This window comes from Drosophila persimilis, unplaced genomic scaffold (assembly GCF_003286085.1).
Source record: "Drosophila persimilis strain 14011-0111.01,24,50 unplaced genomic scaffold, DperRS2 tig00000431-arrow-pilon, whole genome shotgun sequence".
Taxonomy (NCBI): Eukaryota; Metazoa; Arthropoda; class Insecta; order Diptera; family Drosophilidae; genus Drosophila; species Drosophila persimilis.
Window position 1 is genome coordinate 6,740,418 of NW_020825312.1, and position 144,179 is coordinate 6,884,596.

Consider the following 144,179-nt stretch of genomic DNA (forward strand, 5'->3'; position numbering starts at 1 on the left):
AAAATCCACACCCGATCGTGTATCTGCAAGGCGCGTACCTTCTGCCCTGCCACGACAGGGATAACAGCCCCGTCTTAGGTCACAGCCCTAGAGGCCGCCTGAATACACGAATACGAACGAAAGCAACCCCTAAAGTGTCACATCGCGACAAAGGACCAGAGAGAAGGCTGAAGAAGCCTGCCCATATTTTTTCTTATCAAGAGCCCACCACAGCCAAAGAAACACGCTTCCGTCGCCGCACAACAGATGGCGCCTTCGCGCTGCTCATGCCATCGGCTAGATGGCGCCTGTCCGTTTGCGGCATGGCATGGACTGCAGAGGAAAATGGTCTTTCGTTGCGCGTAAGAGATAAGACAAAGTCAAGTGGGGATGCTCTGAAAGGGTGCAGCCTTTGAAGCGGGTGAGGCTCCTCAGGGTAGGGTGTGGAAACGGTTCATTGAAGCTGGAAAAAAGCGAGAAAGAGACTTATTCAGCGTTGAGATGTGGCGAGAAAGAGAGGATGGGGGAAAAAGCAGGGAGTCCTGGGGACTTGGTCCAGCAGTGCATAAATTTCGACCATCTCCTTCCACATGTCCTGCTGAATGTCTGATGGTGACAGGGATGGGATTGGTGGAAGAGGGACTGTTGCAGAGAGAGGGAACAACAAACAGCTGGCGGTCATATTTTCCAGTCAACAAGGCAACAACAAACAGGAAACACGCACAGACACAGACACAGACATGGACCCTCCTTCATCTCATCTCTTCGATATCCGCACTATATGCTCTCTCCGCCTCTTTGGGGGCCATACAACCCACGCAGGTTGGCAAATTCGTGGAACTACCACTCTCCCTTCCTCACTTCCACACTCAGAAACAGAGAGAGAAGGAGAGAGGGAGAATTCGTTGTTTATTAGAGTGACCCTGAAAATGGAGTGCGTCGGGATGGATCCCAGGCATTCGCATGCGGCCCGCACCAAATGGTTCCCTTTTTTTCTCTGCCTGCATATGGGAACTTCGGGGACCATACCCTTGCGGAGGAGTTGGGTCGGGTTTTCCACATACTTACTGCATTCCTTTTTCCCCAGAAAACTTTTCGTGGAATGCCGGGTATTAAATTGTTGTTGTGACTCTTTTCGTTCCCTTTTTTGGTTGCCGTGTAATCGAAAATATATCGATAGAGTTGCGACGCTTTTTGGTAAAATGATTTGTGTCTAACAAATTATTTAATTTTATACATATGTATGTATATCTAAAGGGTAATACTAAAATTACAGGATGGTATGGTTTAACCGAATATTTTCAGCATAAGTAAGCACTCCAGTCCCAATTGAGACAAAGTAATAATAAATAATGTTAACAGAGTATTTATAGTATTTATCATGGTTTAAATGAATAAAAATAATTAAAATCATTGTTTATGCACATCTTTTTTCAAAAAGTGAGAGAAATGCATTGGAATGTGTGTGTTGTTAAGTCAAACGATAGATCTCGATAGCGTTCTTGTTTCAAATCATGTACTTGATTGCTTGGATTCTAGTTATTCGATTTTATGTTGGTTTAAATAACACAAATATCAGTCTAAGAGCAGCAGTTAAATCTTGATCAAGAAGATTAGGCTATTCGATAAATGAATCCTTAGGAAACTAATCGATAACATCCTCGTGAGTGTCTTATCGCTGTTCAGATTCATTCACATTACAGCCATTGCCAGCATTTTTGTCCCCCACTCTATGGACAATCCCAAAATGGCCGACTTCTCTCATCCTCTGCTTCATACACTTTTCCATCCATTCTCATCATCATGTTTTTCTCCATCCTCCTTACTCTTATTTCCATATTCTTTTCCATCCCATATTTCCTACCATTTTGCCTTCTCAACGCTGGACACACTCAATTTTCACAGGCATGTGTGGCAAGAGGGTGGAGGGCGGTGGTAGGACCATGTGTGTGTTCAGTTCATAGCCAAAAGTTATGGATTCAACTTTTGGCCAATTTAATTTTCTCGCCTGAAACGGCTACACAGCAGCGCCAGAGTCAGCGGCAACGTCCCCTCTGGTCAGCCCCCAACCCCCAATCGCCGAACACCCACCTCATGCCCACACAGACACACACACACACAGATTGTACGCCTACACCTATACCTACACCTACTCACATCTACCCAAACACACATGCGTAATGCGTGTGGATTGTGTCGACGTGGTCGACTGTGATGATGGCCAGGCTGATGAGGCCGCCGTTGGGCCTGAGGAGGTGGAAGACCATACTGAACCGAGAACAGAGAGCCGAAACCCGAAAAGACCGAGCCAGACCAGGCCAGACCAGACCAATCCAACCCAAAACGAAGCAAACTCAACCGAACCGAACTGAAACCCAGGCAGGCCTGCCGCTGATGCTGAGGCCCGCATTTACAGATGATTTAGCTCATGTTTGAGGCCAGGACTCTTTGCTCTGGACCTGAGGCAAGTGTGCATACGTGTATGTGTGTGTGGACACATTGTGCCCCATTAGTTTCTGCCACAACAACAACAGCAGCAGCAACAGCAACAGCAACAAGAGAAGGAGCAGCTGGAGCAGCCAGAGCAAGCAATCGCAAAATTTGCATCGAGCTTCCTTCTGTGTACGAAATTTTGGGGAATGTTGTCGTTGCTCCATGTCGCAGCTCCTGTTTCTGCCCCTGCTCCTACTGCTGCTGCCACTCTCTATACCCTCGCTTCGGGTATGGTGAACAGAGTTGCCGGACACAAAAGAAGGTTTTTTACCTCAAAAAAATTATGTTTTTTCGTTAGCAGCGTCATCATCTGGCTATGGTTCTGCTCTGCTCTACATATGTATGTATATATATATAATATAGGTATTATTTGGCCGTTTAAATAGCTCCCTACACAAGAAGTAGTCGCACTGTGGTAACCTCACACATGTATGTATCATACGAGCACATCAGCCTTAAAGTCCTCCAGGGTATCTCATGCTTCGGCGTACTCTGCCCTGAAGAATGGTTGTTGTAATAAGCTATGTTTTATGCACGCACTCTCGAGTGGACAGCAGACGTGCCAGGCGCCCTGGCTCGTTCCACCCCCGCATGGCCGGCCGCTGGGAGTGCGAGTGGGGTGGGAGAGTGACCAGTTTTCCAGTCCATTTAATTTTGTAGCCGGCCCGCAGTTTTTCCTTTTGGATTTTTCCCTTCGCTACAACGTCTTCTTCATCTTCGTGCTGCCTGCTGCAATTTGCCTGGCTTTGATGATGGCTTAATAAAATTAGTTAATGCCTGGGACAGGGGCACATGAGCATGAGCATGGGCACGAGCATGGGAAGGGGCAGGAACAGGGCTGCCCCTGGACAGGGTACTCTGAGTGCAAATTGCAGCTCTTATTCATCAATACCATGGAAAATTGTGTAAATCGATTTGCAGCAATCGAAAGTATTTATGCATTCCAATTCCAATTCCTATTCCATTTATTACCCTAGAGAAAAATGTCTGTGTAGGCCAAAGATTTCCTCAATTTGTTATGAAACTGCTTTCGGAATTGGAATCGAAACTCCTCCGAACAGGTGGCTGGGAAACGGCCATTGATTTGAAATTCCCTTTAAATACGATTATGGAATAAACTGGTAAGAAATGGCATTTGATTTGCCACTGGAATTCCACCCATATAGATGTATACTGATGAGTGATAAAGGAATGTCCATTGGTGTTGCGTAGAGTGACATCGCTTTTTCAATTTATTAATTGGAAAATGGGAAATGAAATTAAAGGAAATTCCGGGACGGCACTTTTTCCCCGAGTAATAAAATATATATATTACATCTCGGGGCTTGTTGGATACCATTGGAGATAAAGTACTTTTTCAGAATTTATTACGAGCCTGAAACCATATTAAACAATCCGCAGATTGTCGATGATTATTGTTGGAAAATTCTCCATTTCGACAAAGATTACCCTCCATGCATACCAGCACACATTCTGGTCTGGCAATGCCTTCTCTTGGCCGCTGTTGGCGTCTGGCAATGCCCGTACTGGACTATCGATAAATGGCCAATGGACCTCTGATTCGAGTATTGTCTAAGATAGGCCACACTCCTACTCCACTGTAGCCCACATGTTCTTCTTGGCAATTTTCTTGGCCAAGAATTTTGTCCTAGTCCTGCTCCTTGCCCCGTCTGCTGGCTGAGGTGGCGGCAAAGTTGCGAAAAAAGGCATCGCTGAGTACAGCTACTTTCAAGTTGAACTTTCCTCAACACACACATACATACACACATGCCTATCCAAGCATGCCCCAAGTGTGTGCGCTCGAGTGGGGCAACTTCATCTGGGGCTGCCTGCAACTTGGGGCAAACTTAACTTGGAGAGAGAGAGGGGGAGGGATACAGAGAGAAGGGCGAGCTTTGAAAGAATGCCGACAACACTGTCCCAATCAGTGGCGTCCGTCGGTGGGGGTCTTTAAAGGTTTATCCCTCGGAAAGGTGGCCCTGTACCGGACTCTCCCTCCGAGTACGCTCCTGGCTTTCTCTGTGGGTGTGGTGTGTGTGTGTGTGTGTGTGGGTGGACTGTGTGTTGCCTGTTGTTTGGTTTTGTTTAGCTTAATTTGTGCACTTGCTTTGATGTGTCGACTCCTCGTTGCCACACCCACCCACCCCCCACTTCCAGCTCTGCGGAGCTCGTGGAAGCGGAGGACGTTGGGCGCTGGGCGGAGAGTGTTGCAAGGCCAGCCGCTTGCCATTTTATATATCATTTTCTTGAGGATGCTTCTTGCCCTTTGCGATTATCTGACGAGTGCCACTTTCGGCCTCCGCTCCAGTTAGTTCTACTGCTTCAGCTGCTCCTTCACATTCACATTCGCATTCCCATTCTGATTGGGATAGGGGATTGGGGATTGGGGATTCCCTCATTCCGGGCCGGGGTCCACAGGTGTGAAGCAAATACACATAGGTAGGGGAGGGGCTCATGGGGGACTGAGTGAAGTGCTCGTTTTGTGTGTGTGACATGTCACTTGGGCGATAGCTTTTCAGGATGTCCTTAAGACAAGCTGTGACTTCCTTTTCCACCTCGCTCCCACTTCCTTTGGATTTATCAACGTTTCCCACTTCCTCAGAATTTTCAGCACCTTCCATTTGATTCTGTGAGCAGCTCAATCAAGTGGCGCCTGTCCTATTCCTAGGCCAAGTGCTCCCCCAATTTTCGTTCCTCCAAGAGGAGGGTCAGGCGAGCTGAATCCACAATTTATGATCGTTGTTAGGGTCGGCTTTTGGGGGGAGGGCGGCTGAATTATGAAATGTCTTCCAAGCCCATTTCCTAGATGGAGAGCTCTTCTTGGAAGCGCCTCGCACTGGCACACACACCCCGAAAACGAGACGAGGGCAATTATCCGGGTTCTCCGTTCTCTCGGTTCTCGGCTCTCTCTGCCATTGTTCTCCGACTCTCAATTGCACTTGTCACGATCGCAGTGCGCGTGTCAGCGACCCTCGTCTAGCGTCTAGGTGTGTGTCTGTCTGTCCGTCAAGCTGGTGTGAAAGCAGCGGCGACAAAGCCCCGGCCCGATAAGATCGCTCCCAATCCCAATCGCAGTGCCAGTGCCCAGTGCACAGTGCTATTACCAATAACCGACGACGTTCTGAAAGGAGGGGAATACGAGTGGGTTGAGGTTGTGGTTCCATTCATAAAAATTGTCAGCTGCTTTGTATGCAAGCTCAGTCCGCGAATGGGTTTGGGGTTTTGGTGGCTTGGTGTTTGGCGTTTGGGGCTCTACTTTCTGCCTGCACTTTGACAGAGTCAATTTCGTGCTGTAATTTTCTCTGACTGGCCAATTGGCTTGACCGTCCGCTCCTTACTGGGATTGGATTCACTTTTATGAAGTGTCACATGAAATTTTGTAATTTTCTTATCCAAGAGCCAAGGGGACAGACAGCACCAAGAACAGCACAGGATGGCAGCTGGAAGCCTGCGACGGGCGTTTAAAGTGTCAGGCGACACTCGATTGGAAATTTGTCAACGTTTGGCAGCTTGACGGTGCTCCTGCTCCTGCTCCTGCTGGTAGCCGTGCCCGTGCCTGCTCCGATGTAATTTCGGCCATTATGGAAATTGCCAGAATTGCTGCCCCTCCCTGCACTCCGCTGGGAGTGCACTCCTCTTGCAGCGCAGGGCAGCAGTGGCCAGAACAATTTATGCCACCACACACTTGCGGGGGCAACTTATGGCGCATAAATTGTCGAGAATATCCCACCGCCAAAAACATAATTAATTTCAATTGAGTACAAAACTACACCAAACTACTTGTACAGCACAGAGGAAGCGAGAGGGAGATGCACAGTTCCCAAAACTTTAACTAGGCTTGGTGTGGGTAATGTTATTTAGACAATATGTGCAATAAAACTTTCCTCCCTCTTGCCTTCTGCCTCCTGCTTGCTGCCTGCTGCCTGCTGACACACGCCCCGCCCTACGCATGTGGAGAACAGAACTCTAAACAGCTGCCTCCCCCGAATATGCAAAGCTGGTCAAAAGTTTACGGCTCTGCGGTGGATGCAGGGGGAAGATAAAGGATGAAAGAAGGAGGAGCCATGGAAGGGGGATGAGGGGGACAACAACTGACCCGCCAACATTGTGTAAAGCGAAGATTTATGAGAGTTTGCCCCAAAAACTTGCCACACACACACACACACACACACACAGACAAATGCAAAGCATGTGTGCGAGCGTGTCTGATGCTGTTACAGTGTCTGCCTTTTGCGTCTGACTGTACTTCCGCTGACTGTACTGTGTGCTATTTGCATAGAAAGTGTTGCCACAAATTTCGGGGAGGAAGTGGAGGCTGCGTGCTGTGTCCAACCTTTTCTTAATTTGCTGTGAAACTATTGTCAACAAAGCGTGGCAAAGCGTGGTCGGTAAGGGTCCAGGACCGACTGTTCTATGCTGCTTCTCCACTGTTGGGGCTGCGGCAAGTTAAATAGCCTGAAATTGTTCAACATCCGGCTGTGGCGGCAGCCGCCTCTGGCCGTTTGTCAGCGAGCTCCCAGTTTTCCCAGCTCTCGTTTTGAGCGGTACAGAAAGCGGAAGAGCCGAAGAGTGAAAGAGGGAACGGTTTTAGAAGTGGATGTGGGAGGAACAGGAGCAGCTGGTCCTTATCAGTGAGGACCAAGAGGAAATGAAAGAAATGCGCGCAAAAACCAGCGAGTAGCGAGCTGAGAGCGGAGGAGCCACAAGCCACAAGCCACAAACTTTCCGTAGCCCAGAGTACCAGCCTGCCCACGCACAACCTCATAGTGTGGTAATCCGTTAAGTGTGTACATAAGGAGGGGAATGCTAATATGTTGATTAAAGAACATTTTTCCATGAAACCATTTTTCCAAACCTCAAGCTGTAGTCAAAGCGGGAATGCTTTCTGCTTCTGTCGAATGGAATGCTGAGTGCTAGAAAGGAATAAATTCGTGTGCTCTAACCTCAATCTTATTTGACAAGTGCAAGTCTCACTAGGAGAGAGGAACGCGTTAACCTCAATCTTTAAATAGAGTAATAATGTTCCTCGCTCAAGTGTGTTCACCTCCACCACCAAATGGCTTCTGTTAGCCCGATGTTTGTTTTGCCGGTTCCTGTGGGGCTTGGGCTGAGCGCCAGTGGTAGAGGTGGTCAGAGGTTGGAGCGTCTTGTCGTGCCTGGCAAAAGGGCAAAACTTCAACACTTAATCTTTTCTTTTAATGTTAATTTGTTTGTTTTTATCGACATATTTCCCTCGACTTCCTGCCCCGCACTACCTCTGGGCACCAAGGGGATCGAATAGGTGGGTGGGGGTTAAGCGCCTCGCGCCTGTTACGACAACAAACTCATTTTACGTTATGACAAATTGCTGCCAATCAACATAATTCTGTGGCCAGAGACCCCTGGGTACCCCTCCCCCTTCCAGAAGAAAAGTGGAAAAGAGCGAAAAGTTTTGCACACTGCCACGCCCCCTTCCCCGAAAAAAGAAGGCCCCTGATTAAAAGTTGAACGGAGGAAACGGGGCAACAGGGTAAACGGAGTGACAGGGGGAGCAGCGGAGTCTCTGAGGCCCAAGAGTAGCGTTATGCCTGGCTGGCGCTGCTCACTTTAACGCTCATTGCTATTGCCACGCCCACTCATCAGTGTCACTAAATAAGCGCGAGAGCCTCCCATCTCCGTCGCCGTCTCCGTGCCGATGTGCCGTATCCGTATCCGTCCTCCTCCTGTGCTTCTGGGTCTCGTCTCCTACCACTGCAACACTACTACACTGCTCCACTGCCGTGGCTGTCGCGTTGTTAGGCTATGACCTCGAAAACAGTTGACAGTTTGAGTTGTTTTCGAAACGGGGCAGATTGGAGCGTGGAGCGTGGGTGTCCCTACAAGATTCGATACAGAATGGTATAGGAGTATGGAATGAGATTCCATTGAGGTACCCAACTTGAAACTTGCTGCAACTCGGCAGAGGTTCGTCTAGGGGTAGTGTCTTTTTTTTGGGGTGAGTCTTTACGATTGAAACTTTGGGGGTAGAGCATTTTTTGGGGTCGACTCTTCGGAGGCAGAGTCCCAAAGGGTATATCAGAAGTTTTGCCTTTATTTCTGTGATAATTGCGGCGCATGAATTACAATTAATTCGCAACAGTTCGTGCCAGAGACTCCTTCGACTGGCTTTGACTCCTTTGACTCCCTTCATTCTCTCCCTGGCATTCCCGGACTCTACTTCCCATTGAGAATGCCCGCGACGACAGCGACGATGACTCCGCTCCGCGTGTCGTTAGCAGCGCCTGTTTATTATTCCGTTAATTTTTTCTACTCCTACGACCAAACCAATCCCATGTCCCATAGCCCATCCAAACTCTTTCAGTGGAGGCTATGCTTCGACTCCCTCATCTTTTGTTTGCTCGAGACATGCAAAGCGGCGGTGACATCGCCGAAAAAGCAAAGCCACCGACGAAACCTAACCAGAGCCACAACCAGAACCACAGCCCAGAACCAGCAGCAAACACGCAGCACTTTGGAGGCGCCTCCGCACCATCGAGCCATCGAACGGTTGCCTAACCCCCAGGGCTAACTCTTTGGAGCCTTGCCGGGCCGCGGGTGTCAACACCCGGCTCTGACTATGGCAACCATAAACGGCGAAGCTTATGCTGATTAATATTGATGTGGCTCCTCCATTGAGTGCTGAGTGCTGAGAGCACTCTTCTAGAGGTGCCTTCGACGCTAAAACTGGCACCGCCCGATCTATGAAGGTGACCCCACCACTAAGGGGGTTGGCGGAGTTAGGAAAGGTACAAATCATCATCTCCATCTCTCTATTATCCCTATTTTAGATCACCATCATAGAGGTTCTTTTTCTACGGCTATCATTGAGATCTTCATCTGCATTAACCCAAGGCAGTCCACGATGTCCTTGCCCCAAGGCTTCTCCTTTCTCAACCAATTAGCTTCTCATGGAGCTGAACCACCCGATGCCGTGGGATCTCAGCGGATTCAGTTCTGGAGCTCGACCCACAGTGCCGGGGATGCACAGACAGACAGACTCTGAAATTTTTATTGCTGTTGTCATCGTTTTGCATAGGGTCTGGGTCTGGGTCTGGGTCTGGGCCGGGGTCTGGGAAGAGGTCTGAGAGGCCGTTCGGCTCGGTTTGATCGCGCCAGACGCCAACCCGCTGTGATTTTATGAGCCGCAATTGCACAAAACATTTCTATTGAGTCAGCGTAAAAAAATCAACAGCAACAGCGGCAGCGGCAGAAGCAGCGGCAAAAGGAAGCCTCAACTCGAGGGCTAGCAACCCTCTGGACTGGCAGGGCTTATGATTACTGTGATTATGCCGCCACCAAAGCCAAAGTGCGTACTGAGGAAGAAGGGGGTAGGAAGGGTAGGGTATGCGGATTTGCCTGTATCGTTTACGCTTAACAATAATAACAACTGATTTTCGGATGTATTATTACATTTCCCGCGGTGACTGCCGCTGCACCCAAATTATCACAGCTTCCCCACACTCGCCGCACCCCACACCCCGCACTCTACAAGCTTCCAGCGCAGTTGGAGATGGCCCTTGCCCTGGCCCTGGCCAAGACCCCGATGGGGATGATGGGCTGATGTTGCGGTTGAGACGCAGAAACCACAGTGCTTTATTTCATTCACTTTTTCCCGCCTGTCGGACAGACGCTTCCTCAGACGCTTAACCGGAAGGTGGCATGTCGTTCCCGGGACTCGGGATGTCGGGATGGGGGTGGGACTAGATGGATGCTGATGTTGAGCCAACGACTTGGGTATAATGAAGTTAAGGACGCCAGGACAAAGGCGAACTGATTGTGGAGCGGCGATGAGGCGGCTCGTTTACAGCAATTACCTTCGCATTTTGTCACCCAGAAGATGGACTAAAGACGGGGGAAGTAGGGGGAGTGGAGCACCTGCTGTGCCCAATGTGACGGGACAAATGTGCGCTTTTGACTGTGCCGCAAAGGAAGTAATATGTGAAGCAGAGGACTTCCATGATACAACATCTTATCCTCAGTCCAGAAAAGTTGCTTTCCGAAGCTCCCCTCGAATACTAGATGCATTCATATGTAGTCCTGAAGAGGACTGTGCAGACCTGGGGAATATATCAGAGCTCGCTTATCAATGCTGTGGATTAGTTCCTATTTTTGGAACCGAAAAATAATCCACTTGGAATAGCCGCACCGCAGAAATAAATATACCTACCAATACAGCACTCTATGGGTATTCTTCGGAGATAAGTATTTTTAAGCGGAACAAAAAACAAAATACAAGCCAAAAATAATAATTACTTGATGATTCTTTCATTTTCGCTTAAAAACAAAACATATCCTTACCAATTGAGCCAAGTAGTGATTTAAAAAAGATAACCCATAATAACTACGGCCGTAGTTCTATAAGCATAGAATTCTGTTTGACCTACTGGTTAGCTGTTCTTGCAGTTGACTTTAATTCAATTTGAAGTAAAGCTGGCCGTTTCTTTGCAAAGAAACTTTTGCCGCCTATGCCTATATATGGAGCACTTGGACCTGTCGTATTTTTCTGAAAAGCGAACCTGCTCAAAGCAATGTCGGGGTCACCACCTATTGCTTTGGCCCTGGAAGAGCTATTCGTACATGGACACGATAAATATAAATTATGCAAGGTGCAGCAGCAGCAGCAGTACCATTAGTGGATGGCACAAGGCATAAGGGCGGTCCACACTGCTGTCGGTCCTTTGTCGGTCCATCTATCTGCCGCTCTCCTGATCCTGCCCCACTCCACAAACATTTGCATGCCCCACCACTGCAATATACTGGTGGGGAATGCTGTGCCATGTCCGTTAGTTAAGGGGCACGTAAACCATTTGTTGTTAGCATGTCCATCCCTGGTTGGTGGCCCAAAGTAACCAGGAGTTGCACACCCCCTGCGTGCCTCTTGCCCCCCTCCTTCCTTTCCCATCTTGCTATATGCCCCTCGCTCTTCTGTGCCGCAGTATCTGTCGAATGTTGTGTGTGTGCATTGGACACAACTCAATTGGTTGAAGTTGAATTGTTGTAAACTCTGCGTATGCTTCATCATCTACTACTCGTACTATATGCCTCTGTGTCCCTTCCGATTTCTGCCCCTCTGTGGCTGGCACTGCGTCTGCTCCTGTGCCTGGCTTTTGTGTCTCCTCCTGTGGACTCCCTTGTGCTTGCTTCTGTGGCTGCCCCTGCGTCTTCTGCATCTGTGGCTCGCCCTGTGTCTCCTTCTGTGTGTCTTCCCCAACTTGTGTGTGTTAATGATGAGCGACCACGGCAAGAATTAACTTTCCTCTTGCCAAATTGCACTCTGTTTTGGCCTGGCCTGGCCAGCTCAACTCTGGCCTGCTTTCTGATCCATACCTTTCTATGCTGCTACTACTGCAACTGACGCACATTCCAGAGACCTTACCACTACACATGATGATGGGGGATGGGGATGTGTCGAGAGACTTTGCCACTTGATGCTGGGGATGCTTTGGATGGGGATCGAAATTGGAATTAAGTAGGAGGAGCAGGAGCATCCATCTCTCTATTTGTGTGTGCATTTGTAGGAGTGGCCAGGTCCCGGACACATTTCCGTTGCAATTGCCCCTTGCCCGTTGCCCGTTGCCTGTTCCTGTTGTAGCCCCATCGAGGACGAGACATTCGAGGATGGCCTGCAATTTGAGCGCTGGCATGGCATATTAATGGGGTCGCCAACTGACCAACTGGATACCGGAAGAGCGCGGCACAGCGGCAGGGGCACAAGCAGAGACACAGGGGTGACTGGTGGGGGTGCCGTCACTCTGTGGGAGTCTGTGGGGGCACCGCATCATTCGCATGCGTGTGGCACATCAAGCGAGCCCCAAAACGGAACAGCAGCTACCCAGAACAGGACTCGGACTCGAACTCGACTCAAGTTGATCCACGAAGTAGCCGTAGTCGTAGCCGTCGCCATCGCCGTTTGCCGCCATTTAGTTCATTAGAGCAAAAGTGTTCTCCTGCTGCACGTACCCAGGCGAGGTAGGGGGTGGGGGGGCCATGCCTCATGTGAAGGGGCATGGAGCTGAAAGAGTGCTCTGTTCCACTACGCATTTACGTGATTAATCAGCTGGCCACGTGTGCATCGCATCCCGTTCGGCTTTGGATGGAATATGGGATGTAGCTGGACGGTAGGATTGGGGATGGAAGATGGGGAATGGAGAAGCATATGCGCCCAAGTCATGCAAAGCCAAGTGAAACACACAACCTCCTAATTGACCAAGTAGACAGAGAGAGAGAAGGGGATGATAAGAAGAGCAGAGCTCTGCAAGGCAGACATCCAAAGAGCGGATGAATCTTTAACCATGCCGGCCAGGCCCAGAGATGATGCATGGAGGAAGACCCCTCCTGAGCCCCCAAAGCCCCCTACTTAACGTACTACTTAGCCCTCTCTCTCCCGGATCAAGGATAATGCATAGCCTTCACGTTCTATACAAGTTTCTGCACCCAGCGCTCGAAATACCAATCAAAATTATTTAGCACGAAGCAGTCTGTAAGAATTGATCAGCAAATACGCATACTTTGGTCACCAGTTACATCCTTAAACAATCAACTTACGCTTCATATTTGATCTGGATAGGAAATCGTAGGGCTGCAAATCGGAAGGATTGAAGGTGGAAGTGGATGTGGTAGTTGTTCCATCATCGCTTGTCACCTGATTGATTTATCAACCGTTTCGGTTGCAAAGTCCGAAACAAAAGTCCAGCCAGTTCTTTGGCCACTCCATCGACTCTGGACTCAGCTAACTCTACTAAGTCACAGTTGACAGCAAAAGGCCTTCAGCAGAAGGCGGAGGAGGAATGCCAACTGCTGTTTGCATAGGGGCACCCCTAGGGGTGTTAACGCCAGAGTTGGGGATCGGCACTGGGGCATTGTTCTGGGGATAAGTTCCTCTGGTGACTTATCAAACTGACACCAAACAACTGCAGGAAATTCCAATTTTAATTCCGAATCCGAATTCGAATCCGCATCCGAAACCAATATCGATTCTTAAGGCTCGGCTTCCATTTGGCGGTGCGGTGCGGTGCGGTGCCTTCCTTTGCCTTCCATTCAATTTCAATGCTTTACTTTGTTTTTGGGAAACTTGGGACTTGGGGATCGTTCGACATGGCCTTGTTATTTGCTGATTAAAACACCCAAACACCGAAGGACTCTGACAGTTGAATACGCACACACTTGAATTCGCATTGTCAGTGGAAGCAGACCTTTCGTGCTAAAAATTATAGCCAGGCCAACTGACATAACCGCAGAAGCAGCAGCAGCAGCAGCGGCACCACCACCATCATCACCAGAGGCGGCACCACCAGCAGCAGTCGGTGGCTGTGCCTGTGCCTCGGACAGTGGCAGCGTGTGAAAGAGCCGTCAGGTGCGGCCACGGTCAAGATTGGTAGCCGCACTCACTGGCATCGCCTCTGTCTCTCTGGCCATGCCTTTGACCTCTGACACGGTTAGAGAGACTACCACTGGCACTGGCACTGGCACTGGCACTGAGTCAGCCAAGCATTTAACCAAACTAATTTTCCCATTAGGGCCAACACTTTGCCCAGCTATCGATCGACCCAAAGCGTTGGCGAATACCGCAAATGTCTCGTCTACGTTCGATCGTCGATCGTGCGCAACATTTGCGTCTGCCACACTGCCACACTGCCACTGCCACTGCCCCATGCACCCTGTTCTCTCAGCTAATTGATCGGTTCCAAATGGCCGATCGCACGTAACGGCAGCCACATATGTGCTTTGGGCAGGCAGCTCTGATGTGCTGTGCTCTGTGATGTGCGCGCGAAATATATAGACGAAGACAACATTCGGCTATGCGATCGTATCACGCGATAAGCCTTAAAGGGCATTAAAGGCACACCGGACCCCTATACCTATACGTCCCATGCTGCTGCCTCTGCCTCTACCCCTGACCCTGCCTATTCCTTCCCGAATGCATTGAGGCGTCACCGACATGGGCCCAAAACTGTTGAGGAACTTGTACCCAGGGCTCGCATCAGCGCTAGCTGGCCTTCATTGGGATGGATCTCTTGGTTGATGGTTGGTTAGGTCAAGCTATCGTTCGAGGAGGCTGGGGGATAGATTAGCTTTGATCAATCAGCGAACAGGGATCAGGTATCCCTTGCGATTGAGTGAACTTTGAGTTGATTTTCGGCGAGGGATCTTAAGTGGTGGACAAACGTTTGCCAAGACAATCTTTTCTTTCATTTTGTGCTAAAATCAAGGGCCTGGTCCGATGAATATTAACTCCTATATTAGGCCCCAAGGTTAGATTAGCTTTGATCAATGATAAATCCTTTACGATGGACTACAATTCGGTGCTTGTGCGTACGGAAACTTTCTTTGATGACATCAAATGAAGGAATTTGCTTTGTTAGAAATAAAATCAAATAAAAGTTTAATAAGACTGGAAGAAGGAGGGATCTCCTGTCCTTGTTTCGCTCTCCCCAGCTTACTGGGATCAAATCTTTGATAAGCGTTGAGAAAGAACTGAAAACTGAAAAAAAAAGAGTTCCATCTGCCTCCCATTCAGTACCAGTGCCCATGTAGTTCCAGTTTTTCACTTCATTAGAAAATTGCTTTGCGAATATTGAAAACGCATTATCCTGATGACTTAATCCCCACGACTGCGGCCAACCCTTGGCGAGTCACCGTCACCCCCCGTCCGGCAATGGCCAGCTTGCTTATGCCTTTTGGCTTTTGGCAAATCGTTGTAATTTACGAAATTGACACTCAAAAGACTCGCAACTTCCATGGAAAAAGTCTAGGCAGGGCGCAACCCCAGCAATTAAACGACGTCTGCGGGCCCATATGGAACTACGTTCTGGATAAGGGGCAGCTCTGGCAGTTAAGGGGGAAGGGCAGTGGATGTTCATGGCCTGGACAATTTGTCACATGGAAACATAAACATAAAAAGTGCCAATTGCAGTCCAGTCGCTGGTCAAGGTCCCTGTTCTGGTCGGTTCTGGTTCTGGTTCTGGTTCTGTATCTGGTGTGTGCCTGGTGCGGGTGCGGGGTCAGGGTCAGCTGTCCAGGCGTAAATTAAATCAACTCTAATGTCTTTAATTTGTTTGGGTTGGCTTTTATCCCCTGTCCACCATCGATCAGGGCATTCAAGTGTGCAGTGATGCGTCCGTCAAGTCAGTTCCAAGTTCCAGGAGTTCTCTCCCCGTCGAAGCTCGATTCGGAATCGGAATCGGCATCAGGAGTGGGAGTCGGGAGACGGGAGACGGTGGCATGTCGTCGCTGAAGCTGGCCATAAATTTCGTATTAAATTGAGTGTTAAATGCTGGACGCAGCAGCAGCAAAAGCAGAAACAGCAGCAGCGGTGGCAGCTCCCCTCTACCCACCACCATTTCTATACTCCCACCCCCCCCCCGCTGGTGACGCTGCTGCCACATCTGCCCCTTTCCGTTTCTCCTTCTTGCTCTCGGGGCCCCATGTGCAGCCGTGCGCATAGTTTCTCCTTCTTCGTTGTGGTTGTCGCTTCTGCTTCTTCATCTTCATCATCATCATCGTCTGCATCTTGGCCATTCCCCTCCTTCGCCTTCGCCACTGCCACTGCCACTGCCACTGCCACTGCCACTGTTGGCCACAATCCATCCGTCAGTTGTAGCCAATTTATTATGCCCAAATCTTTGCTCTGACGATATTATTTCCGTAGCTGTTGCTGTTGTTATCAATTTCTTTATTGCTTGTTCGTTTCGTTGCGTTTTTTGATGGTGTTGAACAATTGACCTTTAACCCCGACACAGCATCGTTTTATAATCGGTCTATTGTTTCACAAACAATAATTAAATAAATAAATATTAATTTCTTGAAATCAACCTGAGACCAAAACCGATACAGAGTTCGAGTTAAACCAATAAAGACATATTTCAAAATAAAGCGAACCCCAGCGAACTGATTGAATATTCAAACCAAATCACTTTCAAACGAATCAATTCAGAACTGCTGCACTTTGCAGCTATTCAGAAATCACTCAACAACCACGACCATTACTCCAAATGCAGCGCGCACTCTGGCCAGGAATCTCCCGAGTGGAACCAGACACACCAGACAACATCCCATTACCTCTCCCTCCTTTATCATGGGGTAGCTCTGATAGAGATGTTTCGAGTCTCGTGCATACCTCAATCTATGCCTCAATTTGAATCCCAACTAGCCAAGTATCCCACTATCCAGCAGCCATCGAGGCCTTCATCGAGGAGCCGGGGCTGCAGCTTCAGATGGCAGCGCCAATTGCCGATTGCCGACGACACCCAATAAACAGCAAACCAATTACAATCACACATTTGTGTGTGCCCCGGGTACTCGTAGCTTTATACTTGGCAAAAGGAGGAACAATCAGCTGACGGAATGCCAGGACAGGACAGGACAGGAGAGGACAGACCCAACTAAACTAAGGACGTGGCCGTGGCTGTGGCCGTGGCCGTGGGCCGGGGCGTAATTTCCCACAAAAGTATTTGAATGTCGTGTAAAGTGTTAAATTGTTTTACATTTTTGTTCGTTGTGGCTGATGTGGATGCTGCTGGCTACTGTTCGGTGTCTGTTTCGGAGCTGGAGCTGGAGCTGGACCTGAAGCTGAATCTGAGGTTGGAGTTGGAGTTGGAGTTGGGAGTCGGGAGTCGGGTCATACAGTCACATAAATCGCGACAACGATGCGATAATTTGCATAAAATATGCGCAAACACACTCAGACAGAGAGTGGCAGAGAGGTGAGAGAAGGTGGACTCCGACTCCGATTCCGATTCCGACTCCGGTTTGGAATTGGACACAAACTGAAACCTAAGCCGAGACTCTTCTCCGCGCAGGTAGTACTCGTACCAGGGATCCCTATGCCAGCAGCAGCAGCCTCTTGAACTTTGCCGCATTCGGGTGTCGATTGGAATTTTAAACGGAGCATTGACAATAAAGCTCTCCCTGCTCTCCCTGCCCTCCTGCAACTTCCAGCCAGTCCCCAGCCACACCCACCATAAGCCCCTCTCCCCACCGCACCGCGCCTATTGTTCAGATTCCGGATCGCATCGCCTTTGTCTGCTGCTGCTTTGTCAGTGGCCGTCCAGCCCGATAGCTGAGCGGTGCCAAATGATCAAGCACTCGACTCGATACTCGATTGTAGTGCCATTCGATTACTTTATTTGTCAAGACATCTGTGAAGATTTGATGACTTCTTTGTGGGGATACACAATCGAACTCTTACAGTCGCAGAAAGGAAGATCCCCATAGGCATTATGATAAAGCCTTTCATTGATATATTTTGAGTCGGATTTGAGTCGTTATAAAGAGTATTTCTGGATTCGATTGAACTTAAATTATAATTATATTAATTACCTATTTGTACATGACGGAACCCCCTTATAATAGGTTTCTCCTGAGGAAAGACGTATCAGTACGATCGATTCATCCAACTTAAGGTCTCTCCCTCACACCCCACAATCCCCACAGTCGTCACTCCCCACTCCACTCCTCCCACAGCCCGCATTCTCCCCCCCCACCCCCAATCGGCACGAAAATCGCAGCACACAAAAAGTCAAATCAATCAAAGTGACGACGACGGCACTGGCGAAATTGCTATGCAAGTGGAACACTGCCCGGCCCGGCCCAGGACACTCGTACTCTTGTGCCCATGGAGGGGGGGTGGGGGATGGGGGATTGGGGGGATGGGATTTGTTGCTGCCGCAAAATGTCAACCGGCTTTGCATATGGAAATTGGATAATGGCAGCGTCCGTCCGCCCGTCAGTCAGCCTGTCTGTCAGTCAGTCCGGCGGTGTCCACCGTTCACTCATTTCCATGGCTTGTCCATATGGATGGGCATGGTATGGAGCTGGGGCTGGGGCTGGGTCGGGGGCTGGGTCTGGGGTACTGTTTTGGCACAGCAATTTACCACTAAATAGAGTTCCATGGAACTGCAAGCAGGCTCAGATATCATCAATGTCGAACATCATCATCCACGTCATCGCTTTCATCAGCATTTTGTCATCTTTTCGGCTGCCGAAAATGCGGGGAAAATGTTTTCGGTAGTAAGTAAATGGATCGATGGCTCCCAGTAGGGGGCAAACTCACTCGGAGCACGGGGTGCGGCTGGGCAACAATGCCACACCAAGCCGCGCCACATTATTTTCGGCTCTTTTGTGGCCAGCCACCAAATTGACCGATAACTGATTTTCAAATTTACGCCCCCGTTCTCCTTCCCGGGAACCCCCCACAGCCACCACCACACCTCCACACACACAGAGCAGACGCCAGACGGTATACCATTCCATTCCATTCCATACCATTTCGTTCTGTTCCGTTCCGTTCCGTAACGTTGCAGGGACCGCACCTACGCGTTACAGCTCAATGGATGGGATGTGTGTGTGTTGGGGGGAGTACGTATACTAGGGGTACAATATCTGTGGGCTTTCTGAGTTTTTGGTAGCTCGACTTCCGGCCAACTCGGGCGTAGAGCTCTGCAAACAAAAGCAATTTAATCGAGCATGACTTTTGGTTAAACTTGTAGAGCAACGCCTACGCAGGGGAACACTGGTGGGTGTGGGGGATGGGATCTGCTGAGGAGGGGGCCGGATATAGGGAATTTTAATTTGTCGCGTCGTTTAAACGCGACCACTGAAATATCGTTGGCAACCCTTTAACGCCGTCATCGAACGTCGAACGTCATCGCGGCCATTGAAGCGTTGCCTCATCCCCATCCCCATCCCCATCCCCATCCCCATCCCTATCCCCCTCCCACTATGTTGCTGCTCGTTCTACCCCGCCAACATCCCCCGCGTGCCACGCCTACTGCTGCCGGTCGTTGGGTTTTTGGCAGCACTTGGTTTTTGTCGCTTTTTGTGATACCCAGTTACCGTAGAGAACAGAAGACAGGGTATACACGCACTGTAGAAACATCTGGATCGACATCCCCCCGTCCATAAGAGCAGATACCCGAGAGTCTGTGGAAGGAAAGCCTCTTACAGATGGGGCAATGGTAGTTCAACAACATTAAACGGGTATTTGCGGGTAATACAGACAAAAGATATATAAAGATCAGATTTACGCAAACGCTAAGATCGTTAATTTCTTATCTAAGATCTGAATAACGGGTATCCCATAGTCCGAATGCGTACTATAGAGTGCTCATTGTACATTTTTTTTAAATCGTTTGGGTGGTTTTTATTAGGCCGCTTGTCTCCCGGCTTGCCCGCTCTCTTTCAGTGTCTGGGCACATTATTTATGGTCGCGTATTTGCATTTTGATGGTTGCACACACAGAAACACACACACAGATCCCCCCTTAACTCCTTCGTTGGCTGCCTGACTGTCAACCCTTTGAGGCAAGCAGCACAGAACACAGAACACAGTACACAGTGCACAGGTGTGTGTGCGTGAGCTCTTTTTATGACCGCTGCAACCGAAAAATTGAAAACAAATTTCCACGTATTGATAGCAGCTATCCATTCCCATTCGCATTCCCCCCATCCGCAGCGATAGCCCCAGTCCCAGTCACAGTCCCAGCCCCAGACCGCGGCTCGGTTGCGCTTGAGAGGATAATCGTAAAAAGGGGAAATTGCGCTTATAAAATGATCACAGCCAGGATACGGCAATGGCAATGGTACGGCAATGTTTGCCTGATGTTCCTCCCCATTGCCGTGTTCGGCTTGATTAGGCCGTGCCCTTGCCCTTTCCATTGCCCCTACCCTGGCTGTTGCCGGTGACCGAGGTGCTGACTGCGTCAGCTTTTTTTTTAGTCAGCTGGGGTGGGGTCCGGGTCCGGCTTAAGCTCTACATATCTTCCCGAACTTTGTTAATTTGCGCCGAGGAGATACAGCATCCGTTTGCGTTTTGGGAGCGATTTAGAATTGGAACAAATATGAAATCGTTCAATTTGAATGATTGAGAATATAAAGGAATGATAGTAAATGATGTGGATTGGAGATAAACACCTTCGAAAATGATTCTTTACCGAAATAACTGGAAAACTAAAGCCAGTGCATAGAATAGATAATTAAGTATAGTATCGTTCTCATCTTTAAAATGTATTCTTAAATACGCTAAAAACTGCATTTCATATGTTGGATGTGCAACAACTAATTTGTACGTGAAGAAAGTCCTTATATCAGTGGATCATACTTTACTAGAAAATGTTCTTAAAAAGATTACAGATTACTCTATCACTTGGTTAAAAATACAGACAGATATTATTCGGTACTTAAATATCTCATAGAAAATGCGCAAAACACTTAACACATTTCCTGTATAAACTGCATTGATTTATTTCATATACATATACATCTATTGAAACTAATTTGTGTGCACTCTAGTATTTAAATAATTATATATCGCACGTATCACGCTTTGAAGCATCAAAGATGGCATTTTCAGAATCGAAAAGAGGGCTTAGTCTTTGAATGGACTCTGGGATGGGAGCTTTGATAATGAGAACATTCCATTCAAGCACTCATCATTCACGCGAATCATCACGAGAGAGTCGCCAACTGAATCATCAGAATCAGAATCATCGCATGAATCGCCATCGAAATCCTCATCATCATCATCATCATCAGCATTGTCGGGTTGTCAACAGTTTTGGGCTTTTGTTGTTCACAAATCAAAGCCTGGCAAAAGGGAATGACAGCAGGAATGACAACGGGGTGGGCGATGGGGTTACAGGGTACGGGGTGCGGGGTACGGGGAATGCGTTGTTGACAAGTTGAGCATTTTAATTGCTGCCGTGCGGCCGCTTACGTACAACAACAACTCCGCCCATAGGATCGGATCGTGTGGGATGGAAATGGGAGTGGGGATGGGGATGGGGATGACATTTATGGAGTGTGGGGTGTGCAACCCTTTCGCGGTGCTGCACGCAAAGAGTCAACTTCCTGTGCGTATCCACAAAATGCGCTAACTAATCAAATATGCATAACAAACTTGAACCAACCTCAGGAAAATCCGAAACCAGGCAAGACCGGGCCGTGCTGGGCCGGGCCGGTCCGAGCCATGCCACCACCCTTTGGGCCAACTCACGCAATGTCTACGCACCGCAAAAGGGTTCGGAATCGAAAGTATGACAAGCATTTCGTCGATTTAACCCAATGTCCCCAGCCGTGTCCCTGTCCCTGTCCCTGGCCGTGTCCGTGGCCCTGTCCGTGTCTGTATCCGTGTTGGCCATTGAGTCGAGTTGCTGCTAAATTATTGCTGCTCGTTGTGGCTGTCGCTGTGACTGTGACTTCTCTAACCCGTAAAACTATTATTATGATCATTATGGCTGCGACTCTGTCACTGGCACCGCCCTCATGGTATGGAGCATGGGTATGCTAGAACCCGCAAGAACTTTCAACACGCACTTTGACGCACACTCTCCCTCCATTTCATTCCGCCCCTCTGGGGTTGTCTGTCTCATAAATGTTTTGGCAATAAAACGCAAGTTATGATAATGCCAATTCATGGTTAGTGGCGGAGATATCTAAATATTTATATCAGCGAGTGTTTACATGTTCTGCTCTAGTCGTTTGGCCCAAATGATATGCTGGAAGCTCTTTTGATTGATGGCTCCTCCGATGGTTAGTTGCTCGTTGATCTCACAACGAGCCCAAAGATTGAGTATACACATCTCTGTGCTGGCACTCGTCGCTAATTGATGGTAGCTTTTTTTTAGCCACTTTACACTCGCTGGACTATGGCCACCGTTACTCAGTGTGTTCTGCGACTTTGCACATCTTAGCACACATTCAAAGTAATATAATTTCACTCATTACAATGTACTCTGAGAGCTCGTATCTTGTAGATGCGTAGTCCGTCTCGCTGATGAGATCTGCTCTCTATCACTTTACTCGTTACATAACATAAATTATTTACTTGTTTGATACGATTTTGTATCCCCCTGTGCTCCCTCAAATCCTACTCTCCACACTCGTTATTTAGATGCTTTCTTCGTGAATCTCTCTCGTTACTAATCATAGTTGAATGGTCTCCCTGAAAGCTTGTGGAATGAAGCCAATGACTGTGCCTGGTGGAGTAGGAGAGGGATCGTGGCCAGAGGAGTTATTGTTGTCAACATCGACGTAACCCTTTTGTCGAGCAGTTGGCGATGGTGGTGGTGACATTGGCGACACTGGCGACATTGGTGACGGCAGCGTCGGCGGCAATTAATAATACGTAATTTATGTTCCGCATTCAATTCTATTTGACTTTCGGCCCAAAACACTCAGACTTATTGACAGGGTCGGGGTCGGGGTCGGGGTCGGAGTTGGAGTCGGGGGGTTATGGCTATGCGTGGGCCGCCGAAAGGGTTACGTTAACCAAAGGGTTTTACTGCCGCACTTAAGCTCTCTTTGCGCCTTTGCTAGTGAAGCGTTACAATTTACAACCGGCGACGACGGCAGTCGGGCGTAACCAACCAACCATTCGAGCAGCTCTCGTCCGATGCGGGCTAGCGGCGCATTCGATTGCGGATTGCGGGTTGCGGAGACGGGGACGGGGACGTGCTCCGGACATGGATGATGCCCATCTCCCCTGGAGGAGCTGGATCCTTATCCCCGGCTAATCCACTATCTGCCGCCCGCGACAAGTGCAGGATTCAGCATTCGTGTCGAATTCTATTAGCTCGGCATAGAGTGCTTAACGCTTGGCTTAGTTGACTCGACGTCGCCTCCAGCGAGGGTTAGCCGACTCGAGCCGGGCGATAATCGTCGCTCGCCTAATCCAAAGCCTCGGTTACCCCTCTTTCCACTTGGTTCACAATTTGCAGGCAAAGTTTTTATTGAATTAAATGTTACACCTTCGATATCCGGAGAAGGTTTAAGTGTTGGTGTTGGGGTTGGGGTTGGGTTTGGATCGCAAAAGTTGGCAAAGTGCTTAAATCATCATGGTCCAATCTATTAGGCTGAGTGGGTAAGCAGAAGGATACCCATTTAATCGAGTTACTAACGTAGCACAGATTGCGGGCATGCAAAATCTTAGGAGTCATTGCGACATTCTCGAAACGTTTGAGGGAACTTGTAAATAATCTGTTTGGCTTAGTTCTAGCATCCTCTGACTGACTCTCTTTTTGTTTGGCTGCAAACATTTCGTGTCCTAGCGGATCTCTCACGTACTTATCTTTGGCCGCGATTTGGATCCTCATTAGGGAGCAATAAAAGCGAAGCGCTGTTGTAAATCCAACCCTGTCTGTCCTGTGCTGGGTGCCAGGATGTGTGCTCCTCATGGCTCATGACAGAGGATGTTCGATGGGGGAGCCGTGTGAGCCGGAGGATGATGAGCTAATTATGCCACGCACTGTTTGTCCGCCATTTCCATTTCCATTTCAGTATTTATTTATTTATTTATTGACGCACTGCTCTTTTGGCTCCCTTTGGAGGGGCAGAGGAAATCCCGACAAACGACACGCGACAAACGACAGCCTAATAAACAATGAACGTAAGCGGCAGAAGGGGTGGGGTGGGGAAGGGGGAAAACCACCAGAACAAAGAGCCAAAAGCCAAAAGCCGTCGAAACCAGGCAAATAATAAACAGGAAAACTAATAAAACACGAAACAAACTGATTTCGGTTTCGGTTTCATGTTTCTTGTTGTACAATAAATATCGACGGGATTCTTTTTTTTAGTAATAATTTTTATTTAATTTCCTTTGTTTTGTTGTTGTTTAATTAATTTTTATATATAATTGCAGTGACATGAGGTGTTGTTGCTTCTTCATTTAATTTTATCCATATACATACATATATATTTAAATATATATCATATATATTCTTTTATACAAATACATATACATATACATTTGTTGTATATATTGAATTTGTTTTTGTTGTTGCTGTTGCTTTTGTTGTTGTTGTTGTTGTTGTTCTTTTCGGGCTGTTTGCATTTGTTTAAATTTAATTAACTATAATTAATATTGCTTTTGCGTATAATTCATTCAAAAAACAGCTAAACCAACAGAAAAAAAAGTATCCATTTGATTTTTTTTGTTTGTCTGTTAATATCATAATGCAGGTGATAAAGATGATAAAGATGATGATGATAGTGGTGTTTTGGTGGTGGTGGTGCTAGGGATGATGTTTCGCATTATCGGGATTATAAGGAAAACAAATTGCTACAGAAATTGTATTTTTTTTATTCTTTTTCTTATCTTTTTGTGTGTGTGTGTGTGTGTGTGTGTGTGTGTGTGTGTGTGTTGCGTGTGTGTGTGTGTTTGTGAGATGGGAAGGGGGAGTATGGGGGTATAGGGGGCGTGGCCTGTCTGTCAGCTTTGCGTCTTTGTCGCTCTCTCTTAAATTATGCGAGGAACATGCGTTGAATTCAACTCTTATCGTCTTCTCTTCTCTTCCCTTTCTCTGTCTCTTGCTCTTTCACTTACGCAAAACAAAAGAGGAATTTCCTTCAGTTTCTACTTCACTTCATTTCCCTTTCTCATTTACTACTAATTTAAAAAAAATTATATTTTTTTATTGTATACCTGTACTACATATGCATATATGATATAAACACACACATCAGACTCGCATCCGCGCCCCAAAATTAGCATCTCAGAATGGGGCCCAAAGCGAGTCTTTTCTAAATAGACAAACAAAAAAAAAAACCTTAAATAAAAATACAAAAAAATATTATCTTGTTCTTTGGTTTTAGAACTTAAATGTAGGGAAAAAAAAATTGCCAAAAAAAACATTACATATATACGTATGATTAAATTAGGAAAAGTTCTCATAGTTTTGTTGGGGGGTCTTTTGTTTTTTTTTTTAGTTTTAAGCATTTCCCCAAGGGCCTGCAACTGGGTTCGTGTCTCGGCTAGGTGCGTGTTTCTGCACGGGACATACAGGAGCGAATCGCCCCGGCCCCGGGCCCCGGGCCACGGTGGCCCCAAAAATAAACATTAATTCGGGGGCTGTGGGTATCAGTGGGGCTGTATGTGTGAGTGGTGTGGTGTGTTGTGTGTGCTCGTGTGTTTACGGTATCTTGGTACTTAGCAGCTACATAAATTATTTTTAAACATATATATATATATATATATTTATATATATCCATGTGTATATATATACTATATCTGTATAGGTTTTATCATTAATTTTCATTTAAGTTTACTAAAAAAAAATTGTTCATCCTAGAGCTAAGAAAAAAATTGCATTTATTTTTTTTTTTATCTTTTTTATGTTTTTTCTTAATTTTTGCTGCTTTTTACTAAGATTACAATCGTACAATGTGTGTATATATATATATATATATACTTTATGTGTACTATATGTATGTGTATATATATATATATATAGAGGCGCCATCTTTGATGTTGCTATTTCCAATCGTACAATATCAATATACATATATGTGTATGGGTGTCTGTGAGTGTGTGTGTGGGTGTGGGGGGATGTGTATCTGTAGGTATATAAATGTCTGATATATATACCATTTATAAATTTGTCCGCTCGGATATGGAGCTTTTCTTCTGCTCGCATTTCCTATCCATTTATGTTCTGTTTACAAAGGTGTCTCGGGGTTCCATGCTAAGTCCCCACTGAACCAAGATCGGCCCTCCTCCCCCCTCCCTCCTCTCTCTCTCTCTCTCTCTCTGCATATACCTCCGCTTCTTCTTCGCTCTGCATCGGGCCCCACCAGAGGTTCTACGGGCTACACGTTGCTTAGAAACGGGACAAAAAAAGTACTGTCTCTGTGCGGTCAAATCCAGAGCGAAGCCACAGAGCGAATCCATCCACATCCAGGAGCGGATTAGAGGGCAGAAGTGAAAGAGGGCTACACCCTTGGAGGGGGGTAGGAGATTGGGATTGCGTTTTCCACTATATACTACAAATGCCTACATGCTAAAATTCTGCTCGGGGGAAGGTCGCGCCGATACTATATACAACAGTGGGGCGTGCAGGTGCAGGAGCAGCAGGAGGGTCGCTAGACGACCGCCACGGGCGAGGACCAGGACAAGGCCGGCAGCGGGAACGGTGCCGGGAACGAGAGCGGACTGGGGGCACGGACCCAGCTGAGTTGGGGCGCAGGCTAAAGGCGTTGCAACAGACCCGTCTGCGGTCAGACATCGACATCGAGGTCGATCACCGAGCTGCGGTCGTGCTCGTCCTCATCATCGTCCACATCGTCCTCCATCTCGAGCTCCAGCTCCAGGCCGTCCTCCTCGCAATCGGAGCGGCCGTCCAGTAATTGTCACTGATCCGTGGCGGCCGCCACTGCCCCATGGTGCGGCTGCTGGTGCGGATGCGAGTGCGGATGCGAATGCGAGTGCGGATGCTGGTGGTGGGCCTGCGTGTGGTGGTGCAGCTGGGCCGTCTCCTCGGCCAGTTGCAAGGCCGCGGCCGCAGCAGCCGCCGCAGCAGCGGCACTGCCATTGTGCTGCACCTCCAGCCCGTTGACCATCTTCTCCATGCTCTTCAGCTCCGAGGGGGAGTGCTGGGGCTGCTGCTGGGCCTGGCGCTTCAGCAGCGAGGGCGGCGTGGTGGGCGACATTGATATGGGGCGCGTGGGCGGCGAGTGGGAGGAGGCCCGCGGCCTGGGGCTGGAGCTGAGGCTGCGGGGTCCGTTCTCCACTCCTCCGCCGGACCCGCCGGCGCCCAGGACACCGGGTGGGGGTCCGTCAGCGCCCCCGCCACCACTGCGGTTCGCATTGGAGCCCGGGGTTACGGCGTCGAAGGCGGAGCCCAGGCTGCCCGGCAGACTGTACGGCGAGAAGCGGTGGCTCTTGAGGCCCTGCAGCGGAGAGACCGGCGTGTGCCCGGCCGCCGCGTAGGCATGGCCGAAGAGCGCCGGGTGCTGGGCGGCCAGCGCCAGCTGCGCGTTGAAGAGCAGGCCGGGATTGAGGCCGGCGGGGCTCATGGCGGCGGCCGCTGCCGGGTTGTGCAGCAGACCCAGGTGATGCGGCGGATAGAGGCCGTGCGGATAGAGGTAAGGCAACAGATGCGGCGACGGGTGGATCGGTGGGCCCACCGAGATGTTCGGCGAGGGGTAGCTGCCTCCGGGATTGAGGCCAGCCGCTGCAGCGGCCGCCGCCGCCGCCGTGGCACCCATCCCCTCCTTGGGGCTGCCCGTGGAGGTGGGTCGAAAGGCACCGCCGGTGCTGCCGCCGACGCTCTCCGAGCAGCTCGAGTCGCTGCCGTCGCGCTCCACGTCTGCGTCCGCCTGCAGGCGTCGCCGGAGGGCGTCCTCCGCGTTGGCATTGGCCGCAGCCGCCGCCGCATGCTCCCCGGCTCCGGCGCCCGCCAGGTGATTGAACCAAGCGGCCAGGGCTGATGGATGGAAACAGAAGGAGGAAGATAGAAGAGTGAAGAAGTCAGATTAGTCCGCAAGTGGATGGATCCTGGATGGAGGTGGATCCTAAATCTCCCTTCTGAAGTACTCACCCGAGTGCTGGTGCGCGTGCATCTGCTGCAGCGAATGGCTCAAAGGCAAGAGCGGACTCTGCGGCGGCCCCACCACGTCCAGCAGCTTGTCGTCATCGTCCTGCTGGTCCAGGAGCGCCGCGTGCGGATGCATGTGTGGCGGCCGGCCGGCATGTCCCAGATGTAGCGGCGCCCGGGAGCTGCTCACGTGCGTCGGATTGAGCTTGTCCGAGTCGGACCCTCGATTCGACATCAGCGCCTGCCTGTAACAACAGTTGTACGAAGGACAAGGACACAAATTAGAACATCCCTGTGCATGTTTTTGGTTTAGAGATATCCCTTCGAGAATCCCCTTTTCAAGGAACTATTACTCCTTCCCCCATCCCTCCATAAAGGACAGCCTACCGACCGAATCCTCTGGATTTTCTGGTTTATTTTCCGGCGGAATTTTCCGGGGATCAGAGGCCCAAGCTTTGATAATATTGTTGCTAACTGAAATATCTGCTAAATGATAAACCAACGCTGCCGGCAGCCAGCCATCCGCCCCATTCTGTGGGCCCTGCCCCTGCCCCTGCCCCTGTCCCTGTCCCTGTCCCTGCCCCAGTTCCCGCTGCTGGTCTGGAGGGCTGTCAGGACCGTCAGGACCGTAGCCTTAATTGAATTGTAACAATGCGAGGCGGAAACGGGCCCCACACAGGCAGTCTACGGCCGTGTCTCTATGGCTATGTCTGGGGCTGACAATGAAATTGAAAAATAATTCAAAACACGTTAGTGTAATTTAGTGTCTGCACTGGGCCTGTTTTGGCCCTGTCCAGGTCCTTATCCTGGCCTTTCAATTTTCATTTTCATTCTTTTTCCGCGCGCTGTTGCTGTTCACACATCAAAGCCGTGGCTGGGCTCACAAATTGGGCAATTTTAGCCACACACACACACTCTGGCATGTGTGTGTGGTGTGGTATGTGCGTGTGTGTATCATTATCAGAGAAACCACACCCAAAACCACCCATGCGAACCACCCATTTGCTGGCTGCATTTCTGGCATTGCGCCAGAGGCGTCTTCTTTTACACTTAACTGTTTTTCCACATTCGACCATTTCGGCACCTGGCTCATGCATAGGTGTACGAGTACGTATGGGTGTATGGGTGTATGGGTGTATGGGTGTATGGGTGTACGGGTGTACGGGTGTGTGAGCCTAATTTAATAGCAAATCAATTTGTGTTAATCCAGGCAACGTATCTGACCCACCCACTTAACTACAAAGGCCAAGAAAGCCAACTCCGAAGTCGGCACGGAGTCGAAGACGGAACGAAAAACAATTGCGGTTCCCGGTGGCGGATGAGGCGGAGAAGGCGGAGGCAGCAGCGCCCAGTTTAGGGCGAAAGATTACATCGAATGTCGATGGGAAAGAAGGGGTGGAAAGGAGGGATTATGGTGACTAATAACCCTAATAAGCGGGTATTTGGACCTGTCATTGGTATTGTCCCAGCATTGAGTAATGGCATGTATGTACCCAGAGGTTTTATATTTGGATAAGACTCATCTGAAAGCATATCCGAATACTGGGGAAAGAGAGACTTCCATCTGCAAGGCGTTTCCCTGTTGGTGGCCAGATCCGCTCCTGGGTCTCGTCTCACATGCAGCTCGCCCATAAAATTCGGGTGCCCCAGACCCAGCCCCAGCCCCAGACCCAGCCCCAGCCCCAGACCCAGCCCCAGCCCCAGACCCAGCCCTGAAGAAGACGTTTATCTTTGCCCTTTTCTCTAGCATTGTTGTTGTGTGCCGAAGTGAACGCCCTGCAAAAGGGGCCCCCTCTGGCTGGATGGAGGAAGAAATTGCGCCGTTTTGTGTGCTCTGTAATTTTTGAATTACGTCTAAATTTGCGGCTTAAACAGCCCAACAACGCCCACAAAAGCTCGCCTACCGACCCCTCACCTTTTCCCACCTCTCGTTCTATCGTTCTCTCAGGCGCTCCCTCTCCAGATCTTTCCCGTGCTCTTTCCCCATCTATATCTCGTATATCTATATCTCGCTCTACTGCCAAGAGTTCATATCCGCTCGAGAGACTGCCTATTGTCAACTAACGCCTCGGGCTTCCTAGCCTCTCGATGGAAATACAAAAAAAAATAAGAAAAGGAGAGTGATGCAGTGTGAAGGACGCAGGGTGCAGGGCGCAGGGCGCACGGGGGTTGGGGGCTTGAATAAGTGCTGCTGCTGCTGCTGCTGCGTCTGGGGTGTGAGACCTATTTTTTCTGCTGAGAGAAAAGAAGTTTTCAATTGCTTCGACGGCCGCTGCTGGCTGTTAAAACGTTTTCACTTTAGATTTCCGGTTCCCATTTCGCCTAAAGGCCATCTCGCGATGGGATGGAATATGCGATTCCGGCGGAAGTTGCGCACTGCGAAGCGGTTAAGCGGCAGGCGGGGAGGCCGGCCAAGGGGGGGAGAGGTGCTTGCCACCAATTAGCATCTCTCGCTGTCTCTCGCTGTGAAGGGCCCTCATTGGCATCGGCATTAGCATTGGCATCAGGAGCCACAACACCCATCGTTGACTCTTTGTCGTCATGGCATTGTTGTTCTTGCCGCTAATGAAGGGGCTGGGCTGCTCACGGCCGAGGGTGGGGGGTCCGGAAGGGTTGAAAGGTTACAGAAGCAGACAGAGACACCAACAGAGAGAGAAGAGAGCCGACCTGGAGACCTGGAGACCTGGACCACAGACAGGGGCAAAAAAGAGTTGACTAAGTCGTCACTAATTGCCAGGGATTTTCGGCAGGACTACAGCTCAAAGTTCTGCCCGCCCTCCTCACTCTTGCTCGCTGGAATTGTAAGCGGTTTAGCGGTTTTTTCTGGCTCCCCAGCCCCTGCACCAGCCCCTGCACCAGCCCTTGCCCCTGCCACAGACCCTGCCGGCATTTAATTAACAATTGACGCAAGTTTTTTGCGCCCTGCCTCCCTGCCACCCCCCTCCAGAAACGGAATGACAGTCTTTGACTGACTGAATGACTGAACTGCCAACTTGCTGTCACATCAATGACCCGGAAAATTCTGTGATTTTTACTTTTCTATTTTGTTGTTGTTGTTGGTTTCTTTTTTTTTTTTTTTGGCACAAAGTGGAAAACAATTTTGTGGCCACAAGACACAGGGGCGCTGATGGTGGGTGGGTGGAAAAGTGGAAAAGCTCTGGCTTAGACAACAGACACGCTAATGCCAATCAAGGCTGAAGTAATCAGTGGAAAAAGGGCAACCAAAAAACCGAGAACCCAGAACCCAGAACCCATAACCCAGAACCCGATTTGAGTGAATTGTTTGTGTCAATGGGAGAGAGCCGGAATGCACGATGATATAGGAGCCGCCTTGTCATCGCTGGCATACAGACTGAAAATTGATTTGTAACGTTTAGCATGGACATAGACATAGACCTAGACATGGGGATGGACAGGGACAGGGACACTGACGCGGACATGGAAATGGAAATGGACATGGACAGGCGGGGGCAAGGCCATTCCTCCATTAAATGTCATTCATCATTATTCTAAGTCAGAGAATCACAGGAGCCACCTAGCACCCATCTACAGGCACCCACTGCGGCCTTGTGGGCGGAGAGATGTGGGTGTGTGGCCGGAAACCGGAACCACTCCAAGTGGGGAGCCTTGGAATCACTTTCCTCCTGCGCTCTTCCATGGAGAGCGACAGAAAGAGAGATAGATATTGGAAAATCTCTGTTGGTGAAAAGTCAAAGCATTTTGACCGACATCATTGCCCCTCAGGGGGTCGATGGGTCGCTGGAACAGTGCAGCAGTGGGACGGGACGGGACGGGACGGGACGGCGTGGGGTGGGGTGGATGCCAGAAGCCAGCAGTCAGCAGCTAACAGGAAATTGAAATCAATCCATCAATATGGATTACATGTTCGAGCTGCTGATGCTGCTGCTGCTGCTGCTGCTGTGAGGTGCCAGTCATCGACATTATCGGATGGAGGAGGATGGAGGACGGCTACCAAAAGCCAGGGGCATCATTAAACAGGAACAACATCATTCCGGCCACACCACCTCGTCCTCGCCACCGCATCCCTGGAGTGGCAGCTTTTGTATGACTTGCAATTTGACAATCTGCAGGCTAATTAGTTCCGCATAGATTTGACAAACATTAATGTCGTCTCTCCGTTCCGTTCCGTTCCGTTCAGTTCGGTTCAGTTCTGTTTTTGTTTTAATCAAGCCCCAAACAGAAATAGAGCTGTAATAGGGATACAGATACAGATACAGATAGAGATGGCAAGCAGAAAGAGATACAAATAGAACAGAACAGAAATAGAGATGACCAGATATCCCCCCTCCCCGAAAACTCTGTCCAGCGACAAATTAGTTGAGTCCCAGAGTCCTGCAGCAAAGTTGCCGATTGTCCGACAGCCACAAAAGGGCAAACGATTTGCCCAAAGCAGTATCTTCTCCTGCTCTCCTCTTCCGCCACCAGCCCTTTAGCACATCCTTTGCGAGTCCTGATTAGTCTGCCTTTTGATAATGGAAAAAGGGACACAGAGCGGGGAAACATTCGGCCTGGAAGGGAGTGCATTTTAGGAAGAGGGAGCTGCTTTCTGTAGGTACACAGGACTTGTATTTAGACTGTTGAAAGTATCCCCTTTCCAAAAGGAACGACATCCTTCGCTATCAGGTTTCTTTTAGAATAGATCTATCGCCAATTGATCTATCAGCGCTTTAAACCCTCTTCGTACTCCAGTGATACTTACTTCTTTTCCCTTTTGCCAGCACCAGTATCACGAAAGCCCTTCGCAAAGGGATTGTTGTCGATTTTCAGTTGAGTTATCTGCCAAAGGAGAAACAAGAGATTAGTACAGTTCGGATCGGATGAAACGGGATGGACCAAGGCACCATGGGACTATAGGACACTTACCTTCTCGTTTTGATATGCAGTTACGGCTATGAACTCGGTCTCCTTGAACACGTACGTGCGAAATGTGGAGTACGGCAGCTTCAGGATGTCGTTGGCGCGCACCAGGTGGAAACGCGGCTGATACTTGTGCATCGAGTTCAGTATGGTCTGTTGGAGAGCGGGAGATACAACGGATGGAGAACGGAAGGGCGGATTAGTGAGCTTGTCCTGCAACTGTGGCCAGTGCAACCAACCAAAGAATACCAAAAAAACCAACGACGAACCCAAAACGAACGACGAAGCCATGACAAACCCTGACTCTGACGCGGCGGCCCTAACTTGACAAAACTCACACACAGCGGAATCCAGAGACGCCGTGGATTGGCAACGGCTTAGGCCGAAAATGCAGCGACATAGCTGACGGTTGCAACATCAGCAGCGACCACCCACCAGAGAGCACGAGGAGAGCGCTGGGAGGACGCGGAGGAGAGCTCCAGCTGGGGACAAAGGAGACTTGACAGAGAAGAGAGAGCCAGAAGGGACTGTGGTGCTGTTACCAATACAAAGTTGTGTCATAAAATATGAATTTGTCTGCCTTAGTCAGTCGCAGAGACCCAGACCCCCCAAGCAATCCCAAGCAATCCCAAGCCTTCCTGCAACCTTCGTTCGAAAACAGCAGCCCCAAGCCCCCCTCTGAATCCAAGGCACTTCGATCCGCTTCGGCACGGTTCGGTTCGGCTCGGCTCGGGGCGGGGGGGCGACTGTTGCAAAAGGAACACCTTTTTAATTACCATAACTCGTCGCGGCTCGACTTCGATTAAGCGACAAACAGGCCTAGACCCGGACAGAGTCTCGACAGCCAGTTTGTTGCCGCTGCGTGTGGACCCCACAAGCAGCCCCCAGACGCCATTTTGTTCGTGTAATTTCAGAAAAGAGAGAGAAAAAAAACTACAAACAACAACAACAACTTGCAGACTTTCGTTGTTTCGACAAGAGAACAACAAAACGAAACAACGAGCGAGCGAATGAAACGGAATGAGGCAACAACAAAAACAACAACAACCAGCCAGCCAGCAGCAACCAGCAACCAACCCACAATGTGTATCTCATAGAACGAACGTGTGTCTTGTGCGGCCTCTGGCGGGTATCTGGTACGAGTATCTGGAATCCGAGCCCGATTCGCACGCCTCTTGCGGGCAGGCAGAGGCAGTGCTGCAGCGACCACCAATGGCGAGGGCCAGCGCAAGGTGTGACTAATGTGAGTGCTGTGAATAGCATTCATTTGGGGATGGATTAACGGCCAGCCGAATGGGTCCATCGAGTGGAGTGTGTGCTGGCCAAGAGATGCTCGAAGTGCCAGATGATCATGTGAAACCAAATCGGCGCATGATGTCATTCCTTTATGGGAAATTTGAACTGTGAATCAACGTGGAATCTGGCAATAACGCTCTCATTGCCTTTGTTGGAATTTATCCAATCAGTGGAGGGGTGTCGGGGTCCCATCAGCGCTCCACTCCTAGCCCCTCATTCAACGCACTCATTCACTCCTCCCATTCACATTCACCGCACTCATTAGTATGAATACAGCGCACTCGGTCGAACACTTCACGTGTCCGAAACCAAGTCCAAAAAGGAGCAAAAAAAAACTGATTAATTGCCCGCCATTTTGAACTAAACGCTTTTTTCTCCAACCTTCCCGAAAAGCTCCGCCACCGCCTTCTTGGCTCCCTCCTCCCACTCCTTCACTCCGAGGATTGCCTTTTAAAGGCAAACACTTTATGGCCGGCTGATCCGCGCGGCGCTCATCAATCAAACACACAGCCGAACAGTGGGTGATTTTAGCAATCTAGCTCGGAAAAAGTCCAATTTCAATTCCCGTCAAATTTTGCATCGGTAGAGTAAACGAACATTTAGTTTAGTTTTTACTTCAAACATTTCCTTCATTTCCTTCAATATTGAAAATACATTCATAATGCGCTTTCTTATCTTTTAAGCCGTTCCTTTTTCCGTGCTCGATTGGTCCGATCGCCCACTGTGAGCCGAAGCGAACCAAATCGAACCGAGCCGAACACACTCGCAGTCGCAGTCGCAGTCGCAGTCGCAGTCGCAGTCAGTCGCAGCGAACCAAATCGAACCCGAGCTTTCGAGCTCGAGCGAGTCGAAGCGCCGCCGCCACCGCCGTCGCCGTCGCTGCGCCGCAGTCCATAAATCGCTGGCAAAACGCGTCGCAAACGCGTCCTCTACTTAAAACGTCATTTGCTAATTTGCTTGAAATTTATTGACACATAAATTCATTTTGCTCAACAGCAACAATCATAATTACGCCTGTCTGTGGTGCATGTGTGTGTCTAGAATTTATTGATAAAACAATTTGCATTATTACGTTAATTTTTCATTCGCCCCAAACCACCAAATCCCCCTTCTCCTCCTCCTGTGCTCTGGCATAGCCTAAGGCGCAAAATTGTCATTTAAAATGTCATTTTGCTGTCGAGTCGAGTCGAGTTGAATTGAGTTGAGTTTGTGCCGAGTTTGAATTGCGATTTAAATGAAAATAACCGTGAAGATAGCCATAAAAATATAAGCATGCCATGCAATGCAATGTGGCTGCTGTGCTGCTGCTGCTACTTTTTTTTCATTTCAGTTTGTCCAAATGGGAATAAACAAGTCTAATTAGACGTGAAGTGCGATTACACACACAGCCGGCAGGCAGCACAGCACAGCACACATCACACAGCCATCCATCAGATTGATGTCTGGCTCTGTCTCGTGATTGACGTGGCTGATTGAATTGATTGGCGAACAAAACCAAACCAAAGCACAGCAAAGCACAGCAAAGCAAATGCAATTATGCATCAAATATTGCCTAGATTTTTAGCACATATGATTGCCATAGCCGGATAGCCACATGGCACATTGCGGCACGTATCTGGAGTGCAGCAAACATCGTCACGATGTGCAGCAACATCCAAGGAGATGCATCTTTGGCTTTGGCGTTGGCTTTGGTGATTGCTCTCCTCTCTTTCCGTATTCTTCTCTCGCATATTGACAAAGTACGAGTACAATCCAATCCGTGGAGCAGTTAATCACTCTATATATCGCCCCGGGTGACAACTGATTGAGCCGCCGGCGGTCAATACCAAAAATGGTGCGACAATTTTTGCCCCCCGGCCCAGCCCCAGGCCAGCCTTCGTTCTGCTGGCATGGTTGTTGCTTCTTGCTGTTGCTGCTACGTGTTGCTACTTAAAGTTGCATCTGCACCCAGCTTGAGCTTTCAGCTCGCTCTCTCTCTCGCTCTGCTCCTGCTGCTGCTGCACTCCTCCCGCTCCACGGAGCAACACGTTTGTTTTGGGCTTTTGCGTGTTGATTGCTAAAAGGTAAAATTGCCTCTGCTTCTGCTGCTGTTGAGATTGCTGTCTCGTTGTTGCTGCTGCTGCTGCTGCTGCTGCCACTGACTGTTGTTGCACACTCATTGTTGGCATATTATCACATAATTTAACTGATGATGGCACTGCTGCTGCTGATGCTGCTGCCGCCTGTCCCGTGTTCGCCTTGTTCGCCACAGCCACAGCCTTGTATGTATGATTGCTGTCGTCAGGTTGTTGCCGGGGTGTTGCTGGAGTGTTGCTGGAGTGCCGGACTGCTTGCTGACTGGGTCTGATGCTGCTGGCGTGCTGGGTTAATTGAATGATCACTCCACACTTTGATTCGATTTGGCATGTAACAACCGCCACAGAGTGGAGTTAACGGTGATCGACGATCCGCTGATTCGCCGATGCGGCGATCGGTCGATCGGGCGGCCAAAGTTCAGCGGAGAGGTGCATCGGATCGTGAGTGAATGTCGGAGCTAGGACCGATCACCCGATCACCCGATCACCGATTTGCCGATTGTTGTTGATGGCATAACAAGTTGGCTTTTAATTAACATTAAAGTAGGTTTCTCTCTCTGTCTTTCTCTCTCTCTCTCTCTCTTTGAGAACTGAGATCCCTGGATCGTGTGAAGAAGATCGATGCCAAATTGAAATTGCCAGAAAGTGATCAACAGAATGTTTTATTTCTTTGGGTCGAATCGAATCGCATCTTTGGATGAGTGGATAGCTAGATTGTTGGATACATTGATCGTTTGATTGTTGGATGAGCTGATCGCTTGATCTCGTTCGAGACTCATTCTGAGCTTATGTCCAGATGTGGCTGTGCTAAAGTTCTGAGGCACCGCTCAGCATTCCGCATTCAGCATTCAGCTCCGATCAATGGGGATCATCTGGGATCATCTCAGATCAGATCAGCTGAGATCGGACGGGCCTCTGCCTCCGCCTCGACGCGGCTCAATTAGGCATCGAGAGAGTTTCGGGGCTAAGCCATTTTCGGCTACCTGTTGACCAATTATGGACATAATTGAAGCGCCGCCGCCACAGCCACTGCCTCCATGCCTCCGTGCCTCCATAGATGACTCAGACTAAGACTAAGACTAAGTCTGGGCTGTTGCTTTATTAAGCTGTTTAAGCTGCTTTTCGAATACACTCAATCGATATGCATATTGAGCGATATACACCATAAATATCAACACGAGACTCTCTCGGATCTGTATGGCTCTGGTCTTAAGGCGAAACATGTCTTAATTAAGCGAGCGGATCAGGTAGAAGGCAGAAGGTAGAGAGGTAGTCCCGAGCCCGAGTCCGGGTCCCAGACAGGGCCACCATGCTGCGGCCCCTCTACCTCACATTAATCTGTAAATTATGCATAATTTTAATTTCCCAAAAGAGAAAGAGAAGAGAATCAGAGTCACAGAGTCGCCACAGCCACCCAAGAGTCACAGGCCAGGCCACACTCTACTCCGGACATGTCAAAACTCTCATGTTGGATGGAGCTGCATCCCAAGAGTCCCAGTCTCAGTCCCAGTCCCAGTCCGAGTCGAATCGAATCGAATTCGCCGCTGCATGTAAATAAACTCAAAATTTATTTACAATTTATAACAATTCTTTTTGGGGTCTCGTCTCCTGGTGGTCGTCGTCTCCGGCAGCAGCGGCAGCGGCAGTGGAATTGTTGGGGAAAATGTTAATTAAATGGATTTACATTTTAATGACAACACGAAGAGAACCGCGAACGCCATGCTCCAGCCGATTGAGATACAGAGCCAAGAGCCCAGAGCCAGGCGAACAGACAAAAAGAGAGTTGTTGTCGATCGGCAGACCACTCGAATCCAAACCAATGCAATCCAATCCCAGCCGGGCAGCCTGCCAGCCTGCCGGGCAGCCCACTCCATCTCCATCTTCATCTTGTGCTCTGTTCTGTTCTGTTTCTGTTCTGTGTACCCCTGCAGCCAATTGCAAATTTGCTAAACAAAATGGGCGGCGTTTGAGCCACAAAACAGAACCGGGCCGAAACAGAAGCAGCGACGGGTGGGGTTGGGGGCAAAGGCAAAGGCAAAGGCAAAGGCATTCAACATTCAGCATTCGATATTCAATGCAACCTAATGATGCCTTAGCCTGTCTGTGTCTGTTTGAGGTCCGGTGTGGTGCGCTTTTTTGTTGCATGCAAATTGATCGTGCATCCACCTCCCCCGCTCGGCGGCAGGGGGCAGGGGGCATGTGGCATGGGGCATGGGGCAGTGGCAGCAGTCACAGTCGATTGGCCAGCAGGAGAATGCTCAAGCTGGGAACACGAGTTCTGGCACTCTGTGGCCGCGTTTCGATGCGGCCCACTGATTAAACGCGCCCCCACCGCCCCTAGACAGCGTCCATATCGATATGGGTGTGATTCATCGATAGCCAGGGGACATAGGTAGCTCCAACATTCTTTTGTGAGATATATCGACACATCAGTCATCGATCATTTATCGATTCCATTTCCATTCCGCTTTGATGGCTTTTCTGCGATTTCGCTAGATAAACCAGAACAATCGGATCAAATCAGATTCCGCATTGTATCGATTACAAATTCGATTTGTAAAACCCCCCACGCCGCAGTCTTCAAGTAAAGCCAGCCATAAATTTGTTGCCTTAAAGACGCTGCGCCAGGGCCAATGCAATGACATTTATCGATTTATAATCGATGCGTATGGCGTCATTAATAATCGTTTTGTATTTGCCACCCACATGCCAGCCACAAACTGCAACTACCTCGCCTCCTGCCTCCTGCCTCCTGCCTCCCCCGTCCCCCGTCTCCGCCCATGAGTCCGTCCAGCAGCTGTCGGCGAGGGCCATAAATTTGCCGCTGGTCAAAAGCATCTGAAGTCCGCCGCCGCCGCTTATAAATGAGCCCGGGTTATGGCTCACAGCCACATCCACAGCCACATCCCCCATAGATACGATAAACGAGGATGATCCAGGGGCACGCCGGCTAATGGTTGATAGCTACCGCTGTCCCCGCTGCGTCTCCGCCGTCTCCGATATCCTCTGTCTCACGGCTCACGGCACTCGGCACTCGGCACTCGGCTCTCGGTCTTTGGTCTATCAACGAATGACAAATATTTCAAATGATTTCAACACTTTGCCAATGCCGCCGCCACTGCCCGATCGAGCTAGAGGAGGGGCTATGGCTGTGGCTGTGGCTGTGGCTGTGGCTGCGGCTACGGCTATAACTGCGACTGGGGCTGGCTCGATGATTTGCGTTTTATTGCAGCTAATAAATTGAATGGCGACCCACCACTGAGAGCCGCCGCCGCCTGCCACCAGCCACCAGCCACCAGCAACAGCACCAGCCACCAAAGAGTGGCTTCAATCGAGTCTCGGCCAACAATTTCGCGTTGACTATTTGTTGCGATAAGCAGCGGTGGCAGTGGGCTCTTCTCTTCTCTTCTCTTGTGTTCTGTTCTGTTCTGTTGCGTTGCATGCAACATGCAAGCAGCCACACCAGAGAAAACGTGCAACGTGCAACTGTGGCCTGCTGGATGTTGCCTGTTGGCAGCCGCGCATGCGTGTGTGCATTTCAATGCAACACTGATAAAGGTGTTCAACGCTCGATGACATTAGCACCATCCAAATGCCGCAATCAACTTTGCCTCTGTGCCTCCGTTTCTGTCTCTGTTTGTGGCTCCCTGCCACCGCCGCTGCCACAGCCCGCACTTTTTGCCGTTGCCGTTGCTGTTGCTTTTGTCGTTTTGCCATATTTGTCGGCGCCTTTTGTTCTTCTTTATTAAAAAGGCGAATAATCATAATAAAGAACCAACAACTTCGTCGGTGTCGCGGTGTCGCTGTGTCTCTGTGTCGCTGTGTCGTTGTGTCGCTGACGTTGTTGTCGTCCATTTAGCCACTGAGTTTTGGTTGAGCAGCCGCTTCTTCCAAGCTTGTTTTCATACTGGGCCTGGCTCTCTGCCTGGGCTTCAGGTTTGGGTTTGGGTTTGGGTCGGGCATTGGGTTTGGGTCTGGGTCTGAGTCTGGGTTTGGGTTCAGGTTCAGCCGCTCGTTCGGTAGCTGCTAGACTTGGACATTAATCGATAACACTTGAGTATTTTTTCATGTTTTCAGGCGAGCCATTAAGCGATTGTCCACCAAAGTTGTTCTCTCTCCGGTGATGGCGATGGCGATGGCGATGGTGTGATGTTGCTTAGGCAAATTCATGGTGTTTCCCTCATTGGTGTCTACTGCCTGCCGCACTACCCTCCGATGTTCCCTCCCTGTTCCACAGTGGCACCATTGGATTGATGGGTTATTATGATGTGGATCTACTAGACTGTGTTTTCCTGAGTCTGTGGGAGTCTTTTATTTGGGCTATCGTTGGTCTGTAGCGCATTCACCTCCTCCACTTGGCCGAATCTCCTTTTCTCTCCCCTCTCTCTCCCTCTATCGGCAGGAACTTAATGAAATTCAGCTCAAAGTTGAAGCGTTAATGATGATACCTGGTTGGGGTCTCCGGTCGATGGTCCCATGTCCCAGAGATCCCAATCCCGATCCCTATCCCTATCCCTGCCCCTGCCCCTGTCCCTGCCTATCCCCTCTACGGCCAACACTCGGCAATTACTAAAAGACAAATTTATTTGCACGCATGCAGAAGAGTTGTGTGCTGCTGCTGCTGCGGCCTGGGACCAGGGCCTGGGACCGGGACCGGGACCGGGCTACTGTTCGACAAGTGTTAAGCATAATGCAGACACACTCGCGGCTCCTCGTCGTCGTCTGAGGGGGAGGAGGATGGAGGATGGTGGATGGTGGATGGTGGATGAGGGACTGGGGAGCTGGGACTTTAATTGAAGTGCGGCCCGACTCGCATCATTGACATTAAGTGTCGATAAATTAAGCATACGCAATGTTCGCCCCGCGTTTTTATGAATGGAAGCCGCCGCCTCTCGCGCCACACAAACAAATGCTCAGAGAGAAAGGGAGAGAGAGATAGAGAGCGAAGAGAAGCCTCTGGATAAATGTGAAAGGTTCAGGTTCCACCACTAAGAGATCTGAGGCTGGATCGCGATCCGACCGGACCGGACCGGACCGCCCCTGCCGCCGCATAAATTGCCGATAATTTACTGTATATAAAAATCAACACAAAACATTTTATGTTAATGAAAATAAAAGTGGCGGCGGTGGCGGTGGCTGTGGCGGTGGCGGTGGCGGTGACTGTGGCACTCCAGTGAAAGCCACGCTGATCGGCAGGGGGGTGGGGGAGGAGGAGGTTGATCTCTCGATTCTGGCCAAACAGTAGCCCCCGTGTGTCCGTACGACCGGGGGTCAGAGATAGCCCAGATATCTAGGCAATTAATGGCCAGAGCCAGCGCCAGAACCAGAGCTAATGAGCCACATTTATTCGGAGCCACAATCAGTGTCAGTTTTGTTCTTAATTTCGCAGCAAATTTTCAAGAAATTCGGGGGTGCCAGCGCAACTGGTTTTGGTTTTTATTCGGTTGTTTGTTGTCTTTTTATTTTGGCCAGGGTCCATCTATTCGTGGCTCGATCGAGAGTGGCTGAGAGGGATCGTTGATCTGCTGTGATCCACGATCCACTGATCCGCCGATGCTTTGATGACAGCCGCTATCTTATCAGTGCAGGGCACTCGAAGAACCGAGCCAGCGAAGCATTAAAATTGGTTTATAACTTAATTACAGCCGTGTCTCTTACAGCCATCGTCTTGGAGAGACATCAGTCAGACGGTCAGACGGTCAGAGTCCCCGACAAATCGTCACGTTGTTTAATATTCAAATATTTCGGATTGTGAGCCCAAGAAACGTTTGTTTTTTAATGAATGAAATATAATGGGAATGGCAAGGGGAAGGGGCAGGGGAAATGGAAATGTGTCCGTCCGATAATAGGTCAGAGCAGAGTCTTTCTCTCTCTCTCTCAGTGTCTGTGTGTGTGTGTGTGTGTGGGTAGAGCAGAGCAAAACAGTCAGTGGCAGAGACAGAGTCCATCTATTTGCCACACGCTGTGCGGCAGACTCTGTTTTATAGCCACACACTAGCGCTAGTCGAGAGACCTGGATCCCGTGCCCGTGCCCGTGTCCGTATCCGTCCAGCTATTTAAGTTCTTTGCTTAATTAACGAAAGGAAAAGGCCAAGACCAGCGACGAAGCCGAAGCGTAGCGAAGAGCGGGATATAAAAATTAATTAGCAGACCCCGAAATCAAATGCATGAAAACTCTAGCGCAGGGAGAGTGGAGCGGCACTCATTCAGGCGTTCATTCAATCACTGCAGAGCCAGAGGTAGATAGGGTAGAGAGAGAAAGTTCTCCTCCAGGATCCCTGCTCCCAGATCCGTTTGGGAAATCCATAATGGACTGCAGTTTCCACAAGTATTTTCTGTATTTTCTGTTTGGGCTCTGGGCTCTGGGCTCTCTGCTGCTTCTGTCGCCGCGCTGTTCTCCGACCTGATCACACAATTAAGTGTTAAATTATGTAAATTATCCCCCCGAAACCCCCTACCCCCTACCCCCTCCCCACCTGTACACCCTGATTGCTTGTTCGTTTCTTCGTTGATTGAGGAAATTGTCGTCGTTCATTCATATTGGTTTCCTCGCACCAATTTGGCAGCTAATCAGTTTTTGTTGTGTGCTGCAGCGGAAATCGCCCCCCCCCGTGGCAGTGGCAGTGGCAGGTAGGAGAGAAAACGCAGGTCTTATAAGGTAGTAGGTCGTCTCGTCGGTGGTCTGCCCACAATTTCCGTGATCCCACAGCTATGAACTATGCTAATGAGATTCGTTGTCGATGGCCGATGGTCCAAGAGAATCCGAAAGAAAGTCAACAAAATAACGAAATTCAAACTACAAAAGCAACAACAAAGAAAAACATTAATTTAAAATGCGTTACAGAAACAGAAACAGAGCCAGAAACAGAAACCAGGGGGCCAGCTAGAGGGGGCCAGAGGGCCAGAGAGCCAGAGAGCCAGAGAGAGAGCATCCTCATGAAAGCCATAAAAATGTGCGTTAATAACATTGCCGCCAAAGTGAAGTTGGCAATAAAATGGCAGATTCATGTGACGATGACGATACCGATGAGAGGAGGACGGAACGACGGAACGATGGAACGATGACAACGACGAGAACGACCGGCGAGAACGATGGCTACGATGGCTACGATGGCCACGATGTCCACGATGGCGCTGCTACCGATGCGTTTCGGTGGGAAATACAACGGCCGGCCCCGGCGACCTATGCCAAGTACTACATATCGATCCCAGGCAGGACATAAAAATTTACGTCCCATAAATATCCACACAAGGCTGCTGCAGCGGCTGCTGTTGCTGTTGCTGCTGCTGTTGCTGCTGCTGTTGCAGATTCGCATTTATGCGTTTAATGATAAAGAAGAATGGGGAATGGGGCTACCTCCGACTGTGGCTGGGGCAGGGGCGGGGGAAGAGGCAGGGGCCTGCGTAGCAAGCTGCCAGCGGTAGCCACCTTAAGTGCCGCATTGCGTTTTTGCATCGCCGGCCACACACACAGAGAGAGAGACACCACTACACACACGACAAGCGGAGCATCCACCCGTCCGCTGGTGCATCTCATCCGGTGGTCCAAGAGGAACCGGTGGAAGAGGGGAGGGGCACAAATGAGGAACCCTGATAAGGCGCCCAATGTGGGGCCACCGCTGGGGGAAAAGCCAGCAGCTGGTGCAGTGATGGGGCGAGCAGCGGGATCACCGGGAAATGGCGCCTCCCTCTGGGGTGGCCTCTCAGTGGATCGGGGGACTGTCCAGGTGTTGCCAATGATTGGGAGCAGCATCCACTAGATTCTAGGACCAGCTGGCTAAGCTAAGACCTGGGTCCGAGGGGCACCCGAGGATGAAAGAGGTATCGTAAAAAGGAAAGGTAATTACTGTCTTTTTCTGTCTCGTTTTTGGGGCTACTTGGATCCCCGCCCGTGTCCCATGCGAAACCCGTTAGGTTTTGGGCCGGGCCGGCAGTGAGAACGACCTTGTCGCCGCATCTGCTCCCTCCCACCGCTCTCCCTCTCTCTCTCTCGGTGTCTGTCTGTCTGTCGGTTCGTTTGTGCCTAATTAACAAGTTGGCGGCCGCGTCGGTCAGCGCAAGCCCAACAAGAGCAGGCAGCACAAGTTGCAACATCTCCAGCAGAGGCGCGGAGAGCAAAGGGGCCCGCACAATTGGCATTGAAACGAACGCATTTCATGCAAAGCAGAAAGAGAAGCAGGGGCATGGAGCTGTGTGCCCCCAAAAAGCTTGTTACAGGACGGCGGCTTAGCCGGCGCCTGTGTTGCCGCCGTCGCGTCGCACTGCCCAACTCTTTGCCCCAAGATGAATGTGTGTCGTTGTCGTTGTTGTCGGCGGCAGCAGCAGCAGGCAGCAAGCAGCCGCAGCCGCCGCAGCAGCAGCAGCGGTTCGTTGTCAGGCCTTGTATTTCGTATGTAATTGGCTTTGGGCTTGGGGCTTGGAGCTTGGGGTTTTGGGCTTGGGGGCCTGCTTAAATAGATGGCGACTGGCGTCACCTGTCGCCCACTGTCGCTTGTCGTTCCCCAAAGCTCGTAGTTCACTTTTCAACGGGCAGCGTGCCCCTGCCACTGCCCCGTGTCCCGTGTCCCGTGCCCCGTGCCCCGTTCCCCTGGACCGTGTGGACCTCTGTGGCGACACATCGGCATCGCATCGGCATCGGCATCGGCAACCAAAAAGCCAAAGACATTTGCAAATCTTTTGTTTCTCATGTCCGATCATTTCTCATATAGAGGCGAGAGGCTGCCCAGGCCAGCGACCAGCGACCAGCGACGACGACAACCGACGACAAAGGCATACCGCAGGCGCCAGCATGAAACCCAAAGAGGAGAAAAAGAGCTCAACCTCGAAGGAAAATAAAATAAAAGAGCCCAGACGATGACGACAACGACGACGACGACGAGGCCACCAGCAGCAGCAGCAGCAGCAGCAGCAGCGACGACGGCAGCGGCCGCGGCCAGTGTCCAGCCAAAGCGAGGAGTCAGAGGGTCCCACAGAGAAGGGACTGGGGGCGGGCGGGGACTGAGCACGAGCTTTTGTCCAGGGCTGAGACGAGCGCCACAGGATGGTCATGGGGCCTTGGCATTGTCTTCTTCGTCGAGGAGGAGCGACGACATTCAAATCTTAACTCGAAATCAACGACGACGATTGAACGCGACTCGGAGAGCCAGCGAGAGAGAGAGGGAGAGATACTCGACTCGACTCGACTCGACCCGACTCGGATCTTGGGTCCCAGGTCCAAAACAAATTCGAACTGCCAAAATAATAAGCGTCCCCATCTCCAGACTCTGGCGGCTGCCCCTCTCTTGGCTGCTCCTTCTGCAGTTTTATGGGGGCCAAAGGAGAGACAGAGAGACAGAGGGACAAAGAGACAGAGGCTGGCTGAAGGTCGCCCTGTACCGGGGACTAACGCCAGTCGCCTGGCTGGTCGCGGTGGTCGCCTGCTTCTGGCCTGCCATAAAATTTTTGAAACAAACCCCAGGCCGAGAGACCCAGGCAGTCCCCAGCTCCAGATAAGAGATTTTTGCTGAAAACTCGTGCGCGATTCAAGCCAAAGGAAGGCAGCAGCAGCAGCATCGGCGACCGGTTACCGGTTTCATATATTGATGACGACGATTTTGGAGCCCCTCGCGGTCCTAACTGCATAAAATTTGTTTGTCGCCAGAGCTGGGAGCTGGGAGCTGGGAGCTGGGAGCTGCGAGTTGGTGCTGGAGCTGGAGCTGGAGCTGAAGTCAGCGCCAGGCATACAAATTGGCTTTGGCCACGTCTTCGAGTTGGGTTCTAGGTCTGCCTGCCGGCCTCCTGGTGGAGAGAGGCCATGGGCTGCGGCTGCGGCTGGCGTCGGTAGCAGGGCTGTTTAGATGGCTATCAGTAAATAGAACACAAATGAAATTCATCGATAGAAATCGAAATCGACAAGGAGCCAGCCGCCACGGGGGCGGTTAACCAAATCAAAGGGCCACAAAGGCAGCAGCCCCCGCCTCCGCCCCCGCCGCACGTTGTCGTGGCAGCCATGTGATGGAGTACACATGTTGCCGTGCACTTCTTCCAGCCTTCTCCTGGGCACGACAACAACATGGCCAACAACAGCTCCAGAGCTGCTCTCTGAGCCAAAGCCAGAGCCAGTGGGCGGCCCCGGGGCATTGACAACCCACGGGGGCTGACCTTTTGCCAGCCACAAACAGCAGACGGCAGACAGCAGACAGAAGACGGAGAACGGCAGGAGACAACAGACGGCCGACGGCAGACGGTAGACCGTAGACGGCAGCCAAATGGCTCGACAAACTACAAGCAGTGCAACACTTTTAGCCACCGTCAACGCCACCACCACAAACGCTAGCAGCAGCAGCAGCAGCAGCAACCACAAAGACAGGGCCACAGAGCTACAGAGCCACAGAGAGCCAGAAGGCCGGTGAGTGGTTGGGGGCCAAGCCACCTATCAGCGCGGGCCCTGGCGTTGTCGTGAGCAGCGGGTGGCCACCGCCCCAATGGCCGCCAAATGGCGACACATAGACAGACACACACGCGGGAGGCGGCAGGGATGGGGAGGGCCTGGAATGGGAGCTGCTTTCGGGGTTAAAAACCAAACTAAAGGATAGTCCCCGGGTAGGCTTTTGGGAGGCAAAGAAACAGAGAATGCAATGGAGGGACGATTATCCCTGCAAAGGTACCTCCCCACGAAAGAAGTGGAGGGAGTGTTGGGGAGGTTTTCCATTAGCGGCGAATAGGGGAAGGAATATGAAGATCCAAACTATATTCAGGGGTATATTGGGATCCCTCAATCCCTTCCATTCCATTCCATTCTATACCAGCCCCATGTGGGCCCCAGCAAATGTTCGGTTCAAGTAGCCAGGGCATTAAGCACAAGGCACGACTTGAGTCAATTAATCAATAGGCAGCACAGGCACGGGCATGGGCACTGGCACACACAACAATAGAAATCTCTTGAAGCCTTTGGCGACACTCGAGACGGAGAGACAGAGACAAAGCCTCAAAACAGGGGCACACACAGCAGATGAGTGTATAATCTACCTCTAATGATGCTGATGAGGCCTGATGCTGATGTTGTTGCTGCTGCTGCTGCTGCTGCTGCGCTGATGATGATGATGATGACAAAAAGCCAAACACGGCAGCAGCCTGGAGGGAGGTCTGTGCCAGAGGACGGGGGCACCCTACTGTCGACAGCCAGCAAGAAGAAGAAGGTTAAGAGGGTAGACCTTAGACAGAGCCTGTCCGCAGCTCATTCTCACATCATTAATTACAAAATTATTGGGTCTCCTCTTCTGCCCAGAAGTCTGTCTGTGTGTGGCTGTGGCTGTGGGTCAGGTAATACTCTGTCGTACACGCAGGTGGATTCGATCGGGAGACGAGATGATGCTGTGTTGATGCCAGCAATTTGGCCGCAGGAACTGTAACAACAACCAGAGATCGTAGCTCAAACAAATCCCCAAAAAACCTAAAGACCAAAAACCAAAAACCAAAGACCAAAACCAAAACCAAAATGTTAATTTTCAAATCTTCGTGGGAACTGAAATTAGTAGTTAACACAGATACAAATGCAGATACAGATACGGATTTGATGTGCCTGCGGGCGGCCTACACATATTAGCATTGTTGATTTTTGGACCGGGGAAAGACCCGTCGACATCCGAGGTTCGAGGGTTCCAGGGCCCAGGGGCGCCTAAGTAGTTATTGATATACGAAAATTGTGCACAGCACGCCAGAGATCAGTGCAGATCGGATCAGACCAGCAGATCCATCCCCAATTATTATGTGCCCTGTGGCCAAGAGAGTATCTTGGTTTCAGCTGGAGCTTTGACACAGAAGTCGCCCAATCTTAGCAGCCTTGGAGTCCAGGGTATTTGGCGGTTCTTTATGCGAGCAGCACTGGCCAGCCTGTATCTTTCGTGTGTCCATCTATCCGCACCCAGTATCCGCTATAATTGGGCCCTAACTGAGTCACTGCCTTCGAGAGGATTGACTTCAGACCCGATCCCAATCCAAATCCAAGTCCGAGTCTGAGGCTTCGAGGCAATTAAACGTTTTCGTTTCGTGTGCGTTGTCTTTGGCTGTCTGCTGCTGCTGCTGCGGTTGCGGCTGCCAGCGGAGGATGAGGATGCCATGATTAATATGTTTTTGAGTAGTTCTTAGCCAAGGGCCACAGAGCAGCTAACAAGCCACGACAGGGCTCTGGCTCTGGCTGTGGCTGTGGCTCTCCACCGATGAGAGTGCCTTCCAAGCAACCCGTCAGCCAGTTGGCCGGCTGGGCAGCTAGTCGGTTAGCTGGTTGACAAATTGTTTGTAAATGGCTGCCAGAAAAAACTGGAACACACGCACTCTGGCCGTGGGGTCAAAGTGGGAAGCGCTGGCGGGGTGATGGGGTATGTAGAGTGGCCCAAATGGAGCCACTGATGGATTGATGGAGCCAATGCCGAACGGAGCAGCTGATGAAATGATTATAGAAGCTTCCAAATTTTGGATGTGGGGGAGAGAATGCATTCTTTATAATCCTGTTAGTCATCTGAACTTCCCCCAAAGAAGAATTGATGCCTATTCGAATCCCCAGCCAAGTTCCAACCAAAACCGACACCAAAACCGACAGCGACACTCGACTCAGCCCGGCTAATCCCCCAGCCCAGCGTCGGAGCTGCCAACACCTGCTCTCTGCCAGACTGGCGCTGAATCGGGCGGGGATCCCATATCCATCCACCCAACCATCCATCCATCCAGCAGTCGGATAGCGGATGGCGGATGGGAAGGCCACTTGAGGCGCGGAAAATCGCAAATGGCAAATCGCACTCCGGGCCACAAATGGCAATCCTATTAGGCCAAGGTGCAGCTTTAAGAAATCCAATTATAAAAAATGTGCAGAATGGAGCTGGGCGCTAGAGCTGTAGCTGGAGCTGGAGAGGATGCTGAATGCGAGGAGAGAACTCTCATTGAATCTCTGCATAATAATACGTTAATAATGACTGTCAGGGCGGGGGGGCTGTTGTTTGTTGGGCTGGGCGAGTGGGTGGTGAAGAGTGCGAAGCACTCCAAAGACATTAGCGCACTTGAGCCGCCAAACACCGGGGGGGTGGGGTGTCAGGCTGGGAGAGTCGGATGTGGCAGGGCACTTGGGGAAAGGAAATGTTTTTTTATTTCCACGACAGGGCTAATGAGCGTACCCCCATTTGCCATTTGGCCAGAAGGAGATAGCTATGCAAAGAAAGAGACGCAGCATAAAAGTGTGTGTGCGAAAGGGAGGTGGGGGGCGAGATGGAGAGAGGGAGAGAGAGTCCCGCAATTGTTGACACTGCCAAAGCTTTCGGGTGTTTGTCGAGTGGCCAGCCAGACCCTTCCCTCAAACAAGTTGGAGTTGGAGTTGGAGCTGGGGCTAGGGTTGGGGTTCGAGCTGGTGTCAAGTTGCGTGTGGGAGCGAGACAGCCAGAGAGAGCAAGAGAGAGCGGCGCACCAATTTGCATTCGTATTCGCATTGCAGTGCGAGCAAATGAGCAGAATAAATTAAGACAAAGACAACAGCAACAGCAAAACAGCAAAGGCAAAAAAGGGAAGAAGAAAAAACAACAGCAGCAAAAGCAAAAGCAAAGAAAAACAAGAACTGAAGCTGCAGCGAAAGGCAAGGGGTGAGGGGTGTGGGGAGGAGGAGCAGGAGATGAGTAATGAGAAGGAACAGCAGAAAGGCAGAAGAAGTGAAGGCATGGCCGCGCGCGCTTGACAAAAGACACTTGAGAGCAGATGACGAAGCTTGCCAGAAAGAGAGGGCGCAAGAGCGAGAGAGAGAGACAGAATTAGCGAACGAACGCAAAGGTGAACGAAAGCGAAAGCCAGAAAGAGAGCGAGCGATGCAATGGCTGGGCCACAATGGCGGAAATGTGTGAATGAGGAGAGAGAGAGGCCACTCGAAAGGCGTTGCTCCCCCCTCCACCAGCCAGAGAGAGAGGTAGAGACAGAGCGACTATAATTAGCACCAGAGAGTCGCTGGCGCGTTTTAAAACGCACACAAAACGCACTGTCCCCGCCCCCGAGTCGCGCCCAGGCAATCAAATCGGGGTTTGAGGGGGGCGACGCGCCACAAGGTGTTTAAATCAGCACCACTCTTCCCACCCCACTCCCCACACCAGGCTGCGGTTCACACAGCAATTTGTCATCGCCCTGAATGCAATTTAATGGGTGGCGGGAGGGGGTCGGGGTGCCAGGGTCGCAGTCGCGCACCTCCGCTGGCACCTAACGTCTACCGTCTATCGCCTACCGACAAGCTTAAATCGAAATACTAGAAAATGTTGTAGAGAAAAAAAGAGATTTTTTATATAAATAATAAATTGCACCACAGACGGGAGGGGGGAGGGGGAGGGGGGCAGGGAGAATAGAGCAGCAAACCCCCAGTCAGACCCAAGGGTTAATTGCTAACCCACTTTGGGTACCCCTCGCTTAATTACTGGAAGTCGCCCACTGTGCCCCCCTCCCCGTCCCCCCACCCGGCACCACATGGCACTGGGCACTGGGCAGTGGGCACCGGCACCACCGGCACCACCGGCATCCAGTGGGTCAGAATATTGTTGACTTGCACAAATTGCTTTATAATCGTCATCAATAAATGAAGCCAGTCATTAGGCGGGCCAGTCGGTTACGAGCACAGGTCCCTAGACCAACCTCGGGCTCCCTTCCACCACCCCCTCCACCACATATCGAAAATTGTTTGACAAACAGAGAATCATTATCCTTATCCATGTCCTTGTCCCTGGCAAATAAGCCCCAACAGAACAAAACGATACCTACATCGATATGGGTATGGGTTGGAATGGATCCATGGATTCCAGGCCGAGAAGCGATCTCTGGACTGCAAGATCTTCATACTGAATAGAACACAGACTGAAAGATCCATTGATTAGAGATCAATCTGTGCACAGAGATCGAAAAATAGCCCATAGATCAAGCGATCCATTTAGTTCCGAACAAATAAACTGTTTCTGGTTCGATGTGAATGATTTTTGCGGGATGTGAATGTGGTTTTGTATTTTTAGCAGTGATCGAATCGGGGGAAAACATTTTCGAGGATTGCGTGACTCAGGTTCGGAATCGGTCTCCGTTCCTCCTCGTGCCCGTCGGGAATCACCAAAAATGTGCAGCGGTGGGGGTGGAGGCGGTGGCGGAGGCGGAGGCGGGGGGCCACTGGCGCGCCACTAACTGGTCGATTTCATTGGAATGATGGCCAATGGATCGGTTGGATCGGTCGGATCCGGCGGCTACGTGTCACAAATTATTAATAATCTATAATAAAAAGTATAATTTCATTTAATAATGAGACGCGTGTAGAAATGTTTTTCTCCGGCAGGATCCTCCAGAGGCCCCTGTCCCCTGTCCCCCCTCCACCACCGTTCGACTGAGAATTTTTCATTTAATAAATCATCGAAAAAATGAAGTTGCCGACGCAGACGCATACTAATTTTTATTCCTCATCGACTCTTGGGTTTCATTTGGGTTCTGTTTAATTTTTGGTTTCTTTTTGTCAGTTTTTTTGGTTCGGTTCGGTTTGGTTTGGTTTGGTTTGGTGGTTGGCCACGTTGCGCCCATTTTGTGGGCTCTCCTTCGACGGCGACTGGCGCCAGGGCCCATCTAGACAGGAGAGGGGCAGTGGCACTACCAGTGGCAGTGGCAGTGGCACTAGCAGTGGCAGGCGTTGCATGTGCTGGGCCTCCACCTCACAATCGTTTGGTAGTTAAATTTTTGTTGCTTTTCCAACGTGACGCCTGTCAGCTGCCATTTCAGACATCTCAGGGAGAGTGGCAACAGAGAGAGAGAACGACAAAGAGAGAGGCAGAGGGAGAGAGAGAGAGAGAGCCATAGCCGAGACAATTAAATGCCTAATTTTCTATTCCCCTCTGTCCCCCCTCCCGTTGCGTGGCCTGGCGTTTGTTTTTCCAAATAATTCATTAATATTTTTCTGTTACTGTATATTTTTCTTCTCGTTTTTCTCTTTTTCTTTTTCTCTTTTTTTTTGTGGGTAATTATGACGAGCGGCGCTTGGCTGCCTGAGTTGCATGTGCAATGTGCCACATTGTTGCTGCTGCTGCTGCTGCCACTACCAGATACCCCCGCAGATGGAAAGCAGAAAAGAGTGGGCGGTCTGGGTGGGCGGGTGGCCATTTCATGCGCTTTTCTTCTGGCTAAGAGCGATCATCCATCAGCAGCAACAGCTCTTCCCATATGCTGCCTACAGAGAGAGAAAAACTCTAGAGATGATGGGAGAACCCTTTCAAGTGGTTTCAGAAACGTTTGATCTTGGATCCTGCAAGAGGATTATGTGGACTTTCCAGTCAATAAACCGTTCGGAAACTGTTCTTAATGGAACATTCGAATGGAACCCATGGAAAAGGAAAGTTCTTTCCATTATCCATTGAAATCTAGAGACTTTCTGCTCTATCTCTCTCTGCTTAAAGGGTTCTCCTCTTTCCTAATATCCCTTCTTTAAATGTTATTTTTCTCGCATTTAGACATCGTATAGTTTTCATTTCATTTAAATTTGTTTCGGTTCTTTTTCTCCAGTGCGCGGCACTCAAGCGGAGAGCCACTGCGCCACACGGCGCTGCCGATAATAAAACGAGGCCTATTATCTCTGTGTGTCCCCCTGCCACCGCGGCCCCGCCCACTGTGCAACGCCCTCGATCCGCAAAACGGTATAAGTATATAACTATATAGGTGCAGGCACTCGAACATACACATATATGGGCCCATTCATCTACTTCCAGAGACAGACGGCAGACGGCAGGTAGGGCGGACCGATCAGGGGGCACGGGAATTGGGTTCAAACTCTCGGACTGGAGAAGTGGACTAATTGCTCGGGGCATTGTTATTGATGAGTGGAGTGACCCCGGGAGAAATTATTATAAAGAATACACGTTATGCTCGGCGATCTGCTGTGCTCTGCTGTGCTCTGCTCTGCTCTGCTCTGCTCTGCTGTGCTCTGCTCTGCTCTGCTCTGCTCTGCTCTCTGCTCCATTTACCATCGACATCGACATAGACATCGATTAATTCAATTAATTATCGCACTAATAGTTTGTGCTACTCCTCCGTTCTCTCTCCTCTCTCCTGTGTTCTCTGTATCGTATCGCTTCTAATTATATGTACAATATATTCCCTTTTATGAGTGGATTCTCTCTCTCCCTCTCTCTTATGCAAATAACTGAATTTATTCCAGGAGCAAAAGCAAACGATAAATGGAAATAGGAATAGATTTTCCCAGTGATTGACGCTTTGACAGAGACAACTTTGTTGTCAACACGCAAGAATCGTGTACCACCGACTACCGACTACCGACTATATCCCCCCTACTACCCGACTACTATCCCCCAGCAACTATCAATCTATGACAAAGGCAGCCGTTAATGAGAGACAACACAGAATTTGCGTGTGCCACCGGTGCCCCGTGCCCCGTGCCCCCTGTTCTCATGGCTGTTGCTGTTGTGTTGCCAACTAAAGTTGTGGCCATAATTGTTGCCATACAATCTGGTTGAATGGTAATTGAATCAAAAAGCGAAACGCATTCACTGTATCCCCGAGATCCATAAAAGTGTCAAACTGCATTAGAAGCGGGGAGAGAGAGAGAGAGTGAGAGAGCCTGAGGGGGGGGGGGGGGGGGGGGGAGAGAGACAACAGGTGACATCTGGTTAATGACTTTCACTCTGGCTATTTGCCCAGAAGCCAAACCAAAAGCCAAAAAGCCCCCTGAAAGGCAAAGACAGTGCCCCAGAGATAAGCCCCCCCGACCGGGGGACAATCAGACAGAAAGCAAGGGACACAAAGAGAGAACGAGAGATAAAGAAAGAGACGGAGTGGCGATGGCGATGGCGATGGCGATGGAGAAGAGAAAATAAAAGACTAGTCTGGGCAAACTTGGAGACTAAGTAAAGATCAACAAGTGCTGGAGAGTGGCGCCAAAGACAACACAAAAGATAGAATAGATATACGATTATATCTCACAAATAGAGATATAAACAGAGAGCAGAGAAGAGAGAACAATACTCGAACGAGATAAAAGATCAAAGCAGCAGCCAAATCGGTTGCAGATTGGGGGAATAGACTAGATAAAAGATAGGGAAAGATGAAAGCCAACTAAGAAGAAAAGAACCAGTGAGGAAGGGGCAAGATATGGCACAGAATAGCTGCGAAGAAGCAACGAAGAAGGCACGAAAGGAGTCACCGTCCAAGGAGTATTAGAAAGTGATGATTACTCGAAAATCCAACCCAAAGAAAGGTCTCCAAAGTAGTCGTTTCTACAGAGTGAATGAGACGATTCAAGACATCTTCTGTATTCACTTCCACTCACAAACCAAGCAAGAGTCTCGGGGGGGTTGGAAGGGGGCGCCATTGAGAACAAAAACCCAAAAGAATAATGAAAGAGCATTCTGTAGATGTTTGCTCGCAAGACACGACCCTATATCTTAGGTAGAACAGCAAGTGACATCCGAGATTAGTGGCAGGCGCCACATCGGAGGAGGCCAGGCCACTTCCGTTTGCCTCATTCGAGTGTTGCAAGCCAAAGAGGCCCAAAGCCGAGAGAGCGGAGGGATGCAGACAAGTCAAACATATTTGCGAATGAACAAATATCTTAAATTCAAATAGAAACAAAGGCAAACACAAACAAAAGCTGAAGCTGAAGCTGGAACGAGAGAGATAGCCGCAGAGTGAGACCTGAGATTGAGATGCGATCCGATGCGATGCGATGCGATGCTGCGAGATTGAGACTGAAGACTGAAGACTGAGTTGGGGGCAAACATTTGAATACCAATAGAAATTTACAAAATGTGGTAGCATATTTGAGGTGTTTAACTGTCACCTAAGACTTAGGCAGCAGTCAGCAGGCAGATAAGGCAGAAGCACAGAAGACAAAAGACGGACAGCAGCCAAACACAGCGACAGAGGCAGATTCCGATACGAGCCAAGGCAAGTGGCGCTGGCCGGGGCAAACAAAGGTACAGACGAACACTGAAAGGAGGGTAAGCTCGAAGCCACGCATACCCTGCATCATCATGCCCTCACAGCGAGGGAGAAGAGAGACAGGGCGATCAAAGAGGGGTAGCAGCGAGTCGATTCGAGTCGAGTCGAGTGGAGTGTCTAGATAGTCGCGTTTAGAAATCTATTTGATGGGCAAATATTTATTGCACTTCCGTTACATCGCATCGCATCGCATCCACCCTCCTCCGCCTCTGCGGAAATCCAAGTCAAGCTTGTCTGTTTGCCTTGGCCTAATGGAAACTCTCTGCCAGCAGTTGTTGCTCTTCATCTTCATCTCCAGCACACCGCAGACCCCTGACCCATCCCCAGGCACAGGCCGGCAGGGGGGGTGGGGCTGGGGTGCAGGCACCCTTCCGTACGGCCCACTTCCTGATCTCCTTTTTGGCAACAATGGCCTAACAATAGGATTTCTTTTTGCTTTTGATTGGGGGGCAGGGGGGGCGGAGGGCAGGACAGCAGCTGGCGCTGCTCACTTGGATTTTTGTTGGGTGTATCCTGACAACGAATCGAGATGAAAGACGCTTAATCGCTCCTCACGCACACGCACACAGGAGAGTAGAGGAGAGGCGAGGACAAGACAGGACACAGCATGTGTGCCCCCGTCCCGGTGCGGTGCGGTGCGAGAGGAAAAGACATTGTCCTCTCCCATCATAAATTTGTCTTCAGCTGTCGTCGTTCGCCCTTAATTTCTAAGCATTTGTTTAGACATGAGACATGAGAGCTGGAGAGGAGACTGCGGCGGAGACTGAGACTGAGAGACTGCTTTGTGGTTGCTGCACCGCAGGAGACGCCCCACGCGGAATGCAGCCCGCGTCAAATGCGGCGTATGAGCAATCTGCCCCAAAAAGTCGATAGAGAGAGAGAGCGAAAGGGAGAGGGAGAGATGACAAAACCGCAAACAAAAGGATAAAGGAAAAGAGAGTGGGCGTGGGTCTAGTTAATTATGTTGTTCCGAGATCCGAGAGAACAAAACCCGAACCCAAACGAGTGGATGCTCCTTTTTTCCATGCGGTTCTTATGGGTCTTAGGAGTCACCTAAGGACCTCAGGACCTCAGGAGATTGCGATTCCCATCGCTGATCCTCAGTTCAGAGCGAGTCAAGCGCATTTAAGGACATTAGCCGGGACCTCATTCGCAGGATGATCTTGTTTCTGCGGTTCGGTTCCCATCTGATCCGATCCGATCCCATCTGTAGTCTGTAGTCTGTTGTCTGTTGTCTGTAGGAAGAGGCGCGGCAGCAACTAATCATCAAGGGGATTATCTGCCATTGAGATCCCGAGGCCTGACTTCTCTGCTTTGTTGCCGGCTGCTAATGAGACCCGAAGAATAGGTGCCTCCTTCGGCAGGGGAATCCCTTGGGGATTTTCGAAGCTAGGATGAAGGAAAACTTTGACAACAAAACCCCATCCTTAAAGCCTTTCTCTGGGCGACTTTAAGTCCTTCGTTGGTCCCAGTTTCCGTTTCAGTTTCAGTTCTAGACCCAGACCCAGACCCCAGGCATCGCTCAAGAATGTGACCTGAAACGTAGCTCCGGGAAAGTCCTTAGACTGCCATGCAAATTTCTCTCTATCCCCTACTACTGTCCTTGCTCCTGGCTCCTGGCTTCTGTTTCGTTATTTCTTTCTGTTTCTTTCTGTTTGTGTGTTTCTGTTTTCCGTTTGTTATTTGGTCTCGAGACTTCATTTGAATATTAAAAAATTCCAAAACACAAAATGGAATTTTTATTTGCGATATTTTGTCGCACCTCAGCGACAACGTACTTGCCACCTCGTCAACGTCAGCGTCAACGTTCGAGACACCCCGCAGTAGCGCTGAAGTAGAGTCGAGGACGGAGAACGGGGACAGGAACGGGGACGGGGACGAGGACATGGACGTGGGACACAGGACGGATCTTGGGTTTAATTTAACATAAAAGCGCGTTCGCCATTAGGCGCTTAAACAACCCCCTCCGTGGCAGTGGCTGTGTGGCAGTGGCACTGTGGCAGTGGCAGGGGCGTTTTTTCCACACTGGAAATTTATGAGGCATGCTCAGGTTTTTATTAGATTTTAACTAGGCCTGGCGCCAGGCCCTTCTCTCCTCTCCCGCCTCTCGGGGGCCCAGTTCAAGGTTCTGTGGGCTGGGCTGGGCCCCAGAGTCAAACGTGCCAAAAACATTAAATATGTTAATTAGTTTCAACGCCCAACCCCGCCACCCCGCCAGCCCCCTCCCCACCCCACTAACCACACTGACCTCCTGCCCTGCACCGAATCAGGCGGCGGCAAAAGGCAAAACTAAATGTTCCACCAAAAATTTGTAAGCGCCTAAGCGGGTTGACAAAACACACACAGAAAAAAACAGAAAAAACAGAAAAAGCAGAGAAACAGAGAAAAAAGCGAACTCTGACCCGTCGTCTGGTTTTTCGGTAAGTGCCGCTGGTCACGTTAGGCCCTTAACTCCGATCTGAATCCGAAATCCAAGAGTAATATGCTAATGTCGCCCCACACACGCCGCTCCGCCCCTGGGAGCCGACCTCCGGGAGGTGTCCCCGTGCCTCAGTTGCGCCACAGAATTGGTTGAATTGGTTGCTGGCATTTGGCTTTATCTGCTTGTAACGGACTGTCGGCAATTGAGTCCAACACTTGACCAGACTCCCCCGATAAACGGAGATATGGGAAGAGAGGACATTTGGACATTTGGGCCCCTCAAATTATGGAAACTATCCATCTAGAAAGAAGATTCCCCCATAATTGTCATCTGCTGAAGAACCTGCCAAAGAATCTCCAAGGGATTGGATCTCGAACTCTTTGCTCGTAGTCCACAAAAAAATCATCTTTCATACGTTAATTTGTTGGAATTTCAGGCTATCATAAGCCCGGAGAAAATGCTTTTCCAATCACAGAACTTTCCCACTCCCCAAGTCGCCATTTATTCCCCCCTCCCACCGTCCCATGTCCCCCATCACCATCCTCCATTCTCGATTCTGAGTTACGCCCTCGAGCAAATTGCGTGTGGCTTCCATCAGTGGGAATGATTGATGGGTCTCGTCTGGTCTGCGTGGAGCATCTGAAATTGCGTACCAGACGAGTTCCACTGCCACTTCCACTTCCAGAAAGAGAGAGAGAGAGAGAGCGATCCCAGAACGGGGTAGAGTAGAGTAGAGGCACAGCTGTTGCGAAAACTTTTGCCTCCTGCCTCATGCGGTTTGTGTCCCAGTTCACCCGATCCATAGGTGGCTCCTTTCACTCGGAATCAACAGCAGCAGCAACGGCAGCAACGGCAGCAGAAGGCCTAATCTATCCAACGGAAAGTTGATCGCAACTGATAGCCAGCCATTCAGCTAGTCAGCCGTCGCAGCCATTGATACCCTTTGCACTCCTCCATCTCCATCTACCACTTCCATCTATGTATGAGCCTCTCCCTGGGATCTGGGATCTCGGATCTGGTATCGGTCTGCTGTTGATGATGGCATGATGTATGTCTGGGCATTGGTATGGGACAGGGGTAAGGGGTATGGGGTATGGAACAGGGGTCTGAGTGCGTGCCTCATGATATGGGCGGGAGATAGCGAGCACCGCAGCGCCGCAATTGATGGCATTAGGCATTAGATAAGAAATCAGACATTTATGGGCACAAAAGGCGAACGGAGCGGCGCGGTACCAGACGGCATTTGTGGTTGCAACAGCAACAGCAGCAGCAACATCATCATCAAGCTTCCTATCGGCGAGCAGGAGCATCCTCATTAATGGCTTAGGGGTTGGAGGTACTTCCTCTAAGGGTTGCAGTAGCAGCAGCAGCAGCAGCAGACGCAGCCAGGGACCTTCTAGTGCACTTTCGTGTGCCGAAAAACAGACGAAAATTCAAATGAGCCCTCAATGGAGGTTCTAGAGATTCAAACAGCCACCTAGATCTTACCTAATTGGTTGCTCAATGGACGGGAGCACATCAGAATGAATCGTCTTTAATTCGAAACCCTCTCTCACACGAGCCAAGATGGGGACCTGGGCTGGGGCTGGCGCTGTCAACTTCAAAAGAGCCTTTCAAATGGTATTTTAAGCAACACCTAGGGCCGAAAGGGAACACAAATCTACCTGAAGCAGGACACAGACCAGAGAACAGAGAACAGAGACCAGACACCAGAGACGGGCGAGCGACTATCGCAGACAAATTGGCCATATCCCATAACCCACATGGACAGACAGACAGAGAGACACACGTGCAAAGGCCGCCTTTGATTTTCTAAGCGAATTGTTTCAAGAAAACCCACAGAGAACGCACCAGAAAACCGGAGTACGAACCGTCCCGGGGCAGGATGACAATGTCTAAAAGGATGAGAACGAGAATGAGGAAGGTTAAGAGGACGAACCCGAAAAGGCTTGCCAGCAGGACACACACGAACAGAGAGAAAGAGAGAAAGAGAGAGAGGGAGACATGTGCTTCAATTAATTTGATTTGCGTCCGGGAAGGGGTCCGTGGCCGGGGTCCAGAGTTGAGTCCCGGAGTCTCGAGTCCGGAAACGGGAACTCCACTTCACTTTATTTTGTCAACCCATTTCGAATTTTTTTCGCTTCGTCTGATGCTGCTGCTGCTGCTGCTCGAGACCACTTGGGCATGCCTCAATGGTCACAGAAGATGGCCAACTATGCTTTGAACTATGATGAAACTAATGGCAGCAGACGTTGCCGCTGACGGCCGGGCCCCCAATTCCCCGTCCCCGAACCTCGACCTCAACGAAGAGAACATTCTGCCTCACTAAGCACTCCCTGCCTCTCCCTCTCTGGCGAGTGCGGGGGCAAACTCTGGTTGTGGGCCTCATTCGTGGGCTGTCATTCAGCTAATTGGCAAAAAGTGTCCCGAACTTCAGTTGCAACAATTAAACGCATTGGGCAACACCTAGCTGCCACAGCCGCCTCGCTCTGGCCTCTGGCCTGTGCCTTTTGTGGGCACAGGAGCAGGAGCAGGGGCAGCGGCAGCGGCATGGGCAGGAGCAGGAGCAGGAGGACGAGGACCCACCCCTTTTCGGGCTGGTTCATCATTAAACCGCATTAGGGGGTTGCTTTGGCCGCAACATGGCCGACTAACACGCACACTCTGGCAGAGACAAAGACAGAGAGAGAGGGAGGGATTGAGTAAGAAAGACAGAGAGAGGCCCACCGACCGACCGACCGACCGACCGACCGCTACAAAAAGGGGGCGTTTAAAAACGCGCGCGCGTTTTTTGCCGCGCTAAGTGCATTTCAATGTACGAGAAAAGCCGCTTCCGTTTCCGTACCGCTTTGGGGCAAGATACCCAAGTAGTACGACAAAAAGAAAGGAATGCCACAACGGGGAGTGTCGAAGCCGGGAATACCCTCAAAGAACCAACTAATAGAAATACCTAAAAGAAAGAAAATGAACTAAAGGTAGCCTATGAAAAAAAGCAGTATCTAAAAGGATTGCCACGATCTTGGAGCTTCCAACCGATAAGCCGATCTTCCCATTCTAGGGTATTCATCGAACAACGACGAGTACATTCGTGGGTACTCCTTGTCACAATTATGGGTTTTATGGGCTCTAGAATCGACGACTTTCTGTTGTTTTGACACGCAGCCAGCGAGCGCGGGCTGACCCCTCTCTGACCGCAAAAAGTGTTAAATTATAGACTTTGATTCTCTAGTTCTCTATCACATGGTTATTATATGATTATAACGCTTTTGAGAGCCTGCACAGCTGTGGCTTAGACCTCGGACCCCGTACCCACTCCTACAACGCCCCGTGCCCCGTCCCCACCCCCAGCCGCCGGCAAAGGAGCCAGCCCAACGAAGGGGGTGTACGGGTACCAGCACCGGCACCACACGCAGCGTCGGCGTTTTGGGCGTTTGAACTAAGCGAAATTAATGGCCAACACAGGCTACTTAGCAGAGGCCCACGCACACAGGGAACAGGGAACAGGGTACCCAGGGAACCCAGGGAACCAGGAGATGGAGCCCTTGTTCGCTGTGCGATTTATGACTTGGCATGCAAAACAGAGAGAGAGAGAGAGAGATAGAGAGACTGAGACTGAGAGAGAGATGGAGAGGAAAAGCACACAGCACAGTGAGAAGGCGGAGCACACCAGACATGACAAAAAAAGCTGCATGGCGCCCGCCAGCGTTGCCCCATCATCATGATGATGATCATAACCATGATCATCATCCCCAAGTCGCATGATCGTCATTATCCTCATCGTAGGCAAACGAGTCACAACGGGTGGCCCCAGTCCGGGTCCGGGTCCGGGGCCCCCGGGACTCTCTGGGGTCTGATCAATAAAAATGAAAATTTGCCCAGCAGTTGATGAAATTTACGCGATCGGCGTCGGCACAACTACAAAGTCAAAAGCGGCCTTGGAAGCGCGGCCATCAAATGAAAAGTCCACCGACAATTTGCTTGGCGCCCAGCCCTGGCACCCTGCACCCCACCCTGCAACCCCTATCCAGGGGCTTATCCAACGACTTGGCTTGGCCGTCGTGGTCCTCCACCTCCTCCCCTCCTACATGCGTGTGAGAAGTTTTAGATAAGCGCGGCGCTTCGCTGCAGAATACTTCAAAGTGCAGGCCCGGACTGCGACTGCGACTGCGTTTGCGACTGGGACTGGGACCCGAGTCGCCTCGCGTAGCGTCGCGTCGCATCGCGGATGCCATGCAAATTTACGTTGATAAGAAAGAAGGGGATGTGGCAGTGGCTGTGGCAGGGGGTTAGACGGGGGCCCAAATGGGCAAGTGGCCACCGCTGACAGATTGCAAATGGAGCGAGCGGTGGCAGGAGGAGGATGCCCGCACTCGCACTCGCATTTGAAGTGGAAGCCAAAGCCAAAGCCAGTCGCTTGTCGCTTGTCGGCTGTCGAGTGTTAGGTGCCGCCCAACACACTGCCGTTGCCGTTGCTGTTGCTGTTGCTGTGGCCGTCGTCGCAGCTGCTTTGATATGGGGGATATATGTAGATAAAGTTTGCTTTGATGTTCGCTGCTCGATTGGATCAGCGGATCAGGGGATCAGCGGATCAGTTAGGTGCCTTTGAATAACTCCGCTACGACACGCCGAATCGCGCTGATGGAAAGGCAGACGTTAGATAGCCATTTCCTTTTTGCGCAGCACACGAATCTTCCCATCTGCGAGATCCATGGGATCCCCGATCATCCAAGATATACGATGGCTCCGAGTTCCATTTTTCTATTGCTTCAAATTGACTCCGGGAAGGAAAGTCCCACCCGCTTCGAACCAGCACTCAGAAACTCAATTTTAAAGATTCCGAATTTACTCCTAATAACTCCGAATTTACTAACTATAAGAAACTTCATGTAACCTTCACAATATTTAATATTTTCATATTTTACAAAACATTATTACTCTTAACCGACTCAGAAAATAGTGAAATACCCCAACAACTACGAAATTGTTATTTTTCCATCATAAATTAAATTGGAATGTCTCCAAAATTTTCTCCGAATCAACTCCGAAAACTCAGAATTTAATAACTGTTAGAATTTCTCCTAATCGACTCCGAAAATAATGAAATATGCGAAAGCTTTCCAATGATTTTCCATCCTACATCATAAAATCAATTTGAATGACTCCGAGTTTACTCCTAAACAATTGGAAAAATAATTTTTTTATCAGAATACACAATTTAATGACTCCGAATTTACCGTTAATTTACTACTTGTCCCTTCCTAAAAACTCCTAATGTGGCAACAATCAGCCTTTACTCCGAAAATAGGGAATACCCAGAATATAATAGTAAAACAGATGGAAACAGTCAATTTATTCCTATCTTCAATTACCATTGTCCCCTAGTACATTGCCAACATTGAAAATGTATGAAAATCACTCCGAACTTACTCCGAAAACAGAAAAAAGCGAAGAAAAACTACACATCTCGATGAGGGAAAGATGAAAAACATAGCAGAATATTCGTTGGCATCGTTTTGGGTTGTGTTGGGCGTACAGCAATTGTACGATTTGTATATGTGGCATATGTGGTATTAATAGTATCTTAGATAACTAATGCGGTAAACAAAGAAGACGTACAGTACTTACAAATCCATGTTTATCACTAATATTGTTGGTCAATTTTAATTTGTGAAAGGAAACAACTTTCTGCATCCATTGCTCACCCGTTGTGGGCGAATCTGGATGGATATACATGCGTTTTGGCATCTCCGGATCCGCCTTGCCGGCCACCATCCAGCGACTGCAACAGAGGGGGAGAGACGGAAACGAAAGACCGACAAAATTATTACATTCCAATGGCAGGCGGCAGGAGGATGATCCTTTCCCAGACTTACCTATTATGAAATTTATAACGATAATCGTCCGCCGCAACGATATCCAGTAGCAAGATGTATTTAGCCTTGGCGTCCAGTCCCGAAACACGAAATTTCATTTGCGGGAACATTTGTCTGCGAACGAAGAAGCAAAAATGTGGGATTATATTAGGAGTCGACTCTTGTGGTGTGGTTCTGCGTGGTTCAGTGTGGTTCGGTGTGGTTCGGTGTGGTTCGGGGGCCTGGTAATCAAATAAAACATTAATCAGTGCGGCATATAAAGCCTAAATGCTGCAACGGTTTGATGCTCTCCGTTCTGTTTTGCTTGGTTTGGTTCTCAGGGGCCCACCGCCGGGCAAGATCAGGACCAGTCCTCAGTTCCCAGTCCCCAGTGCCCTGACGGTACCCCTCGCTAACCACACACACATACACACACACACACACACGCACACAATCATCATCATCATCATTATCAGAGCCAGAGCCAAAGCCAAGCCAGATTCGGAGTCTCTCCAAGACTCCACTCGAGTCGACTCCAAGTCCCGGAGTCCCTGGCTAAAGCAAACAAACCCAAACGTCGACCAGTCGGGGCCAGGTTATCAAGTGGCGCCAAGCCACAAATTGTTTCGACTTGCCTCTGCCTCCGCCTCCGCCTCGACTTGCCTTGCAACTCGAATTCAAATTGGCCAAAGCCAGAGAGAGAGAGAGAGAGAGAGAGAGCGCTCTGGGCTCTTGGCCCTGGTCTTGGCCGGGTTGATTAGCCATGTTGGTGGCAATGTGCAAACTCGAAAATTACATGGCCCCAGCCCTGGAGGGAACACACAGGCAGGCAGGCAGCCAGGCAACAGTCGATGTCGTGGACCATCCACCCAAAAAGGGACCCAGAGTCGCCGCTGCCGCTGCCGCTGCCGCTGCTGCTGCTGCTGCTGCACCCTCAATACACACACATATAAATATGAAAATTATAACTTTAAGTAGCAATCACTCAATCGCTGCGACTGCGACTGCGCCTCGTCCCCAGGTCCAGATACACGTCCACGTTCACAGCCACAGCCACAGCCAGAGCCACGTCTGAGGCTACGGCTATGGCTCAGGTCCAAGCGCCTTCGTCTTCGCCTCATGAATCAAATTTAACGAACGTCTTGTTCATGTTCACAGATCATCATCAGCTGCGACTGCATTTTTGATAAAAAGAAGTAAAGAAAAGAGACAAAAAGAACCAACAAAAGGCGAGCCAGAGAGCCGGAGAGCCAGAGCCAGAGCCAGAACCAAGGCGAGAGCGGCTAACAAGCTGCTGACTGATGTCCGACTTGACTGACGGACTGACTGACTCGGGCTCGAGCTCGAGTCGAGGGATCCGATCGGGATCGGGATCGGAACCGAACGCGGCAGGGGAGGGGCAGGCGCAGGCCCAGGCCCAGGCCAAGTCGGAGGATGTTTCTATTTAGAGAAGAAGACTCTCTGCCCCTCTCTTTCTTTCTCTCTGGACTCTCGGACTGGGACCTGACTTGGGGCTGGGGGACGGGGGACTTTGGACTGGGGCCCGGGCCCGGGCCTGCCTCTCGTCTGCCTTTTTCGACTGCAAATTATTTTTTATTTGCCAAGGAACCAAGGCACGTCTGTCTGCCAGCGAGGGCTTTGCTTGGGTTCTCTTCTTTTTTGTCGTTTTTCGTTTTTGCGGATACTCTCACGCGCGTGGGGTATATCCGCGAATGGGAATACGAGGTGTCCCAGTGCATGCCACAGATGCGAGTGCTCGATGCGATGAATCATTGCCACACGGAGGACCTTCTCACAGATCTTCTCGTTCTATTACTGCAGATGGCATACCGTTCTCCTAGAGACCTTTCAGGTCCCCCACATTTGGAGCTTCAAGGAGGTGTTCTTTCTTCTTTTTTTTTTGTTGCAGGACAGGGGGGTTCCTTCAAGGGTATTTAAGGCTTCGGCCCGCCTTCCCCCCGTTTGGGCTTGCTCTTTTTTTGTGTGTGTTTCGGTTTTTGTTTTTTCTTTTTTTGTTGCCTGTGTTGCTTTTGTTTTTGTGTGTTGTCTTAACTGAATAGCTCGTTAACATTATTGAGCACTTGGCGCCAGTTGTTGGCAGCTTGTTATGGCCGGGGCCCGGGTTTTGGGCCAGACCAGGCCAAGTCGCCAAGTCGCGCCATAGCCCCAAGCGAAACGAAGCCAAATGGAGCCAAAGACGGAGCCAAAGTCAGAGCCAGAGCCAGAGCCAGTCCTGGGCCACACCACACGCGCACAAAATATCTCTGGCTCTGGCTCTGGCTCTGGCTTTTGGGGCTGGGAGCGTTCGGCGACTGCGCCAAATGTGCGATCCTCGCCTCGCCTCCCCTTCCCTCCCCCGCCCCTTGCGCTCTGTGCTCGACAACAAAACGATTTGCTCTCGTTTGTGTTGGAGCCTCGTTGCTCCTGCTCAGGCTTCAGCATCAGCTTCATCTTCAGCTGCTGCTGCTGCTGCTGAGGGCTCTCTTTGGGCTGCAAGAGCTCTTGGGGCTGAGATTCAGGTTCGTGCAAATCGTTACGTGTAAAACTTGCACCTTTTGACCAGAGCGATGTTTGTTTTGCAGCTTCTTCTGGGGGTCCCACACACGCACACACCACACACACACACACACACACACACACACACACACACACATTTTACGAACGGGAACGCGACTGCGGCTAATTCAATTTCCCCTCCATCAAGCTGGGACACCTCCCCACCCCGCCCCCTCGCTGCTTACCCCTCAACAACGGGGTGGAGCGGCGAATGGGGTTCCATGAGCCCATAATTAAGCCTAATTAAGCGCAGTGCGTTTGTGTCTCCCCCTCTCTCCCTCCGTCTCTGTGATGTGTGTGTGTGTGTGTGTGTGTGTGTGCAAAGGTGTCGCTCAGTTGTCCTTCAGTGTCCTGGCCCTCTCGTACACTCGTCACTATTGGGGTTAATGGCTAATCAATTAGCCGGGGCCCCGCCGATGCCCGCAGTGGCAATGAAAATAAAATGCTCACCGATTGAGTTGTAATTGGGTTTTGTGCTCTTCCTCCGTTTATTCGCTCATTCAGGGACGGTACAGTGGCGCGGACTCGGACAGCCAGGACAGAGGAGTGGAAGAAAGCCTCAGACTGGCAAAGGAACATTGATCATTGATTAAAGGCAGAGCAAAACAGATCAACGGTTCAATGACGAAACAGGATAAATGAGCCCCAGATGGGCATCCTTTCTCCTAATTCTCCCATCGATTCCACTCGAGACGCACAAGCGAGAATTGCAAAAGAACACAATTACATGTCGTGTGCATGATTCTCGACTCGAGCTGTACATCCTTCCGCTCAGATCAAGTTCCTCAAAAGGATGTCACATCCCGAATAGATCATCGACTGAAAGATGAGCTCCCAAAACATTCCAAACCGATAGACAATCTCCAGCTGAGAATTGAGTTGTACAGTTGGAACAGGGGACATGGGACATGGGACACGAAAGGTCAGTCAGGGTACTTTTCGGTGGCCATGTAATCGATTAGGCGATTGCATCGGACGAGAGGAGAGGAGAGTAGAGGAGAGGGCAGGTGGTGACATCTGTGTGTGTGTGTGAGCTCTCCGCCCTGTTATCGTGGCCGGGGGCTAAACGGCGTCTATTAACGCACCTGTGCGCCCTCCACTTCAATCGATACGACTGGACGGGGCACAGGGCAGGGCAGGGCAGTGCAGGGTCTGCCTTAGAAGCGCCAATGCATTATCTGATAGTCAATCAAACGACAGCAGCCCGACGAGGAAAAACATGAGAGAAGAGGAGATGCAGGCAATGGCAATGTCAACAGCGCGCCACAGCTGATCATCGCGATGATGATCGGAATTGGATGTAGGAATGGGAATGGGAATGGGAATGGGAATGGGAATGGGTACAAAGCAGAAGGGCCAGAGGGACAGCAGAGGCACCGACACAACAAACCAAACAGAGGTCGATCGGTCCTTAGCTGTCCGTTCGTCTGTTTGGCTGTCCCCTGTCCTATCCCCCTGCCAGTCTGTGGGTTCTGTCCATCGCCAGGGGCTGGCTTGCAAAACGCTTGCATTCGTTGTCTTTGTCAACAAGGCGCGGGGATTAAAGTAGCACCTGCAGTTCTGTTGACCGAAAAGGAACCAAAAATGTAAGGGCTAGGGGTTGGGGCCCTACTGCCGCTGCCCCTACTGCCGCTGCCCCTGCTGCCGCTGCTGCTGTTGACAGTTCGCCTTTGTGACAACAAAATTGTTGTCGACTTTTTGTCGTTTTGTTGTTGCTGTTGCTGTTGTTGTTGTTTCGTTGGAGGAAACCGCTTTAATCTTTGGCCAAGTTTGTCAACACATTTGGCCATCTCTGGAGGATCTCTGGGACATGGATATGGGTGCATATTCAGCAGGCTTACATCATTTGCCTAGAAGGAGGAACATCTGTCAGTCGGTTGTTTTTTCTTCTTCTTTTTTTTTTGTATTATTTTGGGGACATTTCGATTGCATTTAATTTGAATTTTATTGAATGACAATTGCATGCAAATTATTGCCTTGCCGGTTCCTTCCTGAATTTTTGAATTTTACAGGAGCCTGGCAAATGGAAATGGGGAAACGGAGATCGATATGGGAGATGGGAGATGTGAGATGGGAAATAAACTTGTAGATGGATATTTGACAAATTTGTGGCGCACAGGCATACAGCTCTCTCGACCGCAGAAAAGGACAATGGGAACCTGCAAGGCAGCTGCATCATAAACGTTAATTACCCCTACAGAAAGGAGGAGATACTCGTATATTGTATGCATGAGAGGCAGAAGAGAAGATTGAGAGGATCGGGGGCAAATTAGTTAAACCAATAAACTGACAGGCGGAGGCCCAGGCAGAGACAGAGGCACAGGCAGGGGCACAGGCACAGGCCCAGGCCCAGGCCCAGGACAGACTGGATATGCAATATATCAAGTCTATATAATAATAAAACAATTTATGAAGGCATAACAACTGCCCCAAGACCTCAGTCCTCGTAAACTCCTCGGCCAACCTCTCCTTTGAGAGCTCCTTTGTGTGTGTGTCTCGGGCTGTCAGTTAGCGGGAACGCCCACTCTCTCGAAAGTGGCAGTGGAACTCGTTGTGGCCCAAAATGAATGGCCATGCCATTAAGCCGGGCCCAGACAAACATGCCAAGGCTCGCTCTCCAAGGGGCAAACAAAAGGATCAGATCAGATCAGTTTAGATCAGTGGGGGAGGGGGTCTGGGAGGGGGGAAAACTATCGCTTCTTACCGATAGTACTTCGAGCAATGAATAAATCAAATGTGGGAGATCGAGTGTAATTACGAAATGATTTGATCGCTTCATTTGGGAGCGTGAAACGAGCGAAACGAAAACGAATGCCGAAACGAAGCGAAGCCGAACCGAACAGCAGAGTAGAGTATCTCCCGATGCACCGACTTCTGGGGATCGGAAGGTATCAGAGTCTTGCCCCTCGGTATCCTTATCGGGTATAGCGCCCATAGATTACAGATTTGTGGCACTGTCATCGGGCATGATAACTCGCTCCCCTCCTCTCTCCCTCCATGTACCCATACCCATCCGTTTAAAGCCGTCCGAAAGGCTCTTCCGCACAAAAATTATATGAACTGAACCCGTTGACCTTGTCAACGATTAGAATACTCGGTACCCCAATACCCGAATACCCCAAACCCCAACAGTTTCCTCCATCCATTTACAAATGCCGCTCTGCTCCGTGCTCCGTGCTCTGTGTTCTGGGGCTCTGGGGCCTGCTCTGATCCGCTTGTTGTTCAACTTAATTGTTATGAATTGAAATGCAGTTGTCACGCAGATAAGGCGCCAGGGAGACGTGCTCTGGAGTGGGGCACTGGGTACTGGGCGCTGGGGAGGTTGGGGGTTCATCGGGGTTATGTTTTGAATATTCGGTCTCGGCTGACTCCTCGACTTTGGGTGTTGATTTATGTGGCATTCTGTGGCTGCTGTCCGAGGGGGAACGATGACAGCCGCAGAGTGCCTGATAATTATGGCTTTGCTTCCTCGTTACTGGAGGTGGCAACACTGCTCGTTAGGGTTGCACGAGCGATTAGAAACATTAAAGGGGGAAAAAGAGAGAGGATATTGGAGGTTTTTATAGCTTTAGTCACATAGTGCTCATGTTTCATCGATATTCGCTCTGTGGAAAGTTGTCTCCTTCTTTCATTCAGTGTATTCCTTGGCCTTCTTCCTGATCCGCTCTCTCCTTATGTTTGACCAATTCTGAAGGATACACCCCCCTCTCTCTCGCTGAGAGTTACACAAAACACCCCTCACATGGGTTTTATTGTCGCATATTTTTGTGTTCCTTTGTTTTGCATTTATTTCGTCTCTCTGCCTCTCTCTCTCACTTCTGTCGTCTGTCATAATTGCTCATAATTGCGGACACACTCACACCCCCATACAAACAAATTTGCGCCATTTTTCTTCTCTTTTTTTGCCCCAAAAAAAAAAAAAAAACATTTCGGTTGACGTCGCGTCGCCATCATTTTCGGTCAATTGACACAAACACACACACACACACATGCATATGCATATGCACATGCACAGCCCCTTCCCCCTCCCTCGCAAAAGTTCTAACCATTCATATGTGCAGTCCTCTCCGCCGCTCACCCTTTGCCGCTGCCACTCCCTCTCCCTCTCCCACCAATACACCTGCCAGAGGTGTGCTTTTTTCGTGCTCTTTCGGCTGTTGCTGTCTCGCTTGCACGCTGCTCAGTCCACTGTGACTGGGCCAGAGCGAGATGGCCTACACCCCCGCATGTGTGATTGTGTTGCTCTCCCTCCGCGCGGGTGTCTGTGTGTGTGCTGGCATTTTGCGCGAATTGCTTTTGTTATTTTTATTTGCTTTGTGCTTTGCTTAATTCCTCTGCTTGTTGTTTGTGTTTCTGTTTCTGTTTCATTCTCTCACGCTGGTCAGTAGGACCGCCCATCTCTGGTTCTTGACATCCTCCCCCCTCTCCATGGACCGACCGACCGACCGGTCATCGCCATCGCCTTCATCCTCGTCCAAAACTGTGTATCAATATTCTTACTAGTAGAGGCACTCCCTGAGAGCGCTCTCGCCAAAGTTGCTCAAAATCCAATAATCTGTAGAAAATATACAATTTTCAAAAAGCAAAGGAAAGTGCGTTGCGATATTGCGATGCGAATGGCACTAAAAAAGCGTCGGATCGGGTCGCGTCGGATCGGATCGGATCGGATCGGTACCATTCCAACACACTTGTCACGCCGCCAGCGATGGCAGCCCCTGCCTCGATTTGCATGCACAGCGCGGGAGGATCGTTCGGCATTGCTGAATATTTGTCCAGCTCAATTCCGATTTTGATTCGTCAGGGGCGTTCGCACACAGACTCGCATGCAGCTTACATGTGTACTGGTCTTTTTGTGGACACGTTTTTTCTGCTACTTGTCGCTCATTTGCATTCATTTATTAATAGTTCGCCGTTTCCTCTGCCGCTCGCGGGGCGCTCGGGTCTCGCAGGGGCCTCGCATGGGCTTCGCGTCGCTTTGACTTTTTAATATGCACGCCGCTGGCCCTGCGCTCTGTGTGACTTTTCGCACAATAATCAAAGGCAGAAAAAGCAACAACAAATTACAATAAACAGCCGCAACAATTTATCAGCAATTTTTATTTCATTTGCCATTCAATTTGATGCACATGCAACGAATACTCGAGCGAAATAATAATAACAAAAAGAACGCAGGTAAATTTTCAAGCGAATTTATTGTAAATAAAAAAATAAGTTACATTTATGCAAATTGATTTAAATGACTGCCATTACAATCTCCACCGATTTTCCTCACTCGTTTTCCCCCCCAATTAACTTGAGCTGATGCTGAATCCGATCCTACGATACCTACGACAGCTATATTACTATCCCACATGTAAGTCCGATCTTTGAAAAAGCGAAACCTCGTCTTAATTATAATTTTATGAAGTTTTCAGGAAACAACCAGTTCTCTCTCCCAGTGACGCTGGGACTTAGAGGGTAGTCTCTATACCATCTCCATACCATCTCTATACCATCTCTATACCATCTCTATACCATCTCTATACCATCTCTATACCATCTCTATACCATCTCTATACCATCTCTATACCATCTCCATACCATCTCTATACCATCTCTATACCATCTCCATACCATCTCTATACCATCTCTATACCATCTTAATATCTTTTAGTATCTTTTAGTTCTCAGGTCCTTAACAAGTAAATCCATTGCCTTATATACGGTAGGTTTTTCCGCATGAATTCCTACGAAAGTCCCAACAAAACTTGTAATAAATATTGTCAATACACAAGGGCTAATATCCTCTGGAATGCGTCTTCAAACTCAATTAGGTTCTTAACCCATTGAGTTCCTGTGGCTCTCAGAGCCAGCGACGGTCTCAAGTTATTTGGTCAAGATTCAACATTGGCCAAAGCGCTTGCCCCAAGTGGCAGGAACAGTGACAGTTGCCGGCAAGGGGAGGAAACAGAAGTTGGCAGCAGGACGCCCCATCCAAAAGTATCCGCAGGACGAGGCCCAGAGTTTGGTGTTAAATTATTTATGGCCAACTTTTAAATAGAGTTTTTTCTGGTGGCGCCTGTCGGGTGCTTCTTGGGGGTGGTAAAGAGAGGGACAGAGAGAGCGTGCGGGGGGGATGAGCGGGACAGTTTGTCTTATTTTTAATTAAATTGTGCGTCAAATGTTTTGCAGTTCGTTGGTTTGCTTCGAGTGGTGTGGATGGTGCTGGACGGGTCGATGGGTGGTTGGATGAGTGCTTCGCTGGCTCTCTAGAAGGTGGGGGGAGGTGGAGGTGGAGGGGGTGGGTGTGGGCGTGGGCGTGGCTTCTCTTGTCAATGTTTGCCTGCCAAAGTGTAAGTAATTTATGCGCATTTAGTGCTCAAGTGAGCTCAAAGCGAACGAATCTAAAGAAAGATGTTCTCAAGATGAATCTCCAGAAATCGGGGGGCCAAAGGAGAGTGCCTCGGAGTGGGGCAGGCGAGGGGGCTGCGTGGTCTGGAGTGGGCAAGGGCTATTGAATAGAAGTGGAAGCAACTCAGGCGAGATGGATTTTATTCAATTTTTGTCAGGCTTTTAAAGATGTCAAATCCGAGACTCCCGAAGTCAAGGCACATCACAGGCTCCCTCTTTCCCACCGGGGCTTAGCACTGGAAGGTATCTTCATGCCAAAACGTAAATGGGATATTTGTGGCATATTTCTGGTTTATTTTCCCATGTCTTGAGCCAATTTGGTAGATCTTTGGTATACTTTTAATATTTTATGGGATCTTTTACTGCCCAGAGCCACCTCTCTGCTCGTATCCGCCTTGCTGGGTAGTACAGTGAGTAATCGCATAAACCAACAGCAAATACAAATACAAATACAAATAAAGCGAGGCCCAAACCGAGACCAGACACGCCCCCCCAGCGCCCACGTTTAATGTCTAAATTATGGTGGAAGGCGCCATTAACGCGTTTCTGTTTGCTTTAGAGATCCACAAACACAGAGGGACAGAGAGACTGAGGGAGAGATCCTTGACGCGGTGGCGACCAGGACGATGATGAGCATCATCATCATCATCATCATGATTCGTGAGGTATGGATGGATGGATGGATGGATGGATGGATGGGGGGCCTGCAGTACAGTGATGGCCATGTTGATGCACACATCCGCACATCCGTTTAAAGCGATCGACAACGACTGGAGCTGGAGCTGGAGCCGGAGCTGAAACTTGGAACTTGCGACTGGCACTGGGATGTGGATGTGGATGTGGACGTGGACGTGGCCGCGGCTAATAACAGTCATCACACACGTCAGACACTCATAAATCCTCAGCGTCAACAAGGCGAAGAAGGCACGTAACGAGGCCTAGGCGAAGCCAGTTCTCAATGGAGAGGGATCGATCGCCTGTACAGGGCAGGGCAGGGCAGAGCAGGGCTGTGCCGGGCAGGGCAGGGCAGGGAGAGGAGAAACAATCAGATTCTAAACGAGCTGCGTTTAAATGTTGTTAACATCACCAACAAGCGGCCAACAGACAACAGTCCGGGATGGGACAGAGACAGGGCCAGGAGGAACAGCAACAGCAACAGCAACAGGAACAGGAACAGAGAGCCAGGGATCGCCGCCTCAGCTCGGATCAGGCATTTCTAATGTGTCCCACACACGGCGAACACTCCAATCCATTCCAATCCAATCCAAACTGAAACCAAAACCAAGCCACTCTTCCGTCCTCGTCATCGACAACAAGACTGCAACTTGTTTCAGCCCACAGCCAAGCAGCACTCACTCACACACGACCAACCGACCAGGGCTGGTAAGGAGAGGCCTGCGCCTGCCTACCTGTGGCCCAGGCCCAGGCAGAGGCACAGGCCTCCATTCATGGGTGGTGCAGAGTGCCGGAGCACAACGCATGTTTATATAATTCTTATTTATGATCGAACAGCGATAAATTCGAATTCACATTCGGACATTCGAGTACCCTGTGCGCCAGCAGGCAGGGTATCCACGATTTTGAGCAGCAGTTTGTCCAGAACAGATGGCTCTGTATCGGAAAGTTACATTTACAAAAGATATCTGGGCTCCTGCCATTACTTGAAGTATTTGTACTCATAAGTGCTGCTCCTTGGTTGGGTATTTGATGCTTCGTTACCCAAAAGACATGCCTGCCTTTATGGCTTCCTTTGTTTTATTGTTTTTCATTTGTGGGCTTTAATAAATCAAATCAACACGATTCGCAGAAACCTCCTCCTCCAACTGCTGGGCTCTGATAAGCCAACACATCCCGAATACCGAATACAGAATCCCGAAAATCCCCCAAGGAGAATCTCTCTTTGTGGATCTCCTGTTCACCTGTTCCGCGACTGTTTGCTGGGACTTCCTCCCTGCTGCTTGCTGTTTGGTGGCTTGGTGGCTTGGCATTGCTTCGGGCTGTGTTCCGTTCTCCCCATCCAGTCAGAGATTTGGGAGCCATGATCTTTGAATCGCAGACTGCTGTCGAAGGAATTTGCTTAAAGACCTTAACCTCTAAGGAGCTTGCTTTGTGTTTTTTCCATTGACTTTGTGCATGGAAAAAGACTTGAAAAAAGCTCTAGAGCTTCTATAACTTTGGGAATATCTGTCATGTGCTCTCGTAAGGCGTCTGTGGAGTCGAGAACCTAAGGATCTGATCAGAACTTTCATCAGTTTGCTTGGTATTCTTCATTCTTTCACCAAAGTCCCCCGAGAGGTTCTCTTCTCGAAGACCTTTTTCCATACTTGCGATAGCGATCGCCGTTCTAGAATGGGAATTCTTTTGTGGCGCTTTCGAAAGTTCGTGGAGGACATTGCGTGTTTGTCGATGGATGGCCCTGGCGTCAGTTGTACTCAAGGACTCCGTGCCGATGCCGATGCCGAAGCCGAAGCCTCTGCTCTGACCGATGGCTGTCATAAGACCAAAAAAGGACCCAGGGCCCCGCATCCCATACGCATATTTCTGCGGTCGACCGAAAGCGACAAGAGGGAACAACATGAGGAACAAACAGAAACTTACAACTGCTGCCGTTTTTTTTTTTGTTTCTCCTGCCCATTCTCTCTTTCTCTCTTGGTTTGCGTGTCTCTTTCTCTCTCTCTCTCTCTGTGGACTCTTTCTTGCCTGGAGCAAAAGTCTACAAAAGGTGTTGACCAAACAACAACAGCAGCAGCAGCACCAGCAGCAGCAGCAAGAAGGGGCACTGGGTACACGCGTCTTAACAAGAACAACAGCAGCAGCAGCAGAAGCAGCAGCAACGGCAACGGCAACGGCAGTGGCCAAAAGAAGAAGAAGGAGGAGGAAGAGTAGGAGCCAAGAGACTCTTGGCCAAGATGCGAGAGGCTCTTGAGCGCATATAAAAAACGTTATAAATAACACGCTCGAGCATTTAACGCGCCAAACATGTGTTCCACTGTCCAATTTGTGGTATGTTTACCTTTCGTCAGGTCCGAAAAGGGCCCTGGGACAGAGCTGTGGCAGGACAGGGACGTGGTCCGAAGAAGGGGTCGGTCGACGCAGTGATCGCGAGAGCTTGCGAAAGCTTGGCCTCGAACGAAAGCTTTGCTTGGGCAACAGCTGATTGACGCGAATGATAAGAGGCTGAAGGGGAGGGTCAGCCGAAAAGGAAATGAGAGAAAAAGGAGTGCACAAGGAGAAGGCGGAAAAGCAGGAGAGAAGAAAGCGAAAGAAGCTTCGATCGGATCCACAAAAGCCCAGCGGCTCAGGATGATAATAAAACGCAGATACAAACGACACTGGACAAGTGGCTGTGTGGCTGTGTGGCAGTGTGGCAGGGGCACAGATCAAGGGAAAGCAGAAAAGGGACACAGAAAACAAACAGATGAACAGAAGAGTTCACAAGAAGGAGAGCCTCAGACAGCGACAGCGACAGGGATGAGGATGTGGCTGTGGCTGTGGCTTACCTGGCGCTTCGAGAACCATTCCCATTGAACGATCGATCGGATCGGCCGGCTCGGACAGACAAAAACAGAAACAAACAGGGTTGCTTCGGCACCGAAACCCCTCTCCTGACAGAGGGTTAGCAGCTGAAGAGACAAGCAGCCCTCGGCCCTTTGTGGTTTTTGTTTTTTTTGTTGTTGGCCTGAAGGGGATGCCGCAGCGACGGCTTCTCCTGGCTCTCTCTCGGCTTTTGTGTAGGGATTTGCAGCGGAGCCGCCGAGCCTGGATAGGCGCCGGCCATGGGCGGGGAACAGGTTGAGCGAGAGGGATTTGCGAGTACGGGAAGCGGAAGGAGAAGCGGCAAAAGGATGGGTTCTAAGAGAGATTAATACCTCATATAGGAACTAGGTTCTATGCCGCTGGCCAGTCATTGATCTCAATTACATACTTCATTAACGTTGAAGAAATATGCGAGTTGCGTGTGACGAGTCGAAAGCAACGAGTGCATAGTTTCACTCATTCGAGCAACGAATGACGCTATAAACGAGGTATCGAAATCAAGCTTTGGAAATATGTTCAGAGTCGAGTAGCTTAGTGCACTATCTATCAAGCCACTACTAGCCTCAACGAGAAACTTAAGCTACCAGCGAGTAACGAAGTGACCCCCGTGCACAAGTGAAATCCAATCCGATTGCCGATCAATCACCACACTGGCGATGGTAAATGGGAAATGCTTTTCCAAATAAGCACTAAGCCTCGCACCTAACCTGTTCCACTTTCTGTGAACATAGCCCCACAGGGCCCCTAGCCCCCTCCACTGCCACTGCCTCCTCATGCCCCACACACGATTGCACACTTGCACTTCCGCTGTTGCTGCTGTTGTTGGGGGCACTGTGATTGTCGCTGTTGTCCTCGTCGCTGACTGTTGACTGTTGACGACTGCTCTCGGCAATTGGCAGTGCAACAAAATAGCTATTGACAAATTATGACCAACTAAAAGTAATTACACGCGACGAGCCAACACCGACACACACACACAGCCAGGGAGACAGCTATAACGAGTTCTCGGCGCTGCACTCGTTGATTATTTGTACTATTAGCGCGTTGTTAGCGACAGCAAAAGCAACAGCAGCAACAACATTGGCAACACCGTCAACAGCCACACTAAACATACACTTAATATTAATTGTTTTTTATTAACACGATCCGGCTGCTGTACACGGCACTTGCTCTGCTCTGCTCTGCTCTGGTCCACTGCCCTCTCTTCGTCACTCTCCGAAAGACGCTCTGGTATCGCTGTCTCGCCGCATACCCTTTCGTAGGATATTCTATAAGGGTATCCGATCACTACGATGCCAAAACTAGTTTGAGTGCAAAAAAAGTCTTTTATTTCTTCCAGTTATAGTTAGGAATAGGATATTTGAATCACTACCTTAGCTAGTGACGAGATGGCTTAGGCAGCGAGTAACGAAAAACGTTCAATCAACGATGTAACGAGAACAAGATAAAAGCTATAACAAGGCCTGCCTATGGGCAATGGAGTGATAAAAACTTGTAGGTTTTCAGATAAGAGTTTACCAGTTGATCTAAGCATCATATATTCGATCCACATCGGTTGACCATATCACCTGGTAGGTGGTGGCATTTTGCATGCCCCTGCAAGGGTATTCTTCGATTCGGTCCATCGTGGCGGGTCTTTCCCGCTCTCTTGCTTTCCGCTGTTTTATTGTGGCCGTTGGCTGAGATTCATTAATAATTCAAAAAATTGCACATGGCCGGCGGCGGTGGCAGCAGCAGCACCACCACCAGCACCGACAGTGCGGTTGCAGTTGCAGTTGCAAGCAGCGTGTAATCGAGTTGTTAACTCAAAGTGACAACGAACGAGAGAACGAGGCAGCGACGGAGGCAACGGAGGCGACGGCGGCGCGCACAACAATTAAATGCAGTCAACACACGATCACACCAAAAACAAGAGCAGGCAGAGGCAGAAGCAGAAGCAGAGGCAGATACAGAGGCAGAGGCGTGCTGTAGAGAGGGGTAACAGTGGGAGAGGCCGGCTGGGGAGAGAGAGAGAGGCGGAGAGACAGAGAGTGTACGACTTTGACTTTGCTGCTGCTGCTGCTGTAGTTGCTGTTGCAATTGCTTTTAATGAAATCAACACTTTGCTGGCACTTGCACGCAAGCCACACTCTCGGCCACTGGCGCTGCTGCTGCTGCTGCTGCCAGAGCTTTTTCATGCCCTGTAGAGGTATTGAGAGGGTAAGATGATTTCGACCAGACATATGTAACGCCTCCATAAAGCAATTTCCTGTGACTGTTTTTTCTATTATTCAGATCTTTCAAACTTATGCATATGTATATGTACGTACATACATATATAGTCGCCTTAAACATCATCGCCTTTCCATGGAACAAGCGATCTGCAAAGGGCATCTAAAGCTTCGGTCAGCAACACCCAGAAGCAAGCTTTTTTTGCTCTGTTTTCTGCTCGAGTGTCGGTGTGTGTGTGTGTGTGTGGTTTTATATGTATGTACATGTCTGTTTTTTGTTTATTTTTTGTTTGTTTTTGTTTTTTGTTTTTGGAGAAGCTTAATTAAAAGCCAAATTGGCACAAGCAGCTAAAACATATTTCGCGCCTTTGTTGCTTAACAATTAAAATCAACAGCACCAACAAAAGCCCAACTTCACACTCAATTAACACGATGCAGGCAGCGGCAGCGCAGCGGCAGAGCTGCAGCAGCAGCAGGAGTAAAACTTTTTCGTTTTCTGCATTACATGTGCTGCCACCCACAAAAGGGAGAGAGTGGGAGTGGGATAGAGAGAGAGAGAGGCAGAGAGGCAGAGAGCCGACCGACTGAAACTTTTGTTTGCCGTTAATTGACTGCATACACACCCACACACACCGAGTGGAAAAGAGGCTGGGAGAGCAGGAGAGAAGCAAGCAAAAAAGGGAATTGCGAAAAAAAAAAACACACACACAACAGAGCTTGCTGCTGGTGGGTGGAGGGGGCAAGGGCAGGCAGGGGGCGAGAGGCTTAGGCATGAATGAAAACTGATAGCGCACGTCATTGACACCTATGCTCTCGCTCACTCGCTCACTCGCTCACTCCTCTCTCCCTCCCACTATCCTGGGATGTGTGTGCGTGCGTAATTGCCTCTTGACTTCGTGTTAATTTCTCTCTCAGAGAGGCAGAGGCAGAGGCACAGTGGGTGCTACATAAATTTGATTTGTATTTCCCAGAACTCCCCCGCCACACAGCAAGCAACCGAAATAAGAGGAATTTTTATTCATAAAATCCAAGTGGTAACATAAATTCGTGTGTTACCAAAAACGTAGATAAACTATACGTACATACACACACACACACACACACACATACATATTTAAATATATGTATGTCTGTATGCATGTACATGTACGGATTGTTGTCGCATCGGCATCGGGATCGGGATCGGCATCGGGAATCTGGCAAACAGAACACGCAGAGCAGTTAAAACTCACCAAATGGCCCCATACAATTTGTATAATATTTTTGGTTCCAGAGAGAGGCCCTCCCCCACCTTCCACCTTCTACCTTCCAGTCACACTCACACTCTCCCTCTCGCTTGAAGCCAGCCACAAAATATTAAATAAATATATCTGTATACACAGAGACGAGCCACGAACACGAACACAGACATACGGTAATAATAATAATAAAGAACAAAATAAAACCAAAGCAACTCGTCAATTTTTGCCACTTAAAATTCATAAAGCGTCTTCTGTGCGCGCTGCGCTGATGTCAGTGGCAGCACCAGCGGCAGCAGAGGTAGAAGCACAAGCAGAGGCAGCCCCAAAAGAAGATGGGAAGTACAGAACAGAGTAGGAGATAAGAATGAACGGAGGCAGAGACCAAGGAATTGCAGTGAAGGGGAACATGTGACCAGGTCATAGAAGGGGAAGCAAAAGTGCTTCACTGCAGTACCACAAATGCTTCCGGATCGGATCGGATCACCTGGATCTGGATCTGGATCATAGGGGTCATAGAAAGAAATTACCAGAATTAATTGATTCTGAATGAAAAAACTTCAACAAAATGAGACCACTGTTGTTCTCTCTCTCTGTCTACCGCAGAGAGAGATCGCATAGATCAAAAGCCTAATCCTTTCTTAATCGCGCAACTTTTTGGCAATCAAGCGGACATTTCCCCGAAAAATTTCCCAGCTCAATGGGTAGCCCCATACCAAAATCATGCCATACCGGCATCCCCATCCGTTCCCCAACTCCTTTTGAGGCCAATTAGCGTTCTAATCAAGTGTAAACTAATGCTAAAAGCCCGAGCCGGGTTCGCCTCGAACGCGTGAATATGCCACGAGACAAAAGACGGCGACAAAAAACAGCAGAGACACAAAAAGGATCGAATGGATAGAGGATCCGCCACAGATCGGATCGGATCGGATCGGATCAGAACGGATCCAAGCTCTACTTTCGTTTTCGTTTCGTATTCCGGTTCGTATGTGTGTGTGCGTGTGAGAGAGAGAGAGAGTGAGAGTGCTAATTTGACTAATTTTCTGGGAGTGGAAGAGCGACAGAGAGAGCGCCAATGGATTGTCGTCTCTCGGGCCCCGCGATGCTGTGGCTGCTGCTGCTGCTGCTGGCTGTTGTCGCCATCTCTTTGATCTGCCAGCGTACATCTAGGAAATGTTTGTCAAATCCATTCGACCGTTCTCATTGTTTTTGACATTTCTTTTAGGTCCGCTCTTCGGTGCTCGCCTCGGCTCTGCTCTTCACTCTGCGCTTTGTCCGCCGCCCTGCCTGCCGGCCGATCATCACTTTCTCTGCCGCTGAGAGAGCTTTTTTTCGGTGAGCGCCAATGCCAAACACATGTCTCTTGCATGCATTGTTCTCTGTCGCACACACTGACACACACACGCACACACAGGGGGACTTCCTCCCAGTCCCCCCCACCGGGCAGCCGATCCCCTCCGACAGACCCCACCACGCACATTCGTCAGGCATTGTCGTTATTTTTCTGGCGCCAAAAAGACGCCTTCTTCGTCCTCTCAGACTCTCTCGCCTGCTCACTCTCCCTGTCCTTCTCTCTCTCTCTCTCTCGCTCTCTGGCATTCTCCTGGTTTTTGTTGTTGCTCCATTATTTGTGCAGCTTTTTTGTTGTTCTTGTTGTTGTTGTGGTATCTCCTTTTTCTGTTCGTGTTTTCCTTCTTTTTGTTGTTGTTTTTTTTGGGGTTCTTCTGAACTCATGTTCTTCATTATAAAGGACGTCATCATCGTCCTCCTCGATCCCCATTCCCATCCCCATCCCCATCCTCATTCTCTTCGTTGTTGTTCTTGGGCTGTCGTCGGCTGTCGTTTGTCGGTTGTCATATTTTGCGTTGTTTGCTTTATGCATTGCGAGAGAATGCCAAAAAATGTTGTCCAACTGCCGAGGGTTTTCGTCGTATGTGAAATGCAATTTTTAAATGCTAAATATTCCATTATCATGCAGAAGTTGCTCCCGAGCTGCGGTCTTCTCCTGTTCCAATTCCAATTCTACAGCGTTTCGTTCCACGTGGTCCCCTGCCTTCTATTGCGACAAGGAAAGCGAAAGTTTTGGAACTCTGGAAATTGTAGTACAGTTATCACTGGAGGACATTCATTCCACCCAAGCATTCCATGGCCATTATGTTTTTCCATTTCCACCAAAATCTACATATAACAAGCCTTAACTCTTCCACCAATTGCCAGCATTCCACGATTTCGATTTGCATTTCGTTTCAATTCAGCGTATTCACCGTATTACCAGTGTTTCTCCATTCCAATATCGAGTCATGAAATGGATCATTTGGATAGATTTATGTCCGAAACTTTACAATCGCTTGATTTTCACCATGGAGTTTAGTTTCGTACTAAATATGGAAGATAAATAGTCATAGTTATGATAAGAAGATCGGATGCCGTTCCTTTGCCACTATTCCGTGGCGTTCTTTCGGGCCAATTAGCGAGGTTTAGACCTCAAGATGGATCACTCTGTCATGGGGTTATCAGTAGAACCCTTTCCCTTTCCCATAATCACCCGCCCCCCCCAAAAATGGTACTCATTAGGTAAGCGGAGCGTGTAAACAGCGGAATTTTTTCTCTCTCTCTCTCTGTCTCTGTCCCTGTCTCGATTAGACCAAAACCATTTAGCGGAATTTTGTTACCAATTTAAGGGGCACACAAACACTCGCACACCGAGAGAGCCACCAATTTTTGGGCTTGTTGCGGCCGCTGACCAAACTCGGGGCGACCATTAAGCCAGGTTAGGAGCCCAAAAACTCCGACTTTAACTTGCAACTTCCGCTGCGTGGGGCATGAGGCATGGGGCACACCAACGGAAGCATTCACTTAATTAGCCAAACCAAAGACGCGACTAGATTTTTGGTGCGTTCCCCAAATTAATTTCCATTTAATTCCGAGTGGGGGCGTAAATGCAATTTAAATTAACAGCCACAAAAAAAACAAAAATGCGCCACTCAACGGCTGTCTCTCTATGTGTCTTGCTGTCTCCCTCTCTCCCCCTCTCTCTGGTTGCTTTTTAATTTGTTAATTTTTTATGACGTTTTTATTGTAATTTAAGCAGCGTCTCCGGTTTTGGGTTTTGCTTTCTGGGTTTCTCGGTGTTTGCCTTTTGGGTGGTGCGGAGCGGAGCGGACTGTAGTTTTCGCCCTTGGAACGGGTTTTCTCCATTCGCGAGGTTCCGTTTCAGGGTTCTCGATTAGGGGTTGCATCGCATTACGGATCAGAGAGAGGGTTGTCTGTCTGTCGGCCATCATATTCTGCGATTTTCCATCGCGATGATCGTTCCCGTTCGCATTGTGGACTCAAAGCTATCAGAATTCTAAAGGGATTCGCCTTTTGCTGGGGATCTCACCAGACTTTGCAGATTACAAATGTATCCCTATCTGTAATATCCACTAAATGTGGTCCGAAAACCATGACATTACCATACATCTAATATTCTATAATTTATCCAATTAAATTCCATATGGTAAAAAGAAGCCCTTTACTGATTTTGCTAGAATTCCCCTAGAAGGAGAACCACAACCAGAACCAGAACCAGAATTATATGCCATATCGGTATATATTATATAGACTCCCATATCTATTATTCCGTAAGCGAAGGGAAATCAATTTGAAATCAAATTACGGGCAAATTACACAAGCGACTCATGCATTTTTCAGGAGCCAGGAGGAGCCCGATTCCCACAATCCTCGAGCATGCGAGTGTACCCCCATACAATCCCCATATGGGACATATGTATGCGGGGGGCGTGGATGCATGGCTATGCCCAATTATTATGCATTTTTCATCAGGGCTGCGAAATTATCAACTGATGGAAGCCCCGTTTGGGAAAATTGCGCCGCTTTCGGTACGAGTCCGAGAAATGCCAAAGGATAGCCTACGGTCCGGTCCCCGTCCCCGTCTCCGTCCCCGTCCCGTATCCCGTGATGGAAAATTACGTGCAATTTAGTGGGGGGGATAGCCCTCGCGTATTTGTCAACTTAGCACATCGATAATTTTACTAAACACAGCCCCTGCTCCACCGTGATCTTTCACCTTTTTCCCGACTCTATAGTACTTTCCTTGCTATCGAAACTCTCCTTTCACTTTGCTTGCGTGTGTGTGTGTGTGTGTGTTTCTTTTCCCCACTCCCCCCTTTCCGCTCTCAAGACGACAATTTTAACACAATTATGAAAAACGTTTCCAAGATGGTGGAGTAGGACTGGCAGGGGTAGGGTAGGGGAGACGTCCCTCAAGGGTTGTGTACTGTAGCAAAATGTTCCCTTCTCCCTAACGACTTGGAAAAGCGAAAGAATACTAAAAATGGGAGGCAGACACGCCCATTTAATTGAGCCTAACTTTTGGTCTGGCAGGAGGGCTCCGGGAGGGGTTCAGAGGGTCGCGGGGGGTCGTGGGTGGCGCCGGGGGTTAGAGGGTATGCAGGGGCTGGCACTGGCACCCAGGGCCAGTGCACTTTGATTGCGTTTTGTCGTCAGCTGAGTTTTTACCCAAAACGCGTGGGGGTAAAAATTTTTATTTATGAAAATTAAACAAGTGAACTTTGACAGGCGGTTGCCCAGGGGTTGACCCCTTACCGGGAGCGGGAGGCCCCTGGAGGAGGGTTGCCTGTTGTCTGTCGTGTGTCCTTTGCCGTGTCATTAAATATTTTTGTCTGTCACATTATCGCATGCCGCCTGCCGCCTGCCGCCTGCCGCCCCTCTTATGTGAGACCAAAGTCTGTCATCAATTAAAAAAGAAATGGAAAGGAAAGCCAAGCAAAGGGGTGGCACCCGCCCCCCCTTGGGGCTGTGGCAGGGCCTCGGGGCACACCAGACAGCGACTATGAATTGGCGTTTTCAATTAGTCTCAAAATCATTGAAATTTCTGGCAAATCAAAGCGAGAAACCAGTCGCCTCCTTCCTGTCGGTATCTCCCCAATCTCTAGAGCACTATCTCTCTCTTTTTCTCACCAGCACTGACTTTCTGCCCCTCTCTTTCTCTCTTCCCTCAGTTGGGCCTCTGCTGAGGTCAACACTTGATAATTTTTGGCATTTTTTTTATAGATTTCAGAATTATTTTCATGATTCCCGCATCTTTTTTGTAGTTGTTTTTGTCGTTTGAAAGTGTCGTCAAGTGGCTATGGAAGGGGGGCTATGGCGATGTAAAGGGGGCTAGAGGGGCAAAGGTTTTTATTTATTTGCGTTTAGACAGCAATTTCAATTAATTGATAAAGTCACAGAGAGAGAGTGAGAGAAGGACGGCGGCACAAAGATTTCACGCAATTCGTTCGAGCGATTTAATTGCCAGAGACAGAGGCGCGGATACCAGCATAAAAAGGGGGGCTAGAGTGCTGCCCAGGGAATCGAAGAGATCAGGGAAGAAGGTAGAAGAGACAGAGAGTGGGTACGATTGGGGTGAAGAATGGGGAAAACTCTAATTTACTCTAGAGTACTAGAGGGCGTGGTAGAAGCGTTAAGATACATTTAAATTTAGCAAAATGTATCCTCATCCATTGAGAAAATAAATTGGAAAAGACAAGAAATACTTATAGGCTCATTTTTCATTGGCATTTTCAAGAATGTCATGAAGAACGGCCACTTTGAATCACATCCGACACTTTCAGTTCTAGTTTTCCACGATATTTAGTTGAACTTCTGTTCTTTCGCTCGAGCGTCATGCGGCAGAGCCCATCGGTCGGCTCTGCATGTAACAAGCAGCGACTTGAGGCGTCCGAATATCCTTATAGCTGCTCTACTGGGTGTTGCCTCCAAATCGGATGACTTTATCCACGCCACAAACGATTCAAATAAATCGCCAGACATAACTAAGTGAATAAAACGACTTTTCGAACCATTTTTAAGCATTGAAAAACCCACACCCAGTAAGAGCGATTGAAACGAAGCGAATCAATGCAAATCCACTCACAAAACATTCAAGTGGCACTCACAGATCCAGAGAGTGAGAGCGAGGGGCTGTAGGCTCTTGGTTGTGGGCCGTTGGCTGGGGGTGGTGTTACAAGAAGGGGCCGCGGGGGGAGCACGGCTCAGGAAAAACAATAATTTTGACATTGATGATGATGATGATGATGGGGGCAACAACAGCAGCAACAGCAACAGCAACAATAATTCCGTTTTGTTGTTGCCGTTTTCGCACGTCTCCCACAGGAGCTGGTGGTATGCAACAGCAGCAACGGCAGCAGCAGCAATGTGTGGCGTGCAAAAAAGTTGCAACTTGCAAAAACACACATGTGTGAATAGTACGAGTGCGAGTCCCATGAGTGTGGTGAGTGTTTGTGTGAGTGGCTGACGAGGTACAAGTACTTAAAAACTTTTGCCTGAGCCCGAGCCCGAGCCAGAGGCAGAGGCAGAGGCAGAGCTACACACCCCCACTTCCCTCGTGCTGCAACAACAATTGCATGCCACACTTTGAATGGAACGATACTCGTAGTAGAACGCAGTAGCCATCCATAGCCTCCCATAGCCACGAAAAAAAAAATCAAACAAAAAACACAACCAGAGGCCGAGCGGCGGGTCATGGAACCCTTCCCTACCAAGAAGGAGGCGGGGCGTGGGCGGTGGCGGTGGCGGGGGTAGCCCCCACTTTTCGGTTGCTGTTGGAGTGGTTTATGCTCATGGATGGCCACTTGGTTTAGTTTCACACTTCAAGTCTTCAAACTGCTAATGAGCTTAAGGATTTTCTATATGCATCCCATAATTTTCATCAACTTTTTGTGGTTTTTTCTTCGTTTTCGCAAGTGCGAACAACAAGCAACAACAACTGAAACTATATACATTATATATCCATCCATAATACATACAAATACATATATATATATATATAGTACGAGAGGGGCGTGGTTAGGGGCCCAGACACCTGGCCAGACACCGCCAGCCCGCCAACCCGCAAACTTTTCTGCACACAAAAACTATTTGCAAATAATTCGTTATTGTTTTTGTGGATACCCTGTAGGTGTGGGGCTACTAAATTTTCGATTTAGAATCGGAATCGTTTTTCTTGCAGAAAAACAAGAAGAAAATAAAACAGTATCTAAAGATACAAGAACACCGCTAATGCAGAACCATAAAGAATGCCACGCCTGCTCTCTCCATCTCCATCTCTATCCCAGTGTGGCTTAGCAGCGAAGGTATCTTGATGTCGAGGCACGCGTGTCATTCAGACTGTTTCCTTAGCAAAAGCATTCCATTAGCTGTGCAGATACCATGATTCCTGGAATATCTATCAGATACTTTAGTGGATCGAAACACTATAATCTGTAGCTATGATGGGCATGGGAGGTGTCATCATTTGAGAGCATCAAGAAACCTGAATACAATGTGCGGCATTCCTCTTCCTTTCATCAGAAAATCCCCAACTAAACAGGAACTATTGCAGTAACCTCTTGATTCTCGTTTAAATAGTGAGCACTATATCGTTTTCCCCATTCGTTTTCCAGAGTATTTTCGATTGCGACTCACTCGAAAGAGTCGTTTCCTTTTTTCGTTCTATTTTCTTTGTGGTTGTTGGTTGTTGTTGCTTTGTGGCAAAGTCGATTGCCACGCCCACCCCTTGCCAGCACCTTGGATGTCCATGAAAATGGTGAGAAGAAGCAGAGGGAGGAAGAAGCTTAGCCGAGGCGTCAAGCAATTTGTAGCTTAAAAAACAACAGCAGCCACAGAGACGCAGCAGAAGCTAATTGAATTTGGTTCGAGGCGAATGAATCACACTCGTGAGTGCGATTGTGCGAGTGTGCGGGTGTCCGGGTGCGGGAGTGAATGCAGGCGAATGCAGAGCGTGGCGTGTGGCAGGCAGGCCCAATTGCATGCCGCACAGAGAAGGAAGAAGGAGTCGAGGCAGCGTGGAGCAGCGATGAATCATCATCAATCATTTGACTGACTGAATGAATGATTAAAAAGAGGGCAAAGGAGTAAAAGGAGTAAAAGGAGCATTCCTTAAGTTGGATAGGAAAATATTATGAGTACCTTTGTTGATTTCTATTTAACACAATTAAATATTGCATAAATATCGCACTTCAGGATTGGACACTCGAATTATTAATCGAGCTTCACTCTACAAGAAATTACGAAATTTATTTTCATTCTTCTATCATTCATTCAGAGTCCAAAAAGCTTATTGGTATTTCTGCAAAATTTTCCCCTCTAGAGTATTCACAGTGTGATGGACAGTGTCCTATCATTGTATCTCCATAGCATTCACTTGGCATTCACTTGACACTCGTCCGCCTGTCCGCCCATACGTCTCCTTATCCGCTTCTATGGGTTCGGGTATCGTGCTGTGTCCTTGTCTGAACACTTTCTCAAGTAGGTGTGAAGCTCAAAACGCATTTTCACGCGCCAACGCAGCTTGAATGTCAGCCACGACGACATCATCATCCTCTCAAGAGATACTCCTGCCTCGGAGGCAGGAGGCAGGAGGCAGGAGGATGAGGCATCTCACTGCATTCGTTCACCTACATTTCCCAGGAGCTTGAGACGTCGCCACACGTGCTCAAGTGGCCGGGGCTGATGATGATGGTGCCCCCAGACGGGGGCAGACAGAAATTGGAGACTGAGACTGGGGATGACCTTGGGTCGGGGTCGGGGCAGGGGCAGGGGCAGGGTTAACAGAACAGATTATCACTCACCTGCCGCTCTTGGTGATGACCATCTCCGTGCCCAGCTTGTGGAACTTCTCCCACAGATCCTTCCCCTCGAGCGTCACCTTGGGATCATCGACGACGCCATCGTCCTCGGGCTGGAGGGCGCGCAGCGGTCGCATTGCCGGATGGAGCTGATGGGCCACGGCCGATGCCAGGACCACGTCCTCGGCCGTCGTGTAGGCGGTGCCCAGCGGATGGTGGGCGTGCGGGTGGGCGGGATGCGGCGGAAAGCGCAGCCCACCGGCGGAATACAGCCCTGGATGTGGTCCGGCTGGACTACCGGCCAGAGCGGCCAAAGCGGCGGCGGGAAAGTACGGCGGCGGTGGTGGCGGCTGCTGTTGCGGTGGCAAATGCTGCTGCTGCTGCTGCTGCTGCTGCTGAGGCGGCGGATGGTGATGGCCCGAGGCCGGCGCTGCTCCTGCCGCTGGCCCTGGATGGGGATTGGCTCCCGTGGCGCCCACGCTGGGTGAATGATGGGCGGGATGTGGCACTGTCGCTGAGGATGGTGGCGGATGGTGTGGGTGTGGAGGCGGCGGCGGTGGCTGCTGCTGCTGCTGTTGTTGCTGTTGTTGCGGTGGAGGCGTGGATGTGGACGTTGGGGATCGTGGCTCTTCGGTGGTCAAGTGTCCCTTGCTGTGGCTGTTGTTGTTGTTGTTGTTATTGTTCTGCTGGCTATGATTGTTGTTGTTGTTGTTGTTGCTGTGGTTGCTCTGCGGCGAAAGCTGCGATGGGGAGCTGCCGTGATAGCTGGCAGCACCACCACCTGCAGACGCACCTGCACCCGCACCGCCGGCACCGGCACCACCTGCCCCACCGGGGGAGCTGCTGCTGAGATGTGCTGCTGCCGCTGCTGCTGCTGCTGCTGCCGCCGCTGCTGCAACAATGCTGTTGCTGTTGTTGTTGTTGTTGTTGTTGTTCGGGTTGTTGTTGTTACTGTTGTTGCTGTTCGAGGAGTTGTTGTTGTTGCTGTTGTTGTTGTTGCTACCCGCCGTCAACAGCGAGGATACGCTGAAGTCAGTGGGTCTTTGCGTTAGCTGCAGAAATGGATGATATGCCATCCCATTTGCGAACCTGGCGAATGGATCCTCAGCAGACTGATGAAGTAGCAGCTCCTGGACGTCGTATCTCATTACATTACAATTACTGGAACCATGTGCGTCATGCAGAAATGTCCTCCTCTCATCCACTCTCTCGCTCTCTACCGCTATACCGCTCTACCGCTGTGGGAAGCGTGTATCCTTCGACTGCAAGAGATCCTCCTCTATCTTTCTTCCTTTGGATCCACACAGCTGTCTGTCTTTCTGTGCTTTTGCTTGCTCTCCTTACAGTTGCAGTGGTCTCTGCCAGCGGCGAAGCTTTAAGCAGCTTTCGTGAGTTCTAGCTGTATTCGGGAAAGCTTTCTTCTTCTGATCTTCTCTCTTGTTGCTTTTGTTGTTCTTAGTGTTGCAATTGTTGCTCTTCTTCTTCTTCTTCTTCTTGTTGTTGTTGTGGTTTTTGTTGCTGTTGTTGTTTGTTCGACAGGTACTTTTTTGATTCGCTTTTGCTTTTAGACACACACAGTCACTCACATCAATATATGTACAACACACACCATTTAATCCTTGTTCTGCACTCTCGCTTTTTTCCTCTTAATTTTGTTTGGGTTTTCTATTCGGTTTTTGTATTTTGTTTTTCAGTTTCTCTTTTTGTTAACTTTTCTTTTTGTCACTTGCTTTTTTTGGGGTTTTCTTGGTTTTTCATTATACAAACAGAATTTTGAAACTTGCTAAAAAAAAATAAATACGTTTTTTAGTTGTTGTTGTTTTTGTTTGCATTTTTGGTTGGTTTTTCTTTTTTTGTCAGCGCTTTTTGTGTTTTTTCTTTTTTGCTGTTTTGGCGGCGGCAAAACGTCAGCCGCGACGCGGTGTTTTTGTTGCTTGTTTCTGCTGCGGCTTCTGGTTGTACGGATTGTTGCAACTACAATTCTTTCTCCTCTCCTCACCGCTCCGCTCCTCTCTCTTACTCTTCTGCTTTGTTGTTTTAGAAACAAAGTGAAACCCAAAAAAAATGAACAACAAAAAATTTTTGGATGGCAAACCGTCCCCAAAAGCGGGACAACAACGAGAGGCGATTGGAACGCTGGACGCTGGGCGCTGGAGCTACTGAACACTGAGATCACGACGAGAACGACGACGACGACGACAACGAAAAACGGGGCGACGGCGCTCTGCTGCTACAATGCCGATACGAACTACTCGCCGGTCGCTTCCAAACTGTAAAATACACACACTCAGACGGGCAGCGCAACCCCCGAAGAGCGACACAGCGCGGTGCTCTGCAGCTCTGCTGGTGTGTCGGGCAGCCAACGAGTGGCGGGCGAGCGCGAGCGAGATGGCCATATACACACGACACGCACACACACACAGAGGCCCACACGGGCCATGAGTGCGAGAGAGAGCGAGAACTTGGCCTGTGTTGAGTTTCTCGCTTCGGCTTTCGGAACGGACGGGCGAGCGTGAGAGTGAGTGAGAGGCACCGGTGTGGTGGCGGCTGGGATTCGTTCGTGTATGAGAGAGCAGGGCAGAGGCAGAGGCTGAGACTGTGACTGAGACTGAGGCGCTGACTGCGGCCGAAGCGTTGGCGGCTGCTGCTGTTCCAATAAGAAAACCAAAAACTCTACCAAAAGTGTTGCGTTGACGCTTTTGCTGGCATCAGTGTGTGTGAGTGTCCCTCTGTGTGTCCATGTGTAAGTGAATGTGACAAACAACAGCAGCTGGATGATCATCGCTAGGTTGTGAGGGGGTGGGGATGGGTAGAGCGGAAGGCCAACCAGCGAGAGCAACGGCGCAAACGTTAGCGTCAGCCGCGTCGACGTCGCGGCGTGTGACAAGCAGCATGGAAGCGTGTTAGAAGTAACAAGGCGCCCGACACCGACACCAGAAAGTGCACTGCGCCAGAAAAATGCCTCCTCCAAGTGAGAGCGAGAGAGACAGCCAAAAGCGAGAGAGAGCGGCCAGAAAAAAAGCTAAAGGAAGAGCATTGTCAGCAGGAGGACAAGCGACAGGAAGCGCCGGGGGGTGGGGTGGTGGCAAGCAGCATGTAGTAAATCACAGCCACCCAGGCGGACTCAGGCGGAGGTGGGGTAGAGGGTAGGGGGCAGGACACCCAAGTTGACAAATGACGCGCCAGCGAAAAATGCGCTTCAATGGTCAAATGGTTTTTGATGTTCCCCAAAAATGGTGCGGTGTTCGGTGCCTTGGGGCTGTCATAAGGGGGGTGGCAGATGCTGCTCGAAGTGCCAGAGAGAAGCAGAGATAAGCAGACGCCAAATATGTTGACCTACAGTGACCTCTAAACGATCAAATGGCATTCCCAGTGGGCAAGTGACTCAAAGAAGAAGGAAAACCCTAAGATGGAACAAAAATTAATAAAAATAAGACAAATTCAAGATTGAATGAGAGACGACGACTAAAAGATCCTAAAAGTTTATTAAACAAAAAAACTATACAAAAAGAATAGCCTTAAGAGAAAATAAAATAAACAAATGAGTTTCAAAAATTAACTTTAAAGGACTAAAACTTGTTTCTCATTTACTGCTGTAAAGGATAAGAGTACGATTCTTCATGGAAGCCCGAAGGATAAAAACTGCTTGAAAAGAAAAAGAAATGGATACAAATCAAGTTTTATTTTTGTTTTCTTTTGCGTAAAGTAATTAATTTACGGATATAGAACAAAACAAAAAACATTTGCCGTCTTAGGAGGAAAAACACTTGAGAAGGGACTAAAAAAAAGTATGAGACTTTTGGAAAAAGGTATACAAATTCGCGGGGAAAAATCATTTTAAATCTCAAAAGAAGCTTTTGAGCTGAAGAAGAAAGTCGAAAGAAGAATTACAAGATAAAACCTTAGAAAAGCTTTCGACTAGGTGCTTTTTTAAGAGAGAAACCAAAATTCCTGGGACAGAGAAGGACATCAAGAAAAAGTCCACGAGAAGCTGCCTTGCTTTGGGTTTATCTTTGATTCGGTTGAATTCCTTGAGCTAAAATTACATAAGCAGAGCGTCAGTCGCCACCTCTTAGCCCCCGCCCACCACCACCACCCCCTCCAACCCAGCTAAACGCTTGTTAGCCGCTTTGCCAGCTTTTATGAGTCCGAAATGTAAATGAAAAGATTTTTAGACGGGATAAAGGTTTGGCGTCGGCAGAGAGCTGGTGCGAAAAAGCAGAAGAGCAGCGGCAGTGGCAGTAGCAGTGGCAGAAGAGATGTAGCAACAGCAGCAGGCGGCAGGCGGCAAGCGGCAAGCGTCGCAGCAGCAGAAGCATAGGTGCCGTGCCGCCGCCGCCGCCGCCGTGTGACAAAAACTTGACGCTAAGTTTTGCGCGCAAATAACGCAAGTGCAAGCGAGACGGCGCCATGGAGACTGGGGGGCGTGCAAATGAAAGGCAAAAAGCTCAAGCAGAAGTCACACACAAACACCAAACACAGCCAAACACACACACACACACACACCATGCCCACGCGCACCCATACAGAGAGAGAGCAGACAAAGAAGCGACGAAGCCAAAAAGCAAAAACGGCAACGCAAATGTATTTTGTCACACGTTCTCACACACACACAGGCACAGACACAAGCAAACAAGCTTTGTCTGGGCCTTTCCTATAAGTGAGAGCTGGCCGGCAATATGGGTCTCGGGTCTGCGACAGTGCGAAAGAAGAAGACGACAAGCGACTTGCTGGCTGCTGCTTCTGCCTGCCTGCTGCTCAGCTTGTGTGACAAGTTTAACCACAAATATACACACACACACGACATAAAGAGTGAGTGAGTGAGTGAGAGAGAGCGAGAGAGAGAGAGCAAGCGAGCAACGCGGCGGCAGCTAGTTAGCACCACACCTCACAATGGCGGCGTCAGCGTACGCCCACCCACACCACACCGCACCGCACACACCCCCTTCCCTGTTCCACTGGACAATGTCTCTAAATATCCCTCTCTCTTCTCTCTGAGTGTGTGTGTGTGTGAGTGAAATGAACGAAGAGCCACAGCCAGAGCCAGAGCCAGGTCCAGGCCAGACCAGCCAGCCCACATGGCGTTTGTAGTTGTAAGAGGTGACAACATTCGGTATTTGTGTGCGCGCGTGTGTGTCTGTGTGTGAGAGAGTGTGAAAAATTACAGCAGCAGCGTCGTCGTCGTCGCTGTCGTTCTTCGTTCGTGGGTTCGTTGGTTCGGTGTTCGGTTCGTTTCGGTTTGGTTTGGTTCGGTTCGGGTTGGACTGGGTTGCGTTGTGTGTCGTCATGTTGGTTGGGGTTTGACGGGGGAGGGAGCGTAACAGCGGACGGACATCGAGGATGCTCTGTGGCTGAGAAGTGAAAGGCGATTTAATTGGTGTTCTGTAAGGGGGGCCACTTCAGTATTCAGGATCAAAGATTACAGTCGATAGAAATACATGCTACAAAAATACCAAAAAAAGGAAGAAACACTACCAATATTTGTATTCTGTTGGTGATTTTGGTATTTTTGGAAAAATTTAAGGAAATAGTGTACTTTAGAAAATGTAAAAAATAGAAAAGTCTAGTATTCTTGTAAGAGGAAAATACCTGTAAAATAAACAAAAGTTTTCCGGCTTTGATTTTGATTTGAATTTAGTATTTGATCGAAATAATACCATTATTTTGAAAAATAAATAAAATAAATTACAGTGATCTGCACACACTTTTCATGAGATTAAACATAGAGAATAGCTCAAGAAAAAAGGTCCTTTGGATTATTTTTAGTTTTTTTGTTAGAATTTAATAATAATAACACATCTGGTATACAAAATTGAAGTACAATTCGAAAAATGCTTTATTTCCATTTCGTTTCCAATAGTAAACCCAAAGGAATGTTGATTTTCATTTAAATCTGCCAAAAATCTGCCAAAGAAAAATCGCAAAATTTCCACGAAATGGTTCCATCAATCCATTTAGCAGTGGAGCAGCATCCCCTTTTATTTGAATTGCCCCGACAGCAACAACAACAGCAACCGACAAACAGAAGAACAACAACGAGGAGAGTACAAAAACAACAACAACCATCAGCATCCAAAAGTCAGTCAAAGTAAAAGGTGTTAATAAACAACCAACCAAAATGCCGAATGCCACCAAACGCCTTCCGAAAGCATCAGCTTCCGCCCCTCGCACTGCTCCTCTCAGTCCCTCTTGCTCTGCTGCTGATTGTGTGTGTGTGTGTGTGTGCGTGAACGAGTATCTGTTTGTCGTGGCTCTGCTGTGGTGTGTTCAAAGGCGTACACCACACAGCAGAAGCTGAAGCAGAACCAGAATCAGAAGCGAGCCGCATCACTGAGAGCCACTCTTCCGCTCCGAGGTCCCAACTCCTAGGTCCCAGCTCCCAGCTCCCAACTCCCAAGTCCCACTCTCTTAGTCAATGGCTGGGTTGTGTGGTTTTTTTCTTGGCGCTTTGTAGCTAATTAAAAGTTTATGAGCTCACACATACACAACAACTAGTGTAAGTGGACGAAGAACCAGCACAATCGAAAAGATTCTTAAATTCTTCCAAAAAAATACGAAAAAATCGATAAAATAATATGGCCCTACCGTAGCGTATATCTGCTGATTCAATATCTATTTAAATTTGGAATTTTTCCATCTTAAATAATAGATTGAAAATTGAAAAATTATGTAGTAGAAAGCACCGAGGAGGGCACTACGCAGCTGTATTTCGTGTGAACGGCAAGTTGCCAGTCACAGGAGAACGTTGAAGAAGAATGTTGAGTCCCGGGAAGCACTGGCTGGCTTTGGCTCTCGTAATTATACGAGAAAAACTTTATTTTGGCGTCGTTTATTTCACTGATTGCCTTTTTCAGCAGCTGTGGGTGGTTCATGGTCTGACTCTGGCTCTCTTTCTCTCTTGCTCCATCGTTCTGGCTCGCTCTGTCGCACTCTCGTCGTGGGTGGAGCGGCTTGTTTATTTGCTTAACATGGTTTAGTTGTCTGTATGTGTCTGTGGCTCTGTCTGTGCCTGTGTCTGTGTCTGTGGCTGTGGGTGTATCTGTGGGTGTCTGCCTCTGTTTGCCTTTCTCTCTATGTGTGTGTCTGTTTTTGTGAAAATTTACGAGCGACGCGCGTTAAATTATCTAAATATGTTTGGGGGCAAAAAGGTGACGACGAATGGGTTAACACTTTGACTGCCGCCCGTCGCTCTTTGCTAGTCGTTGATGCTGCATGCGTGTGTGTGTGTGAGAGAGAGAGAGGAGTTTCTGTATGTGTGAAAAGTTGAGAGAGCGTGTGTGTGTTTGATAGGATTCGAATTCGGATTCGGACTCGGTTAAAGATTGAAATGAAAGTCTTGTGATCAAGTTGATTCTCTGCCAAAAGTTCCCATAAGCGAACAGGTACGTTCGTTTCGAGCTGAGATCTCCCGAAAACTCTACCGTTGATGGGTACAAATTAAAGGTCCACTCATCAGTAATCAGTAATCATCCGATGTCCTCATGGAGAATGTCCTGCAGTTGAATGATGAAATTACCCCCCTTTGCATTGAAATAATAAAAATAGGGTGTCTCTCATTTATTCATTAAAGAAAATGCATTCACAAGTGTACTTCTCTAGAGTGCCGCAGACATGAGCAACGGATTTCTACCTTGATATCCGCAAATATATATTAAGATAATGGAGCAAATCAGAAGGATCTAGTGCTTTGACAGAAATGAGTATTGAAGAGAGAAATGCTTCCACAAATACACATATGAACAAAGTCATTTAAGACTGTAGTTAAGGATGCCTTTTCCAAGTTACCAAGTAAATAAATATTAACCAAAGAATCCCGCACAGAGAACGGAAAAATGTACACACATATGTCTCTCCGAGTGCCATCAAAAGGAAAATACCGCCCACTACACACCGAAGTTGAAAATTATCTTCCACCGAGGATTCAGCATGTATTATTAATATGAACAGCTTTGGCTACGCCCACTCGATGTATGTTCTTCTAATCGCCCACATGGCAGAGATGGCGCTGCTATTTTTTGCGATTTACTTGACAGAGCAATCGATAAAATTAGCATAAAATTAAATTTTATTTATGAACATGAGGAGGGCTGTGTGTGTGCGTGTGTATCTGTGTGTTTTTCTTCAATAAAGAAGTCCGAGAGAAGGGCAAAGCAACGCCCATTGGACCAGAAGAACGGGCGGACACTCGTATGGGTGTGGGTGTGTCATATCTTCGTATATGGAAATGGAGACCCCACTAGACTCCACGCTCCAAGCGGTCAGCTGGTGTTTTTCTTCAATTTCCTTGACATTTATACAGATAGCTATAGCCCGAGCCAACCCACACACGGCTGTGCTGTCCATTCATGTGCTTTTTCGTCTTTCGTATTTGTTTTTATCATTTAGTATTTATTTTTGCACTAATCCAATTAGAGGTGGGTTCAACGAATGAAACCAGCAACAAAAACACATATGTACGAGTCTGCCCCGGGCTCCACCCCGCGTATGGGTAATGGTTCCCATTACGTATACGCCCTGAGTGACACCGAATTACGAGAGAAACAGTACGTTTTCCTGAGCAGCAGGTACTGCGTACAATCATTGCGCACAATGAAGACCCATTTGTCGATCAATCTGTATTACAAAAACCCATCCAGCAGGCTTCGGGCAGGCTTTCGAGGACTGCGGCAATTATCCTTGCCCATCTAGGCGATACCGCAAGCACCACTATCCACTATATGGAAAGTCCTTAATTAAAATTCAGGAAAAAACGCGTTATTTTGTTGATGTTTCTGCTTACTTTTGGAGTGGTCTTTGAGGCAAGTGCCCGGAGCACCCTGCCCCCGCCGGGCAGTGCCTTGGGTGGTATTCCCATTTTTGTTTGCCTCCCGCGCCTCCCCTTACATGCACATGTATAGTATGTGTGTGTGAGCTCTCCGCCCCTTTTTCCTCCAGCAAAATGCATTCTATTCCCCGACTGGAAGGATGCAAAAAGAAAAGAGAAGAGGCAACTAAATTGATTTCGTTCCTGGCAGCTTCCACTAACTATCTCTCTTTGCTCTCGCTTTACTCTTCTCCATCGTCATTTCCGTCGCTATTTTTTTCGCACATTTCTCCATTGCTTTCTCTAGTGGCGTTGATGAGTGTTGCCTACTTTTGAGCGCCAAGTAAATTGCCAGCCGTTGTTGGTGTGGTGTGGGGTGGAGTTTGGGGCTTTGGGGCTTGTTTGGGTGGGTGGCAATTGCTCAATTACAGTGCAACAAACAATTCACCCACAGACACAGACACAGCTGCAACGTCTGTGTGTGTGTGTGTTATATTGTGTTGAATTTCACGCCAGTCTGCCAAGTGTAGTCCGTAGTTTTTCGCCATTTTTAACGCGTCTGCGTGTATGTGTAAGCCTGTGAGTGTATGTTTGTGTATGCGTATTTATTGTTTAATTAACTTTACGCCTGTCTATCACACACGCACACATACACACACACACACACACACAAACGAGGCAGAGGCAGAGGCAGACAGAGGAGGGAATTTTGTTTGCTTTTGCTTTTGCTCTGCTTTGTCTGCTCTGTCTGGCTATATCTTTACATATACACACACACACACACACACACATGTACATATGCATGTGTGGCTGGTGTGGGTATGTGCATTCTGTGCATAGTCCTGTGCTTCCTGCAGCAGCCAGTCCTGTCGGTACGGGTCTGGCCCTGTCCTGCCTGCCTGCCTGCCTGCCTGCCTGCCCGCCCGCCTGCCCGCCTGTTTGCATTTCTGTGCATTGGCTTCTCTTTTTTCTCCCTGCCCAGCTCTCCTCTTTGTTGTTTTTCCAGCTCAACACAAAAGTTAATCAGTTAGGGCAATGTGTGAAAAACAAAGTGCATTTCCTCCAGAACACCTCACCTCACCCTGCTCCCCGCTCCCCACTCCCCGCTCCCCGGATCCCGTTCTCCTCTCCCAGACCGACCACTGCGAGAGTCTGGCCATAGTTTATCTCGTTGGCAACAGCAAACAGTTGGACGATGGGGAAGCGGATGAGGATGCGATTCAAGATGGCATGGATTCTGGGTGGAATGTGGAATAAGAGCAGGTAATGAAATAAATGGAAACTGGAGCAATCGATGCAGGTGAGGCAGGTGAGCAGCGAGGATTACCTTGAGGCTCAAACGATCCCGATGACAAATGCTAATTGAACTCGTTCTCTTTATGGATAATACCGTAATCGAATGAATCGTTTGCCGATGGAATAGCTGTGGCAACTCCTTTCATGTCCTTCTACTTCAGGGCATTACCTGCTCTTCCCATTCCTCTCCTTCCATTCCGCTCCCTCCGACGCCCTACTCTCCTAGTCTGATTTGACGTGTGTGTATTTTCCAGCTAAGGGCGAAACTCGAACTAACCAAGTTTTTGGCAAAAGCCGACATGTTAACGTCAGTTAGAATTTTGAGAGTTTAGGATTTCATTTAGTTATACATTCCACTGGCATATGCATGTATCTGCCTGTGTGTGCACCTATATAAAAAGGATTACACATGTGTGTGTGGCGAGAGCAGGTTGAATGTGTTCAAGATGGGCAAAACGCTGTCGTTGTCAAAGTGTCAATGGCTGGGGCTCAGGCTTGGATGGAAACTTTTGCCGGACCTTACTTCATGGAACCTCTGAGGCCCTAGCTTCACGTTGTGCTTTCGCCTTTGAGGTATTCTTCGATCCCTATGCCCTATTCCGTAGCCCCGTTCTTAAGTACTCGCTGCTTTCCCCACCGCTTTTATTCCTATCTTTTATTCCCTGTTTCACCACTTCTTTCTCCCGCAGCCCTTCTCCTGTACTCTGGGCATCCTTTGCGTCCTCCGTACTCCTTTATATCTCCTTCCCTCTACCGTGCTCCCTTTTCCGGCATTTTCCTACTCCAGGTCAGCCGGCGATTCTTCTCTGGCCTCTGCTTCGCTTTGCCTCGCTTTTGTTTTGTTTTGTTTCTCGTTTCTCCATCTCCAGTCTCCAGTCTCCACTTTCCACTCTCCTTTCTCCCCTCTCCACTCTCCACACTCCACTCTCTCTTTCTGTCTCCCCGTTCATCTCCATCTCTTTCTCGCCCTCTGTTGTTTGGCAGTTTCCATTGAAAAGCGCTCTTCACAAGCAATTAAACACACAAAAGCGTTTTGCGCGCCGCGCCGCAAGCGAAACGGACAAATGCAGCATGCGCGAAGGGGGGGTTGGGGGTCCGGGATAGAGGATTGGGGATAGGTAGAGAGGAGTGCTGGCAAGGGGGGGGCACCAACAATGTGGCCAAGATAAATGGATGGCAAACTCCCAGCCAAGTCGAGTCGAGAGCCGGAGCCAAAGCTGCAAAACTGCAATATGAATAATCGCTGGAGGACTAAGGGGCTGTCGGCCGGGAAAGCGGCGAGGCAGGGGGGCAGGGAGGCGCGGGGTAGGGTGGGGAGCTGAGTGTGGGGTGTGTGCAGCCAACACTTTTTGTGTGAAAAGCTTTGAGGGCGTAGGGAATGTCTGGGCATGGAGCTAGCCCATGGAGTGTTTACACAAGCGATTGGCCAAGACGACAGCCAGCCAGAAAGAGAGAAGCCATGAAAAAGGAGCAGCCGAGAACGAGAAAGAGAGCGAAGAGTAGGAGGAGGAGGAGGAGGAGGAGGTGGAGGACTAGGGATAGGGAGTCTCCACATGGAGTGGAGTCTCTCGCTGGCGTTGACGCCTGGCGGCATCGGCACCAGCACCGGCGACTGGCGAAGGAGTGGCCAAAGTACACAAAATTCACACCAACACCAACACTTGACAATTCCCCTCCACACCACACACTGGGGGGAAAATGGAAATGGAAATCGTGTGTATGGCTCCATGAAGACACCGAAAGAGCGACAGAGACCGAGCAACACAGATAAAGAGAAAGAGCAAGAGCTAAAGGAGAGAGTAAGACTGAGAGAGAGAGAGAGAGTAAGAGAGAGGGAGCGACTTGTGTCGCCTGGGTTTTGCTTTTGCCAATGGGCAAACGGCAAAATTGTCTTCGTTTCTAAGCCAAAATTTGTGTGTGAGATGCCCACCCAAAGACACACACAGACCCACACATATCCATGCATACATATACAAAGTTGTGTGTGTATCCATGTGAGGGAATAGCATCTTGTGTCCTGTGTCTTGTGTGTGGCGTTTGGCGTTTGGCAGGGAAGATCTTCTAAGATGCCCCGAAAATGGCAACCCAAAAAGGAGCATCAATGATAGCCTTCAGCTGCAGACACACCCACACACACATAAACAAATATAAATACAATATGTATGTATATGAAAAGGTACCAGTCAAAGCTTACAGGATTAGACGTAGAGAGTGAGAGAGTGAGAGTTCTAATCCCTGAGACCCTCCATATTCGTCCTTTAAGGGTTCCTAAGCTTCAAACTGGAAGACTGTATGAGGCTCCCAAGGGATTAGCCTTTGCAAAACATCAACAGCAAGAAACTAAAAACAATCCACATAAATCCACATTAAATACTGAATGAAATGGAATATATCCCATCTGATGTGTTGATATTCAGGAAAACTGTTTGAATCGGTGACCGAAATCATTACAAGTTCTAACTTACAAAACACAAAGTAAATATTAACTAACTTTCAATGATATACACACAAGTTATGCAAATAATTTTTTGTGTTTTTTAATCTTTTTTTATTGACTGGTAAATTTAATCAATCCGTGCATTTAAATGATTTCATGAAGGGATTTAAGGTTTTTGGCTTTAATGGAGTGGCTGAATATGCCATTTAGAAGTCGAGGAACATATCGGGATTTGAAGGATCGATAGATTCCGTACGGCTCCTGTGGCTCATCGATATGGAAGTTATAACCATTTTTCAGGCAACTGTGCATGCCCCCAACCGGTATACGGTATACAGCAAATGTTATAAATCATGAAAAACTTAGTCAACAGAAATTGGGAAAAATCAATTTCCACCGCCCCCTACCTCAAACAAATGGAGAAAATCTCATCGTTGGCCAAGGAAATTAGGGAAAACCTGTTTGGAAATTAATTATAAATCACACAGAAAATTCTGTCAATCGATTTTGAGTGGAGGCTACATATGTATATCAATGCAATTGGAAGCAGAGATGGAGATGGGAGTCGGGGAGGGAGAAATGTGAAAAGGAGCAATGGAGAATTGTGAACTTTCGTTTCCTTTCCACAGGAGACCTCTGGGACTCTAGTACAGGCACAGGCACAGGCACTGGCACTGGCACTGGCTGTGAAGCATTTCAAAAGTTTTATTCACATATTTATTTATTCATTTGCTTGTGTACTCGTACTCCCGTGTATGTTTGCATTCAAGTGTCTGACTCGTGTCAGGTCTTTTCAAAAGCCAACAACTACGATTCCATTAACAACTACTACAACAACAGCAGCAGCAACAACAACAACAACTATACTTGCAACAGCGGCAACAGCTATGAGCCTCATAAAACTCAACAACAGAGGGCGCCCCATGCAGTGCAACAACAGCAGCAGCAGCAGCAGCAGCAGCAGCAAAGTGTAAATGAAAACATGACACCTGGCAGAACTTTTATGATGCGCTAAAAAGCAAACTTTCCGTTTATTATGCAAAGAGCATAGCGCAAAAACAACAAAAATAGTGAATGATGAGAATACAATTTCCCCAGGGACCGAAGTCTTAGATACCCTTCCCTACAGATCGATAGATTCAATATTGAAGTTGTGTGATTCATTTTTGACGATTATGATTTATAAGTAATGCAGTCTCGAACAATCTTTCTTTTGGTGGCTGTTTTCATCAAATACATATACTAGGAAATGCCGCAGATTTGTTGCTTCCTTTTTGGCGTTGCAACCATCTAGCAATATGCGAGTACACTGTCTGGAAAGGGTACAAAAAAGAGAGCAGGCAACACAACCAACTAAGAGCCCGCATCCACATCCACATCCACACGCAGATCCAGATCCAGCTGCAACCCACACCCACACCCACACTCGAACCCGAACCCCAGCCCCAACCACTTGCAACCGAAGCGAACCAACCGAGCTGACCAGCTCATTACAGAACCCGCGGCTGTGTGCGTGTGTGTTAGAGTTTGTTTGCCTGCATTTTCCGTTGAGTTGAGTTGCGTTGCGTTCGGTTGGGTTGGGTTGGAGTTGGGGTTGGGGCTGCATTCTATGGAATTTGGATTGGGTTTGAGTTTGAATGGAGCCCGGACTGGAGCGCGTGTGTGTGTGTGCGTGTGGGGTGTCGGCCAAGGGGCGTTGCAATAAAAAAAGGCGCCAGGCTGACGACGCGCTTGGCAATTATGCCACACAAAGGCCAAAATGGACGAGGATATGGTGAGTGTGTGTGTGTGTGTGTGTGTGTGTGTGTGTGAGTGGAAGAAGAACAGAAATAGCAAGAAAAAGCCGAAGAAAATGCTAAAGCGGTAGGGTCAACACTCCCGCTGGACTCTCAGCCACTCTGCCTCTGCTCTGCATCAGGTGCGATGGGGCAAACATTGCAGTCTCCGTCTCCCTACCGGTTTGGTGCCTTCAGGTAGTAGGGTTTTGGAGTTGGGTGCTCAAGGCTGGTGCTGGGCTGTGTCTAGGGGCTCAAGCTTGAAGTTCGGCGAGAGATTTGCGTGCCGACTAATGGGGCTTTTGTTGTTGTGCCCCGTTGGACTGGACTTGTGGGACTCGAAGGGTGTATCCCGATCTGCCAGTTTTCAATGGCAACCCATAATCGCTATTATATGTACACATCCAGTTGTATAGTTCGTTCAGTTTCTGTTGTCGCATTCTGCGGCCCTTCTGGGTCCCCGACTGCCACTACCCTCTGACCAATCAACTAAATGAGTCTGACCAAAGGGGACGCGCCAGCGGGCACATCAAATGAAATCGAGCGTTGTCCAACAACCAAAATCCAGCCAAATGTCATGCCAGTCAGCAGCAGGGCGTTGAGTGGTGGGGTTGGTGGTTGGGGGTTGGGGGCATGGTTTAACAACAAAAGCCCATGGCTCGAACAAAAGCAATGAAAGAAAAGCAAGAAAAGCACTGAAAGAGCAGAAGAAAAACACTTATAAATAAAAACATGCTCATTAATGTAAAAGTCAGCCAAGAAGCAGCAGCGGGCGAGACAAGGACAGCCAGACAGACTGTCAGACTGTCAGCGAGGGAGAGAGAGAGAGAGAGAGGGAGAGAGAGCGTGAGCGTGTGCGAGGGAGACAGCAAGGGAGCGCAGACAATGGCTGCTGTTCGGTGGCGGTGGCGGTGGCTGGCTCCTTCTGGACAGGCGTCGACTCTGGCGTCTGACTGCTCGCACTTGGAATCCACTTTAGTGCTCCTGCCTGTTCGCTGTTCGCCGTTCGCGCCCCTTAACCCCTCGCACTGCACTGCACAGCACGGCACGGCACGGCAGAGCACAGAACAGCGCTCCTTGGGGCCATTATGATATTGTATTGAAAGTGCCAAGTGATGCTGTCATAAAAAGCTGCGCTTGGCTTGAGCTTTTTACCCCCGGCATCCCTGACATCCCTGGCATCAATGGAGAAACAAATCCTGCCTGCTCCCTCCTCCAAAGAATTCTCGCTTCGAAAGAATGGAATGAAGAATGAAATTGAGTGGATAGAATAGAATGATGGGATTGTGTTGGATAAGATTGGATTGGATTGGATTGCTAAAAGAAGAAATTATCGGAGCAGACAATCGGATAGTTCTATTAAATTTATATTAAATACGAACTCATTAAGATCATGCTTTAAGTATCGGAGAACAGCGTCTAAAGAGCACTGATCTGTAAGGGGAATGCCTAAGGATCATTCATTGAGGATACGTTTGGCTTTCATTATTCTTGAGGTAAAAAGAAAAGACATTTGAAGACGTGCTCAAAATCCAGTATATAGAAAATATCAAAGTATGCAAAGATCATTTATAGATACATTTCATAAACGAGTCGTGAAGAGCTGTTGCGGATATGGAAACTCACCCCTGACTGCTAAGCCACTCTGGAAGCCATAGAAAGAGAGGGAGCGAAATGGTAATCCCTATGTTGCCAATAATAATGATCCGACTGGAACCAGATTCTGAAATCTGGTATGTAAGATCATTCTTTATGACTCACAGGAATAAAGTCCACTGATCCTTCAGGGAAAATCTTGGAAAATTACTTTTAAAGTTGGAAAACCTACAGGATAGAGTCTGCCAAGCTCCACTGAACAATCAATCAATCCAGAATCAGCTTTTGGTCTGTAAACCCCCGACAGCTATACCAACATCCACCTCCGACTCTATCCCCTCTGCCAGGACCAACAATTTGCATAGCAATTAAAGCGAAAGGAAACTGTCAAGTGTTTTTTTTTTTTTGTATTTGTTTTGTAGTATTCTCTCCCCCTAAAACCCAAAGAAAACGGCAAACAAACAGACAAATAAAAGCAGAGAAATCGCGTGAAAATGCGCCAAATTGTTAGACAAAAATTTGCTGTATACATTATGCAGAGCCACTCAGGAGGGGGTGGTGGTGGTGCACCCTTGAGTGAAAGAGCAGAGTTTTCAGTTTTAGGGGGTGGCTGTGCTGGCAGTGAAGATGTTCAACTTTTCTTACCAATCATTCGAGCAATGTCGGAGAAGCAGGCAGAAGGCACCCAGAGGGAAAAATGTAAAAGAATTTTCAGTTTTTCTCAAGTCTGGCATTGTCAGACCTTCAGGGGGGAGGCTGCACTGTGCGGGGGAGGCTGCACTGTCTTGACAGCTTCGAAAAGTTGAAAGTTTTTCGGGGCGCCATCAAAAGGCTCAATGAAGTGTCTCAGGCTCTTGAGTCGACTTGAGTCGTGTCGTATCGTATCGTGTCGAGTCGAGTCGAGACCGTGGCTGACGAAAATCAATATGATCAGATCCGGTGCTCCACAACCTTCACAGAACCCCCCATTCCCCACTCCCCATGAAAGCACCCTCATCGACAAGCAGCCAGAAAGAGAGCGAATGAGCGAAAGGCACAGGGCGAGGGAGAGACAGAGAGAGGGCAAAAGTGTGTGAGGGTGGGGTTGGGGGTTGGGCGGAAAACTCTCTAAATTTTCATGCTTCCTGTTCAGGACGCGCTCGCTTATAAATTAAATTCGTAATTGATTCCTGAATCCGCAATCCTGCAAATGGGATTACAACACGTTGGGAAATCGGCCAGAGTCAGAGTCGGAGTCAGAGCTATGTATAAAGCCACCCCCAAAAGCAATCAGAGAGGGGTTGTGTGGGTGAGTGGGTGGCTCGTAGAAGGGGAGAAAATTGCGTGCGCCGTAACTGAAACTGAAGGAAGTTGCTCGGATGTCAGTCAGAGTCAGTGGCAGTGGCAGTCGCAGTAGCAGGACCGAAGGACCGAAGGACCGGGGGCAAATCTATCTCCCCTCACTCCATCATTTGCCATCTCTTTCCTACCCATACCCCTAACCGCCTAACCCCCTAGCCCCTGAGGACGTCAGCTGGCGTGTTAGTCAGTCAATAGATAGGATATTCGTATAACAACAGCAGAGCAGAGCAGAGAAGAAGCAGAAACACACAAGCCACAATGGATCTGTCCATCCAACCATCCCACCATCCATCCAGCCGTACCCCGTAGCATGTCCCCTCTCAACCATCTCTCCTCTCTCTCTCTCATTCACGCTCACTCTCTGGGATATAGGTATGGAGTGTATACATGTATTTATCGGTTAAGTGTGCTCGTTGTTCTGCTGCGGAGGACTGGTTTCAACCCCCGGGGATAAGTGCTGGCCAGGGCATCCATTCCATACCATCCCAAACCCATGCCAAGGACCAGGACCAGGGCCCAAAGACCGAGTAACAAGACCAAGACCAAGACCAAGACCAAGCCCAAGCCCAAGCCCAATCCCATCCAAAGGCAATTCCCTTCTTCCGCCGGTAATAACAACAGCAACAATGGGGCGAAGCGTGTGGTCCTCTGTGCATTTTATAGTAATATACACGAACCAGACCAGAGCAGAGCAGCGCAGAGCCCAGGAGCCATAGTCAGTAGCCCTATCCATATCCCAACTCCGTTAACAGCTTACAATCATCGCGGGTCGTGGCCAACCCCTGCAGCAGAGAGCGAGAGAGAGAGACCTCTCCACTTGGCCCCCGTTGAAACCCTGATAAGTCAAGGCATTTATAAGGCCCGGTGCTAAGTGATACGAACCTTGAATGTCCAGTCCAATTTCGGCCAAGGTTTGATTGAAGAAAGGGACACTGATTGTAGGACATCCTGGGGGGAATTTCATAGAGGATTGATGAAGGACCCGTTTCGAAATCAGAGAATCTTCCAGAATATAACTCAGAACTGGTGGGTGATGAAGAGTACAAAAGAATCTGAAGAAACTTTAAAATTTTCCATAGAATCCTTTTAAATGTGAAACAATATTCGATCTAATAGAAAAGAGTTCCTTTAAGGAGTTCCCACCGCAGCAGAGGTCTTAAAACCACATAAAAACCAACCATTGAAAGAGAAATAATATTCGGCTTCAATATAGAAACAATTTTTGTAGCTGTTATTTCAAATGTTTCGAAAAGGGGACAATGCTTTAAGGATTTATATGGAAAGCCTTGTTTCAAGTTAAAGTGAGAGCATTAAATGCCTTCTAGACGCCCTTCTCTGCCGCATATCCATTGAACAGTTGCCAATAAGTCGATCCCGTCAAGAGAGCAGAGCTAAGACCAGACCCAGAGCAAGCCAAAGTCAAAGCCAAAGCTAAAGCCAGAGTCAGAGTCAGAGTCGGAGCGCAAATCCAGTTCTGGTCCTAGACCTCCTCTCCTCAGCGCTCTTCGGCTCTGCTCGGGGGCAAAGGCAAACCGGACTGGGGCTTGAGATATTATGTTTTCCGCAGCTGTCAAATTTGATTTGACAAATGTAAATAATACAGAGCCGGCGACAGATGCGGAGCGACAGACAAAGAGATTGGCCTGGCCTGGCCTGGGCCTGGGCCCATTGTTGCTTTGTGGCTCAGTGGCTGTGTTGCTGTTGCTGTTGCACGATGGTGCCAATGGAAGTTGACATAATGGACGGGGCATGGCATGGCATGGCATGGAGTGGCATGGAGCGGAGACTCTGATTTACACTTGGAGCTGCGTGTCGAGATCCGATCATGATCTCGGTTCTAGCCACAGTCCCCGCCGTGCCCCATGCCCCGTCCCGGCAACCGGCGACAGGGGACAGGCGACGGACGACAGGCGACAGACGACTGACGACAGACACGCCTGAATGCGTTTCCCCAACGACCCGCATCGCAAATCTGTTTGCTGACTGACTGAGTGACTGCCTGGCTAATGGCTACAAATTGTCACATCAGCGAAATACAAAGCAAGAGGCGAAGAGACAGCCAGGCAGCAGGCAGAAGGCAGAGAAAACAATTTTCGAGGCGATAAACTGATGATACTGGCTGGAAAGAGTTTGCTAATTGGATAATGATTCGGATTTCGTTATGCCTGAGCGGCTCTCAGAGCCGGAGAGATCTGTGCAAGTGCCTGGCAGTGGGATTGGAAGTCGGATTGGGGGTGTAGGTGGGAACGGGGGGAAGTTTAATGGCAACTCGGATGAAGGATAATGTTTGCTTTGACAGATCACCGTTCATCACCTTGCCGATCACCTTGTGCCTGAAGAGCTCTGAGCTCTGGTCTCAAAAGGATTAAATGTAGCTCCATGCAGGTCCTCGGGTCCCCAGGTTCCCGCCAAAAACAGCGAAAACTAGTGAATAATTTCCGAATTTTCGCATTGATTCAAAAAGTGATAGATGATCTTGAATATTACTACATAAATTTGTGATCCTATCTGGATTAATTTTCGATTCCGTTGACAAAACTCCAGCAAGAAAAGAAAAAACCAAAAACCAATCCAATTGCAGACTTAATCGCACCTTTATCTGGTCTCTTGTGCAGAGAGATATGTATCTCCAGTGCAGCTTATACACATGTGTATCTTCCTGTTGGAGATACGCGTACTGTAGTTTCACTTGGGAGCACGGGCACGGACACTTGGCGTGGTATTTGGGAGCACTTGGTAATTTTTCGTAGCTAAAGGTGCAGTCGGTGTATTGTGTGGTTTTTCTAACCACCGAAAAAAAACAAAACAAAACGAAAAGTCTTGACAGATTCGTGGTCCGATTTGGAGTCCAGATATGGGCCTATATTTATGTATATCTCATCTGATCAATAACAATCCGATTCGTTTTGGGTGGGGGGTGCGAAGGCGAATCACACGTGAACGCGGCGTGGATCTGGATCTCTGGATCTAGATCTCTGGGTGTCGTATTCGGAGTCGTAATGATGGTCGCGACGGCAAAATGTACGGCAAGGTGGAACGACGTGCAACAGCGGCGATTGCTGGGCCGAGAACGTGTGTGTCCAAGCCAAAGGCAGCGTAGGCCGGTTCGTTCGGGCCAAGACAGCGACGACGACGACGACGACGACGACGGCGACGGTGGTGGCAGCGACGGCGACAGCAGACAAGAAGCCCAAGTCGACAGCGAAGTCGCGTCGCATCGGCAGCGTAAGCTGCGCGACAAAAATCCGCAGAAGAGAGAGAGCAACAAAGTTGCCACTGCCACAATGGGCGGTGGGGGGCTCTCCCCCACACAACTTGTTCACCACACACACACACACACACACACACACAGAGAGAGAGAGAGAGAAGCGCCGCTTAGCCGAGCTTAGCTTAGTTTTTTGCTCCCTGGGCTCTGCTGCTGCTGTCGCCAGCGGCGGCTTCCACTGCTTGACAAGCATTTTGACACCGTTTCTTTGTTTAGTTTTTTGCCCTCTGCTCCAGCCCCCAGCCGCCAGCACCTTCTCCACCCCCACAATCATACCTAAGCCAGCAGGCAGCAGTCACAGCCCCCTCCTCTTGAGCTGAAGCAGCAACAGCAGCACCTACATTCCTTCTCCGTCCCTCCCATGCCAAGAGCACCCACACCTACAACTACACCTACACCTATCCTCAAGAGCCAGCGCCAGCGCCAGCACCCACCCAAATAGTGATCGGATCTCCTGCTGAGCCTCCAGGATGAGGGCCTTCCTACACGGCCACACTTCTCGTCTCGTCTCGTCCATCCATCGCCCGCCATCAGTCGGCTTCAAATGCAGACATGACTGTCGCTTCCCTGCTGCTGCTGCTGTTGCTGCTGATGATGCCGCTCGTTGTTCGCAGAAACTCACCACAGCAGCGACGGTGACGGTGACGGCGACGGCGGCGTCAACGGCGACGCAGAGTTTGCCGAGTTAATTAGGCAATGGCGGCGTCGACTGAGACGGAGACTTCGGTTTGAGTGAGAGGAACTCACTCGAAACCGGTTTTAGGCGGGCTGTAATCTTGCTCCGAGTGCATGGGTGTGTGTGTGCGTCTGTGAGTCCGCACATGTATGCGTGTGACAGGATAACAACACGCAATACACGCACTCGATTGCTGTACACTCGCATCCTTTGGCGCTGTTTTATTGCCAGCAGCCGCCGCACCGCGTCGTGCCGCGTCCTTTGCGGCTGTAACTCAGACTCCGCTATCCGTTTCCAAAAGAACAACGGGACAATCTCTCTCACTCTCACTGTGTGTGTCTGTGCCTCTGTATGTGTGTGTGCGTCTGTGTGTGTGTGTGGGGTGGCCATTTTGGGGTTCCGCAGGAGCCGACGCGCTCCAAGTCGAGGAAACTGGAGCAACAAACAAAAATCGTTGAGATTAAGTCTGGGTCTGCCATAGAGCAGAGCAGAGCAGAAGATAAACAAATTTGCAAATATATTGGATAAGACGGAGACGGAGATGGAGACGGAGAGTGGAGTATTGCCCCCACGCTTGTCTACTATAGAATTGGGAGCCCATGAAAATGGAGACATTAAAGAAATTTAAGCAGAGTTTCATAAAAATCTAATGGGGAGAGAGAAATGAATCGACTTTAAGCGGTTGCGTTTTCAGAGCGAAATATAAATAAAGAATTGAAAGCAGATGAAGCCATGATTGGGCCTTGGAACATGGAGAGAATTGCATCAGAAATTCCAAATATTCACTAAAACCTAGACAAACGAAGACTAGAAACAAATTTGTTGTATCTTTATATGAATTATTCTTTTTGAGAGGCGCGTACAGCAGCTTTAAATACTTTCAGTGGATTCTCTTGTGGGGTTTAAAAACAGCAGCGTCCCCTCTGGAAGGAAGATTTTTAGGTATTTACGTGTATATCAGAATGAAAATATCAACTAGGGCTCAAGAGGGATATATTTACATATTTTATACGTTCATATATTGGATTAAATATATATCCTACCAATTTAATTTATTATAGGTATTCATTTCAAAGTATTTTGTATAAAATATTAAAATAACTTTAATTTAATTTATATATAGGGATGTTTATGTGTACTGTGCTATTTTTATCCGAGCGTAGAAGTTTCAAATGTAAGTGTTCCCTAATGTGAGGTGTAACAATAAGCCTATAACCAAATAATCAACGGACGAGCGTGGAATACAGAAATGTATGGCATGGATTTCCTTTGCATGAAGATCTCATGGGCCCAAGTATATTGTATTTCCATAATTAAGGAACCAAAACAAGGAACTTTGATAAGTTATGGAATGCTTAATGTCGGGTTTACGAGTAAGTACACTGCCGTAAGCCGGAACCGTCGCTTTTGCAACGAAATCCTCGTGAAACTTGGCAAAATTAGCATATCCTTCAAGTTGATTACAGGATTAAAGGGAAGCATAGGATGAGGAAAGAAATCTTTTAGTAACACCCAAGAAACTTTCGGGAAACCTTCTGCCGCGATAGCTCTTATACAGAGCGTGGAAAATTGTGTCATTGATGATAAAAGAAAGCAGGGTAAAAGCACATAAACAGGGAAAACGGGAGAAAATCAAGGCAGTAAAAGTCAAAGGCCGAGGAAGAAGAGGTCTCTGCGGCAAGAGAGGTGCGTGTAACGGTGAAGGGGGAGGGATGGGATGGCCAGCAGATCAGACGGTAGCAGAGGCCCAGGCGAATGCCTTATGACACTTTCCTCCGCCTTCGCCATCGCCAGTGTCTCTGTTAACGTCCCCGTCGCCGTCTCTGCCTTCGCAGCCCGTCATCCACTCCACTCTCCGCGGAGCGCCAGAACGAAATGAATAAAATATGCAATAAACAGAAAGAAGCAAAAATATGCAAATTCGCTTACAGCGCGCGGAGACTCCGACTCCGACTCCGACTGCTTCTCTCACTCTCTAGCACGCCCTCGCCCTTGCCATCGCCCTCACGTTCTGCTTCTCGCTCTGGCCCTGCCCTTAGCTGTGGGCAGTGCGAGCGGGATGGCTGCTGAGCAACGCCCCCTGCAGGTCGACCATTTTACACACAGAATACAACGGTTGTTCGCCGCGCCGCGTCGCGCTTCGGGTGGCCGTGCAAGCGAGAGCGAGAGAGAGAGAGCGTGCCTGCCATTGCAACTGCGCCGACGCTGGGAGAGAGCAGCAGCGCCCGAAAGGCAGCGTCGACGTCGCTGCTTCATGTTCGTGTGTGTGCGTGCGCTTTCTCTTTCTCTCTCTCTCTCTCTCTCTCTTTCCCAGCCAGAATTGAGCGTATTTTTGCTGTGGTGAATTTCGCTCTCACACGATCGCTTTGGGGGCGGAGTCTCGCTTTGAGTGTGTGTGTGTTTGTGTGCAAGCGAGACAAGGCGTAATGAGCATCGGAGTCACACAGGCAAGCACACACACACACACACACAGCCAGAGGCTGCCAGCATTTTGTCACACACAAGAATGTCCTGGTCTTGTTTGGAGCAAATGGCATCCTGCCAGACACCAGGCCTCCCCACGGCACGTCCTTGCCTCATGCTGCTTCGGACCGCTGCCCCCTCTGCGTCTCTATGTTGTTTTTCCTCCTCTACTCCCTCTTTAATTGTAGTTTTTGGCGCGAAATCCGATGCTCAGGCCCAATAGAAGTGGAAACAGAGGAATCGAAGTGCATTTGAACTATAAAAGACATGTGGCTCCATGAGAAGGAATGGCTGTACGACACTCTGGCAGAATCAATCCTTGCCATCGATCTAGGTACGATACATATGATGTAGTGATAGGATTAGGGTTTTCTTAAAAAAGTTCTATATTGATTTTACTTATGGCATACATATGTATCTACATATATGTATGTATTATAAGGTCTTCTATGCTTCTGAACTTCTGAATTACAATACGTAAAGTTTTATTGAAGTATAGTTTTGTTAGGAACAACAAGTACAAGGGGTTCCTAAGACAGACCCGATCTTTCGTTTCCGATTTATGCAAAATAAAGGATACGTTCGGATGTAGCTTAGGGGCTAGGGAATAAGTTTGTCTTGATCAAGAATCTATATTGTTTATCTGCAAGGGAATTATAAGTCACATAAAAAGTTTGAGGATTTTTGGCTAGTTTTTCGGTCGAGTGTAGAAATTAGACTCTCTTTGGATGCCTTAGGATGTTATTTGTGAAATTATTATCCTTTAATTTGGCTCCTGCTTGAATCTGTATTCCAAACAACTATTTCCCTACAATAAATGCCAAACAAAATTTCATAATTAACTGTTTTACTATTGCCTCTCGTTAAACAAACAACAACAGCAACAAAAAAGGTATATTTTGCAATGGAAAAACTTTTTTGATCAAAGTTTTTATGTTCCTCATCAGGCGTTCCACCCATTCCATAGCTTCCAGAGGAATCCCTACGAATTGGTATTTTCCCTTCAACCTCAAAATAAAGAAAGAATTAAGTGAGGAATCCTCTGAAAGGCAGCTGAAAATTAACTGTAAAATGTGGCACAATGTGCAATTGTTGATAATGGGGCATGTGGCGCGCATATCCTCCCGACTCTGGCGCCTGCGCCTCGCCTGCTAATTAGTCGGAGACTGAGGCTGAGGCTAAGGCTGGATCGTCCACGGGGCCATGGGCCACGGGCCATGTAGAGAGGAGAGCAACAGCATCGAGAGGTGGCAAGGAGGAAGAGGAAGCTGTTTGCCCTTCTCCGTTGTATTTGCTAAACTTTGCATTAAATTTTGGCGCTGCCCCGGCTGCGGCAATTAATTTGGAGGCGCAACAAGCGTTGAAAGCGTTGAAATGAAGTGTGACGCACATCGGAAGGAGTTGCCTGCCCCCAGATGGGGCTGTGTGCGGCGACAAGGAGGGCTGAGCAGGAGAGAGCAACAGCGAGAAGAAGGAAGTCTTTTCCCACCTTGCCATAGCTGTTTCTCATACCCCGTAAACGTGACTATTCTGGGTGGATTGTCTCCATTGAGATGTTCCTATAAAAACTGCATGTAGATGAAGGCAGTCTTGACCGAATAGTTCTTTGAGCATTCATTTCGATTCTTAGACGCTTCGTTGTTGTTCGTTGGCGTCTATTGGTACCATACGAGCAGACTAACAGGTATTTTGTAGTCGATGTATCAGCTATCGAATACTACCATTTGTTTCGGTTTCGTGATGGTTTCTTTGGCTGATGTCAATGTGCGTGACTCTCTCGACATCGACATCGACATCGACGACTCCGACTCCTCGACTTCTGCTGCGACTGCTGCTGTTTCTGCTGCTCTTTCCAGTTGCATCATTGAAGCATGACAACAATCATCTCCTTTGCTCCACTCCTCCCCTGCGGCCCTGGCTGCTGCTGCTGCTACTGCTGCTGCTGTTGTTGTTGTTGTCAAACACTAGACAACAAATTGTTGTAATTATGTTCAGGTTGCGTTTCGCTTGTCGCTTCCCGATGTCATAATGCGTCTGCCCATCTCTCTCGCTCCCTCGCTTCCTCGCTCCCTACGCTGCCTGCAATTATGGTAAAAGTTGCATGAGACAAAACAAAAACCAGCAGCAACAATAATAGCAACAGCAGCAGAAGCAGCAGCAGCAGCAGCAGCAATAATAATAGTAACAACGTCCAAACAGAAAGCGTTTCATTTTCAGTTATGAATTGACAACAGTATTTTGTTTGTGTCTCTCTTCCTCTCCTTTTGTTTCGTTTGGCGTGGACAGCGGCGGACAAAAGGCTGAAAATTTATGTCGAAATGAGCGGAAAACTGAGGCGAATCCGAAGCCAAGAATGCCCTGCAGAGAAGAGCTTTTAAAGCCCCAATAACCGAAGCTGGGAATGCCCTGTAAGTAAGGGATTTCTCGATGGAACAGTCTCTTACTTTTGGGAAATGTTTGAGATAAATATCTCAAGAGAATCTCAATTTTTTAGACTAAAAAATCTCCTTTTCTTTCAACAAGAACTCTAGAATATCTAAATATAATACGAGTATATAATATAATAGTGGGAATATCTGGAACAAAAGGACTATGGTAGACTATAGTTTTTTATGGTTTTCCCTTTTTCGAAGACAAAACATCCCACCAAGCCAATTCTCAACCCCTAGAAGGATTAAACCCCCTAAAGAAAATCCTTGACATGCAGATATTTCTTCCGACTACCTTCACTTTTCCGAATAGGAATCCTGAGGAAACAAAGACTGAAGATTCGGTATTTCTCAGACCCTTCCTTCCTTCACCCTGGCACAGCTGACGCAGGGCCAGTGTGTGGATCTGTAGAGTTCCAGGAGATGGCGTGCTGCATGATCCATGGACACCGACACGGATAAGGAACAGGGAAAGGGAAAGGGAAAGGGGGACATAGGGAGAGATCGGCGACATGCAACAAGCAGGCGAGTGAGAGCAGTCCATACTCTCATGGGTGTGGGGTGTGGGGTGTGGGGAGGGGAAAGAGTTCACCCCTCGTTGGCTATTTTGATGATTATTAAACTGTCTCCGAGGGTCTTCAGAAGGGCAGCGAAGCGAGGAGATAATTATGAGATGCGCGTTGAGCTGTTTTGACCCGGCCCGGAGTGAGAATCGAGAGTCGAGAATCGAGAATCGTTTGCATGTTCGTGTTTTGGCTTTGGTTACGCCTGAGTGTCGTGTTTGTGTGTGTCCTCGTCCTCAGTCTCCTACTCGTCCATGTCCACGTCCACGTCCACGTCCACCCAGGCCAGGCCTCCCTGTACCTGTACCTGTACCTGGCACACATATGTGTATTTACTTTGTCCTGCATACACATAAGTGAAATGCAATTTAGCGTAAGTGCCTCTAGACGCGACAATTGTCGTTCTGCTCCTGCTCCTGTTTCTGCTCCTGCTCCTGCTGCTGATGTTGCTGTTGTATAAGGAGGAGGACTGGACCCCAAACTTGCCTCTGGCCTGCTTACATATGCAAGTTCCGTTTGCCGCTTCCGCTCCAAAGCAGCGCCCAAAATGTCACCCGGGTCCACGGCCCATCTCCGCATCCTCCAAGTCGAGTGTCGAGTGTGTGGCTGGAGTGGCTCCAGGCACCAGGCTGCTGCTGTTGCTGCCTGATGCTGTTCTGCTTTTCTGCTCCTGCCGCTTCTGTGCGTCGCCCTGGCTAATGTGCTAATAATAATCACATGGCAGTACCAACAGCAGGACCAGAACCAGCTCGCCAGCTCGACATCAAATGGCATGTTAAATGTAGCAGGCCAGCCTCCGCCTCCGCCTCCACCCAACGCTCGCAACCCATTCCCGGAAATATTTTCCACTCTCGGTCTCAGACCCCGGCATTATTAGCTCTCATTTAGGTAAATCCCATTAAAAAAAAAACAGAGAAGAGGGAAACCCGGCAAAAGGGAAACATCATCAACAGAAAGGAAAAAAAAAACAAAACAAAAAAAAGCCGAGCAAAATTGCCTCGTTTGACATTTGGTTGGCTGCATTTGGGGTGTTTGGTGTTTCTCGGTTGCACGTTTGGGTGGTGTTAATGCAAAGCCTTTTACACCACCACCCCATGCACGCAGAAGACCACCCCAGCGCCCAGCCAACGCAACCCATCCGCCCATCCATCGAACCCGTCCGTAATGAGAACCATTCAGATTTTGCCCAAAAGCCAATTCAAGTCGTCAAGCCTCGAAACATTTTTTTTGAGCACTTGCTCAGGATTTTTCATCAATTTTACTTGTATTTTCGGTTGGAATTTTCATGAACCTAAGGCATATGCACATATAATGACTAATTATTTGAGCAATTAACTTCTCTGATCCATTTATTTGGATTATTAATTTAGGATATTTTTTTATTCAGTTTTGCCACTGTCATAATTTTGTCATTAAAAATCACACAATATTGGACTCAACGTTATAGATATTTCATTCAAAATTCGGATATCGTATAATTATTCATCCACAGCCAGTAAATAAAGCACTCGTCCACGAGTATTGCAAAACCAGGTGTTCAAAGAGCCACAAGACAGATGCACTTTCTGCTCTCTCTGGTACTCTTTTAGTACCGAGTATTGTTATCAAAATCATGGAAGATATTTAGTTTTTGGGATGTTCCGTCATAGGACAGAAAATCCAAACAGATATTGTATGTGCATATTTCTTGTGAACGACAAATTGTCAGTCAGATGTGAACGTTGAATTCAAATTTAATTAGCTTTTAAACGTTAATTGTCGTTTATAAAGACCATCAATGAGTCCCTCATTCAGCTGCCAGCTTTTGTATGTCTGAATTCCCTGCGAACGACAAATTGCCAGTCAGGTGTGAGCGCGAAAGTGTATGACCATTCACATTCAAAGTTCGTTCGAGTACAGATCATAGTTTGTGTCACGCTTCTAAGAATAATTTCTTACAAAAGTAAGAGTTGGACTCTGATTCGAACATTTTTCTGCACACTTTCCTTCTTGCCGCTAGAATTCTGAATTATCTATGGGATTCTAATGAATTCGAAGTACTAGTAGAACCTTAGGGTTCAATATTCCGCCCTCCACTTGAGTATTGTGTACATATGATAATTATGTAAGCTCGATTCCAACCCCATTCAAAGGAATTCCCCACCTTTCTGCGTGTGGGGGAGCCTTCGCTTAATGGGGAGCACGGGACGGGGGCCTAGAGTGGGCGTGGCATGCGGTAAAATAAAATTGCACATTAGATTCTTGTGACAAGACCAGCAACGCAAGCACTCCTCCCTCCCCCCTCCACTCCTCGTTTTAACCGCAGTTGCGTCTCCTGGCGAGGGCGCAGAAAGCGTTGCAAGCGTCTGGCAGGGGGTGTGGCATAGTGGAATAGGAGAAGAAACGCAGGCGAGACGCGAGGGGACGTCGGAAAATTGTGCAGTTGCAGCCATAATTATTTTTACGGCACATTGCGTCGGTGCCATGGTCGGAGCCAAAAAGATGGAGACGCTACGCGGACATTGGGGCAAGCACGAGTACTCATGGAATCATTCATTGAGAATTAATTTCCACATCCATTCCCGATCATTCCCGATCATCGATAAGGCGTACAACGGTTGATCAAACTCTTATTCTTTGAGCTTAGATCAGCTACCATTTAACCCGGAATAAGTGCAATCATGTCCTTCTATGTATTCCCTTCCCTAATAGTGCACCCCTAAAATTGCAGATTGTTCCACTGTGCGGTGCTTGGTAGGCGCTGGAGTCGCAATCTGTGCCCAGAGCCAAAGGCAGCGCCCGAGTCGATGGGGTTGGCACTGCCACTGCCACAGCTACTGCTACTGTGCCACACAGCCACACAGACTATGGCGGGGCGTGGGCCGGGGCCGGGGCCAAGTATAGAGAATAATAATAAAAATAATTATGCATATGCCACCCTCCGGTCTTGGGTCCTCCGGCAGCCTTTCTCCTCCGTTCATTTCCCTGGGAGTTCCCTGGCTCTCTATGCTCCTCTGGCGTGGCGGTGGCATGTCGCTGTGGCACGGTGGCACTGGCTCTGCCTTTGCCGCTTTTGCTGCTGCTAATTTAGATGAGCATGCTCGACAGTAATTTGCATGCCAGTTCCAGTTCCAGTTGCAGTTGCAGTCGCAGTGCCACTGCCACTGCCGCAAGTTGGGGGGGGGGGGGAGGCGGCGACCCCAACCCGACCCCGACTGAGAGCCACTTGTCTCTGCACACATCTCTCTGCCTCCCTCTTACTCTATCACTGCCTCTCTGTCTGTCTCTCTTGCTGTCTCTCTGTCTCTTTCGCTGTGTGACAGTTTGCAGCGTCGACAATGCCGCCTCCATGTGTTGCCGCTGTTGTTGTTGTTGTTGTTGTTGTTGTTGTCGTTGTTGTCGTTGTTGTCGTTGTTGTCGTTGTCTCAATTCGACTTTTGTGCATATGTCGGTGCTGTCTTCTCCGGCCGCTGGCTGTGCCATGTCATTCACACACAAAGTGTGCGACTCTCGGCTAAAATGGCATACACTTGCACACTTTGCTTTGATTCGCCCACATCCCCTGCCATGCCATGCCCTGCCCTGCCCAATCCTCTACAGAGCCCCAATCCCCAATCCCCCAATCGCAATCCCCATTCTCCGGGGTTTGCTCGGTTTGCCCGCGCTTGCGCTTGTGGAGTGCCACTAATTGAGGCACCCAACTGCAGCCAGCAGCGATGGTGGCAGTCCCACTTCGGGCACAACTGTACCCATCATACGCATCACTGAGGCTCGAGTGCACCCTCCTGAGCAGGCCTCCGGGGCCCACCGCGGGTGCCATCCAAAAAGTATGCCAATGGACCCGCAACCAGAACCGAACCTGGGCTCACGATCCCACCAGGATCCAAGCAAGGGGGGCACAACTGCTGGGGGCATCTTTGGAAGCCGGGTGAAAGTCGGCTCGTCTCTTCTGGAATGACATTCCTGGGGATCTTTCCCTTACTAGCATGAGGTGAGATTCCATTCAAATGTGCGTCTATTTGAGAGTAGTTTAATCGATCAGGAATCAATCATATCATATCAAAGTCGATCTCTCTTTGTCAGCTTCGTATTAAGGATTCATTTCCTCTAGTTGTTTGTCGATTGATTGGGTGACTGGCTGGCCATCAGGACATGAGTCAAGCATCAAAACTCTGGTCTTAAATAGTTACACTCAAGGTTCAATCACAATGCTCGTACGAGTACTCTCGCCTTTGTAATTGAACCAGAAGCATAGCTATCTCCAATATTTTTGGGAATTGCTTGCTCCTCTTTGTCATTGGACCATGGAGCATGGTGCATGGGGTATAGAGCATAGGATGGGGCAAAAGAATGCAGTTGAAAACTGGAATTGCAATGACAATGAGGAATCCAACTGACTTTGGCACAGAACAGAAGAGAGCTGCCCTGCACAGAATATATCCCACTCCAGGTCCCCTTCCATTCCCCCCCTCAAGGAAACAGAGCTGGGGCCTGGGTCTGCGACTGTGACTGCGACTGGCATTGGGATTGGGTTTGGGATTGGGCAAATGCAAATGGAGGCCGGGTGAAGGCACTAAATGATCCAATGTGTGGCTGGTGTGGCAGGTTTCAGGGCAACGACAACACCTTCCAAAAGGCAAATAATACAAGACGAGAGTGGGGAGTGGGAGGGGGAGAGGTTGTGGCAGCGGAAAACAGTGGCAAGAACAGCAGCAACAACAAATCATGGCAACGACAACGTCAGCCAAAACGGAAGCCATGCCAAAGCCGGCAAAAAACCGAGAAGCAGCAGCACAGACAGAGACAGAGGCAGAGCCACACAGCGTGGGAGAGGCAGAGGCAGAGGTAGAGGGAGCGCGACACATGCATATCCACGACGTGTGTACGTATATGTAGCACTTCGGTGGCACTGTGCTGTGTGGCAGAAGGAGGTGGCAGGTGGAGGTGGAGGTGGAGGTGGCACCAAACTGTAAACTATGGGTCCGCCATTGCTGTACAGCCAAATGTGCGCCGGCGACTAACGCCAGAGACGAAAAAAAAAACCACTGCCACTGCTACTAGGAATGGGAATGGGGAATGGGGAATGGGAATGGAATAAGACCTAACCCTGTTATGGGGTCGGGGGGCGGCTGCGGCTGCCACTGAGACTTCAGCTTCGGCGACAGAGTTTTTATGGCACTCAGTCGCCTCATTGTTTCGTAGTTTGTTTCTCCACTGCCATCTTCTTTTTATTTTTTACCACTTTCAATATACCCTAGACAAAGGATGCTATAGACCCTATATCTCTCCCAACATCGCACTGTTTTCAAGGAACTAAATTTGTAATATACATAGATCTTTCGGCACCCATGGGATGGTGATCGATCCATGGGATAACATGACTATTTTGGCTATTTCCTTGGTTTCCCCTTTACTCCGACGAAAGTTGATCAAAATCGCACTACTCCATAGGAACTATGGATCTGTGAGGGTATCTAAGGATTCGGCCCATGCAGATTGGATTTTACTTTGTTCAGTTTTGCGTTGAAAGCGTTACAATGGCGTGAAATAATATGCAAAATACTTTGGCACACACACATACGCACACACATGCATACATACATATGTATGGGTAAGTGCCCAGAGAGAGAACAAGAGAGAGAGAGCGAGAGAGAAGCAGCACTCTCATAGGGCACTCGAATGGTACGAAGTACGAACGTACAAGGATGATGGTGATGGTGACGAGTGGTGTTGATCGCCGCACGGTTGCTAATTAGGCCACTTAGAGCTCCGTTCCAGGCACTTTTTACAGGAAATCGCAAGCACAAGAACGAACCCCCAGCCGAATGGGGTGGAATACTCAGATTCAGATTCAGAACCAAATACCCCGTCCGAGTGAGTGTACGGCCCAAAGTAAGCCCGGGTCTGGGTTGCCGGGTCCGGCCATTATTGCCTAGTGCTATGTAAGTGTGTGTCGTATGCAACTCCAAGGCTCTGCTGTGTACTTGCGTGTGAAGGAGGTCAATGCATTGGCTTGCCACTTGACGCCACTCCCTTTCCCTTTCCCCCTCCCCCTCACGCCACCACGACTTCAGGACGCCTGGAGGATGGGGTCGGTCTGCGACAGCTTTAAGGAGACTTAAAGCCCAAAATCAAACCAATATGAAGTCGAATTCGATGGCTGAAAATGAAAGCAAAGTCTGGGCTTCGAAGGTGGTTTCAAGAGTTCTTTAAGGGTGAAGAAGGAGCTTCGCAGGTGGCTTCCAAGTGCCTTAAAGAGTAGCCAAGGGCGAGGTCAAACATTGTGGAAATGGTGTTTAGAAATGCTTTAAGAAAGGATATTGGCTATTATGCGTAATTATATTTTTGATTCAAAAAAATGGTTTGAAGCGCCTGAAATTTTAAGCTTTCAATATTTTAAATGTGATTCAAAGAGTTTTATGAGTATTTCCTAGAGAATTAAGTGGCAGTTCCAGGGGTTTTCAATAGGAAACAAAATTAAAATTCGTATAAGGATCATGCAACTTTTCCACAAAAGGCTAGATGACGGTTCTAAAGAGTTTCGACAGAAGCTTGAGGGAATGTTTCAAAGTTAATCAAAAGACATTCAAATGGATTGCATGGATTCAATTTATTGGAGTTTTTATGCTGTTCCTCCCCTTCATAGGTTGGCTTCGCTTCTCATTAGCCCGATCACATCCTTCGATCGTCTCGCAGTCGTGGGCGTAAAAGTTGACAAAAAAATAAGAAATGAAAAAAACATGAGGGAAGCCTTCCTTGAGGAGTGCGGCAGCGGCTCTTTGACTCCGCAGTTGAACGACCCAGCCCAGTCAGTCGCTGTGGGTTATCCTGCTACTGAATGAACGAACCCACACACAGATGCAGAGATACACAGACGCATCTACATCTACATCTACAACAAAGGAGTACTGCGCGGTGGTGACCCTGGATATCCGTAACGCGTTTAACTCAGCGAACTGGTCTCGGATAAACGAGGCGCTCGGGAGAATTGGAGTTCCCACCTACCTGCTTCGGATAATAGCCAGCTACCTGTCGGGTAGGGTACTGAGGTACGAGACAGAGGAGGGACCAAAGCTCTACAGGGTGACAGCCGGAGTTCCACAGGGATCAGTCTTAGGACCTCTACTGTGGAACATAATGTACGACGACGTCCTCAGACTCCAGCTCCCGCAGGGATGCACGCTTGTCGGTTTCGCTGACGATCTCGCCCTGGTCGTGGTTGCCAAAGAGCTCCGAGATGTCGAGGCGACGGCCAACGAGGCAATCCGGATCGTATCCAACTGGATGGAAAACGCGGGATTGGACCTGGCTGGCCACAAAACGGAGGCTGTACTCATCACGAGTCGGAAGAAGGTGGAGTACGCGACGTTTCGCGTGGGTAATGCGACTATTCAGTCGCAGGAGTCAATCCGGTACCTAGGCGTGATGCTGGATAACCGATTGAACTACCGGGCCCACATCGAGTACGTGAGTCAAAAAGCCTCCCGGATGCAGGCAGCACTCGCAAGGATGCTCCCCAATATTGGTGGACCCAAGGCAGGTCGACGCTTACTTCTGGCGAGAGTAGTGGCCTCGATCCTACTGTACGCTGCGCCGGTGTGGTCTTCAACCGTATCCGGCAACATGAGTCTTAGAAGAAAGATGTCAGTGCCATATCGGCTCTGCGCTCTTCGAGTAGTGTCTGGATATAGGACGGTGTCGGATAACGCAGCCCTGGTCCTCGCGGCCATGATACCGGTGGATATACTAGCGCTCGAGATGACGCATGTATATGAAGCGCGCGCAGGGATGCGAACTAATGCATCGCTAGAGACCATCCGTGCGTCGGAAAGACGGGCGTCAATAGAAAAATGGCAGGCAAGATGGGACACGGCCACAAATGGACGGTGGACCCATAGACTAATCCCGGACATTGAGTCATGGATAGGGCGGAGAAGCGGAGAGATGAACTACCACCTCACCCAATTCCTGACGGGTCACGGAGGATACAGGAAGTATCTGCATAGGTTCAAACACGAGGATACCCCCGAGTGTCCTGAGTGTTCGAATGAGAGCGAGGATCCGGAGCATGTGATCTACCACTGCACGAGGTACCGCCCAAGTGCAGAGTATTTCCCACGACCAGAGGAGCTAATGGCGTTCATGACGGAGTCCGACGAGAACTGGCAGCGCGTTAGCAACACCTTAATAGCCATCCAGAGCGATCTGAGAAGATGCGAAAGGGAGCGACGCGTAGAGGAGAGTGCCTAAAGTAGGCAACCCATCCCCGCGAAGTAATACTTTGCGGTGATCCCGCGGGGAATGAGGTGTGCAGCTGTGCGTGGTGGTGAGTTTAGCTGGGAAGCCCCGAAGGGGTAGTCCAGTTCGTTGACTGGTACGGGCCGGTCGCGTCTCTTAGAGATTCTCACCCACCGTGGCGTATCCATGGAAAAAAAAAAAAAAAAAAAAAACAGACGCATCTACACATGTACACATGCAGATACGTGAGTGTACGAATTTATATCCTTTTGGGGGCATCTCGAATTACCATAAGTTGGTCCGTCGCACCGGTTCGGATCGGCAGCGGATCCTCTGATCTTTCTCCTGTTGTCTAAGTTTTCGAGGCAGCTCCAGCCCCAGCCCCCTCTCTAACCCCGTGGGCTGCCAATGAATCGCGGATCAAACGCGCCGCATATCCTGTGCTTGAGTTTCATTCATTGAGCCAGGAGCCGTGTAAGCTTATATGGGGTCTCCGTCTCCTTCTCAGTCGTCCTGCTCTCCTACTCTCCTACACCCCAGCTCCTACTCTCCTGCTCCTGCTCCTGCTCCTGCTCTGGCTCCTGCTCCGCTTCGTATTCGTACTCGATTCGATTCCATTCAACCCGTTGATGGTAATGCCTAATTGGGTAAACGCAGAGGCTTAATTAAGTTGTTGCCATTGTTGACGTCCCTTTCGTCTCCCTCTTGGCCCTACCTCTTTGTGGCAGGAGTCTAGGCTAGAATGGAGACGAGTCTTTGGAGGGGGATCGCACCTGGTACATCTGTCGACTCTCTCTCTGAGGGTTTTGAATCTGTGACTCCAGGGGTGCGCATACTTTGAGCACTTTGAGTCACAGCTGCGGCTGTGACTTTATTCAACAGAAACAATTCGATCTTGACTTGGAGTACTGCTTAAATCAGTCGATGCTGTGTCTGATCTGTGACTTACTTGGACGGGCCAAGAAATTATATCAAATCGGCTTGGAAATCCTCTCTGGTACCCATTTCAAACCCCTTTCGAAGTTTCATGGATACAGTCTACCTTTTTAATGGTTTATCAGGCCTTTCCCTAATATTTTTGAGCCACTAAAAAGTGGAAGCGATTCATCAAAGATCACCTGCTCGGGGGCTCAGAGCCCAGGGCCCTGGCAAGAGTAAGAAGTCAAAACCAGGGGACATCAGACCATCAAACGATCATTCGATTCGCATTCATTCAGCCCAAGGACCCAAGCCAATCATAACTCCAGCAAAACGGACACTGGCGCGCCAGTGGTGACATCTCGCAGAGATTCGATCCTCGGGTTTCGGGGTGGATGGATCAGATGGATGGAACAGATCAGACTTACGAGCTGCTGTCAAGCGCAGGGCAAAGGCAGTGACGTGACCCTTTGTCCACTCTCCCCCCATAAATTGGCGACAGCACCGCACCGCACCGCACCGCTCCACTCTGCTCCTCTCCGCTCCGAATCAGCTCCGTTGTGATGAGATGAGTTCAGCGGAAAGGCAAGTCAGGGGGCCATCACGGTGGTCTATGTATGTCAATTAAGAGGCAGCGACCGCTGATTTATGCAATTGCCCTTAGAGAGACGAGACTCAGAGCAGACCAGAGCAGACTAAAGCAGGCCGCAGTGGAGCAGGCGAAGAGCACAGAGGAAGAAAGCAGCGCCCACGGCTTTGGGTTAGATGAAGACTTGAAGTGGGATTTGGATTGGGATTGGAACTGCGATTGAGGCTGAGGCAGAGCCAGAGGCAGAGGCACGCGGGGCAACTTCCTTCCGTTACAGTTGCCCGAAAAGTACAATATTTCGGACATTGGGCCAGCTAATTGGCGGACGTTGCCCGCTTTGGCTTTGGGGCAAGACATACACACACACACACACACTCGGAAAATGACAGGGTCTGGAGTAAGAGTCAGAGTTGGAGTCGGGGCCCGATAATAACTTCTTCAACGAGCCCCATGAAGTGAAATTATTCGGGTAAACATGCACGCTAATTACAAAACCCTCAAACGACCAACGAACAGAAAAAAAGAACAAAAACAAAAAGACCAAAAAAGAAGAGCCAAAGAAGAGCAACTGGAGGGGGGCCCAGGCAGAAAAATGATATAATATTTTATGAATCAATTCACGAGAGCGCCAAGTGGACCACCGTCGCTGTCAGCGGCGACGCCAGGCCCCAGTCACCCGTCCCCGCAGACCCCGCCCCATGGCCTGGCTCCAGCCTCGGCATCAGCCTCAGCTTCAGCTCCAGTTCGAGCTTTAAGGCACACGAATATCGCCGTCGTCGTCGTGCAGTTAGCGAATGAGCCACTTAAAGAGCCACAAATAATAATAACGACTTTAACGACAACCACAACAGCAACAGCAACAACAACAACAGCCCAAGACGAGGCCCAAGACGAGGAGATCAGGCCACTGCCACACAACAAGCTTCCAGCCCCAGCCCGAGCCCGAATCCGAGCCCGAGCTCGAGCCCCATCTCCTCAGCGCCAGCTCCAAACTACCGCTCCGTTCCACACACAAAGTTGAGCTTCGCGTCCGCCCGCTTATGACTGAAGTGAAGTTTCTTTTTTTTTATCCATCTTTCTACTCGTTTTTTGATTATGACGATGGGCATTGGACATTGGGTTTTGGTTTTGGGTTTGGGCTTGGGCTTGTGTTTGGGCTTGTGTTTGGGTTGTGGATTTTAGGCCCTTTGGTGGCATGAGAAGGGTCGTTCAGGATGGCCATTGCCTCGCCCTAACAAGCATAAATGAACAGGTTTATTATGATCTGAACGTAACGTTCTGAAGGCGCCCCAGCCAGGGACAGTGGCTGTCAAACTGTAGGAGTCATTAACAGGCAGAAAGAAGCGAACAAGTCAATCAAAAAGAGTAAGGAATTATGTATACATATATAGAAGCATGATATACATAGAAAACCGTGTGCTGCATTTAATTAGAATTTTAATTTGTGGCGGGCTTCGAGGACACCAATAGGGCAGAAAGAGTGTGACGACCAAGCCAAAGGACATCCAGCTGCCGCTCTTGCATTCTTATGTTTGTCTGTCTCAAATATATCAACTATAAGTTAGGGTAGGAATAAGCAATAAAACGAACCTTAATATCATCCATGAGATGTGAAGATCCTCTATTAATTCATCCAACGTATACCCCAAAATATCGAGCAATGCTTTCTCTGATCAGAGGAGTTGTTAAATGATTAAAAGTAGAGACAATTATATAGAGATCTTAATCATTGTAGTCGAAAAATAATGATATAGGTTACATTTTTCTTGTTGTTAAGTCGGGATCGCCTGCATTTGTTGAGTTCTTCAATGATCCATAATTGGATGGGCATTATTTTGTGGATGACTTAAACGAAAAAAGGGATTCCCATGTGTCAGATTCGCCATCAATTAATCTCAATATAAACCAAATTAATTTGTCAATTGCAATCATTCAAGGAAACCCTTTAGGTTCCGAACGTTATGTTAAGCGGCCACTTGGCCAAAAATTCACAGCTTCTAAAGGGCAATCTCATAGGTCCGACTAATTATGTGTGTGTGTGTGAGTGTGAGTGTGAGTGTGTGTGTGTGGGAGTGTTTTTGTTTGAGCTTTGCATTCTATAACGTATATTAGCTGTCAATCAATATTTACACCTCTGACCCGACGGCAGCGTCATTCTTGATAGCCGCCAGGCAGAGGCAGACAAGCGGCTCACACCTTGGTCCTGGGTCTCCTTTCGGGAGTGAAAATAATACACGAACTTTAACCGCAAGTTAATTGGAATGTGTGTGTGGCCTTAAGCGGGGAAATTCATCTGAATTGTTGTCTCTAAACAACGAAATATTGACCCGGTCATTCACCCTGATGGAAAACAACAATGTGCGTTGACTTCAAGGAAGGGTTCATGGGGATCCATACTGTTTATAAAGCTCAAGAGTTCCATTGAGGACAATTCATCCAGGGATATACTCCTTCGAGATTTACTCAGATCTCTCATGAGCAAATAAAACAAAAAACATACTTAAAAACAATTGCAATCCGAATTCAAATCTTATTTTCCGTCCTGATGCCTCCCCAAGACCATTCGCCATGCCCATCAATGTGGGTCGTAAAATGCTCTCATTCAGCGATTTTTAACAAGCCAACGAATCAAGTGGTCCCCAACCCTAGTCCCATCCCCATCTCCAACTTCCAGGTCCAGGTCCAGGTCCAGCTCCAGTTTCTGCTTGAGCCTCAGCTCCATCGATAGACCCATCACATCCGCGCGTAATAAAATGCACGCACGCACGTTCGACACCCAAGAAGATATGTATACGTATGATGTAGGGGCTGGAGGGGAATGTAGCATCCGTCGTCATCATCTAATCAACGTTGATCGCATCTCAAAGCCCTAAAAATGCCCACCACACGCTGATTTAACCACGTCAGCGCTTACCTTTTGCCCCGCTACCGCTGCTGCTGCTGCCATTGCCGCTCCCCAGACACCGTCATTCCAATTCCCCAATCCCCATATGCAACGGAGGCTGCGTGTTTGGTCATTTGTAACACCTAACGGTTTGATTTGTATAATCGTTTACCCGAAACATTATAATTAACAAAAGTTGCTGCCTTTAGGAGCTCGGAGGTAGACCGAAGAGAAAACGATATTCGTTTTTCGATACAGAGAAATCCCATCAATGGAATCAATGAATCTTTCTATTCCCGAATCGATGAAAGCATTTGTAGATTTAATTGATTTTCGTTGAGGTTTGGGTACTTAACCATTAATGGATTGCGATTGTTCGAGTGTAGATGGAAAGGATCATATACCTACATATTTATGGGTATTGGATAGATTGAGGAATAACCTTACGATCCGCAGCAAATCAATCTTTATCGAAGCTTTATCATTCAGATATATATGCGACAGGTTTTAAGCTTGATATACAAAGAGTTGAAAGAGACATGGGACCAGATGCGATAGGATAAGATGCGATATCCGAAGTTATACATGTGTGAATTTAATACGTGAATATATATTTAAAGGGAATGTATGTATATGATACACACGATAGATTCTACTCACGCCTGATGCCGCCTTGGATAGGTAGACGGATGTCATGAACACACATAAATATACGTATGTATGTACATATGTCGGTACCTTGGGAGATGTCGTATCTACAGGAGATGTCTTTAATCAATTTGTGTGCCAGTGCAAAATCCAATTGAAGAACAGTTATCCCAAGTATCTGTCAACTATCCCCAGCCCAATGGACCTCCCAATGGACCACCCAATCCCAATCCCAATCTCAACGAAACGAATCGAAACGAACCCAAAAACCAAAAACGAGCCAAAAAAGTTGTCAACATTTTGGATGTTGTTGGTGGTGTTTTTTAGGCAGCGAATTTGTGCAATGTCCAGTGGCCAGCGGCGGCATGGAGGCATGAGGCAACCATGGCATGGACCAGAGCTTGAGCTTCGGTCTAGTGAAGGGGCCACCCACGCTGCCATCAAGCGGGGGATTGGGGTTGGGAGTGGTGGTGGGGGAGTGGGTAAGGAGCGGAGGCACTTGAACAAACGGCCATTGTTGTTGTTGTTGTTGTTGCGGTTGTTGTAGTTGCTGTTGTAGTCTTTCAACATTTTTGACTTGTTGTGATTATGGCGGGGGACGTCGTCATCGGCATAGTAGTCGTAGTCGTCGTCGTCGTCGTCGTCGCCAGCATCCCTGGCTCTGCCTCTGCCTCTGCCCCGTTGGTTGTTGATTGTTGGATGGCGACTGATCGTTGCAGCTATACCCTGGCAGAGGGTTGTATGAATTGAACCATACATTGGCAATGCATAGAAGTAAAGTCCTTATCTGGATAAAACACAAATGAGAACAGAATACCGAAAAATAGTACTACTAAATCGTATATTTATGCATTTCTACAATAGATCAATCAATCTGCAAGGGTATCCAATGCTTCGTGAGCCCTCAATGGTGGCCTTCCTTGTTTCTTGTTCTGCTGTTCGTTTTCGCTGTTCTGTTGTTTTGTTGCTCGTTGATTTCATAATCTCTTCCGTTGCTGGATTGATGGTTTGATGGCTGTTGTTGTAGATTTGTGGGTGACCGCGCACTCTCTAAAAACGTCAATCACTCAATTAAACTTAATTATAATTGCGAAGCGATGATGGCGGGCGAGGGCGAGCAGCAGTTTATGGAATGAAATTCAACACAACCAGCAACCAGCCAACAGCAACAAAAACAAGAAAAAACCATAGCCAATTTTAAACTGAAGTCAACAAGAGCTTCGTGGGAGACGACTGGAACTTTGACTGGAGCTAGAAATGAAGAAAACTATATACTATGTGGTCTGGACAGATCCATCCAATACTTCTAGGTGCACCCAAAATAAAGGGTCTGAGACGAAATGAAATATCACGCAAGATCGTAAAGACTTCCTTCTGGGTATAGTCATCACTCCCCAGGCGAACCCATGCCTGCAAGGGTATAAAAAAGGGGTTGACAGGGAGGACTAGGGGTTGGACTAACACACAGTGACAAGAGATGGTGGCTAGGGATAATATAAGGCAGCCAAACTCCAATCACTTTGACTGCAACTCATTGAGATTTCAAGAAATTTCGCAGAAAATTGTAAATGCACGACGACGTCGACGCCGATGCCGATGCCTCTTCTGCTGTGCTGGTGCTCTGCTCTGCTCTGACAGCAGCTGCTGCTGCTGCTGCTGGTTCCTCTGTTCTGCTGCTGATGATGATGGCGACGCGTCGCCTGCACTTTGGTTTCAAATTTTGTTGCTCCGTTGTCTGTTCCTTTTCCTCCTACTACTCCCCATCCACCAACCTCCTCCTCCTCCTCCTCCTCCCGCTCACATTTTGATTGCTAGCCTGAGAAAATGAAAGACTGAAAGGCCAGCCAGCAGAGCTGCAGCAGAGCCCCAGCAGAGACTTGCATGATGATGTCGCTTTATGCAAAATGCCTTCCACTCACACACTGGCCATTCACTGCTCGTTCTCTCTGTCTCTCTGCCTCTCTCTCCCCCTCTATCTATCTCTCTCTTTCTACTATTGCTGTCTCTTCCAGCTGAGGCGATCCACGCATTTTGGGCGCCCACCCAGAAGACGCAGCCCGGCAACGATGGGATGGGAAGACTGATGAAAATTGGAATGGGGAAAAGTCGCCTTCTGTCATACAAAAATAAGCATCTCAATCAGAGGCTCATATACTGAGATCACGGTTTTGGGGCTGTACAAATGTCCCATAAGGGAATAGACGCATCCACTCCGAATGACATGAGCAGAGGACCATTCACCATCAGTTATTCCGATTCAAGCCACAGAAATGTATGAAAATATATTAAAAAAAAAAAATAATAATTAAGTTGATTTGAAAGAAATTTAAAAAAAAACTAAAAAATCAATCAATTTTTTAAAATTGTTAATATTAGAATAATGTAGGCTTTTATAAAAATATTAATGGATAATTATTAGATTTAATTTAAGTAAATATCTGTCTACACGAATTCTATATTTAATGTGAATCTAAAATTGTGGCGCTGGAACTTAGCATGAAATAAATTAACTTTAAATTAAATTAAATTAGAACAATTTATTATAGAACTATTACGATATCTGGAAGGGGAAGTACTGTGTATACTGTGTTTGAATGGAAAATGAATTGTTTTTTCAACTGAAAATCCCAGTTCTTCATGTAAACAACAGAAAACCCCTAAGATTATGTTACGAATAATGGGATACAGCTACATTGGGAGATGGGAAGGTGACCTCAGTACATCAAGGGCTGGGGAGGGGAAAGGTCAGGGAGTCCATTGTTGACCAAGTCTCGCTTGGGTATATCCCATGGGTCCAGTCCATACTTTCACCTAGAGAGCAGCCGAAGCGTAGCTCTCGCGATCTTTCACACACTGCGGTTTCCTTCTGGGGCAGACAGTAGTCCGCCACCCGCCACCAGCCACCCTCTCTTGGGCTTTGGGCTTCCCTACTTGCACAACAATTGCATTGTTCGCCGTGTTCGCATGAAGCTTTTCCCCTCTCTTTTCTCTCTCCCTCTTAAATCTTCGATGTAGCCTAACCAATACTTCACCGATCTCCGATCTCCAATGCTCCTATCTCCATTATGTAAAGAAGCTACGCAACGTGTGGGCGTCCACTACGGAGCGGCCAGTGGAGCGGACAGGGAACAGTGGGCAGGGGAGAGGGGGCAGGGGGACAGGGGACAGGCAGTGACCATTGGAGCGCTGCGTGGACGTTGTCACATATTTTTACGCTTTTGCGATTTGCGGCGGACTGCGGCTGCCATTGTCTGTAATTAGGGGCGGCGTTTTGTTGTCGGTCGGTTGACAAAATGTTAGGCAACCGGGCAGTTTGGTGGGGCAGGAGAATAGCGGGGCATGCAACAAACAGAAGAAATACAAAAAGAAGGGCCCTCAACTAGATGGCGGAACGGGAATGGGCTATCTCGTTACCGCTCTCTGGGAACGCATTGAAAGCGGGAGTTACGAGCACTCCTCGAAATTGCTAGAAATCATATGCCATTTCCATTTCCCCCTCAATTTGTTCTGTTTAAAAGTTCAAAACAGAGCCAATAGAGCCGAAGGCAAGTGATAAATTCATTTTGTTGAGAATCTGTGAGAATCTGAGAATATTAAAATTATTTGAGACCTGCCAAAAATGGACCAGATACTTCTTGTGGATGGACTTCTATGTTTTCTTTCCAAGCTAGTAGATTGAAGAACATCTTCATATTAATCTGCGAGCCTTGAAGGTTATATGTAGTACCTCCTCCTGATGAAATCTTCTGTTCTGCTGGAGAAATGTTTGAGTTTTTAAGAGCATGGAAAAAGAAGATCTAAACAATTGCCTAGAAATATGCCCTATATCGATTACACGTGTAAAATAATTCGCATCTGAATAGAGGGAATGGGAATGCGTATGGGATTGAGAGATGGACATGGGAGTGGGAGGTCGTAGAAGAATGGGGAATTAAGTGATCCTCGCACCGAGTATGGATAGGAGAAGGAGTGCCCAGGCGTCCCAGGTAGCCAGAGCCAGAACCAGAGCCGGGCGACAGGGTCGAGAGTCTTAATGGCCTTAAACGATTTGAGCCAGGCCATTGTTGCCATGCACCTTTGTTCCCTTCGGCCTCGGCATGCACCCCCGCCAATGCCTCAGGGCATTGTTGTTTCGAGTATTTATTGTAATCGATATTTGGGCAATGCAACAAATGAAATCAATGAAATCGAGAACATTTTCACTAACAGCCCAAACGGGGCAATGAAAACCGAAAACGGAAAACATAAGAACTCAAAAACGGAAAGCGGAAAACAGAAAACAGATAGCAAGCCCGAAGAGAATAGAACTCCGATTGCAATTGAGGGCTTGCAGCAATTAAATCTACTTGACTGCATCCCGACAAACCCAATCTCTGATACACCCCCATATCTCCGTGTGGCAGAGAGAGAGACGAGATCTCTCATCGATCCCGACAGCTGTGCGGGTTGACTCCAGCCTATTGCTGGGGTAGTGCTGCGCAGCCGGAATCAGAATCGGGGGAGTTCGAGTGGTGGGTGGGTGGATTAGTGCGATGAAGCTTCCCTGAATATGCGTGAATAATTAAATTTCCAATTGATAAATTAACTGGTAAATGCCTAGAATTTACTTCAATCAGAAGCATCTCAAAAGTATGGATAATGTTACGAACTTTTGGGAAGTCGAAGACATGTTTGTGGTACTCGATCTATTACGACTATCTAATGGCTAAATAGTATATCCCTTTGTTCAAATGCTTTAGAGATCTGTATTTTCTATGTAAGAGTAAATGAGTTCCTTCTCAATCAACTCCTTTCCTTCTCTGCGAGTACGTTTGCAAATAGAATACGATAATACTTTTTGCACTCAAGCAAAGACGAAGGCCATCACCTTAGGCTCTCCCCCTGGCCTGGTCCTGATCGGATCGGATTCGGGTTTGGGCAGTTGTTTGGGCACTTAACGTGTAATTGACGCACATCGTCCCATCTCCATTCCCATCTCTGTCTCCATTGCCGTTGCCGTTGTCATTGTCGCAGTCGCAGTCATAGCCGTCGTCGTCGTCGGCCTGTGCCCATTCATCAAAGGGGGCATCGATTGGATTGGTAGCCGGTGCCCGTTGCCTGCCCACCGCCCGAACAAGACCTATTATTTGTAGGTCATAAATTTTATTGCTCAACTGGCGTTTCTGCAATTAAATCTCAATGGCTTGACGGCGGCCGCCGCCTTTGTCATTTTAGCCATTTTAGCCCTGACGGACGACGCGTGTGCACTCGACAGAGTCTCTTCGATGCGTGGAGGGGGCAGCGGTACTCAATCGAGTAGATAGTTATCGACCTACACCACCCAAACACCCACCCACCCATGCAACCATGCAACAGCGATTCACCCCCTCTATCACCCATTCACTGACGCGGCCATCCGTGTCGTCGGTCGTCGGTCGTCGGCACCCTGCAAATATTTTGACAGCAATGCACCCAAACAGGGCACTGAATAACGACTTCGCGCTGCCACCGGTCTCCGTCTCCAGAGGCTCATCCTGGGACATCCACAGCAAGGGACCGCACGATCAGATCAGCTGGTCCCTGATGCTATCGGTGCTATCGATGTCCGGCCTTATCGCGGCCGGTCGCGTCGTGCCTCGCTATTAACCACAAATGTTTGGGTTTCTTGTCTGCCCCTCCCCCTTCGCCGTCCCAGAAGCAGGTTGTGGGTGGTAGTGTGTCCATTCCATTCATTTATTATTCACTGGCACACACTCACCTCCATTCATTAGATAGAGCCAATAGATCACGAATCTCTTGATTGGTTCTCATCTTCTCGAATTTCACAATTCTACAAATTGATTTCAACAGAAGTGCATATGGAATTGGACAAATAAGAAAGCATTTCGCTAACAAAGATATGATCGGACTCACAGCTTAACGTTTTAGATTCCCTGAATCGAATACCCAATTGAATGGCATTCAAAGACCACAAGATTCATAGTAGCAGCCACATTCCGTGTGGAGGAGCACACTCCTTCTACCCATAACTCACATCCCACTGCTGCATCAGTGGCGCAGCCTTTGGGACAACTCATTCAGTAAATCCCCTGGCATATCCACTTGCTGGCTGGCATTTGACGCAAATTTGTCAAAGGGCATCTGGAGAAGGGATCTCGGACATGGTTTAATGGACATGGAGATGACGACGACGACCACGACGACGGCGATGACGAGGTAGATGACTATGTAGATGTGGTCAGAGGTGGACGTGTACCGTGAACCGTGAACCGTGAGCCACACCCAGGACAAGGAGGCGAGGGCTGGCTCTGAGAGTCGCACAGCATTTTCCCACAGGCGCCGCCATCAGGCGCGGGCCTAAACGAGCTACGTGTCGCCATCAGGTGGCAGTACAATACCGCCTTCCCTTCCCTTTCCTTCCCATACCACCACATTCCTCTTCATCATCTTCATTATCTCCATCATCAGCTTCATCCGCCCACTCTTCAGGCACTCTGCTGAATCCCTGCTAAAATGCCTCCCAAAAATCCAGAAGGCGCTTAGACAAAGTCAACCCTTTGATAAAGTTGGATGGGGGGATGAGGAGATGGGATGTGGTTCTCTGTGATTCTATTAGCAATTTCTGCGGAAATCGACGCGCATCTCTAGAACCGTTATGGGCCAGACCCGGCCATCATCAAAGGGGAGCGCCACTTGGCTCTCGTTCCGAGCCGTCAGGGAGCTCTCCGCTTGAACGAAAACAGTAGCGCCGTCCCCAGACCTCAGACCCCAGACCCCAGACCCCATATCCCAGACCGCAGACCCCAGACCCAGTTCCACTGGCTGCAAAAACAAATGCTCGAGTTCAAAGCCTAATGCGAAAAATTCGCAGAAATCTGTCATCGCCTTGTCAACGCTTCGTCATCGTCAGTGGCAGCGGCAGCGGCAGCGGCAGCACAGGAAGAAGCCACCAACCCAAAGCCCAAAGCCCAAAGCCGAGAGTCGAACCCAAGCACAACCCCAATGCCCCATGCCCCGTGCCCCATGCCCCCATATCCCCGTGTCCCCACGCCCCATCCCCCGACCCAGTTCCAGTTTCAGTTCCCGTCCAGAGGCAAAGTGTGGCGCGTAGTCGGGGCTCCAATTGGCGCTTGACATGCCCCCGACACACCATCGGACAGACAAGCGAAAATATTGTTCCATCAAAAATCTCAGCAACGTTGTCGCATCGTTGTTGTCGTTGTTGTTGTCGTCGTCGTCGGCGGCGATCATATCAAAGCGGCGCAAATTTCCTGCCGGCGAACAGATAAGAAAAAGTGTAGGAGTTGTGTCAGGACAGGATTGGGACAGATATGGGGACAGGGATAGGGACAGAAATAGAAGGAAGAAGACTGTGGGAAGATGCCATGGGCAAAGGGAGGGCCAGGTCCAGGTCCAGTCTGTGACAACGTCAACTGGCGTCTATCAAATGGTTTTTTTATACCCTCACCAAAGTGGGGATCTTTTTTAGCATGGCTAAGACAATTCACGGGCGATCGAGAAGAAAGTCTTCACCAACTGTGGGAATTGTTGTAATTTTGTAACTACAGAATGATGGAATAAGAAAACAAAACGTATCCCAATTCCATATTTGTACTATTGCAGAAAGTACGAGTGTTCTCAAGGAGTTGCTATACCAGCTCCATTATTTAAATACAATATTTTGCTTTTTTTATGAAATCTTAATTTTTCCGATTATTGCGTGTCAAAAATTCTATTTTCGATTTTATCTTTCAAATTGTTCCATAGTTCCGCAGTATCTTTTGAGAACCTATTGAGATTCGTTCCAGCTAGGACACGGTCTAGAGTCTAGAGTCTAGAGTATACCTGATTCGGAGGGACTCTTCGAATTTTTGTGGATATGCTGTCATCAGCAATGATTTCTTTCATATTCTGTGGCCTGTTGCATGTCATTTGTTTCTTTTGGGGCAGACGATCCCAGCTGCAGCCCCAGCCCCAGCCCCAGTCCCAGTACCAGGCACCAAGACCCGTGAAAAGACCAGTGTACAAGCGCCCGCTCGGCGCTATTTAACTTCAAAAGGCGGAGCGCAACTGGGCGCAGAGCATTTAACGCCAAATTCCGCACAACAAAAGGCAGGTAGATGATAGGCCCCCACATTCCAACCTGGCCGAAACCACATCCACATCCACAGCCAGCTTGCTCCTGCCCCCTCGCCCTTCGTTTTGGGCAGCCGGGCGCATGCCACAAATTTTTGTCGTTAGATTTTTGTGCACTTAATTGCCGCAATTAGCGTGGGGCGCTTTGTAGTGATGCCACGCTGCAAGTGAAATGGTCCATTAAATATTTTTTGACTGTTTCCCTCGGCCCCCCAGCCCCGTCGCGATCCCCTTTCCAGAACCAACATCCCGTGACCCATCATCGTCCCAATCCCTAATTCCAAGCCTTTACTCTCCGACTGCCTCTCGGCAATTTGGCAAACAAAATGAAAGGAAACTCAAAAGGGAGTGCGACGAAGGTGGGCAGAGGGGCAGGAGGGCCATGAGGGCCATGAGGGCCACGAGGGGCAGGAGGGGTCGACATAGGTCAGCCATGGGGTATCCACCCATCCCCACTGGCGCCTCGAATGAGTGCATTCGTGACTAATTTTTACGGGTAGCCATTTACGAGGCAATCAGTGATGAAATGTTATTCCAAAAACCCGTACGTTTACACTTGGAGTATTAGTATGGAGTATGTGATATTATTAATGGCTCGCTGAGCTATTCCAGATCAGTGCTAATTATATTCGAGAGATATGAATATGATAGCCTCGACCTATTCAGATTATTTCTGCCATTTGTGAGTACACTCATTGCCGGCCTGGCCCGGCCCGCAAGTGCACTCGCACGAGTGCCTGTTCACACGAGTGCCAAATGCTCGAGCTCAGCGTCTCAGATCCTCAATGCTTGCTGCCAACTGGCGCTGTCAATAAAATTTGCGTCTGCCCCAAAGGCAGGGGCACGATGGGGCAGCGGACAGCGGGAATCGGGGAGAAAGGCGCCGACGAGCGACCGGCTGGCGCGCCTGTCGTGGCCGATCAAAATCAATGCGAGCCATGGAATTGCGAATCAATTGCCGGTGCCCCGAAAAAACCTCAGCTTCAACTTCAACTTCAGCCTGAGCCCCAGATCCAGATTCAGATTCAGATCCAGATCCAGGCTGAGGGCTGCGTTCTGGCCTGTGTTGGCGGATGGGTACGGGTATGGGTATGGGTATGGGGATGGGAGTGAACGGTATCGGACCAGACGACATCCAGGTCGAGGCAGCTCACTGGAGTTGAACAGTCGTCGATCAAAGACAAAATCGCGGCGCTCTGATCCTGATCTGTTTCTGCCGTTTTCCAGCTCAGAGCTTCAAGCTTCAGGCTTCAAGATTCAAGCTCCGAGCCGCAGCTTCGAGACAATGAGATGAGCCTTGCTTGCCTCTTCTTCCGATTCGGAGACCCCGAGATGAAGACGACGCTTTGGCTCTTCTCTTTTTTTGGCGACAGCGACAGCGACACTGACATGCCGCGTGCGGGGGCGCCGACCAGCGAGGGGAACGAATACAAATACGAATATTCGTACGAATACAAATGCGAAAACGAGTGCGACTTCCAGACCAAGTCGCACAGTATTCAAATGCAGTCAGAGCCAAAGATCTCAGCTTGGCGATATTTTCGATACCCTTCCGTGAGGTATGCCGATTTTTGGCCAGGAGATGTTCGTTTCGATTTCCTTTGATCTGATTTGAGCTGATCCCACAGCAATATTTGCATTACAATGCTTGGCTGTATTCCTGCCAGTATTTTCTGAGGATTCAATTCCTACCATGGTAAAGATCTTTGCGTTAGGGTATGAATGCTTCAGGTCTCGAAGCTGACCTTCTTTATTGTTGTGTCTGCTGTGGGTACTGCAGCTTCTGGTGCCTCACGTTTCTCGTTTCTCGTCGTGGCGCTTGCAACTTGATCGATGAATGGCCATTCGGCGGCCGGCCTGGCCCTGGGACACAGACACAGACACGGACTCGGACTCGGCGCCGCTGCCGTTGCTATTCCAAGCGCCGCTTTTGAGTTGGGCCCAACACAATCACAATCACAATGGCAACGAGAGACGACAACAACCCGGGCCCAGTCAGTGTCAGTCTCAGTCTCAGCCCCAGCCTCTGAATCTTTGGGGGCTTTTGTTTTTTCTTTATTTTCGGAAGCGTTTCAGCAGCCTTGCACACACCGAACATATTCGCTACGCTATGGATTCAGTATCTGACTGGTTGAGAATTGGTGACCCCGACGCTGGTTATCTTTAAATAATGATCAAAGTGTAATGCAATATACCAAGGAAATCAATTCTGTATAGATTTATTGAGAAACATTATCTGTCTCCACTCTTGGAGATCCTTTTGAGTAGAGCCACTTTTGATAAAATAATCATTGGTGACACCGGATCGAATTTTGCGATGAGTTTCCACTTCCAAGATGATCCTCTATGCCCGTATGCCCCTTGATGTTACCCCATAAATCATATAACCTACAAATATCAATTCATTGACTCGAATGAGTGGCTTGTGGGGCTATCTACACATCAATCTAAGGATCGGCCAGGATCCTTAATTAGTCCCCGAGTATGATCCCCAATTTGGGTAGGTGATTAAGGCTCATTATGACGATTCCAATCGGGCAAGGCAACCTGTGTTTTAATGTTTAATATCTTTTGGCCACTAGCACTGGCACTGCAGGGCATCCAGTCTGCTGTTAGGCTCGAACCCTTTTTGCGCCAAATGCAGAGGAAGGGGCAGCCCCGGTCATGTCCACTTTGTTTGCCTCCAAATGACAGCTGATTGCTTTTCAGCGTGGATCCGTTTCGGTTTCGGTTTTGGCTTCAGCTTCGGCTTCGGCATCTCGTTCCACGTTCGATGGTTCCGGGACGTTCGTTCTCAGGTTCTGTGTAAGCCGGCGCCTTTAATTGGCATTTGAATGATGTGCACACACGCCCCCCGCTCGGCTCGGCTGCGGCTGCGGCTTCGGCTCTGCACCTCGTTGAACGGCTTATCACGCAGCAGCGGCAGCGGCAGCAGCAGCGACAGCGTCAGCCTCTTATCAAACTTGTCGATCGACTCTGGCCTGGCGCTTATCTGATGCTCGTTTTGGATAAACGCATCATTATTGCTGTCGCCGCCACAGCGACGACGCGACGTTCTCAAAAAATACACAAACAACGGTCCGAAAGGAGACCAAGGAAAAGGAGAGCGGGAGGAGAGAAAGGGTGAAGGAGGAAGATAGCGATAGGAAAAGGGAAACGGGAAAGGGGGGATAAAAGGGTTAGGATCAGAGCGGAACCATTGAAACCATTCGGAGCAGTCGGAACAGTCGGTGGTCGATGCGTGTTCTCGGGTATACCCTAGGAAATGGTCTCTTGAGTAAAATGTATGTTTAACCATTCGATTTATCCATCCACAGACTTTACTACTCTACTCACAGCCTTACTTACACATACGATGTGTAAAAGCATTTGGAAATGATTTTAAAATACAACAATTTTTTAAGTACAAAAACAATGGAACATTGCAAAAAATGTTGTTAACAATTATCAAAAATTAACTGCATAATCATAATCTAACCGAACTTCACTTTAAAACTAATTCAATACCAATACGAGTATTCGGCTTAAAGAGTATCTGATGCTTCGATGCTCAGAAGGATAGCCTCGCTTCTTGTTCTTCTGCTGATGTTGATGTTGTTCCCGTGGTTGTTCTTGTTGTGGCTGTTGTCATTATCAAGTGATCTCAATCGCTGCTAATTAATTTCTAGGGTATTTAAGTTAATTTACATACAGAAACAAATGCCCCTGACATGCACCCGCGCACAGCTGCCGCAGGCCGCAGCGACGACGACGCGACGGATCAACGGGTGACCACAGCCACAGCACACAGATGGGAGTGGGAGAGAACTTTAGATACGCACTGTGCATAGGCGTAGGCGTTGGCGTTGGCGTTGGCGTTGCCGTTAGCGTTGGCCGTAGGCGTCGACGTTGGCTGCGCTTAATTTTCGTTAATTAAAGTAAATGCCAGACATGCTCGTACTCCCTCCACGTTCCCATAGGAAACGAAGGGGAACCAAAGTGGCGTAAAGCGTTCAGCTGACATTTGGCGATTGGCATTTGATTTCCGTGTCATTAAGCAGGTCCTTAAGCTGGTCCTAAGGATCCAGTATCCTGCAGTCAACATACATATATCGGACGGAGCGCAGCACTTTGCAAATTAGCTAATACTCAAGCGAAAAAAACTCAAAAGTCAAGGGAAAAGTAGAAGCACAAAGTACTTTGAATGGCTGAGATGTTCGTAAAACTATGGATTTTTTTGGTTTCGGTTACTGATAGAATGTGATCGAATACTAGGTTCCTTCTAGCCGCAGATTTCGGAAAGCGGCTAAAGATACAAGTAGTGTCAACAGGATTCCCTATATAATCAATTGTTTTAGTGCCACAAGATTTTGAGCATGTATAGCCCTCTCAATATTTAAGATCACATGTTTCTGCGTCCCATACCATGTCGATGCATATTTTTTTGTAATCTTCTACTAAAATATTTCAGAACTCGGTTCTATTTTTCCTTTTCAGTTCACAGGAATATAAGTTTGGTTGACGGTTTGTAAAATACGTACCCCTATATCAATCTATAAACCTATTCTAATCTCGTAAAAAATCTGTTTGTTCCTCTAAAGAATATGACAAGACCTTTTGTGGCACAGCATTTTCTTTTTTAAAGCAATTATTTTATATTTTACTTTTTAAAGATATTTTAGGACATTAGGATTCACATCATTTGGATAACCTTTTTATACTGATTAGTAAGAGAAATCTTTTAAATATTTCTCAAAATTGAGACTTGAATTTCCAATAGATATTGGATAATTATTTGATCTTCATAGGCACTGCAAAAGTAGATGTTAAAGTATTAATTTTCTTCTTCAGATCTGCAACACCTTATGAAGATTCTCAAAAGAGTCTTTCCAAAGTGAATAAATAATTCCGTTTAAATGAGATATGAATCACTAAGGACTATCCTCGGAAGAACCACAGATACTATGGCATATATTGTGTATTCTTTATACATAGTTTCTACATTATCTACTTCGTCTCATTACACATCTTTTGGATTGGTTTTGGCTCAAACGTCTTTCTTCTTTCCTTCTTTCGCTCTCTCCTCAGCCTTGGCACTGTCCTTGAAGCGGGGCAAACAAAGTGGCTAAAACACATTACAGATTCGATCAAATCGAATCAACAACAACTACGAACAGCTAATAGCCAACTCCTTAGCCCCACCCCTAGCCCATCCCATCCCCCATCTGGAGGTCTGGAGAAATGTTTTCCTTCGTTTTCATTGTGGCGGAATTGTTCTCCATTGCGAGACGGTTGCGATAAAAACTTAATAAATAAATTGACTTTATGGTTATGGGGCGCATACAGATACAGATGCAAACAGAGAGACGAAGGGAGGGGATAAGAGAGTGATGGGGTGAGGGGGTGGCAAGGGGCAGATTGAGTTAGAGATATAGAGATACAACAACATATGAGGCGACAACTTACAATGTCCTCAATGTCTCATCCTCATTCTCGTATACTTCGCATTTGTACCTCCTCCTAGTCGAGACTCATCCTCAAATTCTCGGGCTCTGGCTCTGGCTCGGGCTCGGGCTCGTGGCAGGCTTTTGTGTTGCCACAAATAAAACCATAAATAAAACGCAAACGGCGGCGGCACCCCGCACCCCGCACCCCGCAACCCCCTTATCATCCCACACCCTCTTGTGGCACAGTCATTCAGGATTCACTTTTATCAAGCGCAAAATGTATTCATGAGTAATTGTCACGCGGCGAAAGGACGCCGAGGGGTGAATGGACGACGGACAGACACAGGCACAGGCTCAGGAACAGGCTCCCCCGATGGATGGGAGATGGATAGATGGATTGAATGCCGGTTGCTCGGTAGGTCCTTCGGTCGGTCGGTTAAAATGGATGAATGTTTGGAGCGGACGGAAGCTATCGGCCGGGCGGAAGTGAACGGCAACCGTTGGCGTTGGGCCACGTGATCGGAAGGAAACTCAACTTGCGAATTGAAACATCCGATGCAGACAGCGACGACGACGCGGACGACATCGGTGTCCGTGTCAGCGTCAGCGTCAGGAGCAGCGGCAGCATCCTTGAAATCAATGGAAATCTCATCGCTGCGAAAGTGACACCAAATTGTCAGCTAATCTGCCGCTGACTTTTCAATTTTCCCTTCAATGTTCGCCCCTCACTCGCGAACATCCACCACCCAAATCACTTTAGGGTCGAACTTCAGCCACAGTACGGGTATCAGTATCAGATTCAGTATCAGTGCCAGCCTTGTCACTTGAACCAATCTGCTTGAGCCGCAGATAAACATAAATACCCGTAGGATATACATGATTTCCTAATTTGAAGATTTGTACAATTACGTGACAGAAAAGAAAGACTGGCGTAAGTTTGCTGGGAGGTACATACATATAAAATTCTGTTTAAGTAGAATTGTCAAGAGAACCATTTAGCCGTATTGAATTATCAAAAATATTATAGGAAATACAGATTTTATCAATTAAAATTAAATTAGTCATTTCATAAGCACACAAGTGATTCAATTCGAGCAAAGAAAGTATAAAAAATGTTCAGGTAAATTTTAATGTAATATTTAAATACTTCAAAATGGCGTAACAAATAACTAAAAAAAAGTCTAAGGAGATACGAAAAATAAACTATAAAATAGATAATACTATAAAACTATAAGAAAAAAATGCTCAAAAAAGTATATATATATGTATATATTTATATATTTTATATGTCGTTTGGTATTGCTGTTTTCAAAAGGGACAAAATGATTTGTTGCCAAAAATTTGAAGATTTTTATTTTTATTTACATTTCTTACATCTTTCTTTTTTTTCTTTCTATTCTAACACCAACACTAGCCGTTTTATCTTGCTAACAACTAAGCTAGAGAGAGAATGAGAAAGAGTACCATATCGGGTGTAAAAATAAAAATTAGTTTGGCCGAAAATACAGAATATCTTAATAAAAAAACACACCACAAAATTAAGACCAAAAAAAATTTTTCACATTTTAAATGTATGTACATATGTACTCCTACAGCTCCTCCTCTTCCATATCTAGAACATCCCGCATTCAACGTATTCATTAAAAAATATCCCATCTCCTTATATTCTTGCGTGATGGCTTTGATTTATTCAATAGAATTTTCCGCCAAATATTATAATACATTTAAAGCCTTGAACCATTGGAATGCTCTTCGAGGAGTACAGTATTCCTTTAATCAAATAACATCGGATTAGGAGCTTCTCTTATCACTGAGATTTGTTTCACAATCAATTGAGCAATCAAGAATGGTTATGAAATTATGAAATACATTTGATGGCAAAGAATCTGTTGTTATCAATTATTATTATTATTACATGTCTATTACTTTGTATAGAAAATATATAAAGAGTATAATCACTCGGACTCGGAGAGCCCTCGTGATTGAATGATCTGATTCCCCGAGGAAAAATGATTCATTCATGTCATTAGCGGGTTGAGCGTGAATGACTCCTGGATGGAGAGCCGCCAAATGGCAGAGCCCGGATGGAGCACCGGCTCCGTGTGGCATCTTCCAACCAAATTAGTTCTCTCTAGAAGTTTGAAAGCCACTGACCAGTACTGCCGCTATCTCGTGCTCTCTCTGTCACACACATTCGGTTTGTGTGTGTGGCAGCGCCATTCATTGTTGTCGCTGTGCCCCAAAAGTTGTTGCTGTGTGTTTGCAGCTTACTTGCAGCATTTTGTTGCTGGGGATGTTTGTTGTTCTTGCACAAAAAAATGTTTGACTGGCGCCACTTGAATAACTTTGCCGAAGATGTCGCTGGACGAGAAGGACGGACGACAGACGGACTGTGCACCGGGCCAGGGCCAGGGACTGTGGACCGGGACCGGGACCGGGACAGGGCCAGGGCCAGGGCCGGGGACTGTGGTCGTCGTCGTCGTTGTCTCAAAAATAAAGACGATCCAATCCAAAAAAATCGAACGAGTGCACACTTAAATGCAAAAGGACATGAAAAGAACACGACTTAAGGATTGCCCCGTCTCCCCCCAGCCATAGTAACTCTCTCGGACTCTCTCTCCCTCTCTCTCTCTTTCTCTCTCTCTCTTTTGCTCCTCTTTTATGTATTTTGTGTGCTTTGCGGGGCTGCCAACGCGCTTTTGTTTTAAAGCTTGGGACTTGCTGGATTGTTGGTGTTTTGTACCAGTATCTGGGCATTGAAGCCGCCGTCTTCGCCGTCGTCGTCGTCGTCATCGTTTGATCAGAAGCCGATGCCGACGACGCCGCCGCCTCAGTGGAGTTATGCGCCCGTGCCCCGTTGTG

General features: G+C 48.7%; 1 protein-coding gene across 1 annotated transcript; it reads right to left on the bottom strand.

The window, feature by feature from the left end:
* Positions 1 to 25,620: 25,620 nt before the first annotated feature.
* Positions 25,621 to 89,352, bottom strand: LOC6596918 (optomotor-blind protein). Its single transcript, XM_026989680.1, is given in 8 exon segments — positions 25,621 to 27,685; positions 27,800 to 28,041; positions 32,517 to 32,593; positions 32,681 to 32,827; positions 63,068 to 63,221; positions 63,316 to 63,429; positions 87,880 to 88,657; positions 88,724 to 89,352. Coding segments are annotated over 8 exon segments (3,021 nt in total). The 5' UTR covers positions 89,025 to 89,352; the 3' UTR covers positions 25,621 to 26,477.
* Between the last annotated feature and the right edge of the window lie 54,827 nt (positions 89,353 to 144,179).